The following is a 141,418-nucleotide window of genomic DNA, read 5'->3' on the forward strand; positions in this document are numbered from 1 at the left end:
GGCCCGAAGGACTCAGACCCTCAGGAGCCTGAGAATGAGAAAGGGCTGGGCAGGCGCCCTGTCCAGTCTGGCACCAAGCTCACCCTGGCCTCCCCCACTGCCCTGGGCTGCTGGGTTAGGGAGGAGCAGCCTGTGCCTGGATGGAGGCCTTCCTGACTTGGAACCAACCTGCTCCACCTTCCACTTTCCACTTTAGAGCTTCCAGGCCTGTGCAAGACCAAACATGGGTCAACTGAATTTTGCAAAATGATTTGCATTTACTGATAGAATACCTGCTGTGTTCAACTGGCCTGTTTTTCCTATTTGTATACCTATTCTTTTTAGCTCAAGCTTGTTTCCCCAAAGATGACAAAGACTATTTCTAATGTATTATTTGAACCTGTGCATACTAACATGAATTGATCAGATTTACTGCTCACAAGTTTGCTTTGGGACACTGGGCATGTAAATGAGATGTCATCTGAGAGTTGGCTTCTTGCAGATGAGCCAAGGACGTGGCCTCTGAGCAGGGCCTCTGGCCCAGAAGACAGTTAGACTGGGAATGGTGAACCGCAGGAGCCAGTGCCGGCCAGATGGAGGGCGCCAGCCCCAGAAGGGCCTCAGCCACCGCTCTATCTAGCTGTGTGCTGGGTCACAAGGCGTGAACGTGATACTGTGGCAAAAGCTCTCGGTCTCGGGTGGTGATTGCATTACTATCCTTTCAGGCACTCCCCAGCTCTGAGCCTCCCTCCCTGGGGTCCACTGTGAGCAGACACCACGACCATCTTCTTGGGGGTGGGGGTGGGGGATTCAGGGCCCAGAGAGGCCACCCCAGCTCCACCCCCACTGCACTCTGACATGTAAACATGGATGGGCTCCTGCAGGAAAAATCAGATGTGACCATGGAATTCTTTGAGTCTAGAGAGTGCTGTGGGCTGTGGAGATCATGGCAGCATGCTGGGCCCCTGGAACTGATTTCTGATTTTACCAAGTGCTGGTGAGAAATGAAGAGACCAGCTCCTGCCCACTACTGCCGGGGGGCAAGTATATGTGGGGGACATACCCCAGCCTCTGCCCCTGAAACCTGAGTAGGCCAGATGGGTTCAAGGGTCCGGTGAAGCCGGACATTAACATGAATCAGCCATGGATTTACATGTATTCCGCATCCCGATCCCCCCTCCCACCTCCCTCTCTACCTGTCCCACTCCTTGTGTCCCCATGGACTGAAGCTCACCAAGCTCCTCTGCCCATGGGATTCTCCAGGCAAGAATATTGGAGTGGGTTGAGATTGTTTTTATTTTTTCTTACTGATTTTTTAAGTTGCTAGTTCTCAGTTTGCTGTATGTTGGTTGCTTCTTATTGAAGCAACATCTTTTCTCTGTTGGTTACTTTTCTTATTGAATTGTTTTTGAAGCATAACACCACATAGTGACAGCATAGCTCAAATGTGTAGCTCCATGAATTCTCCAGAGTGCCTACGTCGGTGTCACCCACCCAGGTCAGAGCACTGCTGGGTCCTAAAGTCCCTTTGCACCCCTCCAAACACTGTCCACCATCTGACCAATTAAAGAGTGGACTCTGTTAATACCCTTTCTACCAGTGTATTGCCTTGCTTACCAGAGGGATGGGCCTCCTGGTTGTGGCATATTATTTTATTTGCTAATAATTTAAGGTTTTTTGCATCTGTCTTCATAGAGGAGAGTGGTCTATGGTCTGGTGATCTCCATTGTTTTTTTGCTGTTTATTGAGTTATGGTATTCATGTTGGGCTGGCTCTGTAACTACCTTTCAAATATGACTTTGTATTGATAATTAATCCCAGAAGCTGTGTTAGGGATAAGAAAAAGCAGCAAAGAAATGCCCGTTTAACTCTGGGCATCGAGTGAAGGATCCATCCCATAAGCAGAAGCCTGCAGCCTAGGGCAGGTCAGGCTAGGAGCTCAGGGACCAGGGATGTCCGAGAACAGAGTGACAGATGCATCCTGCCCATTGGCTCATGCACTGACTCGTCCCCAGGCAGAGGCGCAGAGCTTGGCCCATGGGATGGAGCCTGTGATTCTGACTTCATCACTACGTCTGTGGTCCACTGGTCCAGCTGGGTAGGGCTCTGGAGGGATGGTGACCTGGTTACTGGACCCTTTTTCATCCCACCTCCCAGCAGGGCCTAGGGGAGGGGCAGGTAATGCGTAGCCCCTCCCTGGAGCAGAATAGCCTAGAGACTCAGAGAGGCAGGGGACTGGCCCTGTCCCCAGCCCTGCCATCACAAGAGGTGTCACAGAGGAGGCTCACCTGGGGACATAGAAGGGACAGTGCTGATGGTGCCTAGGGCCTGGGTACATGTGAGGCTCAGAGAATGGGGTGCCCCGGAATTGCAATGGGAGGGGCCAGGGTCATGGGTTGGCCAGTGGGTAGGGACTTTGTGTGGCATGATGGGGTGGCCTCCCCAGGGTCTTCATCCTGCCTGTGTGATGACAGTCCTTCTGTGCAGGAGCACTGGGCCTCAGAGGTGGTGGGAAGCACAAGGCCTCTGTCCAATGCTCTGTGGTGCAAGAGGAGGAGGATTCAGAGGCTGGTGCTAGTCTATGGCCCAGGCTTTCCCTCAAGGAGTCCCACCAAGCAGAAGGCATGGCCAGGCAGCCTCAGTTTGGCAGCTGGGTTGTCTCATGCTCTGAGGGGATATGCCCAGGTCATGGGAAACATGGGGTACTAGGTGCAGTGTTCTCCAGCTTCCATCCCCTTAGATGGCATATGCACGTGAAGAGCTAGAACAATCCATGATCAGGGAAAGCCAGCTTGGACAGATGCCAGAAAACACAGGAAAAACCCAGCCCAACTCCGGAGGAGGAGAGCACAGAGGTAACCCCGTGCTGGCACTGCGAATCAGAGGGGAAACTGAGTTAGAGGGCAAGGCTCCAGGGCTGCCCACTGGGCACAGATTGCAGTGCTGCAGGCTGAATTTCTGGTTGGCTACACACAAAGGAATAAACTGTTCATCATCTCATTACAGGGAGGCATTCAGCTCAGCCCAGAGCCAGGGGAGTTAGCAGAACTAGGACATGGAGGGTAAAATAACAACCTGTGCTGGCTTGTGTTCATTATTTTTATTACTTCCATCCTTTCACACAGCACTGTCACTTGGACTTCAGGTGGCCCTGGAGCAGGCAGGGCAGACCAGCTCCCATGACATGGCTGAGGCCTGGGAGGTACAGGGGGCTTCCCCCACCCAAAGGTCCCCACCCTGGGTGGCTGGAGAGCGTTTTCTGACACTGCTCTTGTTTTTTGTTTGTTTAATAGAGTGTAATTGATTTACAATGTTTTGTTAGTTTTGGGTATACAGCAAAGTTATATAAACAATCAGTTATATGTATCTTTGTTTTAGACTTTTTTCCCCACATAGATCATTACAGAGTGTTGAGTGGACTTCCCTGTGTTATATAGGAGTTCCTTAGTTATCTATGTTATATATAGTTGATTGGGATTGGTCTTCCCTGGTGGCTCAGATGGTAAAGAAACCGCTTACAATGCAGGAGACCTGGATTCGATCCCTGGGTTGGGAAGGTCCCCTGGAGGAGGGAATGGCAACCCACTCCAATATTCTTGGAGAATTCTATGGACAGAGGAGCCTGGTGAGCTATAGTCCGTGGGGCAGCAAAGAATTGGACACGACTGAATGATTAACACAAAGATGCAGATTGGGATTAACTGCTCTTGTTTTTAATCCTCTCCACATCCCAAATCTGGCTGCTGAAGGAGAGCACCTTGGAGAGCAACATGGACCCTGAACCTCCAGAGGACTTGCCCTGGAGGCCTGAGACAAGAGGTGACAGGAGGTGAATCCTACGAGAAGGAGGGTGTGTGGCCTCAGCTACCCCATCTCTGCCCCAACAGCCCCAGAAAACCCACAAACCTGGCTGGAGGAGTGGGTGCACCCTCCCTGTGTGGTGGAGCACAGGTGCTGAAGCTTCTTGCCCCTTGCCAGCTTCCAGGGAACCCCTGGGAATCCCCAAGGGCTGGCACTCTTCATCTTCCCAGGCTGGAAGATCTCAGGAGGCTCCAGAGGAAAAAGCAGAGTCCCCAAATAGGCCCACACCCAGCAGTGGAGGCCTGAACAGAGCTCAGATTTCAGTCATGAGCGTGACGGTCTCTCTAGCTCCTGTCACCCGGGCCGGCTTTCTTGGGCCTATATCCTCTCATGGACCTTCCCAGCTACCTCCTGAGTAGTCAGGAACAAGGTCGCCTTTGAGGTTCCCGGCTTCCCCAAGGTCCTGCCACTAAGTGTGCTGGACCCCAAGGTCTCCCTCCCGCCCCACCCCAGTCCTCTCCATGACACTTCCCAGCACCTACTCGGGGTGGGACGGGCCTTCAGCACTTGTCCTGCATTTTCATCCTCATGGTGAGCCTGAGGGTGAGGTAGAACTGTTGCCCTGTTTTATAGATAAGTATACTGAGACCCTTGAGAGGTTGAATGGGGTGGAGCATCAGGAAGTGTGGCCTCTGAGATTCCAAAGCCTTTAGACATCCCATGACACTATCTCTTTAAAAAGCAGACCCAACTGTGCTACCTCTCCACCCCAGACCTCTCAGTCCCTGAGGAGCGACTCTACACACTCACATGCACATGCATACATGCATGCACACACACACACACACACACACACACAGGCGCACGTGCCCGCACACACGTACCTGCAGGGAAGCCCACCTTCTGCCCACCTGCAGCCGACCACTCCCCAGGCTCCGGGGAGCTAATTACGTCACAGGGAATTGCAGTGTGAGTCTCACATCACCAGGGGTGTCCCCAGTGCAGGGTCTGAGACAGAACACATGTGGCAGAGCTGCAGGCCAGGCCCAGCTGCAGCAGATGTCCACTGCAGCTGGAGGGCCACCAGGCATTGGGCCATGTGTGGCTGGTCAGGGTCAGGGCCTCGCCTGAGGGTCAGCACAGGCCTTCCAGCCAGTGCTGGCCCAGCTGCCGCTCTGCTCACTGGGGAGCGCCCCTCCAGGGCACGGGGTATGGGAGGCAGTGTTTCCTCGTCTGTACAGAGGGAAGAAGATCAGCACCATGACCCAGTGAACGGAGCCCATGCAGGTCAGGGCATCACACCGTGTACCCGGCTTGGAGGCAGAAGGAGTACTGCCCTCAGTAAGCTGACAGCCTGCGGGGCAGAGGGGGGCACTCTTGTGCCTGAAGCAGCAACCATTCAGAGCATGGGCCAGAGAGGTGAGTCCCCTACTTCTGTTAGCAGAGAGAAGGCCAACAGGTCAATAAGGAACATGCTTGCCAACTCTGACCAGCAGGTCCGTGAAGGGGGCAGATGGGCCAAGGGGACAGGGTTTGCTGGGAGGTGATTCACACAGGATGGCTGGGAGTGCTCAGGAAGGACCTCTCCTGAGAAACGACAGTTGAGCTTGAGAGAGACAAAAAGCCAGACAGGTGAGGAGACAGGGAGCCCAACAGAAATATAAATGCAGGGACCTGAGGCTGGAAGGATGGATAGGTGGCAGCGTGGTCCCAGGGAAGTAAGTGGCTGAAGAAGGAGAGGAGTCAAGAGGCCATGAAGGGCCCTGAGGGCCATCAGAAAGGATGTGGAATTTATTCTGCTGGCAACAGGAAGCTGCTGGGAGGTTTGCATGAAGGAGTTTCAGGGTCTGACTGTCATTTGGAAAGCTCACTCTGGCTAATGCTTGTGTGAAGGAGGGTGTTGGGGGACCCGAGGGGAGCAGGGAGGCCAGTGAAAGGCGTCTGCTCTGGTCTAGGACCCGATGCTGCTGCTATCCCCTCCCCCCTTTCCCCTGCCCTCTTCCCTCTGTGTCCCCTCCCTTTCCCTTTCTTCCCCCTCCCAACCCACCCCTCCCCGCAACTCACCACCCCCTGTGAGGAGGCCCAGGCCTGACCCCTCAGATAGGCTCTCAGCATCCGGGACTCTGCTCACCCCTATATGCTGACAAGACTAATACTTGACCCACAGGGGCTTCCTGGCAGGTGGGATCATCCACACCTCCAGTAAGTAGAATCTGGGCTCCCCCACCCCCACTCCCACCTGCTCAGCCCCACCCACTGGGCCACTCCAGGCCTGGCGGCTCAGTCTCCTCTCAGGAGGAAGGCAGTTGTACTCTCCTAATCCACAGATGTGCAGCCCTTTCATGATGAATTAGGCCAAGGATCCCTAATTGTCGGTAGTTGATTTTGGTTAAAATGGAAACACCTCCTGTGGTTTGCAGGCGGGAGCTGAAGTGGAGGTTGTGGGGTTGTTTACATAGACATGGAAGGTTGATGCTTGAAATGGGTCCATGGGCGTGATAGCAATTTATAACTATGAGCTGGGCTGAGGGTGATTTAATTAAGGCCAAACCAGCCCCGTGTCACTGGAAGACAGTGCCGAGCCTGTCCTTCTTCTCTTTTCTCCAGGACAGGTAAGAACACAGTGTTGGAGTGCACCAGTGTTCCATCTGCTTGCAAAGCCAGGTTCCAGGACCTCATACCTAGACTGCATTCCAGCCATGGTGAGGGAGACGGGGACCCCCAGGGTGCTGCCCTGGGGAAGGTCCAGCATGCACAGCAAGCACCCAAGGGCCCCCCCAGGGGGCTGCTCAGCAGGCCCTCATTGGCAGCTGTGCAGGGCTGGGACTCACACCCCAGTCAGTGTGACTGTGACACCTTTGTCTGGTGCTGGGGGAGAGGCAACACCCTAGTGCGGCCACCTCAGAAGTGCTTGGGTGATGGCTGATGGGGAAGGAGATTCCTCTGACCACAGGTGCCCCTGGCACCTTGAGACAGATCCCACAGAATAACTAGGATTGTTAGCTCAGAATGAAGGCTGCCAGCAGTTAACTCAGCCCTTTGACTGCAGGGGAACCCCTAGCAGATGCTGATAACAAAGACACAAAGGAGAGCAAAGGGCACAGTACACAAGATCCAGAGACAGACTAATACAGGGCACAACCGATGGAGCTGGCCAGGAGTCCCCAGTGGGGTCATTGACCACAGTCCCACCGAGAAGGAAGCCATGGTCTTGCCTGGTCTCTTTCTGTCCTGCCCCTCAGAGCATGGGGCCAAGCAGAGATTGGAAGGATCCCTGCACCTGTGTGTGGCTGCCTACCACCCCTCCTTTCTCAGGGAAGAAGGGTGGGGGAGAGGCTGGCCGCCTTACCCGCTCCTGGGCGCTGGGGACCAGAGGCGGAGGGTATAAGCTGTGTGCAAACATCCCGCCTTTTCCCCAGGATATTTTCTTTAATAAAATACCATGGAAATGTCAGCTAGTCTAAACAAATAGCCAGGCTTTACAGAGGACGAACAGCCTGCATAAAGCACCCCCAGGGCCCGCTTTCCGGGGTGGCTTTGCAAAACTGTGTGCCAAGAAGGAAGCTCAGAAGCCTTCGTGGTGGGGCAAGCCTTTAGGGCCCAGACAGGTGAGGTTTACAGGGTTCCCGGGGAGGAAGGGGCAGCCGGACTGGGGCCTGGTGTGGGGGTGACTGTCCCAGGTGGTCCTGAGGACCTGGGCTCCCATCAGACCAGGGATCCCTCCTGAGGACCCTCAGGCAAGGCTGCACCCTGTGGGCAAGGAGGTGGAGGAAGGGACTGACGGCAGAAGACCCTCAGGTTCAGTTCCTCCTCTCCCCCTACAGGAAGCCCCATCTTCCTGGCCCATTACACAGATCTCTTAGATGTTAGGGGAGGCACCCATGGAGTCTGATCCTGAGGGGCCTCCCAGGATGAGGTGAGCCTCCCTGCATCCACTGGACTAGGGGACCAGGAGGCCCAGAATGGAGGAGAGAACTTACAACAGAGCAGTTAAGTGATGGAGCCACCAGATCCCCACTCCTCATCTGTGGAGCAGGGCAGTGATTTCCACTGCATGTGCCATGAAGAGGAGGCAGACACAGGGCAGGGCACTCAGTCAGTGGAGGTTTGTTCCCCCCTCATGATCCCTCCACAGTGGGCACCAAGATGGGTGCTTCTCAAGGCCGAGGACACCATCCTCAGGCCTCCAGGAAGGGATCCAATGTAGCAGGTGATATTTTCCAAAACTGGCCACAAAAGTGCTCTTGTTCCACATGCTCTCTCAGAAATCTGCCACTCCCCTGCCAACGGGGAGTCCATTTCCTCTCCCTTTGAACTTGAGTTGGGTGCTGAGCATAGGAGGCTGGGCACCCACATTACCTGATCCACCTCTGGTCGGACAAAACCCGGCAGAGCCCTTGCCTGTTGGCGAGGCCTGACTCAGAAGACCAGGCCCCCTGACCGTTCTGTCCCTCCTACCCTTGGCCCCAGGACAAGACTGAACTTGAATTCCTTGGCCTAAAATTCCTTGACAGTCAGGAATACAGCCCCACCTGTCATGAACCCTCAGAGCCGTGCCACTCACCATCCAAGTTCTGCTTCATTTAGTCCACGAAAGAATACCATGTTATCAGCCCTGTTGTTTTTCACATGAGAAAATGGAAGCTCCAAGATCGACTGACTCCCTTGTCTAATATGTCCCAGTTTGACCTTGGGAGAGGCACACTGGGGAGTGATTTAAAAGCCCCCACTTAGGATCACTTCCCGGTGCCCCCATGCCAGCCACCACCCCACACTGCTGGGGAGAAGCAGCCACTTTCGGCCCCTGGTGCCCCCATCAATCAATATTTTTAATTACTTACATGATTGACTAATAAAATTCTCCACCAACTAATTGATTTTGTGGTCAAGCAAGAGCCTCTGTTTTTACTAAAAAGCTACTTAGATGAATTTTTTCCCCCACTGAAATGGGAGGCTGTATTTCTTTTGGTCATTTTGGAAGAAGAAAAATGGGAGGGGACAGCGACAGGAGGAGACCCAGAGGCCAGGAAGACTCCAGGCCCAAACCAAGAGGCCTTGGGATCCATGAATCGGCAACTGGCTCACTTCTGTGTCCTGCCGAACACCCAGAGGCTCCGCAGTGGGTCAGGTGCTGGCCAGAAGACCCCTCAGGCGCCTACTTTACCCAACTCAACTTGGCCAGAGCCATTTCTATTGTTTTTATAAGTAAACTATAAACTTTCCTCTGAATCTTAATGGAAGCATTGGCTTTTCAGTTATAAAGGTAACTCACGCTTGGTGCACAGATCAGAAAAGACAGGCTAATCTAGCAAAACAACAAAGTGATGAGAGGGCTCTCACCCTGGAGACTCAGCTGAAAAGGAAGTTGATGGAGATGCTGTGAGAAGAACTTAAGCACTGATCCCCACATTTCCAGGGGTCCAAAGCCCCAAGGAACCATCACCATAGAAACCACCCAGAGCCCAGGGTCCAGAGAAAGCTGCTTATGGTTACTGCATTAGCAGACTTCTGGTTTTTGATTTTTTGTTTTACTGCATTGATTTTCGACTGGCTTGGAGTTGTCCTGTGATGTATTTATAAATGACTCCAGTGTGGCCTGTCCTGTAGAGGAGCCACTGCCTGTGACCTGTCCCTGTGGTACAGGCCAAGGTCACCATTCCTGGGCAGCATGCCAGGTGGGGCCAGGGGCTCAGCATGGGCAGCTAGGGTGAGTGAGCATGGAATGTTTTGTGAAGGAGTGGCAGTGAGTGGGCTGAGGCTGGGAGAAGGGCACTCACTCAAGACGCTGGGCAGCACTTTCTGCCCCAGTCCTCAGACTCCTCGCCTGGTGTGGGGCTGCTTCTGCAAAGGGCTCCCAGGCCTGGCCACTGTCAGTTCTCCACGAGGAGAGGCACTGCAGACTGGGCTGTAGCAGCAGCTCAGCTCAGGCCCTTGGGCCTGCCTCTGCTCATTGCATCCACAGTCACAGTCATCCTCCTATTCCTGACCTTTGTTGTTTTTGTTCAGTCACTCAGTCATGTCCCACTCTTTGCAACCCCATAGACTGCAGCATGCCAGGCCTCTCTGTCCTTCACTTTCTCCTGAGTTTGCTCAGACTCATGTCCATTGAGTCAATGATGCCATACAACAAGAGGATGAGATGGTTAGATGGTCCCTGACCTTACTCTGACTGCATCTTCCCTTAACTGCTACATACCTAGCAACCAGAATGGTGGATGGCACAGAGTGGGTGCTCAGTTACCACGTAACAGGTGAATGCTGAATAAATCTATTTTAACCATGGATACTTGTGATGGCAGTCAGATGGCCCTGCTGAGCTGGCCTTGGAGCCAGGAGAGAATGACCTCCATGCCTGCGCTCTGAGGAAGGTCATGGCAGACAAACAGCATGGCAGGCAGTGATGCCCCTCTGCCCCTTGCCAACCCAGTGTGCAGAGGCCAGTTTTCCGTCCTCATGGACAGAAGCAGCAGCACCACAGAGGGGACAAGAGACTCTATACAGGCTGTCTGAAATGGGAGTCTGGTTCTCTCCAGGGGAAGCTGCTCGGGATCACCTAGAAGTCCAGCCCCACTGAACCAAAACCCAGGTGAACTGTCCTCCCCTGGGTGTAAAGTCCCGAGACGCACTTGGTAGCCATGAGGTTATCACTAGCCCACCACTGTGCCTAAAGGATCTAGATTATGTCTGGAACCTAACTTACTTTTTTTTGGCTATGGACATTGAATTTGAAAAAATAAAAAGCAGTATTTGTGATACACAGTACAGCAAAGGATGCTGAAAGGAGGTATGTCTGTATTTAGGTCCTTTGCCCATTTTAAATCAAATTTCTTTCATTTTTTCTTTTTTTTTTGCTTTTGAGTTGTAAAAGTTTGTTGTATATTTTGGTTATTAACCCTGTAGCTGATACATAATTTACAAATATCCTAACTTACCTTTAAATTAAATAAGATACACTGGTTTTTCTTACACAAAAAAATAACATCTGCTCAAAGTAGAAAACAGATTTTTAAAAAGTCATAAAGGAGAAAAGCTCAGTCGTCCTCCTCCAGAGTGCTAATGACATATCAGAGATGCAGCAGCTCCCGAGGCAGCTGACCCCTCCTTCCTGAATCTCGGGATGTCTGAGGGATGCGCTCGCATCCAAGCTGTCATGCCCTCCACACTGCTGTCTGCCCTTGACGGGGTGAGTCACTCCCTCCTGGCAGCACTCCTCTCCCTGGCTGGGACCTGCAGAGCAGCAGCAGAATCCCGGCTCACACAGCTGGCTTGGAGTCTCACCTCACCTGCCACCCACCCTCCTTGGTTCCCTGGCTGGCCTCACCCTCTTGTCCTGATGTGTGGATTTTGGAATGTCCCAGGAGCCTCCATTCTTGGTAGCCTCCTCTCTTCCCCACTCCTTCCATGGTGAGCTCATTCAGGCAATGGCTTCATGCATCTGTGCACTGATGTCACCCACAAAGGTCACGCTGACGCTCTGGAAGGCACCTCCAGGGTAACTAGCAGCACTTGCACAGCTCTGCCTGGAACTCTCCCGCATAGCAGCAGGTGGCAACCTCGTCCTTCCAGTGCTCCATTCCAAACCCTGGGAGCAGAGCCACCATGACTGTGCTGTTGTCCCCCATGGTCTATCAGCAAACCCTCCAGTCCCAGCCACAGTGGCCCTCAACTCAACTGTGGCAGATGCTCCTGACTGGTCTCCCCAAGCTGCATGGACACCCTGGGGCTCAGCAGCCCACCAAGCAGGTTGTCTTGGTCCCCACCAAAGCAGGGCCTGAGATAGGACTTGGGGTGGGAGTTGGTTGGGGAGGTGATGGCAGGAGGCAGGAGTAAGAGAGGAGAAAGTCCAATAGAAGGGTGGTCATCATGGGGACCGGGGGCTGCTGGGCCCCCCGAGAAGCTTTCAGAATCATCCACTAGGAGGATGTAAAGTTGGAACTCTGTCTATCCTCCCCTCACCTGTAAGGACTACTATAACTTTATCTCCCAGACCCCCACTCTGCCTTGGGAAGGCCCCAAGTTACTACTTTTCCTTTTGTAATCAACAAGTTCATCTGCTGCTGATCCTCGTCTGTATCAGTTATCATTACAATTGTTGCCAAATGATAATTTTTCTAAGTTCTATCTATACTTCTTAGCTGACATTCTACTGTGAAGGCTAGCCTTTCCTTTTTTCTTTACTAGGCTTCTCAGGTGGCTCAGATGGTAAAGAATCTGCATGTCATTGCAGGAGATGCAGGTTCAATCTCTGGATTGGAAAGCTCCCCTGAAAAAGGAAACGGCAATCCACTTCAGTATTTTTGCCTGGAGAATCCCATGGACAGAGGAGCCTAGCAAGCTACATAGGGTTGCAAAGAGTGGAACATGACTGAGCAAGCATGCAATCTCATAGGATGCATGGAGTTTTTTAATTCTAGTGGTTATAATTCATTTTTGTAATTACTTATTTTGATGCTCAAAATACCCCAGTTGGGTCAATGGGAGCCTTCAAGTTGGCTCCTGTGTCCCTTTGACACACCCCATCGTAGTTTGATTACTTTCTTACCTTCTGTCACAGCAAGCTATTCTAAGCCCATTTAAAAAATTATGTATTTATCTGGCCGTGCTGGGTCTTAGTTGTGGCATATGGGATCTAGTTCCCTGATCAGGGCTCAAACCCTGGCCCCCTGCATTGAGAGCACAGAGTCTTAGCCACTGGACCACCAGGGAAGTCCATCTAAGCCCATTTTTAAGTTCCCTGCCCCAACCCTGGAATCAATCATTTCTCCAAGGAGCCTTGGTTCCTCGTTCCTTTTAGTGGGGGCTGTATTTAGAAACCAAGATCAGGGAACTGCATGTTGTGATGGGGTGTTTGCAACATTTTTAAGTATTGAAAGTATCTACGATTAGCAAGGCATGGATGAGGAGCACTCTTGTCCTCAGTCAGTGGAAGAGGGCCTGGGACAGGGGTGAGAAAAGGCACTTGGCCATGCCTGTCATACCTGTTTGATGGTGATAGGTGTGCACATGCACACAACTGTGCCATTTATAGGAACCCCTTTAACCCAAACTAGCACACAAGTACACAAAAGCAACACATTGGAAACAATCAGTGTCCATGGACACAAAGTTAACTAAGGAAATTGTAGTACTTCCTTCCTAAAATGAACCAAATTTAAGTCCATGAATTATTTTTGGAGAAGCAGAAATTTACAAAATGCCATGTATAGTCTGATTTTTTTAAAATTTAAGATAAGAGATGTGCATCTTACAAAGGTGACTGTGTTTCTGTAGAGAAAACTAAAAGGACACACTCCAATCTCATAGGCAACATTATCCTTCTGAGTTATGGGGAAAGACCCTGGAGGTTGAAAACATAGGAGCAGAAAATCATACTTTGCATTTCACACACTTCTGAACTATGTTAAGGGTTTATAGCAGCCATGTATTTCCTCCACAATTGAAAAAAAAGCTGTAAGGACTTCCCTTCCCTGGTGGTACAGTGGATAAGGCAGGTAGATACCTGCCAATGCAGGAGTTCAATCCCTAGCCCAGGAAGATTCTGTATGCCTAGGAGCAACTAAGTCCATGCACCACAACTGTTGAACCAGTGTGCCTAGAGCCTGTGCTCAGCAACAAGAGAAGCCACCGAACTGAGAAGCCTTCACACCTCAACAAAGAGTAGCCTTGGTTTACTGAGACTAGAGAAAGCCCACACAGCAACAAAGCACATTAAAATAAGTAAATGAATAAAGAGAAAAATGCTCTAAGTGATAATAGGTGAAGAAGAGACAGCCAGCTCCCCATCCTATAAGACTCACCAGTATTACTGAATACTGCTGCTGCTGCTGCTGCTAAGTCGCTTCAGTCATGTCCGACTCTGTGTGACCCCATAGACATCATCCCACCAGGCTTCTCTGTCCCTGGTATTCTCCAGGCAAGAACACTGGAATGGGTTGCCATTTCCTTCTCCAATGCTTGAAAGTGAAAAGTGAAAGTGAAGTCACTCAGTCCTGTCCGACTCTTAGCGACCCCATGGACTGCAGCCCACCAGGCTCCTCTGTCCATGGGATTTTCCAGGCAAGAGTACTGGACTGGGGTGCCATTGCCTTCACCATTACTGAATACTACAGTAGCTTTAAAAATAAATGAAAAAGATGTTCATCAGAAGTGGGGTTAATCAACTTGGGAAATGGGAGAAGGAAGAGAAAAAATATTGACAGTGTTCACTCATACATGCCCTGGAGCAGAGGAGGGGTCTTGGCTGTCTGTGAAGTAGCCCCAAAGGCTGCCCCAGCCCGAGGCTGTCAAACATTTCAGATCGCAGTTCCTCCAGCTCTGATCCTGGCTCTCCACCCTCCTTTAGCAGGTAGCTGGCTTCCCCGGAGAAGTGCATGAAAGGAAGGAATGAGGCAGCCATGAAGCTCAGGACAAGAAGCCTCGATCAGGGCTATGCTGGTCTCCCCTGACTCTTAATTGTAGAGAGAGAGAGGGTGAGTATCACATGTGACTGTGAGGATGGATCCTGGAGCCAGACTTTCTGAATTCACATCTTGGCTCACTGCTTACTAACTTGAGCAAGTTCCCTCAACCTCTCTGTGCCTTAGTTTTGACACCTGTAAAACGTTCCCCATGGGATTGTTGGAAGATCAGATGAGCCAATATGCTAACTGCTTAGGATAGTTGTTGGCATGTAATGAATACTCAGAAATGTTATTTGTATTGTTATCATTCTTGGTGGTTACAGCGAACACACCCCTATCTCAAAATGTAGTGGGAATGCAGGTAGGGTTTCACTGTCACCTGTGATGCTGGCTGATACTTTGTCATAGTGGTGTGCATTAGCCAGCAGTGCTTTCAGCTGCAGAAATTCCAAACACAACAGCTTAGACAAATAAAGCTTGGTTTTACCTCAGATTACAAGAGGCCTGTGAGTTGACAGCTGCTGGCCTAGGTTCAACAGCTCAGCCATGTCAAGCCCTGTCTCCACAAGGACTTTGCCTCTTTTTCATGTGTTCTGCCTCAGTGTTACAACATGACTGCCACAACTCCTGGTGTCATATCCACCTGCAAGGCAGGAAAAAGGGAAATGGAGAGAAAATTAGAAATACCAGCCACCTATGGCTCTTTAATCAAGAAAACAAGTCCTCCCAGAACCCCCCAGCTGACTGCCAATTATATCTCATTTACTAGAACTGTATTATTTGACCACACTTAGTTCAAGACAGGCTGGGAATTTAATTAGCTTTCCAGCCGCAATTAGTGCAGATCATAAGGGAAAGGAAGGTAAGAATGACCTTGCCGAGTCTGCCACTATTTTCTTTATCCCATGAAAGGAATATCTGTGACCATGTTCAGTGAATCAGGAGTGGGTAGTGAAGTTCACCAAACGTTTTCTCAGCAGCAGAACCCTCTTCCGCTCTTGGGTTCCATCTAAATAGAGGCCCACCTGTTGTGAAACAAGAGGCAAATATTGAGCCATGGGGACCACCTGGGAGCCCACATTTTCTTGAGACAGCAAAGCTGAGAACCATGCAGACCAGGATCCGAGGCTTCCAAAGAACTCCTTTCCAACTTTCAAACCCAGACATCCTTCTGCCAGAAATGGCCATCACTACCAGCCTCAGGCCGGTGAGGAAGCCAGAAGCAATCGGGTTGCTGAACCAAGCCCTTGGCAGCAAAGGCATCTCTGCTCATTTCCTCCCGGACTTGTTAACCTGTTTTCCATCTTCTGGGCTCTCAGGAGCACTGGGCAGGCCAGCTGGAGAGTAGGCGACTCCCATGTGTGACTGCCCTAGTTTTCCTTCATGTCCTCTGAGCAGGCCAGGCTGATGCTATCTAGTTCCTGAGACCCTGCAGTGAACTCAGCCCTCAGATACCGCCTCTTGATAACAGTTTCACCTTTTCCATCTCTTTTAACAAATACCAACTCCTGGCCAAAGCCCAAACTCCTGGCTGAAGACCAACTGCTGGCTGACAGCTCCTTGCTCCTTCCCAGAAGCAAACCTGGTCTGAGACGGCCTGGAGGGTGGGGCAGGGAGAAGCAGGCCAGGTGCCCAGGACTCCCTGCCTGCCCCAGGCAGCTCAGTGCCTTCTCTGGGCCCTGGTTCCCCACAGCAAAAGGAGTATATTAGATGCTTCCTGGGGTTGCTGCTCTCTGCATGCCTTCTGCAGGCTCCCCTGGCTCACCCATCATGGCACCTGGACTCTGCCACTGTGCCAGCCACAGATTCTGTGACCAGCCACGGGCCACCTTCAGCAAAAGGGTCCTTGCCATGGTCCCAGGCCTCAGCGGAAAGGCAGCTCGTTATTTCTGAGTCTGTGGAAAGTGCACTTTGAACACATTTGCATCAATGCAGGACACAATATCTCCCCCAGGAGGCCAGAAAAGAAGGAAAATTCAATTTGTCAAGACATCCAGCCCTCGCGTCCTGCTCTTCCTACCTGCTTTCTTGGCCCCTGAGAGGCAGCAAATCCTCCTGGGCCCAGACAAAGAGGAAGGGAAGCAGATGCTGTTTCAGACGGCATTTTTCCTCAGTTCAGTGGTAGGTTTATACTTTCACAGATACAATTTTGCACCACCCTCCCACCCATCACACAGAGCAACACTTCGACTTTCCAGGGCACTCTCCCCACCCCCCACCACTGGTGCCACCTGAGTCCCTCTCCCAGAAGGACACAAGGTCCCTCCCTGCCCACCTCCTGCTCCTGCTCTACAGCCTGTGAGGTGGTGTTCCCAGGCACGCCATTTGTCTGATGGAGGAACAGGCTTGGGAAGTCCAGCCCCACAGCGGGTGTCTGACCGGGGCTGGTCTTGCAGCCTGGCACACTCGGCATCCCCTGGCTGCACCCTCAGCTCAGACCCATGCCCCCTGAGTCTCTGTCCTTCCCCTCACTGGCACCTTGGAGCTCACTCAAAACATCTTGGGTTGGTCTCTCCTCCCCTCTGTGAAGCTTATCAGCCCTTTTCTTTTTTTTCCCCAGCTTCTCACAAACCACATGAGACAAGGCTATAGATACAACATGAGATTAAAGGCTGAACCTCATCCAGGTCAGGAAATTCCGAAGGCAGTTGCCCAGTTTATCTCCAGCCCTGCTGATACCCCCAGGGTAACTAGTCTGCTAGTGAGGTGGGGGGCCGGGGGCAGGCATGAACTGCAGGGGCACCCGGGTCCTTGGAATTTCCCGAGGACCAGATGCCCTGACTCCCCACCAGCTCCCAGGGCTGTTGCCCTCTCCCTGTCTTGGGCCTGGTTCCCACTCCCTCCCTTGATGTTGTGTCCTGAGTGTGTCCCTCTGCAGACACACTGTGTCTGTTCCCACCAGATCCAAATATGCTTACTTCCTCGTCCTTCAGACAGGCCTCTGTTGGACTCACTCTACACTGACCGTCCCAGTTGCTAAGTCCCAGTGCTCAGCCTCAACTCTCGGTAACCCAGCACTTTGGTCCCATGCTGTCCTTGGCTGGACTACAAACTCCCTGCCTCACTCCCACCCCTTGGTCCTCTCCTCACCTACCCCCACGCTCACTCCTGTCCTGTGGCCTTAAATACTGTACACACTGCCTGACCCAACTGCCTGCTCAGCCCTCCGCCTCAAGGTCGGACAGGCATCTTGGGCCTGTGAACCCCAACCGCCAGGTTTCCCCAAACCTGCCCCCTACACCCCACCCCTTAGATGTAGGAACTCTTCCCTCACACCCTACGTCTATTATTATGGTCACCTTTCATGTAAACTGGGGACCTGACACCTCTGGCCATCTCCCTGCTACCCTCCACCTTCCCTTAAACCTATCACCCACCTGGACCCTGTTGAAATGTGCATTTGCTCAAAGTCTTAAAATCCCCCTTTGCCCAAGTTCAGGGTCAAAAAAAAAAAATTCTAGCGTGACATCCTTCCATCCATCTTTTTCCTGCCCCTGCCTCTTGCCCCTCTCACTCTATTCCAGCCACCCTTGTAACTGCCATCCAAAATCCAACTCTGCCCCTGGAATCCCAAGGCTCAGTCTCCCCCTTCTTCAAGTCTTCTCAAATAATTCCTTCCCTCCTATCCTATTTTAAACTGCATCACCTCCCTGGCACTCTCTATTCCCCTTTGTGTGAGTTAGCTATTGCTGAGTAACAAGTTAGCCCAAAACGTAGAAGCTTAAAGACAGTATTTGCATGTTTATCTTACAGTTTCTATGGGTCAGGAATATGGGTGTGGTCTTGTTATTCCTCTGGGTCTCTCATAACTTCAGGCAAGCTAGGTTGGGGTCCTTTCAGGGCTGGGTCTGCATAAGGCTGTCTTATGAGGCTGTGGGCAGTAATTGTCTCTTCCCAGGCTGCCCTCAGTCCCTGGCACATGGGCCCTCCTGTGCTGCTCAAAACATCAATGTGAGCAAGGGGAAAGGGAGGGAGTGCCAGTGAGACAGACTCACAGACGTTTGTTTTGTTTTTTAATTAAGTAATTTGGCTGTGCCAAATCTTTAGTTGCAGCATGTGGGATCTAGTTCCAAAATCAGGGATTGAACCTGAGCCCCTTGCATTGGGAGTGCAGAGTCTTGGCCACTGGACTGCCAGGGAAGTCCCCTCACAGGCATTTGTAACCTAGTCTTGGTAGTGCCAGCCCATCACTCTGCCTTTCCTAGTCATTAAAAGAAAGTCCCAGGTCCAGTTCAAACTTGGAGGGAGGGAGCTGCACAAGAGTGTGAGAACTCAGAGATGTGAAGACCTGAAGCCCCGTCTGAAACTGGCAGTCATACGGTTTCTGCTGGTTTGGCTTTCTCATATCCTTCCTTCCCATCTGACGTACTCTCCTGTTCATTATCTGTCTCCTTGAATGCCCTGCAAGCTCTTTGAAGGCCAAGCTTTTCTGGGTTGTTGAAGGCTGTGTCCACACTGTTGCAGCACATAGCCAGCATTGAATAGATCCTTATTGGGTTGGTGCTTCAGGAAGTTCCTGACAATACAGAATAATAACAGCCCTCCACTCTCAGTGACTGTCCTTAATTTTTCCCAAAGTCAGCCAGTGACAGGCACTGAAGGCTGATTTCTGTAAGGGTGAAAGAGGCTAGGGTGTGGGACCCCAGGGCTGGAGTGTGTTGACTACCATGGCCATGGCCAAGGAATGACAGTCCCTATGCCCTCCCTGAGACTCAGTCTCACCCTTGTGAAATGACACTCAGTCGCAGAGCCTGATCTCAGTTTCAAGAGCTCTTTAAAGGAGTGAGGCTAATTCATTCTTTGACATATGGATTTTCAAATATTTTAAAAATTCAAAAATCATAATTTGGTAAAAAATATTTTTGGGTGACAATTTAGGATTATCTACCAAAGCTTTAAATGCACACACTCCTTGATCCAGCAAGTGCAGAGCCTGTAATTGTTGATTTTTCACTATATTCACACATAAATGCAAAGATGGGTGTACAAAGATGTGCAATGAAACTTTGTTTATTGTAGCAAAAGAATAAGAATGATAAATGTCCTCAAGTGAGGGGCCAGATAATTAAACCTGAGCATGTCCACCTGTGGAATAGCACACAGCTATTGGGAAGGCCCAGGAACCCACATGTCCTGATGTGGATGCAACATCATCTCATTTACTGAGTTAATCAACAGCTATTTGAGCATCTACTATGTTCCAAGTATTATTCTAGGCACTAGGGACACAAAAGAGCAAACTCCCTGTTCTTGGAAGCTTACATTCATGTAAACCCATACATGCACGTGCAAAGTACACCAACAAATATAACCATGCAAACATAACAGGATTCTAAAGAAAGCCCAGTGGAGCAGGGAGAGCATGGGAGACTGCTTCTTAGAGCATGGCCACTGAGGAACATCTGAGCCAACATTTGGGCAAAGTGAAGGAGAGGTCAAGGGCAAGCATCTCCCAGATAGAAGGGACAGCCAGTGCAGAGTCCCCAGTACCAACAGGCTTGCTATATTTAAAGAAGAGCAGTCCTGGGGTGGGCGGGGCACTTCCCAAGTGGCTCAGTGGTAAAGACTCCATCTGCCAATGCAGGAAACAAGGGAGACAAGGGCTCTATCCCTAAGAGGCGACGAGCCCCTGGAGGAGGAAATGGCAACCAACTCAAGAATTCTGGCCTGAAGAATCCCCATGAACAAAGGAGCCTGGTGGGCTGCAGTCCATGGGGTCGCAAAGAGTTGGACACGACTGAGCAATTGAGCACACACCTACAACAGGCTGGAGAAGCCCAAGTGGAGTGAGAAGGAGGAGAAGAGGGAGGGGAGGAGGAGGCAGGGGGAGGCTGAGGTCAGGGAGGTGGGGTGAGCAGAGGTTGGTGGGTGAGCATCAGATGGGTGACAGCCACCCATCTGAGCTGGCTGTGGACTACTTACCCTTCAGGATGCAGGCTCAGGGGCAGGTGAGCTGGTGCAGCTGCTGAGATTCCACCCTGGTGGGGCTGGGACCTCAGCTGCCTGCTCCATGCAACGGGCTGAGTTTTTCCCCAGCACCCCTCTGGGACTGTGGGAAGGGGATGAAACAATGGTGGGAGCCTGAGAAGGAGGCCACTGTGACAGCCTGGAGAGGACAGCAGCTTGGACCAATGCAGACGGATGAGATTCTGAGTATGTTCTGGAGACCCAGCAGAACATGCCGTTGGGTCAGATTCAAGGTATGAAAGAGAGAAGGGAATCACTTGTAACTCTTTGGTCTTTGTCCTGAGAAACTGAGTGAATATGAACCCTTTTACTAAGACGGGAATAAGTGAAGGACAAGCAAGATTTGGGGATGGGAAAAGTGGAAATTAAGAGTTTGTTTTTGGGAATTCCCTGGTAGTCTAGTGGTTAAGACACCATACTTTCAATGCTGAGGTCACTGGTTCAATCCCAGTTTGGGGAACTAAGATCCTGCAAACCACATGACACAGCCACAAAAAAAAAAAAAAGTTTACTTTTGATGCATTAAACCTGAGATGCCCTCTGGGGGCCATGCAGAGAGTCCATGGAGGGCAGGCAGCTTAGTGAGTGGACTTTAGTGGGGAGGAGAGGCTGGGAATAGATGGGGGATGGAGGAGAGTGTTGGGGGTGGGGTGGACTGGGTTTCAAGCTGGGTCTGGATGCGGTCACTGAGGAGTCAGTGTGGGCTAAACTGACGGCCCAGGTTGGGGATCTTTTGTGAACACATCCATGTTTAGTAATGGAGACAAGGAAGGCACACAGATGAAGAAGAGGAGGAGGTGTATCCAGGAAGCCAAGTGAGGAGAGGCCTGGGGATGGGGGTGGAGGAGGGGGTGCGGGTGTGCAGGCAGGTGGAGGAGCAGTCCAGTGCTGCCAGGAGCTGAGTGTACGTGGACAGCAGAGGGTCACTTCTGGCCCATTGGGTGGAGGTCCTTCAGCTTTCAGGCTTAGACAAAGCCAGAGTCAGGGCAGGGCGGGGCCCACATGGGTTGCAGGGGGCTGCAGGGACCACAGGGGCCAGAAAAGGAGGTGGTTACAAAGATAACACCTGTCAAGAGAGCCGAGGGAATTCCCTGGCAGTCCAGTGGTTCAAACTCCATGCTTCTACTGCAGGAGATACAGGTTCGATCTCTGGTTGGAGAACAAAGATCCTGCGAGCAATGAGGCCCCTCCTCCCCCCAGAAAAAGAGCCAAGGAATAAGGGATAGGCACAAGGTCTTGGAGTTTGGGTTTGAAGATGAGGAGCATTCCAGCATGTTCTGACAGGGAGTGATCCAGGAAGCCTGAGAAGTGGGTTCAAGCTGCAGCAAGACGATGCACAAGGCTCAGGAGCTGTGACTGAGTGGGTGGTGCAGACGGACTGGAAAAGGCTGAGTAGGTCCTTCTAAGAGATCTGGAGGCCCAGGGAGGTGGCTGTGAGGGCTGCGGAGGCACAGAAGACAGGGAGCGAGCAACCAGGGTGGCTGAGACCACTGTTGTGGAGAGAGGGTCCTGAACACAGACAGCCTCCCTCACCTCCTCCAGCCAGGCGAGGACTCGGGGGAGGCAGAAAACTGGGCCACCCAAGGTCGAGCTTTGCCGGGTGAATAGGAACATTTGGGGGGCAGTGTTGGGAAGAGGAAGAGAGATGTCCGTGGATTGTCCTTATCACACTCAGTTCCCAGAGCCCTCGCCCATACCCTGCTCTGTTTCACCCCCACCCTGGGGCAGGCACCACTTTGAACCCTTTCTGCACTGATGACAGGGGGTTTGCAGCTGAGGAAGGGCTCAGTAATTGGACAGAATCTCTGGGAGGGGCCATGGGGATTAGTGACAAGGAGAGAAATGCGGGGGTCAGACCAGGAGTGGAAGAGGCTCCAAGGAGCCCAGGACCCTCACTTTCTGAGGACTCAAGTGCTCCCTTTTCTTCCATTGACCTTGGAGATGGCTGCAGTCCCTTCTGAGTCTCAGATCCAATAGTTTGATCCAGAATTTGGAGGGAACTCCAACCAGGGGTAGGAACACACCCACCCCAGCCCTCTGGGGTCCTCATAGCAGCCCTGCCTAGCATCACAGCCACAGCCCACTCTGCCCCATCTCAGAGACCCTGAGGTCCATGTCTTCCTTGACCTGTTCTGAGAATGAGCAGGAGGCCACGGGACCCTGTGTGTGCCCAGCACTGTGCTAGGCCTCATGGGGAAAGCAAGGGAAGGAGGAGAGGGTGTGCCCCTGGCATCCAGCACTCCTGAAGCTGAGCCCTTTGCTGCCTGTCGCTGCCAGGTGAGTGTCACCTGTGAACAGGTGCACAGGCCTCAGGTGGTGGTGCACACTCACCCATACCAGGCAGTGGAAGACCAGGGCATGGGCCTGGGTCCTGGGTGCAGACAGCTGTCTTTGCAGCCTGGCCAGCTCCTCCCTTGTGTTGGGGTCCAGGGGAGCCCAGCTCAGGGTTGTTTTGTCTCACACAGGTGTCACAAATGTAGAGTGCAAGCTTGAGCCTGCAACCTCCACTCTATGATTTGGCTGGGAGGAGCTGAGCACCCAGGGTCCCCCTCAGGTAGGTGGGAGGAAGCAGCCATGGTACGGGCCACCGGTCCCCCCCATGTGCCCTCGATCCAAGCATCTGCCCTGGCAGCATCATCTCATGCCGGCTGTTTATCCTAATGGAATCACAGCTTGCCAGACAAAGCAACAACATTCATAAAATGCCCCAGGCATGACAAATCTTCCCTTTGAATGGGTCATTTGCTGAAGGAGATGCCACTGATGACTCATTCCATAGATCAGAGAGTCCTGGCATTACAGACAGCTGAAGCTGAGGAGTCTTGAGAGAGGATTATTGCTGGTCTTTGTGCCGATGGGCCTACGGAGCCAAAGGGGACACAGGTGTGGCCTGTTCAGTGTTAGCTCAGACTCACTTCAGGAGCAGTAGGGAGGCATTTTTGGACTCTGTCCCTAACTCCTGATGGTGGACCACATTGGGAACCTGCCCCCTTGACCCAGACTCCCCAGTGTGACCTCTGGACCAGGATGTCGCAGGCTGCAAATGACCACAGCAATATTTCTGTCCTGCCGGCTCTTCCAGAATCCTGCCACCACCACCCCCATCCAGAGATGGATTCTGTTTCCCCTCTCCTAGAAATTGGGCTGGACTATGTGACTGCTATGATAAATAGAATGTGACGGAGGGATGCAGGGGGACTTTGGAGACGAGGATACAGAAGGTGATACGACTTTGACCGCCATATTGTAAGGAAGCCCAGCTCCTACAGGGCTGTATGTCTGTGCCCTGGTGGACAGTTCCAGTGAAGGCAGAGGGTCTGGGCTAGCAACCAGCACCACACACAGTCATGTGAGGAAGTCCATGTGATTCTACATGACACAAGTCATGTGATTCCAGTCCTGCTGTGAGCCACCCTAAGCTAAGCGGAGTGCAGCAGAGACAAGGTATGCCTGCTGAGGACTGCCCATGTTATAGACTCGTGAGCAAAAGAAATAACGGTGTTGTTTTAAGACAGTTTGGGGATGGCTTGTTATTGAGTAATAGACAGTGAGAATGCTGCCCTTGATGATCTCTTGGACTTCCCTGAATTTCTCTGACCCAGGGACGCAGCACCTGCTCTGTGGGTGACCGACTGAGAATATGGGTGGACACAGAGTTCCTTGTCCTGGGGGAGCTCTAGTACATTTGGGTCAGTGAGAGCTACTCCAGAGGGTCTGCCATATGTGGGAGAGGAAGTGTCTCATTCCTGGAAGTGGTTTCTATTTATATTTTTTTAAGATTTTTTGATGTGGACCATTTAAAAAGTCTTTACTGAATTTGTTACAGCATTGAAAGTGGAAGTGTTAATCACTCAGGTGTGTCTGACTCTTTGCGACCCCATGGTGTAGCCTGCCAGGCTCCTCTGTCCATGGAATTCTCCAGGCAAGAATACTGGGGTGGGTTGCCGTTTCCTTCTACAGGGGATCTTCCCAACCCAGGGATCAAACCCAGGTCTCCTGCACTGCAGGCAAGTCCTTTACTGTCTGGAGCCACCAGGAAAGTTCATATTTACAACATTGCTTCTGTTTTATTTACTTATTTTGCTTCAAGGCATGTGGGAATCTTAACTCCCCGACCAGGGAGCAAACCCACACTCCTTACATTGGAAGGTGAATTTGTAACCACTGGACAACCAGGGAAGTCCCTGGGGGTTTCTGTTTAATGGGAAATGTCTTCTTGGTAGCAAAATGTTTGGTACTAGTTTTGATATTTGGTCATTTTCCCAAAGGTTGTGAGGTCTGTGAATCCCTCCTGTGATCTTAGAGCTGTGGCCTGCAGAGAAATTGCTTTTTTTAAGCCTCCACTGAAACCCAGTAGTGACAGAGCTGCTGTGAGAGCAAAAATGCACTAAGCAGTGTGAGTCAACAGGGTGTCAAACAATACACTGAAATTCCCTGGAATAAGTTTCACCAAATGGGGGTCTGTGATTTTGTTTAGAATTCATATTGTGTGATTACGCCTACAGCAGTAATGCCCACAAAGTCCTTTTCACTAGAACAACACTGACCTGTTATTATGTGAAGGGACAAGCAAGCACTCAGTAGCCCATTGCTTCCATCTCTTTGGCTGGATGGAGGTGCCCTGTATGGGTCACCATGGGGTTCCTGATCAAGGTCACTGCCATCAGTGTGGACAGAAAACATCACTAAGACAGCGGGAAATGTGGGCTATAGTGTCCTCATCCATTTCACACTTCAGTGGCCCACACACATATCCAGCAATTCTCTGCCCTCTATCCCAGCAACCTGGGAACCCACATCCCAGGAGGGCCTCAGCTCCTAGAATGCACTGAGCAGACTTCCCCATCAGCATCCTCTCCTGAGTCTCTGACCGTTGATAAATACACCCCAGTTTGTGAATTCATAATGAAAACTAAAAGCATACAAATAATTGGAACTGGAGAAGGAAATGGCAACCCACTCCGGTATGATTGCCTGGAAAATCCCATGGACAGAACAGCCTGCAAGCTACTGTCCATGGGGTCACAAAGGGTCAGACACGACTAGTGACTAAACAACAGCAAAATCTGAAACACCAAAAGCACCCCCCCCCAAAAAAAGTAAAATTAATAGTGCTCTATGTTCATTACCAGGACCTTCTTTCCAGTCTGCATCAGTTTCCGGTGACTGCATGGCTTGTTATTATCTCACGGTTCTGGAGTCCGGAAGTCTGAAATCAGGGCTGGTTCCTTTGAGGGCTGTGATGGGAGGATCTTTCGACGGGCTCTCTCCTCAGCTTATGTCTCTTCACCTCACCTTCCCTCTGGGCCTGACTCTGTCCAAATTCCTTCTTTTTATAAGGACACCAGTGATATTGGATTGGGGCCCACCCCAGTGACCTCATTTTAACCTGATTACATCTGTAAAGACCCTGTTTCTGAATCAGATCACATTCTAAGCTAACAGAGTCAGGACTCTAATATATGGATCTGGGGGGACACCATTCAACTCCTGATACAATGAAAATCGTATTTGAGTTTATGTTTCTCCCTTTAGTAGGACTGAGGATGACTGCACAGTAGCCTAGACCAGCATCAGGGTGATTTGGCAGGCAGAGGGCAGAGGGCACTGCCCTCAGGCCAGGAGGCCGGCTTTACCCTGTGGCCTTGGCCAGTCTCAGTGGAACCTCAGTCTTTCTGTGATAAGGCTTAGCCGAGTGGTCCCTTTGGGCCTTTCTGTCCCTGAGATTGCTCAGGGTCACATGTCCCTGGCTTTAGTTCACATGAGGCATGGAGGCCTGTGCTGGGCCCACTCAGTGTGGGTGTGAACAGAAGTGTGGCGGACACCGGGGCACTCAGCCAGGCTGCTCAGGGTGGATGTGCTAAGGAGACACCAGTAGGCCTCCCGGGGAAGGGCCAGGTTCTTGTGGGATCAAGAACAAGGAACCCTAGTTTCTCTTTCCCGCAGACTTTCCTCACTGCCAGCCCTACAGGAATTTCCCTTGAGGGCTGGATGGTCAGAGAAGAAGATGACACTCCTGAAGGGCAATGACTAGGCTTAATACTAGAGCAGAGGGCTGGGCAGTGCATGATGAGAGGCTGGTGCCCCTTCCCCCAACAGCTGCTGCAACTCCAGAGTAGAGAGTGTGGCTGAGGGACCATGGGAGGCTTGGCAGGGAGGGGCTGAGGAGTAAGTAAACACTTTGTCTTCCTTGCTTTCGCCTCTTCCGGGGCCTCAACATCAAGGGCCAGATGACAGGATATTCCTCTGCCCCCCGCTCCACCCCCCAGGGGCAGCCTGGCTGGCCCTGACACCGGCTGGTCCAACCCACTGCCCAGCCCCCGCCAAGTGTGGCTGGTGCACACTGGGGCAAAACTGAGCAGGCATAGCCCTCACCATGGAGGAGTGGGGATGATGCACATCTCACCTAGCACAGCAGGGAAGCCAGCCCTGTAGCTGCAGTGAGGCCCATCTGTTTCCGGGCACGAGCCCCAGCCTGGAGCTCCCTCAGGGAAGCACCCCAGGAATGCCCAACAAGGGCTTAAATCCAACAGCAGATCCTAAGTCTGGGACAGTGGGAATAAATAGTTGCTTAGGCAAGTTTCACCCTAAACCAAGACTTGGGGACAGTAATTCTTGCAGAGCAAAGATGGCTGTGTGATTGCTTACTGTCAGGAGGTTTGCCCAGGCTTCCAGGGTTGGGGTGCGGGTCCCACTGCTCTGGTCTTGGCAGCACCTGGCTCAGCCTGCCCTGCCCTCCTCTCCCTAGGCCGCCTCCTGTAGGCCTGGAGGAGCTGGGCATAGGGGTGAGGACCAGTGAGACCATGGCCCAGGCTTCCAGAAACACGTGGGCCACGGGTCTGGAGCTCACCAGTGAGGCAGAGGAAGGGGAAGAAAGGACAGACAGCTCAAATGGGTTGTTGCTCCTAGCAGCCTGCAGGGCTGCCCTGTGCCCCCTCAGTTCCCCTCCCCAGCCCTGCAGGCAAGCATGGCCGGGTGGCCCCATTTCTCACCCCTATCGATTATGCTGGCAGAGCCCTGCAGCACAGGATGTAAATCATCATCCTTGGGGTATTTAACCCAGGGAGGGTTAGCTGGAGGTGGCATCCCTTATAAATCCTGCATCTGATGTTTTTATATTAATTCCTAGAGTAGCCAGATTACTTTTTATTCCACTGACTATTTATTCCACTGACTTCTTCATTGACTAGGAGACATTTCTGAACAGTGCGTATCTTGTGGAGCATCAGTCATTTAGTGGGGTGCTTCCTCTGGTTGCAAGTTTTTTCATTAATGTAAAAGGAATGAAAATTCCTTTGCTTCAAAGACTCGGTCTTTGGAAATAACAATGCACAGGCCAGCCAGAGTCACTGCTGCCAGCACCACCACCGCCATGTATATGCACTGTCTGGAGGGGCCTGTGAGCCTCTGACTAAGGGGCAGAGTCCCCTGGCATCCTCTCTTTCCTCTTTTTCCCCAGTCCCCCTTGGCCATGCACAGGACCTGAATTAGCCTCTGTCAAGGGACCATGGCTTGGCAGAGACCAGGTCCCCGAGAGCCAAACACGTGGTCATCAGGATGATGGCAATAACCGTCTTGCTCTGAGGACCCAGTTGAAGACATGGGTGTTAGGGGAAGAAAGCTGTCTGCAAATACAGGTGTGTCCCTGCAGAGGAATGGAGCAGGCATGTTCTGGGTGATGGTGACAGCCCACTTGCTTTGCAGATGAGAGAATCATGTTTGCTGGAGACTCTCTGAAGCTCCACCCCATGCAAGAGTTGGATGGCAGTAGAATCCAGCCAAAACAAAGAGATGACCACCCTTTACCTGCACAGTGAGTGTGCTGGATCACCCAGTGGACTCAGTCGGGTCTGAGTCTCCCATGAGGGACCCAGCTGAAAAAAACGGGTGTTAGGAGGAGACAGCTGTCTGCAAACACAGGTGGGTCCCTGAAGAGGAGCAGAGAAGGTGAGTTCTGGGTGGGCTCCCAGCAAAGCCAGGGCCATGGGCATCAGCCAGGGGCAGATGGAGGCTGCAGAAAGGGAGGAGACACAGAGGAGGGGAGGCTCACTGGGAACAGGGCGTGCGAGCAGCAGAGTGAAGCAGGCACCTTCCATTTTGAGATCCTCACCTGTGTCTCTCCCATTGCACCATGCTCTGGGCAGCTGATCCCCACCCAGTGGGCCGGGTACCAGCGGCATCAGCAGCCCCAGGGATCTAGTCCCGAGGACAATGTGTCACCCTACCCCCACACCCAGAGTTAGAACCTGGGGGGCAGGCTCACAGTGTGTTTGACCAGCCTTGCACTAGAATTTGGAAACCAGGAACACAGTGAAGTGAGGGCAAGAAGCCCAGAGAAGGAACAGCTGGGTTTGCACCTCAGCAATCTGCCTGGAAAATGGGGCACTACTCCCACCCAGGCGGGTGTTGTGACCCTGAATGAGTTAGAAGCTCCAGTCCAGGGCTGCCCCCATGTAGGTTCTCCACAGCCATGAGCCATTCCCACTGTGCTCACTCAAGGCCGGCCTCCTCTTCTAGGAGAGATGATTCAGGCCTCAGAGCTTTGCCTCCCAGGGAAACCTCACTCAGCTTTTCTTCCAGGGGTCAGACATGCATAATTCAACCTTTAGGATTTTGAGATTGCTGATAAATTACAGATACAAATGGGTAACCAGGCAAAGCCCCTCTGCAGCCTGGGTATCCACCTGGGAAATAAAACAGAGGTCACTCCCTCCTGCCCCCCACCATAGGCAAGGTCGCAGGAGCCCCCAAAGACGAAGGCTGCTTGCATTTGTGGGCAGCTGCTTCCAAGACAACCGTGAAGAAAACAAAAAAAGGTTGTGAATGGTGTTAGAGAATCAGCTGTATCGAAGGGTCTGGATCCTGTAAGGAAACAATTATGAGGCAGGAGCGAAGCTTTAGAAGATCATAGGTGCTTCATCCAACCTCTTCTCTTCCATCCCTGAGGTGGACTCCTGATGAGGGTCTGGGCAAGTCCCAGGAGCGAAGGAGGTAAGCTCGGGGCCCTGGGGCGGGGGTAGGGAGGAGAGCAGGCACCCAGGTGCCTGCTCAGTCCCAGCCTCTCTGCATCAGTCTCCCTGTTCATTCATTGCCTGACACAGCCATGGATGAAATGACTAGGACAGGGAGTGATCTGGTCATTTAGATAAATACATCTTGTAGACCAGCCATCAGGTTCCTGTGGGTAGGAGGGGGTGGGGGTTGGGGAGGGGAAGGAGAGTTGCTGTGAGTGAGGAGGATGCTTCTAAGCTTCTGAATCAGCTTTCCATGAGACCCCAGGGATCTGGGGCAAAGAGAGGGTCTGAGACAGGCCTCTGAGGGCCATTGCTAGGGGGTGGGAGATGGAGGGGTGGAGTGGGAGGGCAGAATTATCCACAGACGTGGAAAAGCCGAGGTTCAGTTTCTCAGTTACAGCAGTTTCTCAGTTATAGGAGTGGTTGAAAATGTGGTTCCGGGTGTCCTCAGAAGTCACCTAAGGGAAACGAGGGGCCCTCCCTGAAATCAGTGTGGAGTCTTGGTGTATTGATTGATTAGAACCTTTCTCCTGCCCCCGGGAGATGTCCTGTGTGGAGAACAGCACAGACACAGTGGTCCCTTCTCTCCCATCCCCCACCACCTGAGTGCTCATCTCACAGCTGTATTAGGAGGTGGACTGCTGTGCCCACAAAGTTCACATGGGCTTCCTTTCAGTTCCATCCATGTTGTTTCCGTGAGCCAGGTCCTAGGCCTTCCTGTGTGCCCCCAGCCCACCCACACCCACGTGTGGTGGAAAGACAAGCCCAAGTTCTGCCTGGCTCAGCCAGGGGGCCTCCCTGTGTGGCTGAGTCACAGCACAGACAATCTGTGGTGAGTTCTTCCATGGTAGCCTCATTCAAGGACAGGTTACAATTCGCAGAGGTTGCAACTGCATCCACCCCTCACAATGCAGCCCCTGTCTTGGGGGGCAGGGCAAGGGCTGAGCAGCACACACAGGGTAGTAGAAGCAGCCCCATCAGTGGCTACTTGGTGTCCGGGCTGGAGCTGGGCAGAGAGCAGCCGCAGGGCTCCCTGGAGGTCCTGGGACAGAGCCCGGGATGGGCAGGTAGGGGCCTGTCTCTAAGCCAGAAGGGAGAAGCTTCCAGACATGATTGCATCTGACCTTCTCCTCATGTCTCCTTTCTCTGGCGTAGGGCCTGCAGTGAGCCCAGCTCCTTTGTATTCCTGGGCTTCAGCATAGGGGAACTTTGTAAAGTTTCCAACCCACAGAAAATTGCCAACCTCTGTAGGCTTGAGGGGGACCCACGATCTCCACACAGCCCTTCTCATTCCTGTGGACCTCTGTGGAGAGAGGAATTGGGGGTGGGGAGTGGGAGAGCTGCTCTGAGTGAGGAGGGTACTTCTACGCTTCTAAATCAGCTTCCTGAGAGACCTTCACCCCCAACCCTGCTGGCCTGGAGCACTGAGGTCTTCAGAACCTTCCAGAACATTCCTCAGTTGAGCAATCCCAGCCCAGGGCCAATCCCCAGGGAACCTGGAGAAAGAGAAGCTCCCCTTGTTGAGGATCCCTGTATCCTTCTGTTTAAAGGGCCAGAGGGAAGAGAAGGATTCTGAGCTTTTAAGAGAAGGTCTCTCAACAAAACACTTCCTGATGCTCATCTGACACTAAAAAACTATTCAAGTCATAAACTTCTCCTGTGGAACACGTCTCAAGAATGTATTTATCTAAAGGGCATCTGTGTTTGGTCTCAAACTCAAATGCTCCAAATGTCAGGCCCTGAATGATTTATTTGGGGCCTCCTGTTCCCTCCCTGTGGATTGTCTTCCGGCTCCAGCCCTGCTCCTGTCACCCTTTCCACTGATGTTTACAGACTCAACAGGCTTCTGTTCACACCAAGGAGGCAGCCCAGAGGGAGTTGGGGGCAGAGGGGTGTGAGTGTGCACCGGTAAGGACTGATGCTGTCACAGCAGATGGCCCTGCCCTACCTCCTGCCTCCTGAATGCACCTTGTGCCTCTGCCAAGGCTGTCTTCTTAGCTTCCAGGGCCATTCCTCACAGCAGGTCATCCAACTAGCACCCTGAGTCCTCATCATGTCCCCACGGAGAGGGCCGGGAGATAAATCCAGCACAGTTAAACCAGGAAGCAGGACTTCCCTGGCTGTGCAGTGGTTAAGACTCCATGCTCCCAATGTAGGGGACATGGGTTTGATCCCTAGTTGGGGAACTAAGCTCGCACATGCTGCAGGGCATGGCCAAAACAACAACAACAACAAAAACAAAACAGGAAGCACACTGCGTGTGTGTGTGTGTGTGCTCAGTTGCTTCAGTCGGGTACAACTCTTTGCGACCCCATGGACTGTAGCCTGCCAGTCTGCTCTGTCTGTGAGATTCTCCAGGCAAGGTTGCTGGGGTGGGTTGCCATATCCTCCTCCAAAGATCTTCCCAACCCAGGGATCAAACCCACGTCTCCTGTGACTGCTGCAACGCAGGCAGATTCTTTACCACTGAGCCACCAGGGAAACCCAGGAAGCATACTGGGTTCCCTTCAAATTGTTTAGATGGAGCATCTGAGTATCGGCTAGGGAGAGTGGTATCTTGGAGCCCAGACTTCTGAGTGACAATTAAGAGTTGAACAACAGAGGGGGCCAGAGGCAGGCAGGAAGACAGAAGGAACAGCCAGTGGAGGTCAGTGGCCACAGAACACGTAGGGAGTCTGAGACCATTGGAGGCAGGGTGGCTCGGGAGCAGAGGGAGGTAGGCCCTGGAGAGGGGCTAGATGCTGAGCTCCCAGCCCCAGCAAGCAAGCCCTTGGGTCTCAGGCTGCTGCACAGAGTCCCCTGACAGCCCTTCATCACAACATATTAACATGCATGAGCTCATCAGCCCCTTTCCAAAGAGGCCCCTGAGAACAGGGCCCTCCAACGCCCACTCTGCCTACAGGAGGCAGGGGTTTCAGTAGACGTGGTCAGGCTTGGTGCTGGGTCTGCAGGGGAACAGAAGATTCCCCAGGACGAGAGAGAGTGTGCCCAGGGGGAACCCCAGCAAGACTGCTGCTGTTGAGGGTGGGGGTGGGGGCTCTGGCACTTTCAATCCACCAGGAAACAGAGTGGAAGCTGCTGGATCAGAGAGCCCACTGGGACTCAGCAGGCTCTGGTTTCTCTGCTCTCCCCACAGCGGGGGAGGTTTGGGCTAGGAGCCTGCCCAGCCCAGGAGCCCCAGGGAAAAGCCGGGAAGGTGTTTCTTAGAGCATCAATGCCCAATAAGTACATAGCCATGTATGACTACTTAATTTTACATTATTGTAAATTCAGTTCCTGAGTCGCACCATCCATATCTCAAGTGCTCCACAGCCACACTTGGCTAGTGGCCCTCACATTGGATGGAACAGAGGAGGAAGTTACCACCATCACAGAACATTCTGTGGACAGCACTGGGGATGAAGGCCAGGCTGGCCAGCTTCTCAGCAAACAGGGGTGCTCAGGGGTGCCCACCTGGGCTGGGTGAGGTGTCTACAGCAGAGCTGGGAGCTACCTCCCAACCATGCACCTAGGTTCAGATAGCCACCTTTAGGGAGGTGTTAGAGAGGAAGCAATGGTGGCACCCTAGATCTACCCGAGACAGCACTCCCCACCTCCCCTGGCCACCCGGGGCTGCTGCCATCACTGAACAAGGTCTTTAGGAGCACTTCCTGGATTGGGGTGGGGAGAACGGGGGTCAGTCAGTGCCCTGCTGCTCGTGGGCTTGTCTGTAAGCACAGGGGGCTGGGGGAGCCACACAGGTTATGCCCTCCCACAGGCAGGTGGCCGGCCCCCCTCCCCCTCCTTTTCAGGGACGGCGGCACCCCCACACACACACTGCCTCAGCACCCGCAGGCCTGAGATGGATGTAGAAGCAGCACACCGTGCCTGGAGCTGCACCCACCCCATCCTGGGCAAGGAGGCCTCAGAAGCCATTACAGGACATTAAGTCAATGGGCTTCCTATTTGTCAGCACACCAAGAACACAGCAGACTTTTTCCACTCCTAAAGATTGCCTGGGTCAGAGCATTCACTCTGCCAATCCTGCAGGCTGTAACCCTCTCAGAGACCAGAACTGCACCTTCTAGAGGGGTGAGGTGAGGCTGCCAAGGAGGTGCTTCATGGGGAGACAAAGACCCCTTATCCCTGCTGGGGCAACAGAGGAAACCCCAAGGCCCACCCTGTCACTTCCCCCACTCCCTGTGGGCAGCACCATCCCCAGAGCTCTGTCTTCTTTGCCCAAAGTCAACTCCCCGGGACATCCGCCCTGACAGACACCCTGCCCCATGCCCCTCCCCATCTGGGGTCACTTGTGAATGCTCTGTGTGTCTGCACCTTATGTGTTGGTGATTGTCCTTGAGAAGCACCCCAAAGGAAGGGTCTTGGCTTAGCTCACTGTAGTTTGAAAAGGGTGCTGGGAAAATAGTGCCCAGCAAGTATTTATTAAATAGATGAACTTTTCAAGAAGAAGAATAAATGGTAAATGTGCAGATCAGGTGAAATAAAGACTCGGATGTGAATTTTTGAGCAAAAACAAGGCTCAACTTCATGCTTGTTGATCATTTTAGGTTACATGACCAGGGAGGGACATCCAAGGCCCCTCCTTGTAGACCCTGGCTAAGCAACCCTGCCACAAGGCAGACCTCCCTGGCTTTGTGATTCTGCCCACCTGAATATGACAGGTAGCATATGCTACCTGTCACCAGTTTTGTTTTGTTTTTCCACTGTGGGCCACAGAACAAATCGAGAGGCATCATCCATCTTACCTGAAGGTTTTGTCATTTCAGTCTGGAAACTGGAGAATTCATAAATAGGTTTTGTGATGGTAAAGGTAAGCTTAAGTTTTCATTCACCTCTAGCTAATAACTGATGGAGAGGTTCGCCTTTGCTTCTAGAAGCAAAAGGGAAAAGAAAAGGCTTCCCAGTGACAGGATAATTTGTCAGAAAGTTATGAATGAGCACAAGCAGGACTGTATAGGAAGTGTGTATTGAATGATATGACATACTGGCTTCTAATTGCTGCTGCCTTTCTGATCAATAATACATGTTTTCAAAAAACCTTCTGTTTGCATTTACACAATGGGCTGTAACTACTGCAAAGGATCCATTAAGACCTATTTTAAAAAGTGCATTCGTAAAATCTTGTCTAAATCTGCATTACGAGGCCTGCAAACTGCCCTGGGAGATGTTTTTTCTAAAGAGCATTCAGGTCATACCTGTTGGACTGGCCAATTCGAGCTCCCTGTTACTGCTATGGCTTGCTTGTAAGCTAGGTCAGTCCTTCTCTTTGGTGTCCTTGAGGCAAGAGGCAGGCACTGCCAGGCCTGAGGCCCCATTAGGTTCCAGTGGTCTCCAGCCAGTGGTACCCTTGGGCTGGGGACTTGATGTGAGCAAAGCCCCCAAAGCCTGGGTGAGGTATGAGCAGAAATCAACCCACCACTCCCGAATGTGTAATTACATGCTCAGATAAGTGCTGCTGTGGCAAAGAGGACTCTGGGGTTCTAGGGCTCTCTCTCCTTCCACTGAGAGAGCTGTAGGTCCTGTGGGGAGGGCTGGAGACAGGCATTGGCTCCTGCAGGCTGGTATCATTGGCTGCCAGCCCCATGCAGGTGTGACTTGTTACCTGTGCAGGTGGGAAGCCAGAGCTGGGGCAGCAGACAGCCCGTTTTAGGGGTCACCTGTGTTCTGTGCTACCTGAGCTAGGTCCACTGACCACTCTTGCCTCAGCTCAGCTTCCACAGCTGACGGGAACCAGTGATAACAAGGACAGCTCCTGCCCATTGCCTCGGATTCACCTGTCCTCAGGCACCTAAAGGGAGAGAGCTCTGCTTTCCTGAGGCCCAGAGATGTTGCAAACATGCTGAGGTCACACAGACCAGAGAGAGATGGCTTCAATACAACTCAGAGCCTACCTGCAACCTTCACACCAGGTCACTGCCCCCAGCCTAACATCCAGACAGCACCTTGGACTTTAGAGGACCCCTGGAAGAAGAGCCAAAAAAAAAAAAAAAAGCTCATTTTCTAGACAACCAGAAACAGTGCTGATTCTGTCAAAGCTTCATTTGGGTTCAGCCTCACAGCACTGCCAGGTAGTTACTGTATTATTACTTCCATGTTCTAGTACATGATGAAGACCCCAAGGCCCCAGTGATGCAGCTAGCCTGGTTCTTGTGCTGTGGGGAGGAATGGAGAAGAGATTCTTCCAGAGAAGAGGGAGGGAAGCAGGCAAGGGAGGAAAAGGAAGAACAGAGGAAGGAAGGGAAAAGAGCAAGGTGGGGCCAGAAATTCAGAGGAGAAAAACAACTCCATTGGGGTGGCCCATGGAAGGGTGACTGGGGCAAAGAGTTGATGTCAGACCTCCTGGTGGAGATGGGCCTTGTCTGGGACTCATGGGGGTCTCATAGATATGCAGGACCCAAGGCCAGAAAACCCAACGCTTCACCTCTGCCCTCTCCTGGATGATTATCTGGTCAGGTCTCTGGGCATACACATGGGGGCGAGTGTACATCCGTGTCCTGCACATGACACAGGTATATGCTCATGCATACATGTGTACATACACAGACGGGGATAAAACTACACATAGGAGGCTCCCTGGACTTTTTTCTAAGAAGAAGGCAATACCCCCACCATAGTCTTAGATGTCCTCTCAAGACCCCCAAGGGTGGTGGTGGAGAAGGAGTGGAAGGGCCTGAGGGGATCAGGCAGGAGCACAGTGTCCAATGGGCCCTTGAGGTGGTCACCCAGAGCACGACTGGACATCCGGCCTGACCAGTGTTAGCCAAGGCTTGGCTGGGGCAGTTCCACAAGGGTGGGGCCAGTTGGAAAGAATGCACCAGGCCACCCCTCTTCATTCTGCATCCTCCTGTCACAGAAGTCTGTGTGTAACAAAGAAGTCTCTCTTGGGATCTCCCTTCCTAACTCAGGTCCCTTTGCTGTGCACAGGCCTGAGCAGCTCAGCCTTGGTGGTTACTATTAGCACCAGAGGTAGCTCGCCCACACCCAGGGGAATCCCCCACAGCCAACTCCAGCCCCAGATGTCCAAGAGCCTGAAGCCCTGGGAGGGTGAGGCAGGCAACATAAGGTCTGGTGGCCGCAGGGTGGCTCTCCTGAGCTGATAGCACTGTGCCCTGGCCTTCTGCCAACAGGCTGGCTTGGACATCTCAGGGGGCAGAGCCCCCAGCCAGCCTGTCTTGGCAGCTCCTCCTCATGGCGAGTGACTTCACTTTGACTTCTTATCTGCAGTGATGTGCGCAGCTCTTACTCAGCTCTGAGCTCAGCCAGGCAGGAGGGCGTGGCTCTGTGCACAGCAGGAAGAAAAGACCCTGAAATAGGGGCACCTCAGGTCTAGGGACCTGGGATCCTCCCACCCCAAGCTCCTATGTGCATCCCATTCCTCTGTGCCCCGGTGGGGGCCAGACCTCAAAAGGCAGCTGGGAGGCGGGAGGAGAACAGTGGACTTTTCCCACAGGAGCCTAGTACCCACCTCCCGCCTCACCCCAGGACCTCCCATGTTAGGGACCCAGAGTCTTCCCTCTTTTTAGTATCAGATGTGTTTATAGGCATCATTTCTTGGAGCAAAAATTAAATTCTTTTGGGCTCCAGTTCCTTCTTGCTACTTGCTCTGCTACCCTGTCAGCCCCACATCCTAAGAATTCTAATGTGTGGTGGGGGGGAAAGGGTATTACCCTCCAAGCATCCCGTTAACGCCGGCTCCCCGTCTCTTTGAAAGGTGTGCCCGGTCAGATTCCTGTTTTCATTGGCTGGACCAGTCCTAAAGAGGGGTTCACAAACTACCGCTAGGACACCCCCAGAGGGACTACGGAAGCCACTCGCCAGGCGCACCCCTGGAGTGCGCAGAAGGCGCGCCGGCTCAGGGTCCCTCGCGGGGGCTCTTCCCCTCCTCCCGCCTCCGGCCGCCAGAGAGGCCGCGCTCCCACCGCACCTCCCCCCTCCGCGAAATGGCGGAGGATGCGCGCCGCGCCCGGAGCCTGGAGGCGGGGCGCCTGCCTGGTCTGCAGGTCCGTTCCGGCTCACCCCCAGCCAGTCCGCCCAGACCCCGCATCCCCGCCTGGTTTCCCTGCCCTCTCTGGGCGGCAGGGAAGGTCGAAGCGCAGAGACAGCGAGAGGGCGCACAGGCTGAGTAAGAGTGACTGTGCGTGCGGAGGTGCGCGGCTTGGGGCCGCGGCTGCCAGGCCGGTAGCCGGGTCCCGCACCTCGCCCCTACTCGTGCCCCGCCCGGCCTGCACCCCGCGTCCGGCTCTGGTCTCCATACCCTCGCTCCGGGGTAAGCGCACCAGGGATCGCCTGGGGAGGTACCCGGCGCCCCGCCTTTACTTCCGCACCCTGGCCCCGCCCCCCCCCACGCCGCCCTCACTGCCCTGCCCCGCCCCTGCTCTCGCCTCGTGCGCAGCCCGCGCCCTCCCCTCCTCAGTCATGTGCTCCGAGCCCCGAGCACAGCTGCGGAGAGTGCCCTGGAGCCCGCGCCCCAACGCTCGGTGCCCGCAGTGTTCACTGCGTCCTCCGCTCCAGGACGGGCGGTGCTGAGCGCCGCACCCCGCTGCTGAGCCCCCCAGCCCAAGGAAGCGTCCCTCTCGCCGCAGCCGCAGCGTGCATCGGCGATGGTGAAGGCGACGGCCAGCGCCGTGGGGCTGCGGTTCCTGCTTCTGCTGCTGCCCCTGCTCGGCGAAGGTGAGTTCTGTCGGGGACTGGTGCCCGCGGCGGTCGGGGCGAAGTTGGAGCCGCGCGGTGGAGTGGACGCGTTCTAAAACTCCTTTCTGTTCGCGGCGGGCAGCGGGCCACGCAGTTACTGGCCGCTTGGGCTCCATTGGGAGTCGGGTGGTGTGGCGGGCAGCGCGCCTCGGGCCCCAGGCTGGGCGGGTCTCGGGCCGGAGCGGGACACGGGCCGGGCGCCTGTGCCCAGGGCCCGAGTCGCAGCCGCGCTTGCCTGCCTGGTCGCGCCTCGCGCCACAGCGGCGTCTGGGGCGAACCGAGCGGATCTTGTTGGCGTTTCGGTGCAGGTGGGGGACGACGGGTAAGGTAGCCCTGAAAAGCCTGCCACTGGGGCAGGAGGAGTTGTGTTTCTGTAAACGATTGCTCCATCTTGGTTTCCTTGTCACACTCCACGTCGGTGCGTTTCTCCTCCGGCTCTGATATCCTCTCTGGGGTGAGACCGGAGGAGATCTGCTCTTTTTAAAACGGTTGCTTTTCCTTGTGAGTTTTTGCCACCCTACTTCTTAAAAATCCCCCAAGCCTGTGGTTTCCAGGGAGGCTGCCCTCGAGGGCCCGCTCGGGCTGGCCCAGCGCCGCCAGCCCTGGCTCCAGTCCCACCTGCGTCTTTAGAGTCTCCTGTTGCTGCCCCGCAGGGGTACCTGAAGGCGCGGCCTTTGGCACCATTTGATGGTTCGGGGCCAACATGCACCAAGCGCTTTTACCATCCTGGAGTGGAGTAGGGCTGTGTGTCGTCAGCATCGGTGCTGGGAGGATTCGAAGTGGCTTTGCAAAGGCTGGTCACTGCCCCCACCTCCAAAACTCTCGACAGATGAATGAATCCCAAGGCTGTGGAATCTGCTCCTTACCGCCCCCCTCCCCCGCGTGGCCACGAATTTTAGTTTCTCTAAAATTGTCCCCGATTTCTTTTTCTTAAATACTTATATGTATGTACTAAATTTCCCTCTGAGAGTAGCCCCCGCCACCCTTCCCCACCTTTCCCTTCAGCCTTTAGGAATACAAGAGGCAGTGAGTGGTTCCCTGCTTCTGGCCCTGGGTCCTGCACTGACGGTGGGTTCACAGGCCTGCCCAAGGTTTCATTTGTATGACTGGATCCCAAGCTCAAGAGTCAGATACTTAAACTAGGATGGGCCCCCAGCCCATCACAGGAAAGGCAGGGGAGAAATCCTTCCCATGCCCCCGGGAAGAATGGGGGAAGCATTGGGAGTCTGGGGTCAGGGTGCTGTGAGGCGGAAACAGAAGGTTGAAAACAGGGCAGAAGTAAACACAGACAAGGCGTTCAGAAGATCTCTTGTAACTCTGTGTTGCAACTTTGTAGTAATGGGCGGGTGATCAGGTGAGAGGCCGAAGCCAGGGTGGACTGGGCAGCCTCAGAACCTAGCAGAGGACTTCCCATGCCTCTCCTGTGCTTAGCCAAGGTGTCCAGCTGAGGCTAGGAGGACTGGACTGGGAGCGGGGCCACCAGCATGGACCTGTGACACTTGGTAGGAATGCAAGTGGCTTTTTCACAGCCTGGACTCAAGGAGTTGGGTGGTGGGAGAAAGGCCCTCCAATCCAGGGAAAGCAGGTCTCCTGCCCCACCCACTCTTCCAACAGGATGAGTAAGAAACCGTGATTGACGACACTGAGAGTGGAGAGGTGGCCCCGCGGTACTCAGGAGGAGACAGCTGGGCGTTTGGAGAGGCCTGCGGGCACACTACTCAGAGTGGCAGTTCTGGAGCCCTCTCGGTGTGGTGCTCCAGACTGCCGCAAGTGAGCGGGGGCCACTGCTCTGGGACTCGCCCAGGCTGGGAGTAGCCCGGCCTCGGGGCACCCCCTTGTGGATGCAGCCCTTCAGTGGCCGTGCCTGTTACCTGGGGTATGGGCTGGGTCTCTAGGGGATGAAAGCCCTCCCTGCTGGCCTAGACCTACCTCCCCCAGACCGGAAGCTCTCTTCTGTGCTGGATGACTGATGAGAGGCTGGGTAGGGAGGCAACCAGATGGAGCGGCAGTGGCCTGGACCCCAGTGTTAGGGAAGGAAAGCACTGCCTCAGGGCTGGCAGGGATGGGCTAGAGGGCTCAGGGGTGCTCAGACCAAGGTCATAGGACATCACCAGACCCCTAGTGTGTGCCCCTCTCCATGTGTACACACTCTCATTGTGTAAGAATGCACACGCCTTCAGAAAAAGGCGCCATCCCAGACACAGACTCCCAGAGTAGGGCAGTACTCCTCACCCACACTCTGGTATCTGTGTGAGGGCACACATGGGCACACACTCACATGCTCACACACACACACACACACACACACACTCACTCTCATGCTCACTCTTGGTGATCACCGAGACACCACTGCCCTTTCTCAAGGATATGTGATCATGAGGCCTGTGGACACACTCACACCCATGCTCGGCCCCTCACACTACACCCTTGTCTGGGAAACCCAGCCCCCCTCCCTGCTACTCCCACACATTGCGACCCCCGCGTGTATACACAGGGACACCTGCTCCTCCCTGCTCACACTCAGGGGGCACAGCCTGTCCACCTGGGGCATCCTGGACCCATCTAGAAGTTGTTCTCAGAAGAGTGTGTGGCGTTTTACTGCTCCAGTGCAGGTACAGATGTCCCCGTGGCATGGATGAAAAGACTGATTCCCAGCTTCCAGGGCTCTCCCTGAATGTCTCAGGCTGACTGCTCACCCAGCACCTTCTCCCTGACCCCCTGCTCTTCCTCACGAGGCCTCGCACCTGCCATCTTCCTGGCCTGGCTTCTGGGGTCCCGTTTTGCTCAGCACCTCTGCCCACAAGGAGAGACCTGCCCCCTGTGCCTGCACGCCCCTGGGGCCTCTCACTCCCAGTATGGGCCATGACTTACAGCCTCTCTCCAGGCTGCGGGCCCTGCCCATCTGCAGTTGGACCACTTCTGCTGGACCAGCGGGTGCCAGTGCAGCCCCTCAGCCAGGAAGACTGCTCTGCTGACCTCTTTGTTTCTCTTTCTGCTCCTTCCCTCTCTGGCCAGGGACGAGTGGTGGTGTGCTTCACCAGGCTCACCTGGGTCCCCCTAAAGCCCTTCTGGCCTCTGGCAGCTGCCTGCGCCCCACACTGACTGTCCTGGGCCCTAGCAGAGTCCAGCCTTCTGAGGGAGCAAGGGGCTGGGTCAGCTGGTAGGCTCCTAAGAGTGGGGTCTGTGAGCAGAGAGCAAATGGGGAAGTTTATTGAGACCATTGCAAAATTGCCTTTATTCTGCAGAATTGCATTAAGGATGGCTAAGTAAATCACTGTTTCCTTGGTGGTGTGAAGAAAATGGGATTCTTTTACCTAATGGGGTGCTAATGGCCTTTTAGCCAGGGGAGGAGAAAACAAATTAAAAATTATGGGACCTGGAGTATGGGGTGCCAAGCGGAAGCGGGGTGGGGGGGCAGGAAACTGCTGCCTTGCCTGAGGGCTTCTCCCCCTGTGACCCAAAAGAGGTGTCCTCTGCCCATTGGTCTTAACTGGATAAGGTGATGCCAGCAATGGCCACCCCAGGGGGCCCACGGCATGCTGATCCTGTGCTCAGCACCGCCTGTCTGCTACTCACTTTATCCTCCCGAAACCCTGAGGGATGTGGCTTTGTATTCCCATTTCACAGGTAAGAAAACTGAGGCTCCCACAGCCCGTGTACCTGAGCCCGTGAAGAGGACTTCATGACTCTGTGGCCCTGGTCCTCTGGTTTTCAGCAAGCCCCTCCTCTGGGCCAGCGGTGGTGGGGACCTGCAACAGGGCTCAGGAGGAGTCCGGGGGTGGGCGTGGGGAAGGTCGCCCTGAGTCTGCTCACCCACTGGTCACCCTCTGGTGGGGTGCTCCAGGGGCCCGAGGGACAGCCTGGCCTGGGTCTGGGACGGAAGTGTGCTGCCATGCTCCCCAACACCTGAGTCAGGAGCCCCCAGGACTCGGGCTGATTCTCAGCTGATGTCTGGGAGTCCTACAGGTCCAGGAACTGCCTCCAGGTGGGATCCTGTCATAACTGGCCCCAGGGGAGGGGGCGTGCTAGTGGTGTAGGCTGAGAGTGTGACCCTTGCACCCGCCTCTGCCTGGGGACCTAGAACCTGACAGAAGCCACTGTGCTGAGGAGTGGGGGGGGGGCAGGGGCTGGGCTTCAGGGCACATGGGTGTGACTGTGTCTCCTTACCTGGATTCCAGGACATTCTGGGAGAAGAAAGTGCCCGCTGGGCTCCCCAGGAAAGAGGCAGAGCTGGAGAAGTGCCCCCCAACAACGGTATTGCTTCCTTCTATCCTGAAGAAGTGGCTAGTCTCCACTCTGGAGACCCACCCCCTTCCTGTGGATGTGGGGGAGGACACTTCCTCCTGTGGGGGTTGTGTTCAGGCTCCAGTCCCTCATCTTCTCCTCTTCATTTCTTTCTCTTCTTCCTCCTGATTTCTGCAATTGTTTTTCTGAGAGAGTGACTTAATAGTAACAATAACACTACTGGTGAGCAGCCCACATACACGCTCCGAGGGACCACCTGCCACCCAGGCAGCTTCTCCAGGACTAGGGGTGCACCCGGGGAGAATGCAGAAGGTGACTTTGACCTCAGAGCTGTCTCCATATAGGAGAAATGGGCAGTAAAGGAAGCGCCAAGCTGTCATTTATCTCAAATGTGTGTGTGTGATATCAAATGGAAGTGCGTGGCAGAAGGCAGGCTATGGGGCCGGGTGGAAGCAGGGATGGTGGGCTGCCAGGCAGGAAAGGGGCCCTTCTGGGCTTGGGCCACAGGGTGTGATGGCGGTGGAGGACATCCCCCTCCCTCCCTCCCTCCCTCCTTCCTTCTCACTTGCTTCCCCTGGGTCTTCAAGGGCAGAGTGCTATGCTTATGGGTGGGCGTGCTTCAGCTCCTGGAAGGCTGGGGGGTTGGTGTGACTCAGAGAGATCACCCAGGGCCATGACCTGGGTGGTCTCAGAGGGGCCTGAAGGGGTATGAAGACTCAGGCCTCCAGAGCCCACACGGCTTTCCCTCCCTACCCCAGAGCAGCGGACTGGCAGCCCAGGTCCCCCTCCCCGACCCCTGTGTTCCCATGCTCAAGGGAGGCTGTGGCTCCCAAGACAGAGCTCCGCCATACCTGAGAGGACCTGAGGGTATTGTCCTCTTTGGGCTGAAGCCCTGGGAGCCCCTGTGGACGGGGCCCACTTCCTGCCTGGCTTCACCTCCCAATCCTCCCACCATCCGCCTTCCCAAGCTCTGGACCAGACGAGACCTGGGCTTCCATCAAGCTCTGGCCTCACAGCTGGGTAATTGTGGGAGCCCCTGGCACCTGTCCCTGAGGCTGGAGCCTGAAAGCCAGTGGCCCTATCAGCTGTCCACTGCAAGACCCTGGGCAAGGTAGGGTGGGGCGAGAGAGAGCAGGGAGGTAGAACTGACGCCCCCTAGAAAGCGTGGTTGTGGGGGTGATGACGCCAGCAGGAGCTTGGGGAAGGCAGTTCAGGCACCACCTGGGCCCTCAAGGAGAGCAGGTGGCCAGCCCTGAGCAAACACCTCTGTTTGCTTTTGCCTGGTGAGCGGCTCCACAGAGTAAAGCAGCTAAGGCACCACTGTAGAAAGGTCACCTGTGCACCTGGACAGGTGTGTGCCCACCTGTTGGTCCGGCCGATGCAGGCTCTCCGTGACATCAAGGATACCTAGTGGGACTGGGGGCCTCTGTGGCGGGCAGGGCTCAGTTCTGGGACCCGACCCAGGTCCTGGGGGCCCCAGCCCACCGCCCCCAGATTCAGGTACTGGGACTTTACTTTATCCCCATCTTAAGCCTTCACTTTTCTGACCTGGGAGCTACTGTCTGGGTTCCACAGGGCCCTGGGCTCCAGAGAAGTATCTAAGGGGCAGGGTGGCTGGGAGAGAGAGGCAGAGCTCCAAGCTGTGTCCTGAGTACCAGCTCTGACTGCCCTGTGATTGAAGAAACGATTCTGCTTCTGAAACAATCAGAACCTCCCTGGTGAGACGATGGACATCAGAACTGGTTCTAGTCCCCCATTGCTGCCTATGGGATTGCCAGAAAACTCCAGTGGTTCTTGGTCTTAGCAAAAGGGGGAAAGAAACCATATAAGTCCTAAGCTTTAATTAACAAAAAAAGGAAAAGAAAAACTATAAGTTCCTAAGCTTTAACTAACAGCCTGGAAAATGCTTGGGAAGATATATGTTCTGTGTGCCAGAACCTGAGAGTGAGACAGGTGTGGGGGTGGGGGGCGATCTGGGGTGCACAGCGTGGTGGTGAGAGTCCGAGTGGAGGGAAGGAGTTTATGGAGTTTCTTAAGTTTTTCTGCCCCTGAAACAGTCAAAGACACAGATACGGTGAAACAGCGAAAGACCCAGAAGCTGGGGGGCTGGTTCAGAGTGTGCTTTCTCCTTCCCTCCTCCCCTATCCTGCCCTTCCAGCATTGCCCGTGGCGCATCTGCTGCTCTTTTTTTTTTCTTTCTGGGAAGGAGAAAGGATGGAATCAGGGCTCCATTCCGCCACCTCTTGGCCATGACATGGGTGCAAGGTGACCGTGTACTCTGTGCTGTGAGCACATGCTTTGTCACTGGGTTGAGCCTCCTCATCAGATTGGCACCTGCAGGGGATCTTTACAGGAGATCACACATGTGCCTCCACAGAGCCTTGAGAAGTCTCCCCTGGGACCCTCTTGAATCTTCTTCTGCAGCCTCCTATCCCCTGTACCTATGTGAGCAGGAAAGACTGTGAACTTGGGGGTGACAGGAACCCCCAGTCTCAATGTCTCAACACTGTTCATTTGTCTCCTGATCCCCGCTCCCTGCCCTTGGCAGCCACTCCACACCTGACTGTGTGCACAAGAGGGGCCCAGAGCTCTGAGGAGCCGGGTTTGTAGGGCCCTGGGCTCTTTGCCCATTTCCACAGGCTGGAACCCCATCACAGGGTCCTTTTCTCTGTGAGAGAAGCCGGTGTGCAGAGGAGAGCATGGTGGTTTGGTGGGATGCACACTGGGGCACCTGTGCAGGCTCCTGGGGTCCGCTCTGGACTTGTGCTCTTGCGTCTTCCAGGGTGGTCTCTCCTGCGGAGATGGGGGGAAGAACAGGGTGGTAAACAATTAAAATTCACTTCTTTTGAGGTATGAAATTAACAACACAAAATTAGAGTGAACAGTTGAGTGGGATTTAGCACATTCACAGCATTGCATATTCATCACCCCTGTGTAATTCCAGAACATTATTGTTAATCCCCCAAAGGAAACCCCATACCCATTAGGCAGTGCGTCTAGTCCCCCCACACTAGCCCCTGGTAACTGCCACTCTGCACCTGTCTCTATGGACTTGTCTATTTTGGATATTTAGAGTAAATTGACCTTTCATTTGTATCCAGCTCCTTTTACTTGGTTGGAGGTATATCCGTGTTGTAGCATGTATTGGTATTTCATTCCTTTTTAAGGGTGAGTAATATTACATTGCATGTATTGGGTTGACCAGGAAGTTTGTTTGGGTTTATGAACTTTCGGGCCAATGCAACATGTATCACATTTATTTATTCATTCATGTCGGGGGACATTTGGGTTGTTTACATCTTTTGACTTTTGTGAATAATGCTGCTGTGGATATTTTTGTGTGAGTATCTGTTTGAATCCCTGTTTTCAGTTCTCTTAGGTATTTACTTTGGAGTAGAATTGCTGGGTCGTATGTTAATTTCAACTTCTCTGTTTTGAGGAACTGCCAAGCTATTTTCTGATAACAACTGAAACATTGTACAATTTTACCAGCAGTGTGTGAGAGTTCTAGTTTTACCACATCCTCACCAACAGGTTACTTTCTATTTATATTTTTAAATTGTATCCATCTTCTTGGATACAAACAGTGTCCTCATCTATGGTTTTGATTTGCTTTTTCTTAATTATCAGTGATGCTGAGAATCTTTTCTAGTGCTTCTGGGCCATTTGTATCTTTTTTGGAGAAGCAACTATTTTGCCCCTGTTTTAATTGGGTGGACCTTCTTTTGTTGTTGAGTTTACTTCGCTTTATCAAATTTCCACCAGGTGTTGCCAAGAAGCAGTTTTTGGCCAGAAACATTTCAGTGTCCGAACCCCAGGTCCCTTTTGAAGAGGACATGGCTTCATCCAGTGTCCTTCTGTGGGGTTGAGTCATTGTGACCCCACTGGGACCCTAAGGATAGTCTCAGAAGACACCCTAAAGCCACATTGAGCTCAAATGTCCCAGAAGCAATGGTGTCCCTTCTTGTAAGTGAGATGCCAGTGCCCAAGGACCATTCTGTAGAAGATCTGGGGCTGGGGAGGAAGATGCAAGGTTCTGGGGACCAGTGACCTACTCAGCCTGCTTGACAAGGCAGGACTGAGCAATAGAAGAACCCAGGGCTGCCCTGTCTTTGGTTCAGTTCAGTTCAGTCGCTCAGTCATGTCCGACTCTTTGTGACCCCATGAATCGCAGCACACCAGGCCTCCCTGTCCATCACCAACTCCCGGAGTTTACTCAAACTCATGCCCATCTTGTCAGTGATGCCATCCAGACATCTCATCCTCTGTCGTCCCCTTCTCCTCCTGACCCCAATCTCTCCCAGCATCAGGGTCTTTTCCAACGAGTCAACTCTTCGCCTCAATCCAGACTCTAAAAATAACCAGGCAGATCTGGCGTAAGTTGATTACCGTAATTGCAGCTGTGTGATGTCGTACTGCCAGTTCCTTGAAGCTGTTTTCCTGGGACAGCAGAATGTACCAAAGCAGTGTGCCCCACCCCTCGCACCCAGAAGCTGCATGAGTGCTGGGACCCTGCTCAGGATGGGAAGATCTTGACTGGGGGGTTATCAGGAAGCCTTTGTGGGCCCAGGGAGGTCTCATTCAGGAGTCAGGGAGAAGGCGGCTCCTTGCCAGGCTGTCCTGTGGATGCTTCTGGGACTTTGTATGCTTCCCTTTTTCTTCCTCTTCCCACACAGTATCTTGGAGATTTTTGCTCTTTATTCAGACTCCTGGTTATTTATTGCAGGTTGACAAGTGCTTGGTTTGGAAATGAAGGGTAAGGCTGGAAAGGAGGAAGCAGGTTGGAGACATGGTCTTCCTGACCTTCCAGAGTCAGTCAGCATCCTCTCTCCCTGCCTCTGGGACCTTCCTGGTTTTCCAGGAGGTCCTGGCTGGGGGAGCTCTGAGCTCTGTAGTAGAACTGGGTGTAAGGGAGAACTAGTGTGTAAAGACACCACACCAGTATGAGGCAAAAACACACATCCTCCCAGCAGCCTGGGTCACCCTTGTACCAGAACTCGTCTGCTGGTGGTCAGCCCCTGCGTGATCCCTTCACAGCCCGAGGCTGGGGCCGCAGCTGTGACCCAGCAGACACTGACCAGGACCCCAGTGCATTCCCTCTTGCCTGTCCCTCTGCCCTCCTCTTTCCTGGGACCATCCTGCATCACTGCATCTGATTTGCCTCAGTGGCAGACCTGGGTCCAGTGTCCTCTCCTTGACTTTGTGATGAAGGTCAAAAGAGCACAGGGACCATACCCAGGTTAGACTGAGCTCCTCCAATGGGAAGGCTTGCCCTTGGCAATTTCCACGCCCCCACCCCCCGCAAGACTCTCAAGGGAGGTGCCAAGAGACCCCGAGACTCCAAGGCTTCCTCCTTGGGAAGCTGCCCCTGGGACTCTGGACACTGGGCTGAATGAATTCAGTCAGTCTCACTCCAATGGTCAGAATGTTAGTCTGCTTTTATTTTTTCATTTGTTTTGTTCGTTGAATAAATGCTGCTGACGACAAGCTCTCTTTAATAAACCACATGTTCTTTGCAAAAAAAAAAAAAAGAGAGAGGGAGAAAAGAGGAGAAGTGGCTCTGGCTCCCACCAGTAGGCGCTTGGTCCCAGCAGTCCTTCCAGGGAGGGTCCCTGTCCCTGTTCACAGCTGGGAACAGACGCAGGGAGGCTGAGCACTGAGCGGGCCATGCAGCAAGACAGAGAAGGAGCGTGGCCGGGGCCTGGCTCTGCACTTGTCTCTCTGCTTTCACGAGTCATGCTTAAATCTCTCCTTTGTATCTAGACTCACTTCTGAAGGTGAAATGTGTGTGTGTACGTGCATGCATGTGCACGTGTGCACGCACACATGCTCAGTTGTATCCTACTCTTTGCAACCACAGGGACTCTAGCCCTCCAGGCTCCTCTGTCCATGGGATTCTCCAGGCAAGAGTACTGGCGTGGGTTGCCATTTCCTCCTCCAGGGGATCTTCCTGACCCAGGTATCGAATAGTAGGATCTAACAGCGGCAAAGAAAAGGACCCCTCAAGGCTCAGTCCTGTGTCCAGGGGGCATGGGCACATCAGGCCCCTAGCATCCCCAGGTACCTGCACACTCAGCAGCCTTGACCATGTCCATCCCTGTTGGACAGCGCTGGCTGAGCAAACTCCCCCCTGGTCACGTCTTCCTGGGCTTTTGCTCTGTTTCAGTGAGATATGAAAGAGCAAATTTCCACGAGGAGACTTTTAAGGGCACCTGCATTTTTGAGGAGGCTGAAGAAGACTATGGAGGATTATTTAGGTTGCATTTTCCACCTGGTCAGCAAGCAGGTGGATGGGTGGCCTGGAGTCCCAGGTCATGGTGCCCTGGCTTTTCCACATGTGTGTGCACAGCCGTCACCGAGCAGAGGAGCCTGGTGGCCACGCATACCTAAGAGTAGAACCCTTAAGTCCTGGCTCACTCACTCTGTACAGCCTTGGGCAAGGTAGCCTCTCTCTGCCTTGGTTTCCTTGCTCTAAGACAGGAACCAGAAGTTGTCCTTACCTCTGGCAGTTGTCCTGTCCATTAGTAGGGTGATGCACGTGAAGCATTTGGAACAAAGCTTCTCAGGAAGAATGCATTTACTTGCCAAAAAGTTCGTTTGGGTTTTTTTGTAATATCGTGCTTTAAAAACTCAAACGACCTTTTTGGCCAACCCAATAAAGAAGTCTCACTCGTGCTTAGTCAAATCCAACTCTTTGCAACGCCATAGACTGTAGCCCATCAGGCTCCTCTGTCCATGGGATTCTCCAGGCAAGAATACTGGAGTGGGTTGCCATTTCCTCCTCCAGGGGATCTTCCCGAGCCAAGGATCGAACCTGTGTCTCCTGCATCGCAGGCAGATTCTTTACCTGATGAACCTTTGGGGAAGCCCTTGCTGGTTAATGGTAAACCTGGGCTGGGCGAAACCGGTGCTGGGGGGAGGGGCAGAAAGGGGCAGGACCATGGCTGTTCAAGGAGGTCCAACGAGGTGACAGATTTGTTGAGATCTGAGTCATAGTGCCCTGCTGGGTGTGAGGGGGACAGTTGCTGGGCAGCAGCACCAGAGTCAAAGCCTGGGATGTCCTGACCGGTCGCCAGGGCTGACCTGACCAGGCCGGGGCTGACACACCTGACGTTGGCTGGGGCCACAGAGCGCAGGAACCCCAGAGCCAAGGGAGCCTGGTGACCTGCAGAACAGTCATCATCAGGCCACTTGGGTGGCCAGTCTTTTTCCAGTCAGGCTTTGCCCTGGGTAAAGAAATTAATTGTAACCTAATTGGCAGTTTCCTTTGCATAGAAGCCAGAAGGAACTGCTAGTGAGGCTGGTGATTAACTCAGCAGCAGCTGGGAAATCACATTTGGGCATGAGTGTCCATCATCTGAGCGAGGCTGTTGCAGCTGGTCTGGGCGGGTGGGGACGTGGGTGGTGGCCACGGGTGCCTGCTGGGTGCAGCCTGGCCCTCAGGCCTCTGGGAGCAGAAGGTTGGGGCCTGGGCACAAGGGAGGAATTTGGGCTGCTGGCTCCATGCAGCTGGGCTGCAGATCTCGTCTGCACACCTCACTACCCCAAACTTCAGCCACACCCTGACCCCTTCCTGCCCATCAGCAGAGGACTACGTAGATGGCATGGCAGAGGAGGGGGTTGTCAGGAGACCTAGGCCTGGTTACAGTTCCATTCTGAGAGCAAGAAGTGAATTCTCCTTCTCAGAATTGGGAAACAGGCGGGGAGACTGAGGTCTACAGTAAGAGCTCGGGTAAGGTGGGCAAGTCAGAGCTTTTCACGTGTGGAGGAAGGTACCTGTACGTACAGGTCTGTGGTGCCTCTGAGGCAAGGCCTGGTCCTCAGGTCTCTCCTCCTCTCTCCAGGCCACCAGCCACCCTGTCCAGGCAGGGCCCACACAGACAGGTGTGTGGGGAGACACAGTACCCCTGCATGTGATCGCCTGCCCTGCCCACTGTGGACCACACGATGAGGCTCAGTCTGAAGGGATGATGGAGGGAAGGTCTGCAGAGCTGGGCTATGTGTGAAGCCCCTGACCAGACAGGCAGGCAGGTGCCTGGGCTCGGCGCTAGACAGAATCCTCAGGAGCATGGAGAGCCCCGGGCATCCAGGGTGTGCCAGGGTGGCTGCTCACTCCTCCTTGTGTGCCAGGCCTTTGTGCCAGCTGGCCTTTGTTGTGTGCCCAGTCCGGGCCAGGAAGGCCACTCAGCCTTGTGGCCACAGTGGCACACAGGCTGTCCACTGAGGGCTCCTGGCTGCATTTGGGAAGAGGGAATTTAAGACTGGAATTGAGGCTGCTCTCATGGTGACTAGTGTCCTCACTGGGCACCAAGTAAAGTAGCTAGCCCTGGCTTGTATTCACCACCCATGTATGCACTTAGCTGTCCAGCTTTGGGTACACCTGCACAGGCCAGAGTTTTCTTGATGATTTTGTAGAGAGGCTTCAGTTCCCAGCATGAGGACTGGGGCAAGCTGTCATATTCCCTGCAAGGAGGCACTGGCTTGTGACATCTAAGCTGAGCCCAGGACCCGTGAACAGAGGTGGCTGGCTCTCAAAGGGCCACCCAGGCCTTCCCTTCTCGCCTTCTCTGTGCCAGGCATCAGGCAAGGTTCTGGGAATGCAGCAGTGAACAGGACAGGCCCGGGCTGGCTTTGTGGGTCTTTCCAGTCCAGCTTTCTTCCCACATCTTATGTGGGTCAAACCTGGCAAAGCTGCTTCATTTGGAAGCCTCTGGATGCCTAGCAGAGTGATGATGGTGGCGATGGTTGGAGGGTGGAGTGATGGTGGGTGGTGATGGTGTAGGCATGGTCAGCAGTAGTGGTGAAGCTGGTGGGTGAAGGTGTGAGGTGATGGTTGTGGGGAGGGTGGTGATGGTGTCAGTAGTGGTTAGGGTGTGGGGATGATAATATAGTGGGGGGCTGGAGTTCAGGTGAAGTTAGTGATGGTGGTGGTGATGCTGTGTAGGTGAGGGGGGTGAAGGTGATGGTGCTTGTGGGGAGAGTGGTGATCATGGTAGTGGTAATGGTGTAGCTGGGGGTGGTGATTGTGGTTGGGTAATGGTGGTGATGGTGGTGATGGTTTTATGGCCACACACAGGAGGTACTGAGCATACCATCAGCCCCATTTATGGCCAAAGTGGGGCTGGCCTGCAGGGCCCTCTCTGCGCTCATAGGCACTGGTTCTCCTGACCTGTGCTTTTTTCCTAAAAAGCCAAAATTACATTACAATCCCTTGCAAAACCAGCCTCCATCTGGGACAAAAAATGGAGATCGTGGGGTGTGTGGAGCATCCTACAGGGTGACCCTGCCTGAGAGTGCACATGTGTGTGTGTGCATGTGTGTGTCATTCTGCCTAATGTCTCCCAGTTGGCAGTGTTCCTCAGTTACCAGGCCATCATTTCCTGAGCCGTGGTCAGTGATTTTGTTCTTAGGTGTCCTCAGGGTTTCTTTGCTCAATGCCAACTCTGGCCTCACCCAGGCAGGTCGTGCACTAGAGGGTGCTGTGTGCCCCACGTGAGCCTCATGGGGCGGGGAGGGGCATCCGTGAGGCTCCATTGCACTCATCCTGCCACTGGCCACCCACCTGTGGCTCCCTGTGCCTGTCAGACCAAGCCAGGGGGTCTTGACCAAGGTGATATCACCCATCTCTCTGATACCCTGCCCCGTCTCCTATCCCAAAGTCTCACTGTTTTCCAAATGTGCCCAGCTGTTAACCTCCCGCCCACCTTCCCCCCGCCACTCTGTGCTTAAAACCATTTATGTATTAGTTTGTTCCTTCCTGGATTCATTTGTTGTTTCACTCACTAGTTTGTTGTTTCAGATAGATTGTGACATGATCTGACTGACCCTGGTTGCTCTGGGGCAAGTGGCCTATGGGGTCAAGAGTGGTCTCAAGGAGGGACTTCCCTGGTGGTCCAGTGACTAAGACTCTGTGCTCCCAAAGCAGGGGGCCTGGCTTCAGTCCTGGTCCAGGAACTTAAATCTTGCATGCCACAACTAAGATCCAGTACAGCCAAAAAAAAAAAGAGTGGGCTCAGGGAGGCTAGGTGGTCCTCTAAGCTGAACTGAGATGAGGGAGAGGATGGAGCGAGTTGGTACGGATGTCTCTGGTACTTGGGTGGAGGTCAGGGCTGGTGAACGTGGCATTCCTTGGCCCAGAGGCAGCCATTCGAGCTGTGGGACTGGCTGCCATTTGCTTAAGGACGCTCTGGAGAGAACACCTAGAAGATAAGCTGAGACGGAGGAAACCCACATGGGGGTGAGCAGGCTGGCTCATCAGAATGAAATAGGAAAGCACCAAACACAGGAGGTCCTGAAGCAACCAGAGAGAAGAGAGAACCAAGAAGGGAATCATCAGAATGAGTACAGACCTCTCAGAAGCAGGACAGCAGAATCACGCTTTTGAAGGACAGAGTAACTGTCCTGTAGAAGTCTCAGGGCTTCCCAAGTGGGCTTCCCAGTTGGCGCAGTTGATAAAGGGTCTGCTTGCCAATGCAGGAGATGCAGATTCAATCCCTGGGTCAGGAAAATCCCCTGGAGGAGAAAATGGCAACTCCCTCCAGATATTCTTGCCTGGAAAATTCCATGGACAGAGGAGCCTGGCAGGCTACAGTCCATGGGGTCACAAAAGAGTTGGACATGACTGAGCACTCACACACACAGAATTCTCTGCCCAGCAGAAGTGCCTTTCAAGAATAAGGTAAAAGTGTTTTAAAAAGAGGGGCAAGGGAAACAAAGACCCAGATTCATGTTTCTGTGAGTGTATGAGGTGGAAGGGGCGTGTGGGAGGGGCAGCACTGTTGCTAAACGTCCAGTTAAGTTGGCCACAGGTTCATGAGTGTCTGTTGCAGAACACTATTTTGACATAAATGTTCTGCAAAATATACTGCTTGTACATGTCAAATATTCAACTAGAATAAAGAGAAAATGTGAACAGGATATGAGAGGAGGGGCATGGGGTGGACGAGGAGAGGATAATGGTGCCAAAAGTTGCTGTCTGGGCGGTGGGGCTAGGGGGACCCTCCACAGGGACAGCTGGCCCTCAGGGAGAGGGGCAGCCCCTGGGGAGGAGTCCATGAGGTCTGCTTCCTGTTCCTGCAGAAGTGATGGCATTAGGAAACCACCGTCTGTTAAGGAGATTGTGCTGGGCCATAATAAAGCTGTCATCTGCAGGATCTGGTGCTCGTCACAGGCAGGAGCAGGGCTGCCCGGTGAGTGGATTCTGCGGGAAGGTACTGCCTTGCACACACATGTGGGCACTATTATCACCCCACTCAGTTCTTAGATCAGACCATCTTGCCATGTGTTTTTTTCTTGAGAGCCCCAAATTCTGGCTTTTACATTGCAGTCCTAGGACATTGGTTGTCTGGGGCCTTGTGTGGGATGACCACGGTGACTGCCACTCACTCTAGTCAAGGGTGCCCAGTTAGGAAGCACCTGCCTGGATCTGGGTTGGTATGGTCAGACTGGCAGCACATCCTCGGTCGAGGGTAGCAAGGAGGTCAAAGGAACCTCAGGGGAGTTGTGCATGGCCTCTCATGGCCAGGGCTGACCAGGGGGCACTGGTGAGGTGAGCCTGCAGTTAGGACTGGGTAGGCTCGGTATGTCTCACTAAATGAGCAAGAAGATGGGGGAGGTGGGGGTGGGTCTGCAACAGTGTGAGAGAATGTGCATGTGACATGCTAAGTGTAAGAGAGATGTGTGTATCAGTCTGGGTCCAATCCAGAGACACCCACACAGCGACTGGACCAGAGGAGGTTAACATAAGAGTTGATCGGCAGTGATGAGTGTAAGAGAGCTGTGGGCCACCCTGAGGCAGAGGGCAGGAGCTTGGGGAAGGGGCTCCCTCCCCAGAGTGGGGTCACAGCTCACTGCATATTGAGAAGTTGGCTGGGTTGCAGGGGCCAGGACTGGTCTGCAGCCTCGGGGGCCAGCGGGAGGTGACCCTCCAGTACACGGGGGAGCTGAGGCTGGTGCACAAAGGCTGGCGATGGGTGCATCTGGGGGCTATGGGAGGTGATCGCGGGGCAACGGCGTGGGCTACGTTGGAGCCAAGGGGCTGCGTGCATTTGGCATGGACTGAGGCAGAGCATGCAGGATGTCCCCACAATGTGCTGCAGAAGTGAGGGATGACAACCAGAAACCCTCGTCCACCTGCGTGGTCCTCCACCGCACAGGAGGGCACTCACAGCTTCTGTGTGGGTCTGAGAATGTGTACGAGTATGACCAGTGTTCATGTGTGAGTGTTCACACAGGGCTGAGCTTGTGGACAGTTGAATGAGTGAAAGTGAATTTGAAACTTGGGCCTGCTTCTCTCTGCATACAAATGTGAGTAAATGACACATCCAGCCAGGTGTGGAGCATTGAAGACTGCCTTTCCAGGATACAAAAATGCTGGTGACTGCGTGTGCCAAATGAGACTATCCATGCCTGGTGGCTCTGCTTGTAAAGATGCTGGAGGAGGCCCTCCTTGGAACAGGACTGCCTGCTGTCCCCACTGAGTGTTAGTTGCACATCTTCTCCTGCAGGGGTGGGGCAGGGTGGGAGGATATGGGGCCTTGGGCCCACGTGCCTGTCTCTGTTTCCATCTGCTGCATACCTGTGCATACACATTCATGCATATACACACACATGCCATGAAGGGGGCCTGGGGTCTCTGCAAATGCGAGCAGCAACCAGGGCCTTTGGCAGGTATGTCATGAGCAGTGTGGGACCCATCCCCACTCCTGTGAGAGCAAAGCCCAGCTCCTCACCCTCTGGTGTGATGCCAGGGCAACTTGAGGGGCCAGAACCCCACATGGTGCTGGCAACACCTGTCGAGGCAGAAACGTGGGACTAGGTGTTGGGGGAGGACCCTGTCACCCAGCAGCATTCGGGGTGGAAGGTGTGGGTGGGGCAGGTTTTACAAGTCCTGCTGTGTCGACCTGCCCCAAGTTCCAGGGGAGACTCTCATCAGAGGTTGGTCAAAAAGCCCTTCCTGGCAAAACGGTGCCAGCAGGGAGGGGTGGTCAGCTGGCAGGGCCTGGGGCTTCCTGGTGGGGCCAGCATCTGCCTTGCTCCTGAGTCCCATCGCCGCTTTGTTAGTCATCGTCCAAACCCCAAGATGCCCACCCTCCAGCTGTTTGACCATGGGAAGTCCTCTCACCTCCCAGCCTCCATGTTCTTACCTATTTAATGGGGCAGTGAAGAGGTTTGCCCAGTGATTATAAATCGGAAGTGTGAACTTCATACCGCGTGTACCTGTGCAAAGGTGAGGCCTATACCAGCTCCTCCTCTCCCCAGCCTGCCCTTCTTTTGTTCACAGTCAGAGAAAATGAGGCCCAGAGGAGGCTAGAACTTTACAAAGGCTGCACAGCCCCAGGAAACTGGACACCTCTGATGGCCCTTTCCGGGCTCTTCTCCTTCACCCTCTGGGGTTGGCCCCATCATCTGTAGGGCCCACCATAGAATGCAGATTGTTCTAGAATTATGAATTATTTTAGGACAATGACAGGAGAGCATTAAACCAAGTATGGGGAACTGTGGTCTCCCCAGGCTACACCCCCCTGAGGCCAGCCCTGCACCCACACCCTCGTTCCCTACCTTGGACCATGTGTTTTTCCATCTAAACGTGTCTGTGACAAGGAGGAGCATTAAGGCGGCCATGCCCTGAGTAGGGACCACCTGGGAAGCGTTTTAAGTGCATTTAAGACTGTTTCTGCTCACAATCATCGCCCAACCCACAAATCACTTTTGGCAGCAACAGACCAGGCCCCACATGGATCCTGTAGGACCTGGCTCAGAGATGAGAGCAGGTAGTGCTCTCATCCTGCACGTGAAGTCTGTGTGGTGGTGACTGGACCAGCTCGGAGGTGGGGGCTCCCTGGAGCTCAAAGCACCTCCCAGCCCCTGGACCATTGAATGTACATGTGCTCAAGGGGGCCCCAGGGGAGGAGCCCTATTCTGGATCTGCTCCTCACTACCTGGTAGGTGGAGTGAGCATCTCGCCCCCGCTTAGAAGACCGATCTGCAAGCCCTACCCCCATGGGTGGCTCCCAGGGCTGCCAGTTCTTGCACAGCTGACCAAGGCCACAGCGATTATATCCTGAGAGAATAAGAAGGCAAAAGTCGCGATATTCTGCTGATGTGAGTGCAGGCGTCCCACACCATCCTTGACAGTACTCCGGAGACCAGAATGCAGACCTCACTTCTCCACAGAGAGCTCTGGCACACCAAGGAGAGCTGGTGGCCAGGCAGGCTGGCAGACACAGGCTGCCCTTGGCTGTGTGCCATCTGGGGGACCCACCCACACCCAACCTGGGCTTCCCCTCTCCCCACCAACTGAGTCTCCTGCAGCTCTGGGGTTGGGGCCCTGAAGGCAGCATCTCAGATCACTAGTGGTTGGTGCTCACCTTTCTGCCAGGATGAGAAGGAGGCTGGCAGCACAGAGCCCCCTTCCCATCCAGCATGGTGTCACAAGCCTGGACTGCCACCAGGTCACCACCCTGTCAAGCCACTGGGAAATCTCTCATTCTCTTTGTGGCCAGAAAGTCAACCTTCCCGAAAGATGGTGCACCCTCCGGGGCTGCTTTCTACTGCAGGCCAGCGTCCCTGACTTGCGGTCACCGCTCAGGACTTGGGGTGGGGGTGGAGGGTGGGCACAGTAACCGTGGGTTCTGGACCATGTGACATGGGGTTGAGCAGGCCGGTGAGGGCTATGCTGCTGGAAAGACAGCCCTCCAAATCCCAATCCCCTGGCTGGCTGCACATGTGCCCTCGAGCATACAAACAACTTTCTTTCTGTCCTGCCCAGGTGTCTTGTTTGCAAAGCAGTGATCCCATCAGCAGCTCCATCTGGGGCTGCGAAGAAAATGCAGGGTCACCATGTGCCACGGGGCCTGGCCTCGTGCTGTGTGAGTCCACCTGGCCATGCTCACCCCACTCTGCACCTTTGAGAGGCGGGGTGGGTGAATGCGGTGGGCCAGGTCCTCTGGAGAAGGTGGCAGTGGAGGGAAAAGCAAGCCACTCCTCTTGCTGTCCGCAGGGCTGTGAGCATCAGCTTCTGCACTCCTTCCCCAGCCCCCCACAGCCCACCCCAGAGCTCCCCCTAGACTCTTTGACTTGCAACCTTCATGGAGTGTTGGAGGGAAAGGAAGCTGGGCTGCTGCTTATGAATCAGGCACTTGTTTTGGGGCAGCAGGGCTGTGTCTGGTGTTGACCCCCACTTTGAATCTGCCTTCCCAGACCCGGCCTTACTGGGGCAGGACAGGGGGCCACCGTGGGCTCGGAGCCCTTCTGATTTCTGTGAGGAGTGCAGACCCAGGTTTATTACTCTGCCAGGCAGTGCAGTGGGGCTTCAGTGCACTACAGGTGGGGAGCAGCTGCCCCTTCCCTCTCGTTGGCTGAGGAAACACCACAGAGACCCTCCTGCCTTTGTCACAAGAGCAGTGATGAGCAGTGCTGTAGGGTCCTCTTTGGGACCCCGAACTGTGTACTTCTCAGGAAGCGTGAGCCAGTGGAGTGCATCCTAGCTGTGCAGGAGGATCTGTCAGCTGTGGCCTGTCACTCTGCCCAGCTTGCAAAAGGCCTGCTCCGAGCTAGTGCCATTGGCTGCCTTTTCACAGAAGCATCAAGGCCAGTCTTGAGGCCATTTGGGGCTGACACAGTTCTCTAAGCTGCCAGCCATCCCTGCTAGGGTTGGCTACTAAATCCCAAAGAAATGAACACTCTGAGTGTATCTGAGAGGCAGCCCATGTCCTCATGGCCAGTTGGGAGGCTGTGGGACAGGAGGGTGGCATCCAGCCATGTGTGGGTGGCTCCTGTCGTGGTCTCTACCAGTGAGACCCCCGGCAAGGGAAGTCATGTCTCAGTGCTCCCTCCTCAGAGTTCCCCAGAGTGACTTCTTCCTAGGGCTCCTGGAGCTGCCACCGCCTTGGATGGCAGGCAGCATGATGCTCTGGGTGGATCCCTTCCCCCAAGAGGTGGCAGGGCAGGAAGGTCACACGCAGAGCCTGACTTGGGCACAGGGCCAGCTCCTTGGAGTTCAGCTGCCCTTCCCAGTACCTCACCTGCAGAGACCCAGTGATTCTGGGTCCCACTCCAGGGACAGCACTCCTAGGGAGCAGTTTTCCGAAGGTCTAATAAGTCAGCTCCGTACCTGCAGCCCCCTCCTTCCATCTCTGTCTTTAGTGCCGGGTGTGCAGTAGCCTTTGACTACTGGCCAGAGCATCTCTCCCCTCCATCCTCTCCGCCTTACTTACCTTTGTCCTTAGCCCCATTTGTCTTTTCCCTCCTTCCCTCTCTCTCCCTCTGTTTCTCTTCCTGTTCCCTCCCTCTCCTGCTGGCTCCGTGGTCCAGCCTGTTTGGCAGGGCAGCACCCACACTGGGTGGGTGGGACCCAATCAATGCACACTTCAAGTTGGCATTCCCAGCCGGGTTGCCTTTGAAGTCATCCTTGGGAAGCCTGGCACAGTGCTGGCAACCTTCCAGTTTTCTTCTGTTTCACCACTTTGGGATCCAAAAGGTCTTCACCAGTTCTCCTCACCTGACTCCAGTTGGCTCTTGATTGTTTCCCACACACAAGTGTGTCTTCAAGGACCCAGGCAGCCCCAGGGTGTCTTCCACTGGTGTGGAGCGGACCAACCACTCACCTTGGTGGCTGCAAGAGAAGCAGAATGTAGGTGGAAACAAATTGATTGAAAAGAGAAATCGCTTACACACAAGTACAATGTTTCTCATGTTTGCTTTGTGTGTTAGTATTTTTTATGCTTTGTAGAGAATATTGGCAGGTTTTCAGTTTTTTTTAAAGCATCACCTGCCCATTTATCCATCTTTTTAAAACTTCTTACTATTTAAAAATAACTGTTTATGATGCAAAATGTTGAACATACACCAAGTCAAGAGAGTAGTAGGATGAGTGCCCCATTGGTTCACCCAGCGTGGCCATGGTCAGCATCCCTCTTCCTCATGGCATTTACAGCTCTACCCATAGCCTCTCAGTGATAAATTTAGGCCACATTTACATACGTTGAAATGCACAAATCTTGGCTGTATGTTGTTGACAAATGGATGTCCCTGTGTGACCCACACCCCATCAGAATATGAAACATGTATGTTTCCCAGAATATGCCCCCTGCTTTTCCAGTCTATTACCTCCCCTACCCCCAGCTGGTACCCAGTTTGATTTCTGTCACCTAAAATCAGTCTGGAACGGTGCCATGTGATTCTTTTGTGCTGCTGCTTCCACTTGGCAGGATGTCTATTAGATGTGTCCAGGCTGTCGTGTGTATCAATAGTTTGTGCCCCATCCTAACTGCATAGGGTTCCATGGTGTGATGGACTGGGGTTTGTTATCTGATAACCTGCTGGAACACATCTGGGTTCTTCCCAGTTCTTGGCTCTGTGAATAACCCCAGCATTTGTGAACAAGTCACTTGACGGACATATGTTTTCATTTTTCTCAGATAAATGGAGTGGAATTTTTCGGTACTATGGTAGGAGCATGTTTGACTTTAGATGAAGATTTTGTTACTTACAGGGGCTTCCCAGGTGGAACTAGTGGTAAAGAACCCACCTGCCAATGCAGGAGGTGTAAGTGATGCAGGTTCAATCCTTGAGTCAGTAAGATCTCTTAGAGGAGGGCATGGCAACCCACTCCAGTATTCTTGTCTGGAGAATTCCAAGGACAGAGGAGAGTGGAGGGCTATAGTGCATAGGGTTACAAAGAGTTGGACACGACTGAAGCGACTTAGCATGCACGAATGTTGTTACTTATAAAGTGCTCTAGTTCATCTTCCCTGCCTGCTCTGCTTTTCTGGCAGCGTCTTGTACACTTCAAAACTCTGGCTCCAGGTGATTTGCTCAGAAGCTTGGGTGAAAGCCGAGTGGTTTACATGCTTATCTATCTCAGGTAATCGAGGATGATATTGCAACTGTTTATGCTTCCTCACTTCCTCCTCTTTCTGTTTTAAAGCAGTGTATTTGCAGCTAGTGTTTAGCTATACAGATAACTGTGTGTTGATGTTCTTAGGAATACAGATGAGAAAGACCTACTTAGATCAGAATTTTAAATTAGTGAAGTTTTCTTTTTTGGCCCACAAGGAAGCTATTACTAAAATGTGAAGTTAGGCCGCTGGGAAAGGTGATCTGCCTGGGAGGGCTGCTGGGCTCTGCACCGTGGTCGTCCCTCAGTCCCTCCTTCCCTCACGTGTTTCCCTGCCTCCCACAGCCCCGCTGGGACTCTACTTCTCCAGGGACGCTTACTGGGAGAAGCTATACGTGGACCAGCCAGCCGGCACGCCCCTGCTCTATGTCCATGCCCTGCAGGACGTGCCAGAGGAGATGCCCAGCTTCCGCCTGGGCCAGCACCTCTACAGCGCCTACCACACGCGGCTGCACGAGAACAACTGGGTCCGCATCCAGGAGGACACGGGGCTTCTCTACCTTAACCAGAGCCTGGACCACAGCTCCTGGGAGAAGCTCAACATCCTCAGTAAGGGGGCGGCCCTGACCCCACCCCCACATGCCTCATTACCCACCCCGCCCCGCCCTCACCTGGTCCTTCCTTAGAGCCCATCACACAGCTCCTACGACTCCTGCTGTGTAAGAGTGGAGCAAGTGAGATGGGGCTGGCCTGTCCTCTTTGTCCAGCCCGTGAGGGAGCCAGGATGAGCTTGAGGACCACTGATGACCCTCAGGCCTCCTGAGGCTGTTGGGATTTTGGAGGACTTATGTGGAGGACTTGAGGGGCTCTCTCCATGCTGGCTCCAAATGTCTTCCAGTTGGATTAACAGAGATGTGGGGTTGTGAGAGAAGAGTTAAGAAAGGCTAGAGACATCCCAAGATCTTGATTTAGTGGATGATCTGGAACTTGGTGGAGAAGCAGCTGTTTGCACGGAAAGCCCACCTTACCATCAGCAGCAGGCTGCTCTTGGCACCTGGTGAGGACTGGGGCCTGGTGCCGGGGAGGAAAGTGGAGCAGGAGGAAGGCCTGGACGGCTTCTCAGAGCAGGGGTCCAAGCTGGAGTGAAGGCCACGTGTGACCCTGGTACTGGGAGGAGGTTGTTTGTGAAGCAGAGTTCTGCCTTGTGGCACCAAATGGTGATCACAACCCCACCTCTTGCTCTATAGACATGGCCTCCCTGGACCCTCACGCCAGCTCTGAGCTCCTGTGAGTGCTGAGAGGCAGACACTCTGCTGTGAACAGTACTGCCAGAGTGAAATTTGCCAAGGGTCTGAGTTTCATAGGAGGCCTGTTCTGTTTGTGATTGGAGAGCAGCCTCATGCACCTGCCAGCTCTAGTCAGGAGAGAAATCACAGTAATTAGAACAGAGAAAGTTTATACGGAGAATTATTAACCACAGCAGGGGACTGGAGCAACAGAGGACAGGCTAATAAGAAGCAGAGAACTGATGAATATGGGAGGAGTAGATGTAGCGGGGGGACACTTACCTAGAGCTAAGATAGAAGGCCCAGGAAGAGCCCCCGCCCCAGCTGAGATCCAGATGGGTTGGACGGGGGTTGCTATGGTGCCTCCATGATGGAATTTGCCAGAAATCCCCTCTCTAGGTGCTGGGGAAGTCTGTGTCTCTGCAGGGGTGGCATGGAATTCCCTGGGGGTCCCGTGGTTAGGACTCTGAGGTTTCATTGTTGAGGTCTTGGGTTCAGTCCCTGGTCAGGGAACTAAGATCCCACAAGCAGCAACACTGGCAAAAATAGAATAGAATAAGTGTTTTATTTATTTTTAATTGAGGGATAATTACAGTATTGTGTTGGCTTCTGCCATACATCACAATGAATCAGCCATAGGTATACATATGTCCCCTCCCTCTTGAACCTCTCTCCCCCCTCCCACCCAATTCCACCCCTGTAGTGTTTTTAAAAGTGAGAAAAGAGAGAAAGTGGTTGGGGTAGTGGGTGAGGGAGGGAAGGGAGGTCACCTGAGGTGCCAAGAGCCTGCCTTGGGGAAGCACTCCATCTTAGACCCAGGGTTCAGCGCACCTCTCTGAGGAAGGGTATTTGAACTGAGACTTGGAATAATCAGAGAGATGGACCTGTGAGGCACCCCCCAGGATGAGGGAGCAGAGCCATAGGGCCCTGAGGCTGCCAGATCCCAAGTCCAGGGCCGTAGGGGGCAAGCAGGAGGTAGGGGGCAGGGCGGGGTTCCCAGCAGAGCCCTGCTAGCCTTGGTGAGGACTAGGCTTTGCGCCAGCCCCGAGCTCCTGCCCTCTCCCCATTCAGGTCCCAGCTGGGCGGGTGTGGCTGACACCCTGGCGGGGCCTGACTTGTCTCTGCAGACGGCGGCTTCCCGCTGCTTACCATCTACCTGCGGGTCTTCCTGTCACCCACATCCCTTCGTGAGGGCGAGTGCCAGTGGCCAGGCTGTGCCCGAGTGTACTTCTCCATCATCAACGCCTCCTTCCCGGCTTGCGGCGCCCTCAAGCCCCGGGAGCTCTGCTTCCCTGAGTCAGGCCTGTCCTTCCGCATCCGGGAGAACAGGCCCCCTGGCACCTTCCACCAGTTCCGCCTGCTGCCCGTGCAGTTCCTCTGCCCCAACGTCAGCGTGGCCTACAGGCTCCTGGGAGGTGAGTGCCAGGCGCATGGAGCCTTCCTCGATGCCTGCCGAGTGCCAGGCATGGCCCTGCGGTTCCTCTACATGAGCCGTCCAAGTTGACTACACCACCCCACCATCCATTCATTCAGAGGCCCACGTGTATCTCATGTATGCTGGCCACAGGCCAGGCATGGTTCTAGGGACCAGGGATGAAACAGTGAACAAGTTCAGGCCCAAATCCTGCCTGCCTGGACCTTCCACGCCTGGGGCAGGTGGAGACCACACAGGCGCGAAGGACGTCGGGTGGCCTCTGAAGGGGCCAGGTGGGAGGTAACGCTGAGAAGGCACAGAGTGGTGGAGACCACTGTCCTAAGTCAGGTGGCTGGAGCAAGGTAAAGGAGGGTGCCCAGCAAGCAGGGCGAGCTCATTCAAAAGTGCGGAGGGGGAAGTGCGGCTGGAGGGGAGGGCAGAGGCTACTGAGGGCAGAAAAATGCAAGGGAGGGGGCAGGACTTCCTGATGAGGGGACTAGGGAGCCATAGAAGGTGTTTTCAGGGGTGGGGGGGGAGGGTGTCATTGACAGGATATAACTTACTTTAAAAGGTTAGTCGGGCTGATGTGTTCGAAATGATTTGGGGCGAGTGGTTTGGAGGAAGCAGGAAAACTATGAAGAGGCAGGAGACATCCTTGAGTGAGAGGATGAGGACTGGGGTTGAGGGTGAAAGCCTTTAGGCCACAAGAAGCAGGCAGATTCTGGGCATGTTTTTGCAGGAAGATCCAGCAAGATTTTCTGGGGAGTTGAATGTGGGGTGTTGAGAGATTCACGAGGGGACCAAGCATGGTTCCAGGATTCTGCCTGAGCCACTGTAAGGACAGTGGACCTTGTCACAAGATAGTCCTACCACACGATGGCCCTGGGGAAGCCACATGGATTTGGGGTAGGGGAAGGGCACTGGATCCGAGTGGAGATGAGAGAAGGCAACTGAGCCGCTGTGTGAGGTGTCATTGGACAGTTTAAAGGGGACTTAAAGGGGACACTTATTACGCTGGACGGCTGGTAAGTGAAGCCTGGATTCCCACCAGGTTGATGGCACCCACACATGGTCATAATGTTAAAGGAGCGCTCAGTAGTGTAAGGAAAGTAGTCACTCACACTCCCACATCCCTTCATTTATCCTGCCACAGGGATGGATGTCTTTGTACAAAGTTGTCCCCAAAGCATATGGTTTAGTGTGCTGCCTTTTTCGCTTAAAAAGAAAAGCCATTTTTGTAACCATAAGCAATACAGGGAAATGTGTAGTTCACATGTAATATGTGGCTCTGATGTGATTTTCCACTAAGTGGAGTTGACAGCCCTCCTGAGGTTGGCTATGGGGTGGTCACTGTTGACCTTCAAGCGTTCAGCTTTTCCCCCTTTCTGGGTCCTTTCTGGAGGATGAATTCCAGGACAGGCTTGGGTTGAAGAGTATGTTGTTATTACTGGTCCTCCCCTCACCAGGTTGCAGTGAGTCATTGAACTTACAGCAGTGTCTGGTGATGAATACACACAGCATCTCATCTTCTGGGGCTTCCCTGGTGGCTCAGCTGATAGAAAATCTACCTGCAGTGCGGGAGACCTGGGTTCAATCCCTGGGTTGGGAAGACCCCCTTGGAAAAGGGAACGGCTACCCACTCCAATATTCTGGCCTAGGGAATTCCATGAACTGTATAGTCCATGGGGTCGCAAAGAGTCAGACACGACTGAGCAACTCTCACTTCACTTCATCTTCTGGCGAGGAAGCTGAAGAACAGAGACAGAACCATCAGCCTCAGGCCACGCAGCCTGCAGGTGTATAGGGCAGGGATCCAAACCAGGCAGTCAGAAATATTTGTGTGTTAACATGAAATTACACCAGATGTCCCCAATGTTAGTTTTCAAGTGGTGGAATTGTGGCTTTTTTCTCACATTCTCTAAAATGAGCATGTCTTGCTTCCACAGTTAAGAAAATTCCTGACAGTTTTTCAAATACCAGCAAATGCTAGGAGCTGGATCTCTGGGCCTGCAGCGTGACTGGTGCCAGCCCTCGCCACAGAGGAGGCAGGCAGGGTGTGTGAAGGGATGTGCCCTCCTAGGTGATTGGGTTGAGGACCTGAGGCAGACCTCCTGGTCCCTGCTCTTCCCTATCAGCACCAGTGCAGGCTGCAGGCACAGTGATGCTCAGAGCATAATCTCCACTGCAAACTGTGCTTGGAGGCTGTGCTCCACTGTGGAAGCTGAAGAGGGGCCACGGCCCAGGCCCAGCATGCACCCCAGCTCTGTCTCCTCTTGCACACTGCTCCCTGTGGGGCCCTGAGGAAGGCAGCTCACCCTCCCCTCAGCTCAGGGTCATCCTGGGGTTGCTGGTCTGTTTGGTGCTCAGGTGAGAGTCTGCCTTTCCGCTGCGATCCGGACAGCCTGGAGGTGAGCACGCGCTGGGCCCTGGACCGTGAGCAGCGGGAGAAGTATGAGCTGGTGGCCGCGTGCACGGTTCGCATGGGCATGCGCGAGGAGGAGGTGATGGTGCCCTTCCCTGTGACCGTGTATGACGAGGACGACTCTGCGCCCACCTTCTTCGGGGGCGTCGACAGTGCCAGCGCGGTGGTGGAGTTCAAGCGGAAGGAGGTGCCTATGCGTTTGTCTGGTGCTTCTCTAGTGTCTGTCATCTCTTTGTTGGGCATCTGGGTCTCTCCATTCGTCATTTGTTCCTCGGTCTATTCAGCTGTCCATCTAGCCATCCAGACATGTGGCTGACCATCACTGTGGTTATTCGTCTTTCATTTGTCCATCAGTCTGTCTGTTGGGGTTTTGTTGGTTTCCAGGACAGCTGAGGAGGAGAGAGGACCAGCCCCGCTGGCCCCGAGCTGACCTCTGCCCTGGGAAGCGGGTGAGGGGAGGGGTTGGGGTGCCGGTGGGGTTGAGGGTAAGGGTGCCCAGCCTCTGACTCAACCATCAGGGCTCGCATCAGAGGGGCACAACTGTGGTACTGCAGAGGCGGGGCACACTGCCCCAAGGAGACGGAGAGGACATCTGCCAGGAGGGCGTTCCCTTCTTCGGGCTGTCAGCCCCTCAAGGGAGGGCCAGTGAGTTCAGGGAGGGTACCCCGGAGTGGAGGAAGACAGGACAGTGGATCCGGCAGGGGTGTCCCTGCGCCGCCCCTCCCATCGGGGCCCCGCCTTCCTCTTGCCCGTGCAGGCGGAGAGTGACTGCCACCTGCTGGGCCCTGGGCTGTCCTGCAGCCGGCAGGCTGGCGGGAGCAAGGGGAGGGTCGGGGTCGGATATGCTGTGGTTGGCTGCTTCTCCGGACACCCAGGGAGCAGGTTTGGTGGATGGATGGGCAAGAGGAAAGCACATGGAGTAGGGAAATGTCCCATGAGCCTGGCAGAGCAGCTCCATGGTAACACTGTGGAGCCTGGCCAGGAGTGAGAGCAGAGATGACATGTGGCTTTACTCAGAACCCCCCTCATGACCCCATCTAGCCTGGGGTACAGAAGAAGCTGTAGGAGAGCATTCTGGTGGACACTGTGCTTAGGTCCCAGCTCTGTCATCTGTCACTGCATGACGTTGAGCTAACTTCTCCACTGTGCGGGGCCCAGCTTCCTGGAAGGAGAGTGGGGGTGCCCACTCTGCCCTGTGGGGACCTGAATGAGGTCTTCCACAGAGCACCAGGGCATCTGTTCTAACCCATAATCATGGGAAGTCTGGAGATGCCATTGCACCTGTTGCAGAGGTGAGGTGCAGTGGCCCAGGAAGGGTGACAAGCAGGCTGGCTGGGGGCCCCTTGCAGCTTGAACCCTGGTCAGTCTGTCCCTGGAGCCAGCTCTGACCGCACACACCTGATCCACCTGCAGGGCACGTGCCCTCCTATGGGCTCTGGCTTTCAGGGCCCTGACTGGCCCCCGTATTCTCTGCAGGGCACAGTGGTAGCCACGTTACGTGTCTTCGATGCAGACGTGGTGCCAGCCTCCGGGGAGCTCCTGAGACGGTACACGAACATGCTGCTCTCTGGGGATGCCAAGGCCCTCCGGACCTTCCGAGTGGAGCACATGCCCAATGAGACCTTGGCCCAGGCCAACGGCAGCTTTGTGCGGGCAACCGTGCATGACTACAGTAAGAGGGGACCAGTGTGGCCTGACAGGGCCCCCTGGGGAACTGGCGACCTGCTTTTCTTGGGCAGGGCAGCACCCTGCACAAGTAGACACCTGTCCTGGCCCTCTCAGCCCCAGGTGGCCACCCCTTCCAACCCTCTTCCCAGCCTTTGTCTCTGCTGGGCTCACCTTGGCCACCTTGGTGGGTGTTTACAGGCTGTCCTTTCTCTCTGAACTGCCCCAAGGCCAAGGCTGACCCTGGCAGGACCCCCACCACACTAGCCTGTGCTGACCACGCCAGGGCTCACTGCAACCTCCTAGGTGCCCAAGTGTCCAGGGATCCTTGACCCTCCCCAGCAACTCTCCACTAACAGGAGTTGATGTCCAGTAGCAGCTCTGTGCCCTCAGATTGGAGGATTCTGGGATGACTGTCCTGTCTGACTTCTGAAATGTGCCCACCCTCAGGGCTAAGCACCACGTGCCCCCAGGGCTCACCTGCAGGATGGGGTGTCCTCGCAAGTTGCCAAACCTCCCCACCTCCCTCGCCTGCTCTCCTGCCTGTGTTTTGTAGGATCACCTTTCAAATATGCCACTTGTGCTTGGATCCTTGTTTGGAGGCCTGCTTCTGGGGAACCCAGGATCACTGGTGCCTTTACCCCTTTCTGCCTGACCCAGTCCTATTTCCTGTCTTCTTCCTCACCAAGCTCTGATGACCTCTGTTCTGTGCAAGGGAAAATGTCATCCTTGCCCCTGCACACTCCCTCTGTATGCCACGTGCACCCAGAGATCCTCGCCTCCTCTGTTCTCCACTGAATGGGGATCTTAGCCTTGGCACACGGTGACAGCTCAGGAGTGCGGAAGCCCCTGGGTGCTTGAGGCCTGTGGAACCTGAGGGTCCATAGGAGGCTGGTACTGTTGCGAGGAGTTCTCGGGGGCCAGGACGGTCTTTCTGGGACCTTGCTGGTGGTGGTGGTGGGTCTTTACCTGTGTGTGCTTGCCCCGACATGCATCTTTCTCATACACATGCACACACACACACACCTCACTGAGGTTACCTCCCAGCTGAGGAGGGTCTTCTGGGCTCAGCTCAGCACAGTGACTCACATTTAAAATAGTTCAACCTTAGTGCCTCCAGCCAGGTCTGTTGTCTGTGTACCGTGCGGGTAGAAGTACCTGTTGTCACACGTACGCCCATGTGTCCAGGGAATGCTTTGCAGGGGAGATGTGCAGCAGCGTGGGGCAGTGGTCTCCACCCTGGGCAGGGCCCCTACCTATCATCATGTGCCTCCACCCACAGGGCTGGTTCTCAACCGGAGCCTCCCCATCTCGGAGAGCTGGGCTGTGCAGCTGGCCGTGCTGGTCAACGACTCAGACTTCCAGGGCCCGGGGGAGGGTGTCGTCCTCCTCCACTTCAATGTGTCCGTGCTGCCCGTCAGCCTGCGCCTGCCCAGTGCCTACTCCTTCTCGGTGAGCCGGCGGGCCCACCGCTTTGCCCAGGTGAGCTCCTGGCCTCTTGCCAGCCTGGGGAGGGGAATGGAGGAGCAGGGACCCCCAGGGTGGGGTCACATGGGGGACACCACCTCCCTGAGCACACAGAGTGGCCCTGGGGAGCAACAGGCACAAAGCCAAGTAGGCTAAGGCCGTGGGAGAAAGGAGTGGGGCTGGTGGGCTTTGTGGGCCCCTCTTTGCCCTCTCCCTTCTCAGCATTTTTACATTTTTTACTAATGAAAGAGCAGTGCCAGGTAAATCTATGCTGACTTGGAAAGACATTCCCGGTGAAGGAAGTGGGAAAAGTAGTTTGCAGAAGTATTGGTCTTAGGTGGCTCCGTATGTTCAAAACCAAGTCTTCATTGCTAGAAATTTCCAAGTGTGCAAACACAGGCATTAGTGGAGACCTCTGCAAGGAAAGACAGGAAGTGCTTCTATTTCCTACTTTCCTGCAAGTCTGTTTGCTAGAGCTTATTTTGCATTTGTCATCAGAAAATAGTGATTAGAAGTAGGAAAAAAAAGGGAAGTAGTAAGAATTTGTCAAAAGGATATAAGGGATAGATAAGAGCGATCTCTTTTCCTCATATCAGCCAGTGTTTTACGTTTTGGTGCAATTCTTTCTAGAATGTTTCTCTGAAGCACTTTTTAAAGTTTACTTGCAATTATGGCAAGCATGACTTAATATACTGCATTCTCCTAATGGCATAGCTGTGGCCATGTGCCCTTTAGAATATCCCATTTAGGGTCATCTCCTAACTAGGACAGTGGCTTTGCCAGTTTCTGTGGTTGGTTCCCATGCCACCTCCGCTCCTGACAGCCACTTAGTACCCAGCACAAGAAGAGCCCCACCCTTGGACACAGCCAGGCTCCCCACTTGCCACCCCCGCCAGGCCTTTCCTGGAGGCAGAGGGCAAGGCTGGTGAGAGGTGACGAAGCAGAGGGGCCTGACGGGTGTCCAGGGGGGCTGAGGCGGGCATAGGCATTGCCAGGGGTGTGTCAGCAGAGCCAGGCAGTGGGGAGGGTGATGAGGGCTGAGTGGGAGTGGGGTCTGGGAGGGCGGGCCCCACCAGCCTCTGCAACACCTCCCACCCCTGACCACTAAGTCTTTCACTGTGCCTGGACTCAGGAGGGTGCAGAGACCCGAGTCTCAGCCCAGCCTTACACACACTGCTGTCTCTCACCAGCCCCCCCTTAGCATTCATGATTATAAATTGAAAGTGGTGATCTCAGGCAATTTTGAGGATCACAGGAGAAAGTGGAAGTGAACCTGCTCTGTACAAGGAAGTGCTCGGAGCCTAGGAGGTAGTTTTGTTGTGATGTGAGGAGTGGGCTTGGTGGAGCCTGGCTCTGCCCTGGGCCTGAGCAAGGCTGAGCAAGGGCCTGGCCTGTGGCTGCAGGCAGGGGGCCCTGTGCCACCACTGCCGCCAGGCCCGCAGCCCTCGACCTTGACTGGTCAGAGCTTCTGATCTCAGGCCCCAGCAGCCCTAACTCCACCTTGGGTGGTGAGGTAGGGAAAAGGAGAGTCCAGGCCCCAGTGACCACTGCGGCCGTGAGGCATCCCTGGAGAAGTATCCCTTCTCTCCCAGGGGTTCCGGCCCAAGTCTTGGAGGAGGCTCCAGGACCTGGGTGGGACAGCAACCCTGCTGTGTGAATTATGGCCCAGGTGCTGAGCTCTGGCTGACCAGGCAGGCGACCCAGGCAGGACACTGAGGATGGACCCTAGTGGTGCCCAGAGGGGAGGGAGGTGTGTGGGAGGCACCCAGGTTGCCTCTGTGCCCGAATGAGGGAGCAAGTGAGGGGTGAGCCGGGCAAGCCAGCAAGTGCCTCCCGGGCGGGCCAGTCCCTAAACCAAAGCCCGGCACCTGTGTTCTTTTCACCTCTGGCTCCCAGGAGCAGGGATGAAGGGTGGTGTCACGGTCTGCGCAGGGCCAGGCCAGGCCAGGCAGGCAGATGGGTCTGCAGATTCCAGGGGCATGGAGCATGGGGAGATTGGGGGCCACCATCTCTGGGCTGAGTGGGAAACTGTCCTGGGACTCAGCTGGCATGGAGCCCCTCCAGCCACTGTCCCAGGTGGTCCACTCACCTGGCTAAGGGTTCCGTGATCCCATGCCTAGATCGGGAAAGTCTGCGTGGAAAACTGCCAGGAGTTCAGTGGCATCCAAGTGCAGTACAGGCTGCAGCCCTCCAGCGCCAACTGCAGCGCCCTGGGGATGGTCACCTCGGCGGAGGACACCTCGGGGACCCTGTTCGTGAATGACACGGAGGCCTTGCAGCGGCCCGAGTGTTCCCAGCTCCAGTACACAGTGGTGGCCGCCGAGAAGCCAACCCGCCAGCAAGCGCAGGCCCTGCTGCTCGTTACCGTGGAAGGGCAGTGTGAGTGCCCGGCTGCGGGAAGGGTCAGGGTGGATGGGGCGTGGCAGAGCCTCGGGCTATTCCTACAGAGGGGTGCTGTCCTATACCCCGTCACTGATCAGTGGGCTTTCTTGAGCCTCCTCTGTAAGACGAGAAGACAGCGCACAGCTGCACTGGAAGGGTGATGGGGGAGGCATGACACAGTTTAGTCCAGTGTGATAGCATTGTGGGTGGCCGCTGCTGCCCATTGCCTCTGTCAGCGGGTCCTACGTGTGCGCTTGTTTTAGGGCTGCCAGGTACGATATAGGACCCAGGTTGAGTGTGAATCTCAGGTAAACAACGAGCAATTTTTGTGGTGTAAGTACATCTCGTGCAGCCTTTGCAGTGAATTAGAAGACAAACTCCCCTATGTCCCTGTGATATTAGGGCCATATTTACACAAAGCAGGTATTCACTGTTCTCTGAAGTTCAAGTTTAACTGGGTGTCCTGCGTGTCCCTGGATGAGTCTGGCCACCTCCCATCCCCACTCCATACTCAGCCCCCTAGCTGCCCCTGCTGTGTGACTATGATGCCACCCCTCCCCCAGCAGCCCCCTCACTACCCTGCGCCCCCAGAGTTTAGTGACTGCCTCCCCTCTGGGCTCAACTCGGGACAGCTCCAGCCAGTGCTGCCTGCACCCATGGGTGCCCATGGCAGGCTGGCCCCCCATGACTGCTTTCTGCCACCCCTAGACATGCCTGAAGAGCCTGGCTGCCCCCTGTCCTGCGCGGTCAGCAAGAGGCAGCCCGAATGTGAGGAATGCGGTGGCCTGGGCTCTCTGACGGGCAGGTGCGAGTGGAGACAGGGAGATGGCAAAGGTAAGCCCTGGGCAGAGCCAGGCGGCGGGGAGCGTGATGGGGGCTGAGGGGGAGTAGGGTCTGTGCATGCGGGCCCTGCCAGCCTCTGTGACACCCCCCACCCCTGCCCATCTAGTCCTCCCCTGCGCTTGGTCCCTGCCGTGGCTCCTGATGCCAGGAGAGGGTGGTCACGAGCGCAGGGAACAGAGAACCTTCCAACTGTTTATCACCGATGGGATCACAGGTGCCTGAGACTGAGCTCGCTCTGGACTTGAGAAGGTCGGGGCCAAAGTTGAGATGTGTGTGTTTTCTTTTTACTTTATTCTAAAATTCTGAATTTCTGTATTGGTGCCTAAACCAGATGGTAATTAACATGTATATATCCATTTCTCTACCCATATACACATAAATACATGTGCAGTTGTGAATGTGAAATTGAAAGTGTTAGTCGCTCACTCGTGTCTGACTCTTTGGGACTCTGTGGACTGTAGCCCACCAGGCTCCTCTGTCCATGGAATTCTCTGACAAGAATACTGGAGTGGTAGCCATTTCCTTCTCCAGGGACTGTCCCAAGCCAGAGATCAAACTCAGGTCTCCAGCATTACAGGCAGACGCTTTACTATCTGAGCCACTATATTCACCCAATGCCTTCTCTTTTTTTTTAACTTTTTATGTTATATTGGAGCATAGTTGATGAACAATGTTGTGTCAGTTTCCAGTGTACAGCATAGTGATTCAGTTATACATATACGTGTATATATTCTTTTTCGAATTCTTTTTCCGTTGAGGTTTTTATAGCATATTGAGCAGAGTTATGTGCTATACAGTAGGTTCTTGTTGGTTATTTTAAATATAGTGTGTATACATGTGTATCCCAAACTCCCTGACTATCCCTTCTCCCCACTCTTCCCCCTATTCACCCAATGTTTTTAAACACATAGTTCACAGACACTTTTCGAAGATCTCTTGGTAATATTACTGTGCATCCAAGAAGTGGAGGAATTAAGGTAGACTACACTGTTGACATGTCATTTATGGTTGGCTTTACTTCATGAAAACACAAACCTTAAAATAATTCAAAATATCCAAAGTGGTCTTCAGAGAGGCTCTACCCAGGAGGTCCCAGCCCAGGGGACATGGACCCAAATAGGAGGGACCTGAGCAGCCTTGGGTGTGGACAGTAACTGGCTGCCAGCTGGGCCCACCAATCTGAGGGTCCCACCCACAGTGCAGCCTAGAGAGGGTCCCAGCCTCATCTGGTCTCTTCTGGCCTCTCTGATGTGAGCCTGGCACAGCTCTGGGACTGCCTGGCTCCTCTGGCCCCCACCATCCTGGCTGCCCTGTACCTCAGGGATGCCCTGCTGGTGGGGCTCTGTGTGTGGTTCTTCTCTGCTCAGATCTCAGTTTGCTCTTCCTTGCAGGGGATGGGGTGGGGTACAGGGTTGACCTGGAAGGCCCTGGGGTGTGACTCTCCTGGCTCTGCAGTCTGAACAGGGCAGCTGCTCCCTTGTGGTCATAACTGCCCACTCTGTGTTGTAGGGATAACCAGGAACTTCTCCACCTGCTCCCCCAGCATCAGGACCTGCCCCGATGGCCACTGTGACGCCGTGGAGAGCAGAGACCCCAACATCTGCCCCCAGGACTGCCTCCGTAAGCAGCCCGATGAGCCTGCACCGTGACTCTGAGCGAGCAGGAGCCTGAATGGGTGGGGGGAGTAACAAGCTAAAGGGGCTTGGACTCTCACCTGCATTTCAGCCAGACCAGCCAAGCTTCTGGGTTTTGCGTGCTGAGCCCTTTCCTAACATTTTTTTTAATAAAGGCGCTCCTCCCCCCAAATTAGAGCTTGCTGGCTTGACCCACACCCTTCCAGTGTTGCTCTAGCCAACTCATGGGGCACGACTCCCTGTCCCCCGTTTTGCTGACTGCCAGCTGCCCCCTCTGCCCCTTTTCTGCTTCTGAAAAGTAACCAAGTGTGGACCTTGACCTGGGCCCAGGGCAGCCTGTGGGTTCCTCCTCTCACCTGCTGCAGCCAGGGAGCTGGTTTGGGGGCTCATCATGCTGCAACTGGGGCTTCCCAGATGGCGCTAGTGGTAAAGAAACCCACCTGCCAATGTAGGAGATGTGCGGGTTTGATCTCTGGATTGGGAAGATCCCCTGAAGAAGGGCCTGGTGACCCACTCCAGTATTTTTGCCTGGAGAATCTCATGGACAGAGGAGCTTGGTGGGCTACAGTCCACAGTGTTGCAAAGAGTCGACCTGACTGAAGCGACTTAGCACACATGCATGCATGCTGAGGCTCTTGCCTGGGGTGACCTAGACTTCTGATCTCACTGTGCTCCCTGGGCGTGAGAGTGCTGACATCAGGTGGGGAGGGGCCTCTCATGATCCTGTCTGGTGGTCCTGGCTGGCCAGGTCCCCCTGGAGGCTGAGAGTGGGCTGCTGAGTGGGTGGTGTCTGTCCTCAGGGGGCGGCAGCATCATTGGTGGGCACGAACCTGGGGAGCGCCGGGGGATTAAAGCTGGCTTCGGTATCTGCAACTGCTTCCCTGAGAAGAAGAAGTGCTTCTGCGAGCCGGAGGATAGCCAAGGTGCATTGGGGGTGGGGGGGTGGGGGGGTGGGGGGCACAGCTGGCCGGGATCCCCACACCTCCCTGAGCCTCCAGGGAGCAAGGGAGAAGATTGCAGGAAGGAAGAGAAACCTAGGAGATCTTCCTCCTTCCCTGGGGTCTTGGTTCCCCCATGTGTGCAGACAAGGAGCTGGCTCAAGGCTACTAAGACTGCCTTGTGGCCCGAAGTTCCTTTTATTTTTTTTTTTGGCAAGGCTTATGGGATCTTAGGTGCCCAACCAGGGATTGAATCTTGGCCACAGCCGTGAAAGCTCCTTGTCCTAACTGCTGGACCACCAAAGAATTCCCTGGCCTCAAGTTCTATAATAAAGATTGGGCTGGAAAACTAGTTATTCCACCAAATAGCATCCTCAGACTCTGCCTGTGTAGAGCCTTTCCTGGGCCTGTGGCATTGGCCAGCTGGGTCCCCCCTCCCAGCACCCTCCAGGTGCTTCTTCTAGAACAGGGGGGCCCCACTGAACACATGGGGAGCTTTTCTGGCATTTGGGTGGTCATTGCATGGCCCAGATCCTGGGCCACTTGTCTTTCCTCTCCACTATATATTGAACATGAAGAAAATACAGAAGATATTAGGAATGCAGGAGAAGAACTTCTCCCACCCCCCGGGCCCCTGGGCCTCTGGCTTCAGTGCAACGTTCCAGGGTGGGGGAGGTGCAGGGGTGCACAACCTCTGGTGTGTGACCTCAGGCAGGATGTTTATAAATGCTCATTCCTTCCAGAAAAGGGCAATAATAGTCTCTTGTAGCAAAAACATACAGAACAGTACCTGCCATGGGTCAGGAGGGTTGGCAGGCAGCTCACAGTCGGTCACAGCAGCCACTTCTGGCTGTCACAGGTGTGGCTCTGTTGGGTATTGGGGGTCCCCCTTGTGGGGTGTCTACTCTCACAGCCCCTACTCGCCCGCAGACACCCTGCGTGATGACCTCTGCTGCACAGTGATCACGGCAGCTGTGGTCTTCTCCATCGTACCTGTGCTGCTGTCTGTGCTGCTGTCCACCTTCTGCATCCACCGCTACCGCAAGAATGCCCACAAGCCGCCCATTGCCTCGGCTGAGATGACCTTCCGTCGACCCGCCCAAGCTTTCCCGGTCAGCTACTCCTCATCTGGTGCCTGCCGGCCCTCTCTGGACTCCATGGAGAACCAGGTCTTAGTGGACACCTTCAAGATCCCGGTGAGGTTCTCCATGTGGCAGCAGGGCCAGGGAGGCAGCCCTTCCAGGTAGCCCTGTGGGTAGCCTCTGGTCTAGGGCAGCTGGGGAAGGAGGGGGGGACAGAAGGGGCAGGGCCCTTGGGGTTGTTGCATCCTTGCCTGCCAGGAGGACCTCGTGAGCTTCCAGCTGTCTTCTAACCTCCACCGAGCTGTCTTTCAGGGAGGGCAGAAGGCAGGGGTGGGGCAGAGAGCGTGAATCAGTGTGGAAAAGGATGGGTGCGGATTTAAATGACTGAGATCTGGGCCATTAGGCTCCAAGGAGAGGGCAGGCCATGCTGTACCCGCCTAAGATATCTCCTACGGAGGCCCCAAGTGCTGGAGGATGCAGCCTTGGGGGAGGCCCTGAGGAGGAGTGTGTGGGTTTTATTCTCAGAAGGTAGGACCACCCTAGGGCTGGAAGCTGATCTTCTGCCTTCATTTCCACGGGTCGCTCTGTTGGGGAGTCTGTTGGGTAGGAGCCCCATGATGAAACACTGTCCCCATCCAGGCGAGAGAGACTGGCAGGTGGGGGGCCTGGCCGCAGCCAGGAGGGGATTCTGCCTGTGGCTTGGAGAGTGGGGTTGCTGAGAGGCCTCTCAGGCACCATCAGGGGAGCCTGGCCCCAGGACTCTGTGACTGGCCTGCCAAGAGGGGAGAATCAGCCCAAGCCTCCTCCTCCATGGCATGGTCTGGGCCTGCAGTTAGTGTGGGAGGCTCAGACACCACCTCCTGCCCGGCCAGGCTGCTCCTCCGCCTGTCTGCCCTCCAGTGTTTTTGCTGAGGAGACTGAAATACTATGGGGACTGGGGGCTGGAGACCTCCCACCTGCTGAGTGTTTGGAACCAGCAAAGTCTGGAAGGAGGCCCCTGTGGCCACCACATCTGGGAATGGCCCTCGTGGCCCAGGGATGAGCCATTTGATTCCCTTATATGCCCTGGCGGTTTGTGCTGAGACACACAATGAGAGAGGTTCTTTTGTGGGGGGGCCACAGACCACTTTCAGCCTCTAGCCCAGAGTGCAGAGAAGCCAGAGCTGGGCCGCAGGCCCAGGACCACACTGACCAGCTCTGAGGTCTTAGACACATTATTCGACCCTTTGGCCTTAGTTCTGTCTTACATAAAGTGGGGAGGACACTTTGGGGTTTTAACACTTTTAAAGAGAAACAAATCAGAGATATCCCCTCTTAGCCCAGTCTTTGTGTGCAGTCAGCTGTTATCCAGTGCAGGGTGGACACCAGGGTGGTGGTGACTGTGTTGTCACCTTTGAGCCTGACTATGGATTCTTGGTAGAGGAGGAAATGGCAACCCACTCCAGTATTCTTGACTGGAGAATCTCATGGACAGAGGAGCCTGGCTACAGTCCATGGGAGTCAGACACGACTGCCTCTTTTGCAACTTAAAGAACAAACAACATGGGTTATTGGGGAAGCTGAGACACCAGGACACCTGGGGAGCTGGCTGGAAGGCGCCCCTGGCCGTGGTGCTTAGAGGAGCCTGCCTGTGCTCCCAGACGTAAGAACACAGGGTTCTGGTCCCTGGGTGGGGGGCAGTGGGTCACCAGTGTGTGTCTGTGGGTTAGGCGAGCCTGCCAGGCACATCATAAGCAGCCCATGGAGCCATGCCCACACCCAGCCACAGCAAGACTTGGGGACCTGGGCATCCAGTGCTGACGGGAAGGCAGGTTCCAGACAGGCTTCAGCATCCCCAGAGTTCAGGTCTTCGAGCCAGTCTTGGAGACCCCACCCCAGAGGGGTCTTCAGTGGGCATGGTGTGTTGGGAAGGCCGGTGTGTGCAAGTTCTGGCCAGTGGCTGGGCTGTGGGAGGAGCAGACTCTTCCACACATTGTCAGGGAGGGATGGGGGGGTACCTGAGGGGCACAGTGGTAACTTTCTAGAGGCTGCCACACCAGGAAGGTGTTCTTGACACCCCCTCCTGTAGCTGGGAGTGCAGGGCTGATAGGCAACTGGGGCCACAGCTGCCACTTGAGTTCTCTTGGAAGTCCTGGAGCCTGGGCCACTGTCAGTGCCTGGTGTCCAAAACAGAGGTGGTGCCATGAGGCTTGGGCCTGAGTCCCAGGGAAGAGGCTGTGGTCCCCCTGTGAGCACCTGTGGGTGCTGAGTAAACCCTGACTCCCTCACTGGAGATACCAGGCCCTGGGCCTGAGGTGGCCCAGGGCATCTACAGTAGATGGAGGCCAGTGAGGGTATGAGCATACGGAGTCCAGCCAGACTGTGGCAACACCTGCCTTCCTGTGGGGGGACGCATCTTGTCATGGCACCTCAGGGCCTGACTGTGGGGTCTTGCCCTTGGACATGGTGACTGTCACCTGTCACTTCAGGTGACAGTCGGCCGTCTGCACACGGAGCTTGTCCGCCGGCTCTTGCCTTCTTCCTTTCTTCTTACCTTCGCCATCTCTCTTCCCTCTCTTTTTCCTTCAAACCCAATGTAGGAGGATCCCAAGTGGGAATTCCCACGGAAGAACTTGGTGCTTGGACAAACTCTGGGAGAAGGTGAATTTGGAAAAGTGGTCAAGGCCACAGCCTTTCGGCTGAAAGGCAAAGCAGGGTACACGACTGTGGCTGTGAAGATGCTGAAAGGTACGTGCCCAGGCAGTACACAGGGGGCTCTGCCACTCACACCTGCGGGGGCCCCAGTGGGTGGATGAAGCCCTTATGACAGCCAGGACTCTGGCAATCAGCCTGCTGCCTCCTGAAGAACCAATACGCCTCCCCTGCTCTTCTTGAGTGGCTGCAGTCTAGGGACCTCCACCATGGATGATGTGGGCTGGTGTAGTCCCTGGAGAAGCAGGGTAAGACATTCCTCCCTTGAAAGCTTTCAGAGCCATGTTGCTTGTGTATCAGTGTTGGGTAAAGATCCGAGTTTAAATTAAAAGCCCTTAAGTTCAAAACCGACAGCTCTCCCCACCTCAGTCTGCCCCATTAATTTCTTTCGCCAAGCGTCCACTGAGGTCCTGGTGAAGAGACCACCTGTAAGGACTGGCCCCTGTCCCCCAGGTCCCTGCCTTTCCCAGTCCCCATCCCCCCCAGCCCTTAGTGGGCCAGCACTGCCCCAGTCTTAGCACATGCTGGGTATCCTCACTGCTGCTTCTCAGCAGGGACTGGGTAGACAGTCCTCTGCCATGGCTGAGTTCTGCCTCAGCTTGACCAACTGAGGGCCCAGTGGCCATGTGATGGGCACATTTTAGGTTGATGCACTCTGATGTTCAGCAGTCGGGGAGCCATGCAGTGCCGGGTACTTTTGTGTACTTACCCAGGCCCTCAGACTAGGGTTGCCCCTTGTCTATGAGACCCCAGGCCCTAAGAGGGCACAGTGAGACTGGCCCTGGGTCACTCATGTGTGGTCCAAAGGGTTCCAATGCCCCATCTTGCAGCTGTCTTCTCATTTCCAGACAAGTCTACAGCCAGAGGCAGTGGCACAACTGGGCAGTGGGATGTGGGGCCATGACCCAGGAGGACAGTTGGCCAGGAGACCTCCACACCCAAGCTCCTGAGCACAACTATCTCTGCCCTTGGAAAACACACACTCAGCATGGCAAGACGACTTCCGTGAAGTCTCATGGCCTTCACCTTTCTCCAGGGCCTCACCCCCCTTTGCCAAGTGCTTGGTTGGCAGGTGTTTGGGGACACCAGGGAGTCCCTTTACCTCCCCAGAAGGGTTAACGAAGGGTTAACGCCACTGTCTTTGAGAGATGGTGATTGCAGGGAAATAATGCCATTTGCATGCATAGCCCAGCCCAGAAGGCTTTCCGTGGAAAGACTCTGCTCACTTGGAAGTGCGCTCCTCTGGTTCTTACTCCCTGTAGGCAATTGAGGCCGCTGTTGACCCTCCCATGGGCTGAGAGTAGCTCCAAGCAGTGAGGTCCTGGCAGGCCTCAGTCTGAACCTGAGTAGGATGTCTGGGAAGGAGACAAGTCTGTGTAGACCCCTTGTTTGCGCCTGTGACCCAGCACGGTGGTAGCAGGGACTTTGTGACCTGCTTTGTTTCTGTGCATTTCAGAGAATGCCTCCCCAAGCGAGCTGAGGGACCTGCTATCAGAGTTCAACCTCCTGAAGCAGCTCAACCACCCACAAGTCATCAAGCTGTACGGGGCCTGCAGCCAGGATGGTAAGACCAGCCGGGGACTAGCAGCTGCTGGGCACAAGCCAGGGGCTCTGGGCTGCTCCATTCTGCATTCTCCCTCATCCCCATCCTTTTCTTCTCTGGCACCTGTCCTCTCTCTTCCTGGAAGCATGGTTTCTCTGGCCCTTGCCTGAAACTTGTGTGTCAGTGGACCATGAGGGCTGCCACAGGAGTGTTCCCTGGGGTCTCTGGCGACATCCTGGTTGTCAGCACCCTGCCCCAGGCCGAGCCCTTAAGACAGGGAAGTCCAGAGATGAGCAGTGTCTCCTGGGCACCTACTAGATATGCCATAACCTCCAGGTGATCTCAACCCCACCCCAGCCTGGGGTGGCAAAGGCAATGGCAGATCGTTTTTCACATAAGAGCATTTTGCTCTATTGGTGTTCCAAAACTGCTTTGCCACCCTGGGGGCCTCCCACTTTGTGTGTGTGTGTGTGTGTGTGTGTCCCTGGGGGCCTCCCACTTTGTGTGTGTGTGTGTGTGTGTGTGTGTGTGTGTGTGTGTGTGTGTGCGTGTGGGTGCATGTGTATTTGGGGTGTGAGGGAGATGGGAGGCCGACAGAGAGAGAGCAGCAGGGGCACCAGTAGCACTCAGGGCCGGGCCTCGGGGAGGACTGTGGCCTGAGAGCAGGCAGGGCAGGGAGAGGGTGGCCAGGGGCAGTCCAGAACCTCTGCCTCCATCAGCTGTCCCCAGGCCATACTGTGGCAAGACCAGGGGTACAGAAAGTTCCTGACATCCGAGCAGCAGTGGTTATCTCCCAGGGCAGCTTCAAATGGAGTGACTGCTTGCCCTGGACACCCAGGAAAGAGGTTGTGGTCAACTGTCCAGGCAGCTGGCTTTGGAATCCAAAGCCCCTGCAAGATGCAGGAGCTTCCCAAGTGGCACTAGTGATAAAGAACCTGCCTGCCAATGCAGGAGATGTAAAAGACTTGGGTTCAATCCCTGAGTCAGGAAGATCCCTTGGAGGGGGACATGACAACCTACTCCACTCTTCTTGCCTGGAAAATCCCATGGACAGAGGAGCTTGGCAGGCTACAGTCTATAGGGTCACAAAGAGTCAGACATGACTGAAGTAACATAGCGCTGCAAGGTGGAGAGCAGAGTGATGTGAGAGTGAGCTGAGGCTTGAGTCCTCAGGATGCTGGAAGTGATTGCCCCGTGCTGGCCCAACTTCTGCCTGCCCAGGGTCACCTAAGCAGCCAGCCCACGTACCTACTGCTCTGCCCCTAGGGCCACTGCTCCTCATCTTGGAGTATGCCAAGTACGGCTCCCTGCGGGGCTTCCTCCGAGAGAGCCGCAAGGCGGGACCTGGCTACGTGGGCAGCGGGGGCAGCCGCAACTCCAGTTACCTGGACAACCTGGAGGAGCAGGCCCTGACCATGGGCGACCTTGTCTCCTTTGCCTGGGAGATCTCACGAGGGATGCAGTACCTGGCTGAGATGAAGGTGCGTGCCGCCCCAGCCCCGCGCCCCCTCCGCCAGCGATTGGCCCGGGGTTCAGGGGTCCCTGCTGTTGTCTTTTCCACAGCTTGTCCATCGGGACTTGGCAGCCAGAAACGTCCTGGTAGCCGAGGGCCACAGGATGAAAATCTCAGATTTTGGTCTGTCCCGAGATGTTTATGAAGAGGATTCCTACGTGAAGAGGAGCGAGGTACCAGGCTCTGGGGTGTGATGGCCTGAGGGCAGAGGGCATGGTCAGGGAGCCCACAGGGTGGGGACAGATTTTGATCTGAGGAAGATAAAGCGGGTTTTTAGAGTGCAAACTTCCAGTCCTCATCCCCGAACTCTTTCCTAGTCCTGGGTCCCCAGAGACCCAGAGCAGGACTCAGTCTTGAGCCTGTTCCTTCTCTTCCTCACAGCCACACGTGCTGTTTTGGAGCTCCCTGCTGGGAGTGGGGTTCCTGCAGCTTCTCTCACTTTTCATCACTATCACTTCTAAAGGTCACCCACCACTGCAGAAATAACAATCTTCTTGTCTGCAGTTGCTCCTCTCACTGCTGCAGAGTGAAGGTCACTGTTTTACTTTCTGTGTAACTTTAGTCCTTTGCTTGGGGAAAAGAAATGAATTAAACTCAAGCTTGCTAGTCATTCTTTACAGAAAGGATTGAACCACTTTACAGCAGGGTATGCTCCTGGTCCAAGGGCCTAGGAACGGCTGACTAAGTGAGTTTGGAAGGCAATCAGGAGGATCCTGGAGACAAAGTCCAGAGTTGCAGTGTAGAGATTTGGGAAGCTTTTTCCAAGTCACTAAAACAGGTGGTTCGGGGACCTTCTTGGGAAACCTGGTTCCCTGGTATGGTCCCCTTCCCTGTGACATTGGTCTTGACTTTCTTGGTGCTGCTATCCTCCCAATCCCTTTCTAGTAGCCTCCCTGTGACAGACTAGACAGGGAAGATCACAGGCCCCCTCAAGACACACAGCTAAGCTGGCATTCAGAACAGATGCTGCTCAAAAAGAAAAACACAGAAAGCCACGACATACACTTCAGCTTTGCTCTGAGGGGCGAGTGAAGCCCAGGTGCTCCTGGGGCTGTGAGGATGACATTTGATTTCTTGTGGGGTTTCTGTTGTGACAGCACGTCTTAGAAGTGCTGAAGGGGAAGTGGAGAGGGGTGCTCCCTACCCCGTGGAGGGGGCTGGATGGAACTTCCTGTTGATGCACTGGTCCTCAGGAAGGCCCTGTGTCACCCAGCAAGGAAGCACAAGGTGCCCAAGCTCGGCCCCTGAGAGCACAGCCTGCAGGTTGCATTGTTAGAAACACACACCCTCGAAGCAGTCACACTTCATGTAGGGTATGAATCCTAAATAGTACTTTAAAAAAAAAAAGGAGTACAATAAATGCATTAAAATCCAAAGCAAATGCCTTTTTTTAAATTGGTTGTGCCTTGATGCTGACCTGTTTGTTGTTGTTTAATCGATCAGTCGTGTCTGACTCTTTGCGACCCATGGACTGTAGCCCAGCAGGATCCTCTGTCTATGGAATTCCCCAGGCAAGAATACTGGAGTGGGTTGCCATTTCCTCCTCCAGGGTATCTTCCTGACTCATGGATCAAACCCGCATCTCCTGCACTGCAGGTGGATTCTTTACCACTGAGCCACCAGGAAAGCCTGCTGATCTATTTGTACCAAAAAGCTATTTCTTAAGTTGCATTAGAAAGGATTTGTTAGGTTGAACTCCAGCCTCTCCATGGTGGAGGACAGTCTTTCAGAGGATGCTAAAAGGGCCCTGGGATAAAATAAGAGGGAAAAATCAGACTCAAGACACTCACATTGATTTCTTCGCTCAGAGCTTCTTAGAAAGGCCTTTAGTGTGTTCGTTTGTGTCAGAAATTCCCAAGATGGAAACACTGGATGTTGGCTTCCCAGACCCCTTCACCCTCAGAAATCAGGGGAGATCTTGATGGAAGTGCTTCCAGCCTACCCACTGGGCAGCACCCAGGGTGCGGTGCCCCTGATCTCCCGAGAAGTGACCACAGTGGGGCCTGGCTTGCACTTAGCATCAATTCCTTGCGATGTGGTGCATGACCAGCACACCTTGTATAGCTGTGGGCAGGCCGACTGACTCCCTCACGGGTCTCAGCCAAGCCTAGGAAGGCGGGGCTAGGACTCCAGCACCTGTGAGGCTGGGCTGCTGGCCTCTACCCAGGAACACACTGGAGTCATTACTCAGTGTTCCCTAAGAGCTGAAAGAGCCTGAGATGTGTCCCCCACACACACCAGTTCCTAGGATCTCAGAGCAACGTTAATGCCTTTCTTTCACTCCTTCCTTAGGGTCGGATCCCAGTCAAGTGGATGGCCATTGAGTCCCTCTTTGATCATATCTACACCACCCAGAGTGATGTGTGAGTCTGGGTGTTGCCTTCCTGGGGTGGAGGTTACATGTATGCACCTGTCTGGGCAGCTCCGCTGGGGAACAGAGTTGCCCTGAGTCCCTGTCAGCCCATTCCAGCCGTCCAGAGTGACCTCCCCAAACTGGGGGGCTGCGGATGGGGGAGCTTTGTGTACTCACACAGCAAATGGCAAAGGCCCAGGCAGTAGTTCTGAGTGCCACGGTGGAATGCATGAGGATGTGAGCCATAGCTGCAGCCCCCCTTACCTCCCCCACCTCCCCTGCCCTCTCTTTGGACATCTCAGTGACACACAGTCCCAGCTGAACAGTTCCCTCTCTGTGAGCCTGAGTGTGAGCGGGCTTCAAGCAGGTCCCTGGAGACTGGTCCCCACCCAGAGACAGGTTTAGGGTGGAGTGACCTTGAATGGGTTTCCGGTACCCAAACTGCTCCAAGACCAAAACTCAGTCTTCCAAGTCCAACTGCATTCTCAATTGTTTTCAAAACCACAACAGACTTGTTTCCAAATGTTCTGCTGTAAACAGCCTTGCATGTTTTAAATAAGGTAGGCTGTGAAAAGGCAATTCTTAAACAGTTTTAACAGCTGTGTTCTGATTACCAAGTTGACTGTAAAACAACTGGAAATGCAGGGGAAAGCATAATGAAGAGACTAAAAGTCAATGGGGCCCCACCATCCCTAAATAACTACGGCCAGCACTCACAGGCCTTGCCTAGAGTTGTCCGTGGCATGCAGGCATTCTTTATTACTGTAAACGGGCTTGTGTGATAATGCTGTTTTGTGATGATTTTGTCCCCACTTGACAGTAAATTTTCCCTCACAGTTGATATTTTCCCATTGGAGTGTTTTTTCCTTTTAACATCTTATGAAAATTTCCAGGCACACAGAAAAGGTGAAGGGGTTTTGCAGAGTGCCCTGGTGCCCTGTGGCCTCAGTTCGACCTGCTTTTCACTGTGCTCATTTGCATTCCCTGTGCCGTCTCTGATGCTACAGAGCTCCACCTCAGGGGTCAGCCACCTGCCCTTTTTGGATATGGGGGCTGAGCTTGGGCAGCAGCTTGCCAGGGGGTTGGGGCAGGGCAGGCAGACACCTGGTCCCGCCTCCATTCCACTTCCATCTGTCTGGGCAGCCTAGGCTGAAACTGTGGGCACTTGGACCACTCTCTGTACAGGGAACTCGGGTCCTGTTGCTGCTCAGGGGGAGGATATCTGGGGCGCTGAGGATGCCACAGACTCAGTGCAGTCGCTCATTGGCCCTCTGGTTCTGCAGGTGGTCCTTTGGTGTCCTGCTGTGGGAGATTGTGACCCTGGGCGGCAACCCCTACCCTGGGATTCCTCCAGAGCGGCTCTTCAACCTTCTGAAGACAGGCTATCGGATGGAGAGGCCAGACAACTGCAGCGAGGAGATGTGAGCATGCTTTCTCTGGTCCAGCCTCCCCAGACACTGACACTCCAGGTTTTGGAGGGGTGGGGTCATGCACACTCATCCTTTCCCACTGCTGGGCAGCCCTGGGTGCCAGCCCCAGGCGAGCTGGGCAGCTGGAAGCGACGGGCTAAGACAAAGGCACAGATGACAGAGAACCACCCTTGGGCATGATGGCAGATGCTGGGGACCCAGATTCCACTGGGGGCTGGGTGGGCCTCCTGGGGGGACTTAAAAGCTGAGTGGGAGCAGGACCCCAGGAGAGGTGGAAGGATGAGGGAGCAGCTTCAATCTAAGGCTAGAGACCTGTCCCAGGATGCTTGGGGAGGGGCAGGTAATTCAGAATGGCCCCAGGGGTACATACAGGGGAGCGCCCAAGTGGAGACACCAAGGCAGGCAAAGAGCAGGCAGATGGCACCTGGACTTCAGCTCGAGGGCACCAGAATCTTCTCATCAAATGGTGGTTCCATCAGATGATCCTTGGAGAACAGGTTGAGAACACATGAGAAGGGGGTCGTCCATAGTTAGACACACACTGGTCCATTCATTCTACAAAGTCTGTCATGCACCTGCCATGTGCCTGGCTCAGGGCTGTGGGAGTGCAAGGGTGAGTAGGTGCTGCCTCCCTGGGCACCCTAGACTGGCAGGCACAGGCCCAGCACTCACCCACAAGGTGGCCCCTGCAGCCCTGCCAGAGCCCCAGGGGAGGGAGGGAGGGAGGTGCAAGACAGAGTGTGCTTGGCAGGTTTTTGTGTTCATACACAGTTCATCCTTCATAAGAGTTTTAAGGACTGGCATTTCTGCGTTAGCTGCCATAACAAGCATGGCTGGACCACAGCGCCAGACACTGTGAGCCCCTGCTGACCCATCATACCCTGGCCCAACTCAGAGAAGGATGTCAGTGACACAGGAACAGCTTTGGGATTTTGGACCAGAGCCTCTGGGGCCCAGGTGCACTGTACTGGGTGTGGTGGTTGTGACTGGGCAATCCTTGCTGGATTGTCACCACCCACCTGTTTGTCTCACCAGGTACAGTCTAATGCTGCAGTGCTGGAAGCGGGAACCAGACAAGAGGCCAGTGTTTGCTGACATCAGCAAAGACCTAGATATGATGGTTAAGAGCAGAGTGAGTACCCGGAGCCAATCCCTGGTGCCACTTCCCTCACCCCAGTTCATGGAATTCCCAATACAAAGGCAGAGTGCGGCTGTGCAGAGTGAGATGGTCATGTCGTCTCCTGGTAGGGGGCAGGGCAGATTGGGGGCGGGGGGGGGGGGTGGGCACGAACCTTTATCCTTAATCCAGGCCTCTTGGACTTCTTGAAATTAGGGAGAAACCAGGATTTTTACCTTGACACTTAGGAAGAGCCCTCCACAGACAGGGGTGGGAAGAAGATATGCCAAAGCCAAACAAAATTATTTTCAATAATGGAACTTGAGGAAGTAAAGTTGGAATGAATATGTCCTAAATTCAGATTCTATGAAGGGTCCGGCTAGGGGTGGGAAGTGAAGGGAGCAGTGGAAACTGTGACAAATAGTAGCCTCCCAGCTGGCTCTGAAGGACCTCTTACCATAGACAATGTAACCTGTAGGAATAAGAGTGCCAGCATGCCAGGGCTTTTTAAGGAATGTTTATGTTTCCCAGTTTTTATAGCAATTTCCAAAAGCTCAGTGTGGGCCAAACAACATATCTGTGTGCCTCCAGTTTACAACTCTAGGTGATAGAGGAAATCAACACAGTTTTCACTAATATTGATTGGGCAATGGGCTGCCTCCTGTATTCTGCCTTAGATGCTGGGGATGCAAGTAAAGAAAATAGACACAGACCTTGCTTGCCCTCTGGTGGTTTCATCCTTAAATTGACACAGTTACTGAAAGTTGTCATTTCTCCAAACATGGAAGGCAAGATGCATGGACTGGGCCCCTTGGAATAAAACCCAACCTTGGTGTATCGTTTGGGCACATCCTATGATTTGCCCTAAACAGAGGTAATAGCTGATGCCTACAGACAGCTTTCCTAGAACAGTGCTGAGAACCAGCCAGAAACACACTGGAAGCATTCTTGACACCTTTAACCAGGGCAGTGGAAGTAGCCGGTCCTCACAAATCATCCTGCTTGGGAGCTGAAGCCTCTAGCAGCATCTTATGCAAAACCCACACCGATGACTCAGATTTCTTGGTCCTGACTTGATATTGGAGATGGCAGGAGTGCCTGGAGGGAAGCCAGAAAGTGTGGAGCAGATGGGGAATGTGTCTTGGCCTTCCCACATGAGTCACGGGACTGCAATCCCAGAGCCTCAGGTTTTATAAACAGGCCTGTTCTCCAGTGCTGGGCCTGGTGCCCCTAGCGCTGCAGAGAGAGGACCAGAACAATGAGGGAACACATTTCTGCCTCCAAGAGGTGATTTTCTGTGATGAGGACCAGAGGCTGGGGGAACTCATGCTGACAGACCTGGCCAGGGGCTCAGATCTGGCGAGAGGTTGATAGGTGTGGGGTGGGACTCGGCTGGGGCTTCTGCTATCAGGCAGGGCGGGGGTGGGGAGGGGTGGGCATGTCCAGCAATGGCCTGCTCCAGGAGTGACCAGCTCTCTCTCCCTTCTAGGACTACTTGGACCTGGCCGTGTCCACCCCATCCAACTCACTGTTGTATGATGATGGCCTGTCAGAGGAGGAGACACCCCTGGGGGACTGTAATAATGTTCCCCTCCCTCGCACCCTCCCCTCCACGTGGATTGAAAACAAACTCTATGGTAGAATTTCACATGCATTTACTAGATTCTAGCCACGTTGTTCCTGCTCTCTGCACTGTCCTTACTCTCTGTAATGCTTTTTAAGAGTGTTTCTGGTTTGAATGAAACCAAAGTCTGCTCTGAACCTTTTTGTTTGTAAATGTCTGACTTTGCATCCATTTACATTCAAGCATTTTTTTTAAAACTATGTTTTTTTTAAAGGATGTGAAAATATGTGTGATGATCACATTGCCCAGCAGCTTAAGATGATAGAGGAGAGGGCGGGGCAGAACTCTCAGGGGATATTGAGAAATGATGACTCGGTCATTTCCCGGGTGGGGATTTAGTCATAGTACTTCTAATTTAACTACTGGGGTACATTTTCCTGACCTGGGGAGGCATTTAATCTAGAAAGGCAGAACCAGAACTACCCTGCCTGCACTGAGAACACAGCCAGCAGCCCCCCAGGCTCTGTCTGGGTGAGTGGAGGGGGGCGGCTTGGAGGCCACCCGGTGCTGGGGACCACCATCGGTGGGAGGGACACACACAGAGTACTGTTTTCACATCCTTTGTATCACACACTGTCATGACAGTTGTCACTTATGAAGTCAGTGCTAAAAGCTGGAGCAAAATGCTTTTTGAAAGAACGTAGTCTGTGGTGCTGTGGTCTTGCAATGGACAGTAAATATGGTTCTTGCCAAAACTCCTTCTTCTGTCTTTAATACTTGAAATTTTTTTCCTGTTTCCTAACTTCATCATGGAGTGTTTTGAACTCTTGGAGTCTCAAGCCTTTTTCAGCCGAGGTTGTTCCTTTCGCATGCCTCCTGGGTCATTGATTCCTTGCTGGCTAGTGTTCCTTGCCATTTGTCCCGTCAACGCTGTGGGACTGGGCTGCGTGCACCCTTGATTTGGAAAGATCCCCTCCTCCGTAGTAGGCTGGGATGGAAGACAAGTAGGCTCCTTTACGTTAGAGCACTGTATATCCAGGCAGTACAACAAGGTGCTGTTGCATTATGCTGCCTTACAGAAAGAGTTAAACAGGTCACCAGAGATTGATCAGATTTGAGAGTCTGAAGCTTATAAAAGTCAAAATTGGTAGTTTCTGGTAAGCTACAGTTACCAAGAGAACATGTGATGTTCCCCCCTTCTCCCAAACATGTTTTGGAAACCTGGAGCATGAAACCCTGCAGGCAGTTGGCCCAGAAACCAGAAGTTTGGTTTGAACCTCAAAGGGAGTTTTGCCAAGGCCTTACTGTCTGGACATGAAGTTTGGGTTCTTCAGCACAGAACAAATGATCTGTTTTCATTTTTAGGCATGTCAGACCCGAACTGGCCTGAAGAGAGTCCTGTACCACCCACAAGAGCCGCTGGCACCAACACTGGGTGTCCGAGATATGCAAATGATAGTGTATATGCTAACTGGATGGTTTCACCCTCAGCGGCACAATTAATGGACGCGTTTGATAGTTAACATTTCTTTGTGAAAAGTAATGGACTTTGGAGGGGAAGAAACATGCTGAGAACAGATCTGCCGGCCCCTATTTGCACATTTCACACTGGCTGGCGGTCTTGCCACCCAGCAGATGTAGCACACTGGACGGTGTAGGTGTTCCTTCTTCAGCCCTCCGCAGCACCCAACCGGTGCATCTGTGAGCACCACGCACTCCGCGCTCACACGTATCGGTCCCTCACTCACTACCTGAACTGTTTGACTTTTTTCTGGTTGCCTCCAAACAAGGTCACATGATTTAAACATGTCCTTGTTCAAAACAAGAGCCCGGCCAGGCTGCATAGGGATGTCAAAGCCCGACCAAGGCTGGAGGGGAAGAGGGGACTTCTGGACAGGCCTCGCCGCAACCTTCAATATCCTGTTTTGTTTCTTTTTAAATCATGTAACCTCTTCTTAGGAAGACATTTGATTCTTATTATGATTAAAATGATCCTTAGGTTTAGCACAATGGAGAGACGTGATGCCACATTTGGTATGTAGGTAGGTGGTGTGAGGGGAGGGGGCTTCTAGGATACATCTGTCCACCTGGCTGAGAGATCACACCCCTGTGATGAGAAGTGTATGGAGGAGGGGGCCTTGGAGTGGAGTGGACTCATATCCAAGTATTGCTGACCACAGAGACTTGGCTGCCGTGAACTCCCCAGCCTACCCCACCACAGCCTTCAGTACCCACCCATCCAGTGCCCCAAAGTGGCAGGGGCTCATCTCACACATTCATGGTTGGGACTTGTGCTCAGTCTCAGCTAGTTAGGTTAGAAGTAGTGTCGACAAATGACCCAGGACTGTGACACCTCTGATGACAGTTCTGATGGGGAAACGACAGGGTTTTGGCTCTTACAGAGCTTGTGTGAAAAGGTACATGTGTCCACTCTTGCTGTGTCTGTAACGTAATGCTGCTATGGCCAGACATTTTTGTTCTTAGGTTCTGACCATGACTCATAAGCTTCTTGTCATTCTTCACTGCTTGTTTGTGGTCACAGACACTCAGCACTCCTCCCATCCTGTGGGGGTGGCTTTCGGGAAGTCCTGGTGGCTCTTCTTTCTGTCCCAATGCTGTCACTTTGCAGGAGAGGGTCAGTTACCAAAATACTGCCTGGTCTTCATACTTAAAGCACTGTGAAAGAACCTAACGATGTCTCATGAGAATGCTGGCTTTTATAGCCATTTCACCAAAGTGGTAAAGTGGTAAAAATTATGGCATTTTTGTGGCCAAGAAGAATTGGATGAGTTTTGTGGAAGAGCTGTGTGTGTGTGTGTGTGTGTGTGTGCATGCGCATCTGTGTGTGCACGCATGTGTGTGTGTACACACCCAGGGAGAGCACTGGAAAAACACTTAACTGCAGATGTAACATGGCTTTAGTTTGGGCCATTGTTCAGACGCACTGTGATAAGTTCTTTTACAGATATCTAGTCATGGTAGTAAACTTGTGGGTTTCAGATGTACTTGATGATAGTCTTGTTAAATGCAGAAGTAGGGAGAAACTTTCTCAAGTTATTAAAAATGCCTACTCAGTGTGAGAGGCTGTAGCAGATTTGTCCTCAGCAGGGGGAGAACTCCAAGTCTAACTGGCTGACCCAGTGCTGGGGAGTTAACCCTTGACTCATAACCTAATTGTCTGTTCCTGAGTTATCCAGGTACTCATACTTGTTAGTCTATCAGACAATTTTCATATGCATATACACAGAAGTTACTAAGTATTTAAGTATTACTGAGTATTACTGTTTTAAAATTTGTTAAATCTGTTTATGAAAGGTTATTAAATCATACTGTGTCAATTTGCTTTTGTAGTCAAGGTGACTAAGAAAATCATTTCAGTTATGTAAATAAAATCATGTATCATACAATGTGTAAACTTCTTTTCTCTTTTTAACCTTCTGGTTGGAAACATTAGGTTTCTGATTTTAAAGTTTCCATATAAAGAGTAAGATATCACAAGGGGATCTATTGTGGTGACCACTGGGGAAGTAAGACTGATCGAAGGACCGTGGGGGCTCTTGGTGATGTTATTGACTTGTCTTGTATAATATGTACATGAACAGCCACATTTATAGTAATTGTGAAAACTAAGCTCGTTCTGCCACTCAAAGGATTCCTTCCCTAAAACAGAGCAGGTATTTGCTCTTGTCTAGTAATTTGCTGTTTGTTTCTTGAAGCTGGAGTTGGACAGTTGTGAGAGAGACTGTAAAATGCATTGTCATGACTGAAGGTCCATTGGAGGAAAAATTTTGCTCTGAACCACTATGAAATCTAAAATACTAAATGCTTCTGTTTATGACTTCCTGTTGGGTTATGCAGGGATGCTATGAGCTCCTCAGAAATCTGGCAAGGAGCAGATGGTGGGTCAGTAGGGAAACACAAGTTATTAGCAACGTAAGTCTGATTTGTGGTTACATTGTGCACTGGATACTGAGGGCCTTGGGTGCACACATGTACACATAGGTGCGTAAGTCACCCAGGGGCTGCCCCAGGCCCATAGTGCTCCAGCTCCTAGCCCTTAGTGCCTCCTTCAATCTAGACCTCAGGGATGGGAAATGAATGTAATTTCTAGACTCAGTTGTTTGCCTCTGAATGTTTAGAAACCCGTGTTGAAAAAAGCTAATACTAAAATATGAAAAACTCCTTTTTCAAGAGGAGAAACCTTCCATTAGTAGTGTGTGTGTGTATGTGTGGTTTATTTTTCTGAAAAGGCACATTCTCCACCAAGCTCCACACAGGATTGCTTAGCCACAAGGTCAGCTTATTTGGCTAGAAATGTAGTTGAATATTGGAGGAGGGAATGGTTACCTGTTCCAGTATTCTTGCCTGGAAAATTCCATGGACAGAGGAGCCTGGTGGGCTACAGTCCATGGCATCACAAAAGTCAGACACACGACTGAGCAACTGAGCAGGTATTTGAATATAATATCTGAGAACATGTCTCGGACAAACGCTTAACATAAAAGGGAAAGCAGAGTTTCCCCCACTAGAAACAGAGCATTTTTCCAGGCAGAGGAGTGGATATTTCCTTCTTCTCCTTTGAGCATGTTTATATGTGGGGTATTTGGATGGTGGTATTTAGGGTGATTCTAGAAAGTGCAGAAGAAATCCTTATCTCTGTGTCCCTGGAAAGACATGCTCTGAAGGGCATGTGCCACAGTGGGGCACACCCTCCCTTCCACGTGAATTTGCACGTGGTGCTTACCCTCTGGGTGGGCCTATACATCCAGAAAGCACCATCCACTCAGGTTGCCTGCCCCACTCCATCCCTTCTCCATGGAAACAACCTTGGCAGGCTCACTAGAACTTTATAGGAACTTCCTTGGCAGTCTGGTAGTTAAGACTCTGTGCTTCCACAGCAGGGGTCATTAGTTCGATCCCTGGTCAGGGAACTAAGATCCCCCACATGCCACCCAGCACAGCCAAAGTTTTTTTTTTTAATAATTAAAAGAACTTTGTAGAGTTTCCCACATCTTTAGGGAGTTGGGATTCACATGAATAATTCTTGGCTGAGATCAGGAGAAACCAGAACCTGTATGTAGAGAGTTTTTCACTGTGGAGTATGGTGCTGTGCCTGCAGAAGAGGCTGGCTGGGTGGCTGTGTTAACTAACAGCTGGGAGGATAAGCTTCACTCCCAGAATTAAAGAGGGACGTATGTGAATGCTTGAAAGAAATCCGTTAATCTGTGCAACTCAGATTTCAATTGCTGTATCAAGTGACAAGATATTTTTTCAGAAGTTTCTGGAATGTGCTAAGTCACAGGACCTGGTGAATGGTGATCTCTCAGGGGGGCTGTGACTGGGAGGTTGTCTCGCTGTGTCAGCTTCAGGGACATCAGTGTCACAGGAACTGGGCCAGGCACATGGAGGGAGCCGTGACCAGAGACCACCAATCAGTGTGACCACAGCACTTATGTATCACCCCAGGAGAGACCATGATCCTGCATCCTTTCAGATGACACTGCGCAGTTCAAGTTCAAAATTGGTGTGGGGAGTCGAGGTAAGTGCATTCTAAAACTAAGAGGGAAAAAATCATTTTTCAAGAAAAAAAAATTTTTGATGCTTCAGACACAGACTGTATTTATCATGCAGACCATCAGTTTTTTGAATAAAAATGCAAAGTTCATTTTTTATATCCCTATTTTTATTGATGTCAGTTTTGTCAATGGTACTCTTTCAGGCTGCACTTGGTTTTCACCTGTGGTCCAGTCCTTTTCTGCACTTTTCATTTTCCCATAGAGGAAGGTCATTCTTGTGGGTTGGGAAGGATCTAGCCCCAGGTGGCACAGTGGAAAAGAATCCGCCTGCCAATGCAGAAGGTGCAAGAGATGGGTTCGATCCCTGGGTTGGGTCTCCAGTGTTCTTGCCTGGGAAACCCCATGGACAGAGGAGCCTGGCGGGCTCCATGGGGGTGCAGAGAGTTGGACACGACTGAGCAACTGCACACACATAGCCCAGAAGAAAAGAACATAAGGCTGCCTCTTGCTACCGGAGGCAAGGGACTTTGAAGGACTTCAGGGAGCCCATATATGCCTTGTCACAGACTCTGCCCTTAGGAGCTCCTCTCAACAAAAGCAAGTGACTTGCTCCATGTCTTGTACCTTTTTTTTCTGGGAGTTTTAAAAAAATTTTTTAAACTTGAAATTTTTAAAACTTTTTTAAAATTTTTAAACTAAAAAATTTTTAAAACTTCAATTTTAAAAATTGAAATTTTTCCTTGAGACTCTCTGGCCACAGGACGTGAGAAGCCAAAGTTCTTGGATTTTTCAGAACTCCAGGGTAAAGCAGTTGGAGGACTTCATGAACATATTAATAAAGAAGATTACAGGAAACAAATATATATATATATGTGTGTGTGTGTGTGTGTGTGTGTGTGTGTATGGGTTTATTTAGTGTGGAGTCTTAGCCACTGGACCAACAGGAAAGTGCCCATAGGAAACAATTTTTAATGTCAGGAATGACACAGAAGAGGGAAAGATTGCAGTTTCTCAAAGGACAGTCATTGAAAGAAATTAAAAGAAGTGTTATGGCAAAAAATAGAATTTTTTTTTGTCTGCGCTGTTTGCAGGATCTTAGTTCCCCAACCAGGGATTGAACCCATGCCCCCTGCAATAGAAGCATGGAGTCATAAACACTGGACCACCATGGAAAATTGTACTTTTTAAGAGAGCTGAATCATCCATATAGCTTTGTAGAAATAAGACCACCCAAAAGAGAACATGCAGGGTTTATTTATTCTGCACTTGCTATTGCAAAGGAAGAGGCCACCATCTTCTTGCTTATGGCAGAGACTCAAAGGCAGGCAGAGGAGGTAGAAAGCTTTACAGGAAAAAAAATAGTGGGGGAGGCTTCAGGTATACTGTGGAGGCTATTGGCATGAGGAGGCTGAAGGCACTAAAGTAACTAGAAACAGCATCTTAGGTGATTCACTTGGAGAATATATTTGGCTTTCTTTGGGCAGTTTCAAGTTGGAAATTGGGGCAAAATAAAACAGGGAAGCTGGCAGTCATTGACAAAATCCTGACCATTTTGGGCTGGTGACTGCAGAGGTTACGGGAACTCCAGTTCTTTGGTTATTCATGGGCTGGCCGTTGTCTGTTTGCATATTCAGTCTCTCAGTTCCTCTCTTTTGTTCATTTTTTTGCTTGAAAGTTGATGAATACAAGGAACTTTAGAAATTCCGGCCTTCACCGCTTAGAGGCTGATTGTTCAGTCATCTCCATGGCTAACTATATTGTGAGGTATTTTTTTTAATGGGTGGATTATATTTACTTTCAGTGTTTATTTATTTGGTCATGCTGAGGGAGTATGTGGAATCTTAATTCCCAGACCAGTGACCAATCTCATATCCCTTGCATTCTGGAAGCATGGAGTCTTAACCACTGGACCACCAGGGAAGTCCCTGTTGATTGTCTTTTTTTTTTAATAAGAGTCATTCTAACAAATGTGAGGTAATATGCCATGGTTGTTTGGACTTGATTTTCCCTTACCTTCCTGTTGTATCATCATGTTGATCACCTGACAAGAAAGTGGCTGTTCAGAAGCATTTGGGTCCCAGACAGATGCAAAGAACCAGCATCATGACCACTAGGACAAAAACATGAACAGTTAATAAACCCTCTAAGGTTTATTGAACCAAGAATTCCAACCCAAGCCAAGCACAAATCCCATATAGACCATGAGGATCAAATTTATTACAGAGTGAAGTAGCTTTGCCAGAAGGCATGTATTGTCCGTCTCAGCTTCCCTATTTCAATGACACAAGTATGGTGTTAGGAATGGCACAGATCATGACTAACCAACAAGAAATCTAAAGCAATTATTAAGCAATAATAAAGCTCTAGTGCCAGCCTCCTGGCAAAGTGCTTCTTGTAGTTCCTTTCTTAGGGGCAGTTATCCCTGAACTTGGGGCCATGGGGAGTAGTAGCCCCACATTCACAGGGAAAGGCAGACCCACCTCCACACATCTCTTCCGTCCCCTTTGCTCTGTAGGACAGCTCTAGCAAGCCTAGGTCTGTCAGAAAATTCTTGGCTTTGATGGGAACACATCCTGGGTGTGAACCTGCATATCCTACCTAGGGGCCACAGGGTGCCTGTTTCACTTGAGTGGGCCCTGAATTGTTGCAGCCCAACAAGAGCTTGAAAATCCATCCAATTGCTCTTTTTGTACCTCTGAAAGAGCTAGCTTTGCTCCACCCTTTGGCAGTGTGGAGGGAAGAGGGCCCAACCCCCTCCCCAAGGGGACCTGGGGCCTACTTCGAGAGGAAAGGGCTTTAGAGTGTTATTGAGATTTTCAGTTATTTGGACCAACTTGATGGATTTAAAGCAGACCCGGTGAATATGGGATCTGGGTGGGCTTTTTTATATGGATTTTTTTCTCTAAAGAGGGTTTTAATGTTTATTCATGTTGTAATATGCATGACTCCTGAATTCTTTTTTTCCCCATAGTAATTAAAAATAAATAACATGCCATTTACCATTTAGATATTTGTAAGCATAGAGTGTTGTAGTATGAACTACCTTTACTTCTTTTGCAAACCAGTTTAATAATGTGTACCTTGTGCATGCTTTGGAGAAACTCAGGAAACTGAGTCAGTGACTGAAATGGCCCAAGATAGCACCTTAGATAGCATCTTCATCTAAAAACAGAACCCGGGCTTCCTGGTGGTCCAGTGGCTAAGACTGGACACTCCCAAAGAAGGAGGCCCAAGTTCAATCCCTGATCCAAGAGCTAGATTTCACATGCCGCAATGAAGAGTTTGCATGCTGTAGCTAAATATCTGGCTTGCCTCAATGAAGGTCGACCTGGCGCAGCCAAATAAAAAAAAAATAAAACCAAAGGAAAGGAAGGGTATGGTTGTTGTACAGATTTACATCTTAGCTTTCCCTACTGATTAAAAAAAAAAAGGAGTTTCACAAGACTGTCATCCTTCTATCTGGTATATACCAAGGATTCCTTTGAAATGAGATTTCTCTTGTAAATGTGACTCACAGAAGAGCCGTCTTGAACTTGGGTTTCAGAGATGATCATGTGTCCTCTTTAAAAAAAAAAAGTTAATTAGGTCCAACTAATTCTCACGCTTAAGAGGTATATTTTGCAGTAGCATTTTCTTCCCTTCACTTTGGATGTATCCCAATTTGCTTACACAGTCATCTACCAAAGACATCCTGATATTTAGCTGTTACAAGTAGAGCTGCTGTTGTGTGATAGTTTTTGTCTGGATACTTTTTCAAAGCTGTTTACTAAGTGCTAAACATGTAGTGTTCAGGTCACTGGTGAGCCTTGTTTAGCTGTGGAAAAATCCAGCTAAGTTTCTCTGGCATGTGGGATCTTCCTGAGTAAGGGATCGAACTTGAGTGTCTTGCATTGTCAGGCAGAGTCTTTACCACCGAGCCACCAGAGAAGCCCCGCCCCCTCCGCTTTTTTTTAGTTTACTGGATCTAATAGGTGTGCAGTGCTACTTCACTGTTGTTTTAGTTTGTAATTTCCTAATGATATATGATTTTGAGTATTTTTGATATGCTTATTTACTATCTGTATATTTTCTTTGGCCAGGCATTCAGATTTATACATTTTTAATGAGGTTGTTTGTTCCAGATTTTTTGGTATAGTTGGAGTACAATCCTTTATCAAATATGTATTTTGTAAATGTATTTTTCTGTGGCTTGTGTGTAAGTTTTGTGAATAAGGTTTTTCACAGTTTAAATTCATAATTTTTTAAAGTTCATGTCATAAATTTTATATCCTTTTTTGGATAGACTTTAGTGTTTTGTTTTGTTTTTTTTTTTTTTTGGTTAAATTTCATAAGCAAAACTGAGGTACTGTAGATACAGTTTTAAGCAAAGCTGAGGTACCATAGATACAGTTTTGCCTTTTGTCCATTGAGAAGTTTGAGTGACGTTGGTGTAAATTGTAAAATTATGTCTACATTCATTTGATTAGATATGGCTTCCAATTATTTGTATAATTGGTTTTGGAGATATCATGGGAAGTCAGTTTCCCTAAAGGAAACTGGGTGTGTTCCATGAAACATGAACTGTCTTTGTTCCCTGGGAATCACTTTCTGCTTTTTCTGGCTTTGGATTTGACTTGTTTGGATATCTCATACTAGCGGAATCACAGAACGTTTGTCCTTTTTTGGTCTGGTGTATTTCACTTAATATAATGACCCTAAGGTTAATCCAGATTGTAGCATTGTCAGAATTACCATCTTTGAAGGGCTGAATCATATTCCATTGTGTGTATACCACAGTTTGTTTATGGAATTGGCTGTCCGTGGACACTTAGATTGCTTCTGTTTGTTGGCCAGTGTGACTCATGCTATTATGAATATGACTGCAGAAATATGCAATTTTTCAGCCCCTTTTTCCAAACCTTTTGGGTACATAGCATGATTTAGAATTGAAATATATGTTCATTCCATGTGTTAGTTTTGGAGTAATTTCTGTAATGTCTTACACAGTGGCAGAACCATTTAAGACCATTTCATACCATTTCAGTATGGTAGAATACTGTTCAAGCTTTTGAATATACCTTGTGTTGCATATTCATTCACCCACCGATGGACACTTGAATGGGTTCTACCTTTGGGCTATTGTGAATAATGTCGTTATGAATATTTGCGTATCAGTTTGTATTTGAATTATTAACAAATACATAGTACTATATATGAAAGAAACCACAAGGACCTACTGTATAGTTTAGGAAACTGTATTGAATATCTTATGATAACATATAATGGAACAGAATCTAAAAAGGAATATATGAAAAAGACATAATACCATGATAATTATTGTGCCAACACTATGAGTTATCATAACACTAGTCAACATGTATTTATACATGCCACTAAAATATTCACATCTGTAAGTATATTTCACTGCTTGATTATGTAAAAATAGAGAATTCAAACAGAGAATAAATAAACTTCCCATCATTGATCATCATCACTTATGCACTATTACTACCTGTAATACTCATTGTATAAGTGCTGGACTAGGAATTTACATTCATGTAAACCAAGAGATTGTGAAGGTATAAGGAAGTACAACTTATTTAATTCCTTAATGAAGGATTATAGAACTCTATGTACATGAAGTGAATGAAAGTCCAATGGTTTAATTGAGCCACATTCTTACTAGAGTGATGAGCTTCCACCCCACCCAATGTTAGCTCACAATTAAATCCTGCAGTCACCTGGCCTCAATGTCTGCTTCCTGCCATCCAGAAAGAAAAGGTGAGGAAGTCCTGACAAAAGCATTGCTATTTTTCTTTTTTTGATTTGTATTTTATTGCAGGGCTTGGCAAAAAGAGGGCCTAACCTGTTTTTAGAGTTCCATCCCAAGGCTTGCTCTGGCATGTTACATATGTTAACAAACTGCTGATTATTTTCAACAAAGGACAATGATCTACACTTCACTATCTGTTGCTTGAGCTGGAATAGTAGGCATCCCTTTAAGTGCAGTCCTTCATGCTGAAGTAGGCATACCTGAAGCAATAGCATAAGAGGAACACATTTATCATGTAGACATCACATCCCATGAATTTGTAATAATTTTTCAGTTATACCCATCATCATTGGAGGAACTGACTTGTCCCAGTAATAACTGGAGTACCCAACATAACAGTTCCTTGACTAAACAATACGCTTACGAGTACTTCTTCCAATGTTCTTTCTCCTACTTTGGTCATGAACAGGAGAAGCGGATGGCAGTGGTTCTTGAAATGTATATTGATTCCTAGGTGGCACAGTCGGTAAATAATCTGCCTACCAGTGCAGGAGATGGAAGTGATGTGGGTTTGATCCCTGGGTCGGGAAGATAACAATTCATATACTCGTTTTATGTGATTAAGTTTTATACTCATGAGTTTTTTTCTTCTGTATACAGAATATATAGTTGGACCATAAAGAAAGCTGAGCGCAGAAGAATGGATGCTTTTGAACTGTGGTGTTGGAGAAGACTCTTGAGAGTCCCTTGGACTGCAAGGAAATCTAACCAGTCTATCCTAAAGGAAATCAGTTCTGGGTGTTCATTGGAAGGACTGATGTTGAAGCTGAAACTCCAATATTTTGGCCACCTAATGTGAAGAGCTGACTCATTTGAAAAGACCCTGATATTGGGAAAGATTGAATGCAGGAGGAGAAGGGGACGACAGAGGATGAGATGGTTGGATGGCATCACCAACTCAATGGACACGAGTTTGGGTAAACTCTGGGAGTTGGTGATGGACAGGGAGGCCTGGCATGCTGCGGTTCATGGGGTCGCAAAGAGTTGGACACGACTGAGCAACTGAACTGAACTGAACAGAAAAACAAATGCTGTTCAAGGACACTGAAAGAACCCTAATGTTGAAAATCAGATCTGTGTTGTGAGCAATGCTTGGAAATCCATGAGTTGAAGCATAGTATTATGCCTATCATCCTTGTAGTTTCCTCAGTGAAATACGTTGAGAAAGCTCTTCATTCATGGTATAGATTCATGAAGAAGCTAAATAGCATTACTCCTTTACATTGACAACTGTGAATTTAAATCTCCTGTGAATCATGTGTGACAACCACACATACCAACATGATTTATTAGTATTATATCAATATTTTTAGTCCTATTTCATGGAGAAGGCAATGGAACCCCACTCCAATATTCTTGCCTGGAAAATCCCATGGACAGAGGAGCCTGGTAGGCTGCAGTCCATGGGGTCGCTAAGAGTCGGGCACGACTGAGTCACTTCACTTTCGCTTTTCACTTTCATGCATTGGAGAAGGAAATGGCAACCCACTCCAGTGTTCTTGCATGGAGAATCCCAGGGACAGAAGAGCCTAGTGGGCTGTCTTCTATGGGGTCACACAGAGTCGAACACGACTGAAGCAACTTAGCAGCATTGTATTTCAACTAAAAATATCAATATACAATTGTACATGAAGTCAAGACATAAAATCAGGGCAAATACAAAATATTCCATCCTTTGAGAACGGGAGCGAAAAATCTATTGCTTTGCCTATTGCATTTTTATGTATTAGATCCTTAAGTATTTTATTCACCACACCCAACTGAATGATTCACCAATGTTTCAGAGAGGAAAGGATCATTTCTCTTTAACAATGAGTAGTTCAACTCCTCTCAAAGCAAATATCGGATGGTAATAACTATGAAGGACGAAGTTGATTATTCATATTTATATTACTCATTCATTAGCTTGACAAAGGTACTAGATCTGTTACCACATTTTTAAAAAAATAATATCTGCATGTGACAGTGCAAGTAGCTCAGTCATGCCTGACTCTTTGTGACCCCATGGACTATACAGTCCATGGAATTCTCTAGGCCAGAATACTGGAGTGAGTAGCCTATCCCTTCCCCAGGGGATCTTCCTGACCCAGGAATCAAACCAGGGTCTCCTGCATTGCAGTCAGGTTCTTTACCAACTGAGCTATTAGGGCTTCCCTGGTGGTTCAGTTGGTAAAGAATATCTGCATAACTGTCTATAAATTTGGAATTAGCAATCTGTCTGTGAGCAGGACTGGTCATAAGCAGCTTCTGTGATAAAACAGAAGCATGACTGTCTGACTGTCCTCTACAAGGATCTTTCACTATTCTTGTGCTAGTGAACATGGAAAGTATTAGGTTCGGTTTCTAAGTGAGAATTACAGTGAGAAACCAATGGCTAATATCACAGCTGGCCATTTAAGTACTTAATGGGAGAAGCAATCCTAGCCCTACCAAGTAGTAACCATCATGAAATTAGGTATTGTCATTGTAGCCTTGTTCCTTGAATTTGTAGTGTTATTGGCTGTGTTATTCAAGAATATGCCTTCACCCTGTCAATAACACATATTTCATAACACATAGCGATGCACTCAACCGATGTGCATCCTACAGTAAATCCCAGCCCTGATGTCTTTTAGGAGCCTCTCCGGCCATTGTCATAATTTTGTGTGAGACCGTGAAAGCTCAGTGTTTTTATTATGCTTGTGCTTATGATGGGAGGTCTGAGAAGGCACTTCTGAAGGTTTATTCCTACCAGTTGTTATCATTTTTATAGAGTCTTTAAGGTTTAATCACTGAGGTGTTGCTTCTACACTTGTACTAGGCTGAGTAGCAACATGCCCTTTCTCCCTAAGTGCAGTAGAAGTCATTCCCACTTCCCAACATGCCTGTCTTCTGTCCTCTGAAGTATGTATTGCTTGAGCTCACCATAGCCTGGTAGATGGAAATCGTCAGGATATTCTAGAAAGTGTTTTTATTGCAGTCTCTTCAGGAGGTTACAACAGCTGCAAACCTCAGGATTATACAAAGCACTTTTTACAACCTCAGATGAAGGAGAAGTCAACACTCGTGACAGCCACAGGCTTCCATGGCCTGTACATGATCATGGGCTTTGCTTTCATAGTCATCCTGTTTCTTATACGAACTAAGATGTCACTGTATTTTTATTAATCATCATTTTATCTTTGATGTTTTTTAGATATATTATGGATTTTCCTATATATCTTCACTTATTAATGAGGGTCTTATGTTAGTAGTAGTTACTAAGACTGACTTCCAGTCAGTTAGCTGTGGTAGAATAGGAAAAAGAATGACCAACTGTATATTTTTAACATTATGTATTAATACATTATTAGTTTTATTTGCAGTCATCCAAGTCTAACTTTCTGAAATAAACACTCAGAAAAATCATGTCCTTTTGAATGTTCATTTGACTGTATAGGAGCATGGCAATGTTATTAAATTGTTTAGTTTCCATTATGTTTCTCCTTTTTGATGTAGATATCGGCCTTTGGTTCTATCACAAGCATTGCAAGTAAAAAAAAAATTAATTAGAGCTGCAGTGGTAGTTTTACTGTTAGCACTAAGTATAGCATAATGTGAACACAGAAGAGGTTAGAGTAGACCAAATATGAAAGTTAGTTTAAAAGAAAATATACAATGTTGAATGATTACAGTAGGATTAAATTTATAGATATGAAGTTCCTTTAGTATTATTCTATCCTTTCAGTTTCTTTTGCAGGGATGTTAATGTACAGATTCCAGTACCATGGCTAGAGTGAATAATGCTATCATTATTCATGAGAGCAACTCTACTAATTCTTAATGCTCATGTCACTCAAGGTATTTTAATACCTATTATGTTATTAGTGTTTGTAGTTTGTGAAGTCACATAAGTTGTATTCATTCAAGCAATAGTATCAAACAGCTATGGTATCAATTATAGATGTGAATAGATATAGAATGTGAATCTTTTTCACTGTGACGTTATTATTTAAGGTATTCTATTAATACCAGTAAAAAAGCTGTACAGAAATAATATAATGTTTATTAAGAAAACAAGATTTACTAATTCATTTTATTATTCTATTTCTTTTAAACTGATTTAATGACAACAGGCTTAATTTTTCATTAATTTGTATGACCATCAGCAGTTTGACCAAGTTGAAGAACATGGCTTGTTCGTAGTCTTCCTCATCAGCTCACTCCATCTACTAGCTTTAAAATTATTTAGTACAGAACTCAAACACTGTTTAGGTGTTAATCCAGTGTTTTGTTTGATTATCGTGCAGGATCATTTTAAAAGTAAAAGTACCATGGAATGTTTTCATACCTATTGAGGATTTACTTCATTTATTTTGGTCATACTTGTTTAATTTTCTGTCTTACAGTCTTGTTCATAGATCAAAGCTATTAAATATTGAAAATGACACTTGAAATGGTCATCTTTATTTTTCATCTGTTTTTAAATTCCTTGTGAGGTTATTCATTGGTAGTTTATAAAACTGAATGGATTGTGTGTAGCCATACTTTCTTATTGTCATTCTGTGAATTTGAAAAATGTCTGAAGTTGTTTATGCCTTAAACATTAATACAGATGATGTCCAATATTTATCTGAATAGACTTGCTTTCAATTTGTAGTTTCCTATGCGTATGTCTTTCTTTATGGATTTGGGTAGAGCTTGTATTGGAACACTGAAAAATCTGTTAGAGCAACCATATTGACCTTTTTTCTGATGGTCATAATTAAGATTTTCATTGTCAATGGTGAGTATAACATTTGTACTGTCATCTTGTGTTGGGAGCCGCTGGGATGCACCCAGTCCATGACAAGGTCATGGGACGAGAGAGGAACCTGCAAGGCAGCTCTTCCTTACATGGGGCTGCCCCGGGGGCCCAATATGTCCCCTCTGGAGCCACTGGGACGAGAAAGGAACCTGCAAGGCAGCTCTTCCCCTCGAGGTTTTCCCAGGGGCCCAGCATGTCTCTGTCTTCCTTCTGTCTTACTGTTGCTGGGCTTTCTATTAATTTTTGGAAATGATAATATATAGTAATAAGGCCTCGCTGGAAAAGTCCAAGCCTTTTTGGAAATGTTTAAGATTGCTCTGGCTCAGGACACGACCATAAACATCAAGTCATAAAAGAAAAGGCCACGGGTATAGTTTGGCTGCTTGCCTAAAAGATTATAATGTTCTAGAATAGAAAAGAGTAGAGGTATTTAGATTTAGAAGTAGATATACTGCTTTAGTTTACTTGCTCCTTGGTTGAAAGGGTTTTCACTATTGCTATTTCCTTGCTGTTATTTGTTCGTTGCTTCCCTTTCTTTAAACAACATGGGATATTATGGGTATTTTTGTAAAATTAGAAAATGGGGTATATAGGATTTTAATAGAAGATTTATATTAACCAGCTTTACTGCCATTATCTTACTATTAATAGAGGTGTTTTGCTGCTTTAGAGGTGTTTTTGCTGTTTAATAATTAATCGTTGTAAATTGAGATTTTGTGGTTTCAGGTAAAGAAAAATATCAGGTTTTTCTCATGGTACTATTTTCAGAAATGTCAAACATGTTACTGTAACCCTTCCCATGTATTGTTTTATTGTCTAAAGAATTTACACTATACCTGAGATTTGTAAAACATTGTTTTTGTTAGAGTGAAAATGTTAGGCCATTGAGGCAAGAAGACTATGTATGGGACATTTAAGTATAAACCCTGTAATCAGAAACGTTCTAGATGAATGCTTAGGGGAAAAACATGTGGAAAAAAAATATTGATGGAAGCACAAACCAATATCTGATGTAATATGTGGTGACTTAAGGTGGAGGTAACATTCATTCTATAAAAACTGAGTTATCCTAAAAATAAAAAAAAAAAGCTACCTCTTCTACACAATGTCTGTGTGTGTGTGTGTCTGTCTTCTTCCTCGCTGACGCCACTCATCCCTTGGGTATTCCTGGTCCTGCTGGGGCTGGACCTCGGCAATTTTGCTCAATGCTTTGAATCCTAGTGGAAAAACATGCTGTTAATCCTACTTTTGTGAGGATTGAAACCATCGTAAAAACTGGAATTTGTTTAAACATTTTTGGTTTAAATATATCTTGTGTATATAATTATCCAGATTACTGTTGGGTATTAGATTGCTATGTTACAATATGTATGACATACATGAGTTCCACTGTTATTGATAGGATATGTGGTGGAGAGGTATTTGGTGGTGCAAGTGATTTAAATGATGTGTTCACCGTGTTTATATTCCTGTTATGCGGTTAATGGGTCTTGGATTCACATTTGAAATATGACTCCCTTGTCTTTTGTGATGCATGAGAAGTGCTGAAATTGAAGATGATGCAGGTTAAGTCTAGGGTTGAGGGTGTGAGTAGGGTGGGGGGGAGGGTGTGGGTTAGGTTAAGGGTGTGGATTAGGGTGTGGGTTACATTGTGGCTTAGGGGTTAGAAGTTAGGGGTGTGGGTGAGGGTGAGGGCTGAGGGGTGAAGGTGTCAGGTTAGGGTTGGGGTGATGCGTTAGGGTTAGGGTGTCAGGTTAGGGTTAGGGGGTTGGGTTAGTGTTAGGTTCTGGGATAGGGTTATGGTGTTGGTTAGGGTTAGAGTGTCGTGTTGGGGTTAGGGTTAGGGCAAGGGCGAGGGCAGTTTCGCCTGGGACCTTATGGAGGGGCCTCACAGTCAAAGGTAAAGGCAGAGTCACATTCACAAGTCTGCTCCATCCCCTTTGCTCTATAGTAGAGCTCTAGTAAGCCTAGGCCTGTTAGGAAAACTCTTGGCTCCTGTGGGGACACACCCTGTGTGTGAATCTGCATACCGGACCTAGGGGCCACAGGGCGCCTGTTTCCTTCTGGGAGAGGGGACCCTGAAGCGGTGTTGCCTGGCAACAGCTTGAAAATCCATTAAATTGCACTTTACATACCTCTGACAAAGCTAGTTTTGCTCCACCTTTTCGCCATTTGGAAGCAAGCCCTCCATACCCTCTTCCCAAGTAGGCAATGGGCCTACTTTGAGTAGAAAGGCCCCTTGAGGAGCTGAGCCCAGGAAGGCACCCAGTCATGTCAAACACACTCCAGCTGCTTACTTCCTCATGGGCAGTATCACTATCAGCTAGGAATGTCTTTGCAAGGATTGCAAAGGGAAGGAGAGATACATGGCCCTGCCTCTGAAACTTCAGTCCTCTGAGCAGAACTGGAATTCAATTGTATCAGCGAAACTGTGCCTTCCAAAGAGGCTTGCAAACACACGCCGGGTGGCTGCCTCTTCTTCCCGGAAGAAGGCTCCCTTTCCCTGCAGCCTGCGAACTCCCTGTCCCAGCCTCCTGTAAAAGCGCTTCTTGGAGTTCCTTCTTGGAGTTCCTTTCTTAGTGGCAGTTATCCCTGAACTTGGGGCCATAGGGAGTAGCCCCACACTCACAGGGAAAGGCAGACCCACCTCCACACATCTCTTCTGTCCCCTTTGCTTTGTAGGACAACTCTAGTGAGCCTAGGTCTGTCAGAAAATTCTTGACTTTGACGGGAACACACCCTGTGTGTGAACCTGCATACCCGACCTAGGGGCCACAGAGCACCTGTTTTGCTCGAGTGGGCCTTGAAGCAGTACAGCCTAGCGAGAGCTTGAAAATCCATCCAATTGCTCCTTTCTTACCTCTGACAGCTAGCTTTGCTCCACCCTTTGGCAGTGTGGAGGGAAGAGGGCCCAACCCCCTCCCCAAGCGGACATGGGGCCTACTTTGAAAGGAAAGGCCCCTTGAGGAGCTGAGCCCATCAAGGCACCCAGTCATGTCAAACATACTCCCACTGCTTGCTTCTTCATGGGCAGTACCACTATCAGCTTGGAATGTCTTTGCAAGGATCGCAAAGGGAAGGGGAGATACATGACCCTGCCTCTGGAACCTCAGTCGTCTGAGCAGACCTGAGAGCTCTAGGGGGCCTAGGACTGTCAGGAAAATTCTTGGCTCCTATGGGGACACACCCCGTATGTGAACCTGCATACCGGACCTCGGGGCCACAGTGTGCCTGCTTCTCTCGGTGTGCCTGAAGCAGTGCAGCCTAGCAACAGCTGTTGAGCCTAGGTCTGTCTGGAACATTCTTGGGTCCTGCGGGGAAAACACCCTGTGCACACCCCTGGATACCGGGCCTAGGGGCCAAAATTCTCACATGTCTCCTGGGGAGCCCTAACACAGTGTGACCTAGCAACTGCTTGAAAATCCATCCCATTGCTGTTTTCCTCCTTCTGATACAGCTAGCATTGCTCCTTGCTTTGGGATATCTCAAGCAAGGGGCAAGTCCATAACTGCTCGCCTGGGGCCCAATGGATGTGCAAGGTGCCCTCGACCAGGTGACCCCAGCATGGCACCTGGCCCCCTCAGACACACTCCCGCAGCCTTCTTCCTCATGGGCAGCACCTCTCTGACCCAGGAATGTGTTTGCAAGGCTCGGAATGTGCAGGGAGACACACGGCCCTGACTCTGGAATTGAGGTCCTCGGGGTAGGCCTGCAGGTCTGACATCTGAGAAGCAAAACACTTGCTGCAAATAGAGGCCTGAAAACACACTCTCTGTGTATGCCTTTCCTTCCTCCAAGGAAGATAGCTTTTCCAGTCTCCTGCGTGCTGAGTGTCACACAGCTGGAATGCACTTGCGTGGAGGTCATGATTCAGTGGCAATGGCCCCTGAGGCCCTGTGCCCAGGTAGGGCTCCCACACTCACAGGCAAATCAAAGCAACTTCCAAAAGAGTCAGCTCTTCGCATCTAGTGGCCAAAGTATTGGAGTTTCAGGTTCAATATTAGTCTTTCCAATGTATATTCAGACTTGATTTCCTTTAGGATGGAGTGGTTGGGTCTTCTTATAGTCTAAGCGACCTTCAAGCATCTTCTTCAGCACCACAGTGCAAAAGCATCATATCTTTGGCTGTCAACTTTCTTTATAGTCCATCTTTCACATCCATACATGACATGGAAAAACCTTAGCCTTGACTAGACGGATCTTTGTTGGCAAAGCAACGTCTCAGCTTTTTAATATGCTGTCTAGCTTGGTTATCACTTTCCTTCCAAGTCGTAAGCATCTTTTAATTTCATGGCTGCAGTCACCATCTGCAATGATTTCCGAGCCCCGAAAAATAAAGTCTGCCACTGTTTCCACTGTTTTCCCATCTATTTGACGAGAAGTGATGAGACTGGATGCAATGATCTTAGTTTTCTGAATGCTGAGCGTTAAGCTAACTTTTCTATTCTCCTCTTTCTCTTTCATCAAGAGACTCTTTAGTTCTTCACTTTCTGCCATCAGGGTGGTGTCATCTGCATATCTGAGGTTATTGATATTTCTCCCAGCAATCTTGATTCCAGTTTGTGCTTCATCCAGCCCAGCATTTCTCACAATGCACTCTGCATATAAGTTAAATAAGCAGGGTGCCAATATACAGCCTTGACATATTCCTTTTCCTATTTAGAACCAGTCTGTTGGTCCAGGTCCAGTTCTGTTTCTTCCTGACCTGCATATAGGTCTTTCAAGAGGCAGGTCAGGTGGTCTGGTATTCCCATCTCTTGCAGAATTTTCCCCAGTTTATTGTGATACATGCAGTCAAAGGCTTTGGCATAATCAATAAAGCAGAAATAAGTGTTTTTCTGGAACTCTCTTGCTTTTTCAATGATCCAGTGGATGTTGGCAATTTGATCTCTGTTTCCCCTGCCTTTTCTAAATCCAGCTTGAACATCTGGAAGCTCACAGCTGACGTATTGCTGAAGCCTGGCTTGGAGAATTTTGAGCATTACTTTACTAGCCTGTGAGATGAGTCCAGTTGTGTGACAGTCTGAACATTCTTTGTCATTGCCTTTCTTTGAGACTGGAATGAAAACTGACCTAACAACCTAGATGTTTTCAATTGCATATGCTAAAAGAACTGCCTTTGCAGTTTCCAAGGAAAAAAGTTTCATTTTAACCAATTTTTTCTGAAGTCCAAGGAATATCATGGCCATCCTCCATCAAAAAGTCATCTTTCTTTTATGTAATCATAGTTTCATGCCTAAATTATAGACCAACTCATGCTCAAATTGGCTCTGATATCAGGGGCAGATCAGCTAGCTGATAAAAAGCTTGGATTGCCCCTCTGGAGGAAAGTGAGACCTTGGTCCCATGAGAAGAATCTGAGGGCTTAAGGGAATTTGCAGGAGTGGGGAAAGCTTGGTCCATCCTACATGTACCATAATCTTAAATAATGCTTATTTACTTTACAGAAGTAAAAACAGATGATAAAAACAAATATAAATCACTGAAAGGTAAATAAATTCATCATCTGTGATTGAAAGCTGCATTCTAAGAAAAATTTGTTCTCTTAACCTAGTAAGGAGACTAAATTCCAGTCTGGTACCAGCTTACCAGATAACAAACAAAAACCGTTGTTTATGGGTGAGCTTAGGAAAGTCTTTTCCATGTATCTTGAAGTAGCAGTATTTTTGCAAATGCATCAGTGTGAAACCATGGAAGGCATGTTTAAAACCTGATTAGATAGAAATTGACAAAGTAAATCTGGTCACTGCTGTGACTTGAAACACTTTAATATGATAACTAGAATTATAACTGACAGCATTTTACCAGGACATATCAGATTTTCATGGATGTCACATAGTTTCTAGGATATCTACATTAGTAACTGAAGGAGTCTTTGGGCTTAGGAAAGAAAACAACAGTCTCAAAGGCCCTTGCTTGTATCATTTAACTTCAGAGAAAACAAAATCGAACTTTAGGTCCCACCCTGAGGCTCCAGGCCAGTTGTATCTATCTGGAACTTATCACCCCCTGCCCAGGGGACTTATCACCCCCTGACCAACTACAAATGCTATCTCTCTCTCCTTCTTTTCTGCCTCAGCACAAACTATACCTTACAGTAACATGCACCATACAACTTGGGAAGATTCATCACTCCTTCTGACAGCACTTCCCATGTAGTTTAACATGCCAAACGAACTCAGGTTGTTTAATATCTCTCTTTGGGAGGTCTCAGGGGCCCTCTGAAGCATCCCAAAGTTAGCTAGAAGTCAGTTATTTAGGAAGGTTTGTTCATAAATATCGAAAGGGTTTATAACAGTCAGGTAGGCTGTGAAACAATATTTATCCACTTAGCCAAAGTTAACAAAAGATTTCAAAGGTAAATCTAGGACAGATCATTTAAGAGGTAAAGAAACTTAAAATCCACTAGCAAAGGCAGTTCAACATCTCAAGAAACCTTGTACTAGGCACAAACTCTTTTCTGGGGGTCCACTTTCCATAAAACCTCCTTATCCCATTCTGTACCCATTCCTTTGCTTCTCCCATCCTGAAACTGCCACCTGTAAGTCAGAACTACTTCTTTTTCCTTCATAAAATGCGATTTCATTCCTTGTACCTTCTTTAATAACAAGTCATACATTTTTCCTTAAGCAACAAAGAACTGACTTTCATATTGGCATTTTACAGATTGGTGAACTGATTGGTATCAGTGATACTATCTAAAAAAAAAATTGCTTTCTTACACTGCACATCTCAGCATGGCACCAGACACTATTCATGGATAGTCAAAATCTCTTTAGAGTTTCTGTGTAAGAGGAAGGTCCTATCAAGTAGTGAATGTTTCAGAACCTTAATTTATGAAATGACCTAGCTATTCAATACACTGTCATCACTTGTTTTTAGCACAACCATAGAAATTCAGGTAACCAAAATCTGGAGAAACTATTGTAAGTTCAGTTCAGTTCAGTTGCGTCTGACTCTTTGCGACCCCATGGACTGCAGGCTGCCAGGCTTCCCTGTCCATCACCAACTCCCGGGGCTTGCTCAACCTCATGTCCATCGAGTCAGTGATGATATCCAACCATCTTATCCTCTGTTGTCCCCTTCTCCTCTGCCTTCAATCGAGACTACTATAGACAGATATTTTAAAGTATAATTATTTGTAATAGTTTATCTAAAAGCTCATATCTCATTTACATTTTTTAGGAGTTTTTTTGTTTGTTTGTTTTTAGAGGAACTTTCTTTGTTGACCAGTTTGTGAGAGATATAACAATATAGCAATATTTAACTTATAATAAACCTAGGCACTATGAAAAGTTTATGCTTAATGTTAATGACTCTTAGACATGTCTATATTAGAGTAGTGAAAAAAATAAAATACTAGATATTTAATATTGACTATTTCCCAATTCACATGAATGCAAAATTCATTTAGGTCAATTTTTTTCTTGTATTTAGAGCTATTTGACTTGTGAGGGCTTCCTTTTCTTTAGATTATTTAAATAAGAACTCACTTACAACTTCAGCAATATTATCAAAAAACAGAAAACACACTGAGACATACAGAAATCCACACAGAGATCTTCTAGTTTTCCACATAAGATTTAAAATATCTCTTTGACTTCCCTTTATTTGGGGGGGAGGGGGGTGTTGAAGTTCTCATTTGCCCAAGGCTGAGGTCTCAGGCAAAGTGGGCATTGTTTTCTAAGGAAATGGTTAACTTCAAGCTTTGCCCTAGGCAGGCCTTTTTAACAAGCTATGTTTTTAATTGCATATGCAAAAGAACCAGCTTTACAGTTTCCAAGATAATTTTTTTTTTATTTTAACCAGTTTTCTCTGGTTCTATAGAATATCATGGCCATCCCAGGTCAGGTCATCTTTCCTTTCTGTAGTCATAGTTTTATCCCTGAATTATAGACAGATCAGCTGACAAGTTTTCCGTAGTTGAACTTGCGGAAGGATCATTAATGTGGTCGGTTCTGAGAGCGGCGCGGTGGTCTCTCCTCGCCCTGCTTGGCTCCTGAGCCTCTCCTCCACCCCAGCGGCGCCGGATGGGAAGGTAAGGGAGGGAAAGACGTCTGGAAGGCGCCGCGCGCCGGGCGGGCGGTGGGGTCCGGTGGCATTTCCGGTGGTAGGGGAAGAAGGGCCGCGGGAGAAGGTGGGGGGCGGCGTGCAGAGTGCGGGTCTGGTGGGAAAGACGGCTCTCCTCCGCCTTCCCGCCCGCCCCTCCATCCTCGGCCGGGCGCCCCGCCACCCTTGCCCCGCGCCCGGTGGCGGCATCTCCGGTGTCCCTCTTCCGCCCGACCTCCCCGCCAAGTTCCCTCGAGGTTGGGTCCGAGGGTTGGGGTGGGGTGGGGTGGGGTTGGGAGGGTGGTGGGAGGTGCTCAGCGCGCCCCCACCCCACCGCAGGCACCTTGCCCGCGGCGCCGGCCATGGCTGCCTTCCCCCCAGCCGCAGACCGCACAGCGCGGATCCTCCGGTCGCGTCTTGCGGGCTGTGCGGCGTGACGGCTGGCGGCTCCCCGTCGCTGGGCCGCTTGCCTGCCCGACGCGTCCCGCCGCTGGCCCTGGACCTGTTTGCCTCAGCCGGTCGTCGTCCGCTGCTCTGGGCCTGCCGCGCGGTCGCCAGACGCCTCCTCACGCCCTCCGAGCCTCCGGGCTTGCTCCCGGCCACCCCTCCCCACGCCTCGCGCGGCTGTCTTGTCTCTCGCCCTCTCACCTCTGTCGTGTCCCTGCCCGCTTGGCCCCACGCTTCCTGTCCTCTCTGCCCTTGGTGGTGGAGGGAGGAGGGTGCCTGGGCCGCGGGCGCGGGTAGGGGGCCCCGGTGGTTGAGGGGAGAGGACGGGGTCCTGGGGGTGGCGGCCCTACCGGTGTAGGAGGTGGTGGGGGAGGGCTCTGCCCGTTTCGGGGGGTATGTGGGGGTGGTCTTTTGGCGTCGGCGGGGACCTCCGGGCGGCGGTCGACCGGCGCACTGGGGGCCCCCATGCGTCACGGGCCGGCAGGGTCGAGGCCCGCGGGCGGGGACGCAGCGGCGGTGGTGGTGGTCGAAATCCGGCCGGTGGCCCGCAGGGCGTGCCTTGCGCCTCGCCCGCCTCCCCCTCTCCAGGTACCTAGCGAGGGGCTTCCCTGGTGGCTCAGATGGGAAAGCATCTGCCTGCAGTGCGGGAGACCCAGGTTCGATCCCTGGCTTGGGAAGATCCCCTGGAGTAGGACTTGGCAATCCACTCCAGTATTTTTGCCTGTGAAATGCCATGGACAGAGGAACTTTGTGGGCTACAGTCCATGGGGGTCACAAAGAGTTGGACACGACTGAGCGACTGAGCAGGAGCACAGGATAAAGGTTGTTTTCAATGCTGAATTAGTCCCTCTAGAATGTGTGCTTCCTCGGACTTCACGGGCAGTTCAGGGGTTAAGACTCCATGCTTCCAATGCAGAGGGCGGGGCGCAGGTTTCGTCCTTGGTTGGGGAGCTAGGATCCAAAAGGTAAAAAATAAATAAATAAATAAATAAAAGGAAGAATGTGTGCTTCCTAACATGTTTTTGTTAGTCTGCTGGACAAGTGGATGTTTGGGGCAGGTGGTACCTTGCTGAAAGCTGAGTGCTCTTCTGGCAAGGCCATCCAGATACAGATAGAAAATGGTAGAGCCGGTATTTGAACCTAGGAAACTGAATTCCAAAATCTCTTTTCTTAAGAGATTTCGTTGTGCTGTATTGAGGATATTTGTACTTTTTTGTGTTGCTACAAGTGTCACTGAAGTTTGTAACTGGAAATGAGATGCAATCTAGTGGACCACAGTCAGCACAGTACGTGTATGATGCTTAGACTGTTTAGGATAGAGGATGAAAGTCAAATATCTACACCCCGCCTCAGGGAGGAAGACTGCTCAGGTATGGTCATAGTGAGTCACGAGGGCTGTCATGAGCTGGAGAATATATACCTGCTTGTTGATGTGCTCAAGGGATCAACCATGTACAAACATGTCAGGGTTTTTGCCAACAGGCGCCAGAAATCTAGATTTTAATGTGAAGTGTCCACTTTCAAACAACGCCATGATGTTAATGACCTTGCTCTGTCCGTTAATGGTTAGATAGAATTCCAATATAATACAGGCTAGGTATCCCTTCAGGAATGCATCCACCCCCCACCCCCCCACCCCCAACACTCTGAGCTTAAAACAATTAAAGCTAACTTTTAGCTCATGCTACTTACTTGGTCAGTGTGGGTCAGCAGGGGTCTCTGCCCTTTCCTGTCTCAGAGACCCAGTCTGAGGGAGGCTTTATTTGCACAGACATTTTGCATAATAAGTACAGTGGCCAGGAGGGGAATGTGTGGCTTACACGCTGACCCTTGAAGCGTCTAACAGAAGTGACAGAGACACTTAGATGCATATTTCGCCGGCCAAAGATAGTCAGTGATCACACTTCCTTTCCAAGGGAGTGGGGAAGTGCAGTCCTCCATGGGCTGGATACTTATGAATATTCCTAATGGCTACCACAGCTCCATCTACTCTGATTTTTCCAGGCAGAAATGTTGGAAGTGTTTGTAATGTAGAATTCAATTTTCAGAGATCTCTAAGAGAAGTTGACTCAAAAAATGATTTGTTTCTTGAAGGATTCAATTTGACTGATCTGGAAAATTCACACTTTGCTCCATCTGGAGTAAAGTCCCTTACTTAAACACTGACGTCTATGAACAGATTAGGAAATCATAGGCTGGATCTATGAAATAATCCTTCACAGAAGTGACGATTTACATATCAGTGTTTATTCCCCAAAGCACTGCTCATATAGCTTCACTTTTCATTTATATTATCTCCTATCTTGTGTAACTTGTCTCATCAACTGCACTGCAAAATAGGAATCCCATCTGATTAATTTAGACTCTGTTATGCCTGGCTCCACAGACATTGGCTATGTGGATGTTAATTAATTGTATTGGTGTTTATCAATTAGTGATTTTTAAATCATCACAGCTAGCAATCTTGACTTCAGGGGAAGTCAGCGAACTTGAAAATACGTCTGGCAATTCTTCAAAAGTTGCTCATCGTTGATTATGATGAGATCTGAGGGCCAATATTCACTAGTCCCTCAATTTCAAGGGCAGTTTAGGCTTATCCCCTATGAATCACAAGGCGATCAGATATTTTCAGATATTATTTTTCTGTGATGTTTTCACATTTTTTGTTTGTTGGTTTGTTTGTTTGTTTTGGACTGCAAGATTTGGATGAATTGTAAATTTAAAAATTAAGAAAGAAATGTCAGTGCTCAGGAAGCTATTTGATTGCCCAAGATCCTGCAAGGCTCTCAACACCCTTTACTTAAAACAAGCCCATCCTCGCTCCTAAACCCACAGCCTTCCTGGATGACCAGATAAAGAGCGATCGTCATTCTCATGAAATGCCAAGTGCTCAGGGACTTGCACGTATGAGGGCCCAGGAACAGTATTTCTACAGTTTAATGGTGGAATTACTCCCCTTGGAGAAAGTTGCTTGAGCACAAGTTACTCATTGATTGAATCTCAACCACGCAAGTATGGTTCCAGGCTTTGCTGTCAGTTCCTTAGACTAGAAGCCTGCCGTCATTCTTTGCCTCTTGCTCATATTTCCCCTGTCTGTAATGAACTACTGAGCTGTGAAGTCATATCCACTAAAATCTTTCTCCGTTGCAGCTCCTTCTCTCCATCCCCACTGCCATCCTTGTTCAGGTCCTGAGATCGTATACCAGGACACCTACAACAGCCTTCTGATTTGCTCCCCACTCGATCTCCTCAAAAACGCCCTCTAACCCAAAGTAGTCTGGCTAAGGCACAAGCCGTAAAGCATCTTTTCGGAGAGGGCAATGCCAACCCACTCCAGTACTCTTGCCTGGAAAATCCCATGGAGAGACTAGCCTGGTAGGTTGCAGTCCATGGGGTCGCTAAGAGTCGGACACGACTGACCAACTTCACTTTCACTTTTCACCTTCCTGCAGTGGAGAAGGAAATGGCAACCCACTCCAGTCTTCTTGCCTGGAGAATCCCAGGGATGGGGGAGCCAGGTGGGCTGCCACCTGTGGGGTCGCACAGAGTCAGACATGACTGAAGTGACTTAGCAGCAGCAGTAGCAAGCATCTTTTAATTTCATGCCTGCAGTCACCATCTGCAGTGATTTCCGAGCCCCCCCAAAATAAAGTCTGCCACTGTTTCCACTGCTTGCCCATCTATTTGCCATGAAGTGATGAGGCCAGATACAATGATCTTCGTTTTCTGAATGTTGAGCTTTAAGGTAGCTTTTACACTCTCCGCTTTCCCTCTCGTCAAGAGGCTCTATAGTTCTTCTTCCCTTTCTGCCATAAGGGTGCTGTCATCTGCCGATCTGACGTTATTGATATTTCTCCTGGCAGTTTTGATTCCAGCTTGTGCTTCATCCAGCCCGGCATTTCTCATGATGTACTCTGCATATAAGTTAAATAAGCAAGGTGACAATATGCAGCCTTGACAAACTCCTTTTCCTGTTTGGAACCAGTCTGTTGTTCCAGGTCCAGTTCTGTTTCTTCCTGAGCTGCATACAGGTTTCTCAAGAGGCAGGTCAGGTGGGCTGGTATTCCCATCTCTGTCAGAATTTTCCCCAGTTTATTGTGATACCTACAGTCAAAGGCTTTGGCACAGTCAATAAAGCAGAAATAGGTGTTTCTCTGGTACTCTCTTGCTTTTTCCTTGATCCAGTGGATGTTGGCAATTTGATCTCTGGTTCCCCTGCCTTTTCTAAATCCAGCTTGAACATCTGGAAGCTCACAGCACATGTATTGTTGAAGCCTGGCTTGGAGAATTTTGAGCATTACTTTACTAGTGTGTGAGATGAGTGCAACTGTGCAGCAGTTTGAACATTCTTTGTCATTGCCTTTCTTTGGGACTGGAATGAAAACTGACCTAACGACCTAGATGTTTTCAATTGCATATGCTAAAAGAACCAGCTTTGCAGTTTCCAAGGGGGGGGGGAAGAAAAGTTTCATTTTAACCAATTTTCTCTGAAGTCCAAGGACTATCATGGCCATCCTGCATCAAAAAGTCATCTTTCCTTTAGGTAGTCATAGTTTCATGCCTAAATTATAGACCAAACAGTGCTCAAATTGACTGTGATATCAGGGGCAAATCAGCTGATAAAAAAGCTTGGATTGTCCCTCTGGAGGGAAGTGAGACCTTGGTCCCATCAGAAGAATAGGAGGGGTTAAGAGAATTTGTAGGAGTGGGGAAAGCTTGGTCCATCCTACATGTACCATAATCTTAAACAATTGTTATTTACTTTACAGAAGTAAAAAAAAAAAATTATAAAAACAAAGATAAATCACTGAAAGGTAAAGAAATTAATAATCTGTGATTGAAAGCTGCATTCTAAGAAAAGTGTGTTCTCTTAACCTAGAGAGGAGACTAAATTCCAATCTGGTACCAGCTTACCAGATAACAAACAAACAAAAAAATTGTTTATGGGTAAGCTTAGAAAAGTCTTTTCCATATATCTTGAAGTAGCAGTATTTTTGCAAAGGCGTCAGTGTGAAACCACGTGGATTGAAAACAAACTCTATGGTAGAATTTCACATGCATTTACTAGATTCTAGCCACGTTGTTCCTGCTCTCTGCACTGTCCTTACTCTCTGTAATGCTTTTTAAGAGTCTTTCTGGTTTGAATGAAACCAAAGCCTGCTCTGAACCTTTTTGTTTGTAAATGTCTGACTTTGCATCCATTTACATTCAGGCATTTTTTTTAAAACTATGTATATTTTAAAGGATGTGAAAATATGTGTGATGATCACATTGCCCAGCAGCTTAAGATGATAGAGGAGAGGGCGGGGCAGAACTCTCAGGGGATATTTTTTTTTTTGCTCCTCGCATTTTTCACACCTTTTCATGCTCCTCGCATTTTTCACACCTTTTCATGCTCCTCGTCTTTTTTTTTTTTTTTTTTGCTCCTCGTATTTTTCTCCCCTTTTCCTGCTCCTGGGATTTTTCACACTTTTCTTGCTCCTCGTATTTCCACACTTTTGATGATCCTGTTATTTTTCACACTTTTCTGCTCCTCGTATTTTTCTTCTTTTTTTTTTCTTCCTAGTATTGTTCTCCCCTTTTTCTTCTCCTTGTGTTTTTCCCACTTTTCTTGCTCCTCGTATTTCCACACTTTTGATTCTCCTCTTATTTTCCCCCCTTGTCTGCTCCTCGTATTTTTCTTTTTTTTTTTTTCGCTCCTTGTATTGTTCTCCCCTTTTTCTTCTCCTCGTGTTTTTCCCACTTTTCTTGCTCCTCGTATTTCCACACTTTTGATCCTCCTCTTATTTTTCCCCCTTGTCTGCTCCTCGTAATTTTCTTTTATTTTTTTGTTTTTTGCTCCTCGTATTGTTCTCCCCTTTTTCTTCTCCTCGTGTTTTTCCCACTTTTCTTGCTCCTCGTATTTCCACACTTTTGATCCTCCTCTTATTTTCCCCCCTTGTCTACTCCTCGTATTTTTCTTTTATTTTTTTGTTTTTTGCTCCTCGTATTGTTCTCCCCTTTTTCTTCTCCTCTTATTTTCCCCCCTTGTCTGCTCCTCGTATTTTTCTTTTTTTTTTTTTCGCTCCTTGTATTATTCTCCCCTTTTTCTTCTCCTCGTGTTTTTCCCACTTTTCTTGCTCCTCGTATTTCCACACTTTTGATCCTCCTCTTATTTTCCCCCCTTGTCTGCTCCTCGTATTTTTCTTTTATTTTTTGGTTTTTTGCTCCTCGTATTCTTCTCCCTTGTTTCTTCGCCTCGGGTTTTTCACACTGCTCTTGCTCCTCGTAGTGGCATACTTTTGATCCTCCTCTGATTTTCCCCCCTTGTCTGCTCCTCGTTTTTGTGTTTTGCTTTTTTTTTCTTGCTCCTCGTATTCTTCGCCCCTGTTTCTTCACCTCGGGTTTTTCACACTTCTCTTGCTCCTCGTAGTGCCACACTTCTGATCCTCCTCTGATTTTCCCCCCTTGTCTGCTCCTCGTTTTTGTCTTTTGCTTTTTTTTTCGTGCTCCTCGTATTCTTCTCCCCTGTTTCTTCGCCTCGGGTTTTTCACACTGCTCTTGCTCCTCGTAGTGGCATACTGTTGATCCTCCTCTGATTTTCCCCCCTTCTCTGCTCCTCGTTTTTGTCTTTTGCTTTTTTTTTCTTGCTCCCTGTATTCTTCTCCGCTGTTTCTTCGCCTCGGGTTTTTCACACTGCTCTTGCTCCTTGTAGTGGCATACAGTTGTTCCTCCTCTGATTTTCCCCCCTTCTCTGCTCCTCGTTTTTGTCTTTTGCTTTTTTTTTCTTGCTCCTCGTATTTTTCTCCCCTGTTTCTTCGCCTCGGGTTTTTCACACTGCTCTTGCTCCTCCTAGTGGCATACTTTTGATCCTCCTCTGAAATTCCCCCCTTGTCGGCTCCTCGATTTGTCTTTTGCTTTTATTTTCTTGCTCCTCGAATTCTTCTCCCCTGTTTCATCACCTCGGCTTTTTCACACTTCTCTTGCTCCTCCTAGTGGCATATAGTTGATCCTCCTCTGATTTTCGCCCCTTGTGTTCTCCTCGTTTTTGTATTTTGCTTTTTTTTTCTTGCTCCCCGTATTCTTCTCCCCTGTTTCTTTGCCTCGGGTTTTTCACACTGCTCTTGCTCCTTGTAGTGCCACACTTTTGATCCTCCTCTGATTTTCGCCCCTTGAGTTCTCCTCGTTTTTGTATTTTGCTTTTTTTTTCTTGCTCCTCATATTCTTCTCCCCTGTTTCTTTGCCTCGGATTTTTCACACTGCTCTTGCTCCTTGTAGTGGCATACTGTTGATCCTCCTCTGATTTTCCCCCCTTGTCTGCTCCTCATTTTTGTCTTTTGCTTTTTTTTTCTTGCTCCTCGTATTCTTCTCCCCTGTTTCTTCACCTCGGGTTTTTCACACTGCTCTTGCTCCTCCAAGTGGCATACTATTGATCCATCTCTGAAATTCCCCCCTTGTCGGCTCCTCGTTTTTGTCTTTTGCTTTTATTTTCTTGCTCCTTGTATTCTTCTCCCCTGTTTCTTTGCCTCGGGTTTTTCACACTCCTCTTGCTCCTTGTAGTGCCACACATTTGATCCTCCTCTGATTTTCGCCCCTTGTGTTCTCCTCGTTTTTGTATTTTGCTTTTTTTTTCTTGCTCCCCGTATTTTTCTCCCTTGTTTCTTCGCCTCGGGTTTTTCACACTGCTCTTGATCCTTGTAGTGCCACACTTTTGATCCTCCTCTGATTTTCGCCCCTTGTGTTCTCCTCGTTTTTGACTTTTGCTTTTTTTTTCTTGCTCCTCGTATTCTTCTCCCCTGTTTCTTCACGTCAGGATTTTCACACTGCTCTTGCTCCTTGTAGTGCCACACGTTTGATCCTCCTCTGATTTTCGCCCCTTGTGTTCTCCTCGTTTTTGTATTTTGCTTTTTTTTTCTTGCTCCTCGTATTCGTCTCCCCTGTTTCTTCGCCTCGGGTTTTTCACACTTCTCTTGCTCCTTGTAGTACCACACTATTGATCCTCCTCTGATTTTCGCCCCTTGTGTTCTCCTCGTTTTTGTATTTTGCTTTTTTTTTCTTGCTCCTCGTATTCTTCTCCCCTGTTTCTTTGCCTCGCGTTTTTCACACTTCTCTTGCTCCTCGTAGTGGCATACTGTTCATCCTCCTCTGATTTTCACCCCTTGTGTTCTCCTCGTTTTTGTATTTTGCTTTTTTTTTCTTGCTCCTTGTATTCTTCTCCCCTGTTTGTTCGCCTCGGGTTTTTCACACTTCTCTTGCTCCTCGTAATGGCATACTGTTGATCCTCCTCTGATTTTCGCCCCTTGTGTTCTCCTCGTTTTTGTATTTTGCTTTTTTTTTCTTGCTCCTCGTATTCTTCTCCCCTGTTTCTGCGCCTCGGCTTTTTCACACTGCTCTTGCTCCTTGTAGTGCCACACTTTTGATCCTCCTCTGATTTTTGCCCCTTGTGTTCTCCTCGTTTTTGTATTTTGCTTTTTTTTTCTTGCTCCCCGTATTCTTCTCCCCTGTTTCTTCGCCTCGAGTTTTTCACACTTCTCTTGCTCCTTGTAGTGCCACACTTTTGATCCTCCTCTGATTTTCGCACCTTGTGTTCTCCTCGTTTTTGTATTTTGCTTTTTTTTCTTGCTCCTTGTATTCTTCTCCCCTGTTTCCTCGCCTCGGGTTTTTCACACTTCTCTTACTCCACGTAGTGGCATACTGTTGATCCTCCTCTGATTTTCGCCCCTTGTGTTCTCCTCGTTTTTGTATTTTGCTTTTTTTTTCTTGCTCCTCGTATTCTTCTCCCCTGTTTCTTCGCCTCGGGTTTTTCGCACTTCTCTTACTCCATGTAGTGGCATACTGTTGATCCTCCTCTGATTTTCGCCCCTTGTGTTCTCCTCGTTTGTGTATTTTGCTTTTTTTTTCTTGCTCCTCGTATTCTTCTCCCCTGTTTCTTCGCATCAGCATTTTCACACTTCTCTTACTCCACGTAGAGGCATACTGGTGATCCTCCTCTGATTTTCGCCCCTTGTGTTCTCCTCGTTTTTGTATTTTGCTTTTTTTTTCTTGCTCCTCGTATTCTTCTCCCCTGTTTCTTCGCTTCGGGTTTTTCATACTTCTCTTACTCCACGTAGTGGCATACTGTTGATCCTCCTCTGATTTTCGCCCCTTGTGTTCTCCTCGTTTTTGTATTTTGCTTTTTTTTTCTTGCTCCTCGTATTCTTCTCCCCTGTTTCTTCGCCTCGGGTTGCTCACACTTCTCTTACTCCACGTAGTGGCATACTGTGGATCCTCCTCTGATTTTCGCCCCTTGTGTTCTCCTCGTTTTTGTATTTTGCTTTTTTTTTCTTGCTCCTCGTATTCTTCTCCCCTGTTTCTTCGCCTCGGGTTTTTCACACTTCTCTTACTCCACGTAGTGGCATACTGTTGATCCTCCTCTGATTTTCGCCCCTTGTGTTCTCCTCGTTTTTGTATTTTGCTTTTTTTTTCTTGCTCCTCGTATTTTTCTCCCCTGTTTCTTCACCTCGGGTTTTTCACACTTCTCTTACTCCACGTAGTGGCATACTGTTGATCCTCCTCTGATTTTCGCCCCTTGTGTTCTCCTCGTTTTTGTATTTTGCTTTTTTTTTCTTGCTCCTCGTATTCTTCTCCCCTGTTTCTTCGCCTCGGGTTTTTCACACTTCTCTTACTCCACGTAGTGGCATACTGTTGATCCTCCTCTGATTTTCGCCCCTTGTGTTCTCCTCGTTTTTGTATTTTGCTTTTTTTTTCTTGCTCCTCGTATTCTTCTCCCCTGTTTCTTCGCCTCGGGTTTTTCACACTTCTCTTACTCCACGTAGTGGCATACTGTTGATCCTCCTCTGATTTTCGCCCCTTGTGTTCTCCTCGTTTTTGTATTTTGCTTTTTTTTTCTTGCTCCTCGTATTCTTCTCCCTTGTTTCTTCGCATCAGCATTTTCACACTTCTCTTGCTCCACGTAGTGGCATACTGTGGATCCTCCTCTGATTTTCGCCCCTTGTGTTCTCCTCGTTTTTGTATTTTGCTTTTTTTTTCTTGCTCCTCGTATTCTTCTCCCCTGTTTCTTCGCCTCGGGTTTTTCACACTTCTCTTACTCCACGTAGTGGCATACTGTTGATCCTCCTCTGATTTTCGCCCCTTGTGTTCTCCTCGTTTTTGTATTTTGCTTTTTTTTTCTTGCTCCTCGTATTCTTCTCCCCTGTTTCTTCGCATCAGCATTTTCACACTTCTCTTACTCCACGTAGTGGCATACTGGTGATCCTCCTCTGATTTTCGCCCCTTGTGTTCTCCTCGTTTTTGTATTTTGCTTTTTTTTTCTTGCTCCTCGTATTCTTCTCCCCTGTTTCTTCGCCTCGGGTTTTTCACACTTCTCTTACTCCACGTAGTGGCATACTGTTGATCCTCCTCTGATTTTCGCCCCTTGTGTTCTCCTCGTTTTTGTATTTTGCTTTTTTTTTCTTGCTCCTCGTATTCTTCTCCCCTGTTTCTTCGCCTCGGGTTGCTCACACTTCTCTTACTCCACGTAGTGGCATACTGTTGATCCTCCTCTGATTTTCGCCCCTTGTGTTCTCCTCGTTTTTGTATTTTGCTTTTTTTTTCTTGCTCCTCGTATTCTTCTCCCCTGTTTCTTCGCCTCGGGTTTTTCACACTTCTCTTACTCCACGTAGTGGCATACTGTTGATCCTCCTCTGATTTTCGCCCCTTGTGTTCTCCTCGTTTTTGTATTTTGCTTTTTTTTTCTTGCTCCTCGTATTCTTCTCCCCTGTTTCTTCGCATCAGCATTTTCACACTTCTCTTACTCCACGTAGTGGCATACTGTTGATCCTCCTCTGATTTTCGCCCCTTGTGTTCTCCTCGTTTTTGTATTTTGCTTTTTTTTTCTTGCTCCTCGTATTCTTCTCCCCTGTTTCTTCGCCTCGGGTTTTTCACACTTCTCTTACTCCACGTAGTGGCATACTGTTGATCCTCCTCTGATTTTCGCCCCTTGTGTTCTCCTCGTTTTTGTATTTTGCTTTTTTTTTCTTGCTCCTCGTATTCTTCTCCCCTGTTTCTTCACATCAGCATTTTCACACTTCACTTACTCCACGTAGTGGCATACTGTTGATCCTCCTCTGATTTTCGCCCCTTGTGTTCTCCTCGTTTTTGTATTTTGCTTTTTTTTTCTTGCTCCTCGTATTCTTCTCCCCTGTTTCTTCGCCTCGGGTTTTTCACACTTCTCTTACTCCACGTAGTAGCATACTGTTGATCCTCCTCTGATTTTCGCCCCTTGTGTTCTCCTCGTTTTTGTATTTTGCTTTTTTTTTCTTGCTCCTCGTATTCTTCTCCCCTGTTTCTTCGCATCAGCATTTTCACACTTCTCTTACTCCACGTAGAGGCATACTGGTGATCCTCCTATGATTTTCGCCCCTTGTGTTCTCCTCGTTTTTGTATTTTGCTTTTTTTTTCTTGCTCCTCGTATTCTTCTCCCCTGTTTCTTCGCCTCGGGTTTTTCACACTTCTCTTACTCCACGTAGTGGCATACTGTTGATCCTCCTCTGATTTTCGCCCCTTGTGTTCTCCTCGTTTTTGTATTTTGCTTTTTTTTTCTTGCTCCTCGTATTCTTCTCCCCTGTTTCTTCGCCTCGGGTTGCTCACACTTCTCTTACTCCACGTAGTGGCATACTGTGGATCCTCCTCTGATTTTCGCCCCTTGTGTTCTCCTCGTTTTTGTATTTTGCTTTTTTTTTCTTGCTCCTCGTATTCTTCTCCCCTGTTTCTTCGCCTCGGGTTTTTCACACTTCTCTTACTCCACGTAGTGGCATACTGTTGATCCTCCTCTGATTTTCGCCCCTTGTGTTCTCCTCGTTTTTGTATTTTGCTTTTTTTTTCTTGCTCCTCGTATTTTTCTCCCCTGTTTCTTCACCTCGGGTTTTTCACACTTCTCTTACTCCACGTAGTGGCATACTGTTGATCCTCCTCTGATTTTCGCCCCTTGTGTTCTCCTCGTTTTTGTATTTTGCTTTTTTTTTCTTGCTCCTCGTATTCTTCTCCCCTGTTTCTTCGCCTCGGGTTTTTCACACTTCTCTTACTCCACGTAGTGGCATACTGTTGATCCTCCTCTGATTTTCGCCCCTTGTGTTCTCCTCGTTTTTGTATTTTGCTTTTTTTTTCTTGCTCCTCGTATTCTTCTCCCCTGTTTCTTCGCCTCGGGTTTTTCACACTTCTCTTACTCCACGTAGTGGCATACTGTTGATCCTCCTCTGATTTTCGCCCCTTGTGTTCTCCTCGTTTTTGTATTTTGCTTTTTTTTTCTTGCTCCTCGTATTCTTCTCCCTTGTTTCTTCGCATCAGCATTTTCACACTTCTCTTGCTCCACGTAGTGGCATACTGTGGATCCTCCTCTGATTTTCGCCCCTTGTGTTCTCCTCGTTTTTGTATTTTGCTTTTTTTTTCTTGCTCCTCGTATTCTTCTCCCCTCTTTCTTCGCCTCGGGTTTTTCACACTTCTCTTACTCCACGTAGTGGCATACTGTTGATCCTCCTCTGATTTTCGCCCCTTGTGTTCTCCTCGTTTTTGTATTTTGCTTTTTTTTTCTTGCTCCTCGTATTCTTCTCCCCTGTTTCTTCGCATCAGCATTTTCACACTTCTCTTACTCCACGTAGTGGCATACTGGTGATCCTCCTCTGATTTTCGCCCCTTGTGTTCTCCTCGTTTTTGTATTTTGCTTTTTTTTTCTTGCTCCTCGTATTCTTCTCCCCTGTTTCTTCGCCTCGGGTTTTTCACACTTCTCTTACTCCACGTAGTGGCATACTGTTGATCCTCCTCTGATTTTCGCCCCTTGTGTTCTCCTCGTTTTTGTATTTTGCTTTTTTTTTCTTGCTCCTCGTATTCTTCTCCCCTGTTTCTTCGCCTCGGGTTTCTCACACTTCTCTTACTCCACGTAGTGGCATACTGTGGATCCTCCTCTGATTTTCGCCCCTTGTGTTCTCCTCGTTTTTGTATTTTGCTTTTTTTTTCTTGCTCCTCGTATTCTTCTCCCCTGTTTCTTCGCCTCGGGTTTTTCACACTTCTCTTACTCCACGTAGTGGCATACTGTGGATCCTCCTCTGATTTTCGCCCCTTGTGTTCTCCTCGTTTTTGTATTTTGCTTTTTTTTTCTTGCTCCTCGTATTCTTCTCCCCTGTTTCTTCGCATCAGCATTTTCACACTTCTCTTACTCCACGTAGTGGCATACTGTTGATCCTCCTCTGATTTTCGCCCCTTGTGTTCTCCTCGTTTTTGTATTTTGCTTTTTTTTTCTTGCTCCTCGTATTCTTCTCCCCTGTTTCTTCGCCTCGGGTTTTTCACACTTCTCTTACTCCACGTAGTGGCATACTGTTGATCCTCCTCTGATTTTCGCCCCTTGTGTTCTCCTCGTTTTTGTATTTTGCTTTTTTTTTCTTGCTCCTCGTATTCTTCTCCCCTGTTTCTTCGCATCAGCATTTTCACACTTCTCTTACTCAACGTAGTGGCATACTGTTGATCCTCCTCTGATTTTCGCCCCTTGTGTTCTCCTCGTTTTTGTATTTTGCTTTTTTTTTCTTGCTCCTCGTATTCTTCTCCCCTGTTTCTTCGCCTCGTGTTTTTCACACTTCTCTTACTCCACGTAGTGGCATACTGTTGATCCTCCTCTGATTTTCGCCCCTTGTGTTCTCCTCGTTTTTGTATTTTGCTTTTTTTTTCTTGCTCCTCGTATTCTTCTCCCCTGTTTCTTCGCCTCGGGTTTTTCACACTTCTCTTACTCCACGTAGTGCCACACTTTTGATCCTCCTCTGATTTTCGCCCCTTGTGTTCTCCTCGTTTTTGTATTTTGCTTTTTTTTTCTTGCTCCTCGTATTCTTCTCCCCTGTTTCTTCGCCTCGGGTTTTTCACACTTCTCTTACTCCACGTAGTGGCATACTGTTGATCCTCCTCTGATTTTCGCCCCTTGTGTTCTCCTCGTTTTTGTATTTTGCTTTTTTTTTCTTGCTCCTCGTATTCTTCTCCCCTGTTTCTTCGCCTCGGGTTTTTCACACTTCTCTTACTCCACGTAGTGGCATACTGTGGATCCTCCTCTGATTTTCGCCCCTTGTGTTCTCCTCGTTTTTGTATTTTGCTTTTTTTTTCTTGCTCCTCGTATTCTTCTCCCCTGTTTCTTCGCCTCGGGTTTTTCGCACTTCTCTTACTCCACGTAGTGGCATACTGTTGATCCTCCTCTGATTTTCGCCCCTTGTGTTCTCCTCGTTTTTGTATTTTGCTTTTTTTTTCTTGCTCCTCGTATTCTTCTCCCCTGTTTCTTCGCATCAGCATTTTCACACTTCTCTTACTCCACGTAGTGGCATACTGGTGATCCTCCTCTGATTTTCGCCCCTTGTGTTCTCCTCGTTTTTGTATTTTGCTTTTTTTTTCTTGCTCCTCGTATTCTTCTCCCCTGTTTCTTCGCCTCGGGTTTTTCACACTTCTCTTACTCCACGTAGTGGCATACTGTTGATCCTCCTCTGATTTTCGCCCCTTGTGTTCTCCTCGTTTTTGTATTTTGCTTTTTTTTTCTTGCTCCTCGTATTCTTCTCACCTGTTTCTTCGCCTCGGGTTTCTCACACTTCTCTTACTCCACGTAGTGGCATACTGTGGATCCTCCTCTGATTTTCGCCCCTTGTGTTCTCCTCGTTTTTGTATTTTGCTTTTTTTTTCTTGCTCCTCGTATTCTTCTCCCCTGTTTCTTCGCCTCGGGTTTTTCACACTTCTCTTACTCCACGTAGTGGCATACTGTTGATCCTCCTCTGATTTTCGCCCCTTGTGTTCTCCTCGTTTTTGTATTTTGCTTTTTTTTTCTTGCTCCTCGTATTCTTCTCCCCTGTTTCTTCGCCTCGGGTTTTTCACACTTCTCTTACTCCACGTAGTGGCATACTGTTGATCCTCCTCTGATTTTCGCCCCTTGTGTTCTCCTCGTTTTTGTATTTTGCTTTTTTTTTCTTGCTCCTCGTATTCTTCTCCCCTGTTTCTTCCCATCAGCGTTTTCACACTTCTCTTACTCCACGTAGTGCCACACTTTTGATCCTCCTCTGATTTTCGCCCCTTGTGTTCTCCTCGTTTTTGTATTTTGCTTTTTTTTTCTTGCTCCTCGTATTCTTCTCCCCTGTTTCTTCGCCTCGGGTTTTTCACACTTCTCTTACTCCACGTAGTGGCATACTGTTGATCCTCCTCTGATTTTCGCCCCTTGTGTTCTCCTCGTTTTTGTATTTTGCTTTCTTTTTCTTGCTCCTCGTATTCTTCTCCCCTGTTTCCTCGCCTCGGGTTTTTCACACTTCTCTTACTCCACGTAGTGGCATACTGTTGATCCTCCTCTGATTTTCGCCCCTTGTGTTCTCCTCGTTTTTGTATTTTGCTTTTTTTTTTCTTGCTCCTCCTATTCTTCTCCCCTGTTTCTTCGCCTCGGGTTTTTCACACTTCTCTTACTCCACGTAGTGGCATACTGTTGATCCTCCTCTGATTTTCCCCCCTTGTGTTCTCCTCGTTTTTGTATTTTGCTTTCTTTTTCTTGCTCCTCGTATTCTTCTCCCCTGTTTCTTCGCCTCGGGTTTTTCACACTTCTCTTACTCCACGTAGTGGCATACTGTTGATCCTCCTCTGATTTTCGCCCCTTGTGTTCTCCTCGTTTTTGTATTTTGCTTTTTTTTTCTTGCTCCTCGTATTCTTCTCCCCTGTTTCTTCGCCTCGTGTTTTTCACACTTCTCTTACTCCACGTAGTGGCATACTGTTGATCCTCCTCTGATTTTCGCCCCTTGTGTTCTCCTCGTTTTTGTATTTTGCTTTCTTTTTCTTGCTCCTCGTATTCTTCTCCCCTGTTTCTTTGCCTCAGGTTTTTCACACTTCTCTTACTCCACGTAGTGGCATACTGTTGATCCTCCTCTGATTTTCGCCCCTTGTGTTCTCCTCGTTTTTGTATTTTGCTTTTTTTTTCTTGCTCCTCGTATTCTTCTCCCCTGTTTCTTCGCCTCGGGTTTTTCACACTTCTCTTACTCCACGTAGTGGCATACTGTTGATCCTCCTCTGATTTTCGCCCCTTGTGTTCTCCTCGTTTTTGTATTTTCCTTTTTTTTTCTTGCTCCTCGTATTCTTCTCCCTTGTTTCTTCGCATCAGCATTTTCACACTTCTCTTGCTCCACGTAGTGGCATACTGTGGATCCTCCTCTGATTTTCGCCCCTTGTGTTCTCCTCGTTTTTGTATTTTGCTTTTTTTTTCTTGCTCCTCGTATTCTTCTCCCCTGTTTCTTCGCCTCGGGTTTTTCACACTTCTCTTACTCCACGTAGTGGCATACTGTTGATCCTCCTCTGATTTTCGCCCCTTGTGTTCTCCTCGTTTTTGTATTTTGCTTTTTTTTTCTTGCTCCTCGTATTCTTCTCCCCTGTTTCTTCGCATCAGCATTTTCACACTTCTCTTACTCCACGTAGTGGCATACTGGTGATCCTCCTCTGATTTTCGCCCCTTGTGTTCTCCTCGTTTTTGTATTTTGCTTTTTTTTTCTTGCTCCTCGTATTCTTCTCCCCTGTTTCTTCGCCTCGGGTTTTTCACACTTCTCTTACTCCACGTAGTGCCACACTTTTGATCCTCCTCTGATTTTCGCCCCTTGTGTTCTCCTCGTTTTTGTATTTTGCTTTTTTTTTCTTGCTCCTCGTATTCTTCTCCCCTGTTTCTTCGCCTCGGGTTTTTCACACTTCTCTTACTCCACGTAGTGGCATACTGTTGATCCTCCTCTGATTTTCGCCCCTTGTGTTCTCCTCGTTTTTGTATTTTGCTTTTTTTTTCTTGCTCCTCGTATTCTTCTCCCCTGTTTCTTCGCCTCGGGTTTTTCACACTTCTCTTACTCCACGTAGTGGCATACTGTGGATCCTCCTCTGATTTTCGCCCCTTGTGTTCTCCTCGTTTTTGTATTTTGCTTTTTTTTTTCTTGCTCCTCGTATTCTTCTCCCCTGTTTCTTCGCCTCGGGTTTTTCGCACTTCTCTTACTCCACGTAGTGGCATACTGTTGATCCTCCTCTGATTTTCGCCCCTTGTGTTCTCCTCGTTTTTGTATTTTGCTTTTTTTTTCTTGCTCCTCGTATTCTTCTCCCCTGTTTCTTCGCATCAGCATTTTCACACTTCTCTTACTCCACGTAGTGGCATACTGGTGATCCTCCTCTGATTTTCGCCCCTTGTGTTCTCCTCGTTTTTGTATTTTGCTTTTTTTTTCTTGCTCCTCGTATTCTTCTCCCCTGTTTCTTCGCCTCGGGTGTTTTCACTTCTCTTACTCCACGTAGTGGCATACTGTTGATCCTCCTCTGATTTTCGCCCCTTGTGTTCTCCTCGTTTTTGTATTTTGCTTTTTTTTTCTTGCTCCTCGTATTCTTCTCACCTGTTTCTTCGCCTCGGGTTTTTCACACTTCTCTTACTCCACGTAGTGGCATACTGTGGATCCTCCTCTGATTTTCGCCCCTTGTGTTCTCCTCGTTTTTGTATTTTGCTTTTTTTTTTCTTGCTCCTCGTATTCTTCTCCCCTGTTTCTTCGCCTCGGGTTTTTCACACTTCTCTTACTCCACGTAGTGGCATACTGTTGATCCTCCTCTGATTTTCGCCCCTTGTGTTCTCCTCGTTTTTTGTATTTTGCTTTTTTTTTTCTTGCTCCTCGTATTCTTCTCCCCTGTTTCTTCGCCTCGGGTTTTTCACACTTCTCTTACTCCACGTAGTGGCATACTGTTGATCCTCCTCTGATTTTCGCCCCTTGTGTTCTCCTCGTTTTTGTATTTTGCTTTTTTTTTCTTGCTCCTCGTATTCTTCTCCCCTGTTTCTTCCCATCAGCATTTTCACACTTCTCTTACTCCACGTAGTGCCACACTTTTGATCCTCCTCTGATTTTCGCCCCTTGTGTTCTCCTCGTTTTTGTATTTTGCTTTTTTTTTCTTGCTCCTCGTATTCTTCTCCCCCTGTTTCTTCGCCTCGGGTTTTTCACACTTCTCTTACTCCACGTAGTGGCATACTGTTGATCCTCCTCTGATTTTCGCCCCTTGTGTTCTCCTCGTTTTTGTATTTTGCTTTCTTTTTCTTGCTCCTCGTATTCTTCTCCCCCTGTTTCCTCGCCTCGGGTTTTTCACACCTTCTCTTACTCCACGTAGTGGCATACTGTTGATCCTCCTCTGATTTTCGCCCCTTGTGTTCTCCTCGTTTTTGTATTTTGCTTTTTTTTTCTTGCTCCTCCTATTCTTCTCCCCTGTTTCTTCGCCTCGGGGTTTTTCACACTTCTCTTACTCCACGTAGTGGCATACTGTTGATCCTCCTCTGATTTTCCCCCCTTGTGTTCTCCTCGTTTTTGTATTTTGCTTTCTTTTTCTTGCTCCTCGTATTCTTCTCCCCTGTTTCTTTGCCTCGGGTTTTTCACACTTCTCTTACTCCACGTAGTGGCATACTGTTGATCCTCCTCTGATTTTCGCCCCTTGTGTTCTCCTCGTTTTTGTATTTTGCTTTTTTTTTCTTGCTCCTCGTATTCTTCTCCCCTGTTTCTTCGCCTCGTGTTTTTCACACTTCTCTTACTCCACGTAGTGGCATACTGTTGATCCTCCTCTGATTTTCGCCCCTTGTGTTCTCCTCGTTTTTGTATTTTGCTTTCTTTTTCTTGCTCCTCGTATTCTTCTCCCCTGTTTCTTTGCCTCAGGTTTTTCACACTTCTCTTACTCCACGTAGTGGCATACTGTTGATCCTCCTCTGATTTTCGCCCCTTGTGTTCTCCTCGTTTTTGTATTTTGCTTTTTTTTTCTTGCTCCTCGTATTCTTCTCCCCTGTTTCTTCGCCTCGGGTTTTTCACACTTCTCTTACTCCACGTAGTGGCATACTGTTGATCCTCCTCTGATTTTCGCCCCTTGTGTTCTCCTCGTTTTTGTATTTTGCTTTTTTTTTCCTTGCTCCTCGTATTCTTCTCCCTTGTTTCTTCGCCACACTTCTCTTACTCCACGTAGTGGCATACTGTTGATCCTCCTCTGATTTTCGCCCCTTGTGTTCTCCTCGTTTTTGTATTTTGCTTTTTTTTTCTTGCTCCTCGTATTCTTCTCCCCTGTTTCTTCGCCTCGGGTTTTTCACACTTCTCTTACTCCACGTAGTGGCATACTGTTGATCCTCCTCTGATTTTCGCCCCTTGTGTTCTCCTCGTTTTTGTATTTTGCTTTTTTTTTCTTGCTCCTCGTATTCTTCTCCCCTGTTTCTTCGCATCAGCATTTTCACACTTCTCTTACTCCACGTAGTGGCATACTGGTGATCCTCCTCTGATTTTCGCCCCTTGTGTTCTCCTCGTTTTTGTATTTTGCTTTTTTTTTCTTGCTCCTCGTATTCTTCTCCCCTGTTTCTTCGCCTCGGGTTTTTCACACTTCTCTTACTCCACGTAGTGGCATACTGTTGATCCTCCTCTGATTTTCGCCCCTTGTGTTCTCCTCGTTTTTGTATTTTGCTTTTTTTTTCTTGCTCCTCGTATTCTTCTCCCCTGTTTCTTCGCCTCGGGTTTCTCACACTTCTCTTACTCCACGTAGTGGCATACTGTGGATCCTCCTCTGATTTTCGCCCCTTGTGTTCTCCTCGTTTTTGTATTTTGCTTTTTTTTTCTTGCTCCTCGTATTCTTCTCCCCTGTTTCTTCGCCTCGGGTTTTTCACACTTCTCTTACTCCACGTAGTGGCATACTGTGGATCCTCCTCTGATTTTCGCCCCTTGTGTTCTCCTCGTTTTTGTATTTTGCTTTTTTTTTCTTGCTCCTCGTATTCTTCTCCCCTGTTTCTTCGCATCAGCATTTTCACACTTCTCTTACTCCACGTAGTGGCATACTGTTGATCCTCCTCTGATTTTCGCCCCTTGTGTTCTCCTCGTTTTTGTATTTTGCTTTTTTTTTCTTGCTCCTCGTATTCTTCTCCCCTGTTTCTTCGCCTCGGGTTTTTCACACTTCTCTTACTCCACGTAGTGGCATACTGTTGATCCTCCTCTGATTTTCGCCCCTTGTGTTCTCCTCGTTTTTGTATTTTGCTTTTTTTTTCTTGCTCCTCGTATTCTTCTCCCCTGTTTCTTCGCATCAGCATTTTCACACTTCTCTTACTCAACGTAGTGGCATACTGTTGATCCTCCTCTGATTTTCGCCCCTTGTGTTCTCCTCGTTTTTGTATTTTGCTTTTTTTTTCTTGCTCCTCGTATTCTTCTCCCCTGTTTCTTCGCCTCGTGTTTTTCACACTTCTCTTACTCCACGTAGTGGCATACTGTTGATCCTCCTCTGATTTTCGCCCCTTGTGTTCTCCTCGTTTTTGTATTTTGCTTTTTTTTTCTTGCTCCTCGTATTCTTCTCCCCTGTTTCTTCGCCTCGGGTTTTTCACACTTCTCTTACTCCACGTAGTGCCACACTTTTGATCCTCCTCTGATTTTCGCCCCTTGTGTTCTCCTCGTTTTTGTATTTTGCTTTTTTTTTCTTGCTCCTCGTATTCTTCTCCCCTGTTTCTTCGCCTCGGGTTTTTCACACTTCTCTTACTCCACGTAGTGGCATACTGTTGATCCTCCTCTGATTTTCGCCCCTTGTGTTCTCCTCGTTTTTGTATTTTGCTTTTTTTTTCTTGCTCCTCGTATTCTTCTCCCCTGTTTCTTCGCCTCGGGTTTTTCACACTTCTCTTACTCCACGTAGTGGCATACTGTGGATCCTCCTCTGATTTTCGCCCCTTGTGTTCTCCTCGTTTTTGTATTTTGCTTTTTTTTTTCTTGCTCCTCGTATTCTTCTCCCCTGTTTCTTCGCCTCGGGTTTTTCGCACTTCTCTTACTCCACGTAGTGGCATACTGTTGATCCTCCTCTGATTTTCGCCCCTTGTGTTCTCCTCGTTTTTGTATTTTGCTTTTTTTTTCTTGCTCCTCGTATTCTTCTCCCCTGTTTCTTCGCATCAGCATTTTCACACTTCTCTTACTCCACGTAGTGGCATACTGGTGATCCTCCTCTGATTTTCGCCCCTTGTGTTCTCCTCGTTTTTGTATTTTGCTTTTTTTTTCTTGCTCCTCGTATTCTTCTCCCCTGTTTCTTCGCCTCGGGTTTTTCACACTTCTCTTACTCCACGTAGTGGCATACTGTTGATCCTCCTCTGATTTTCGCCCCTTGTGTTCTCCTCGTTTTTGTATTTTGCTTTTTTTTTCTTGCTCCTCGTATTCTTCTCACCTGTTTCTTCGCCTCGGGTTTCTCACACTTCTCTTACTCCACGTAGTGGCATACTGTGGATCCTCCTCTGATTTTCGCCCCTTGTGTTCTCCTCGTTTTTGTATTTTGCTTTTTTTTTCTTGCTCCTCGTATTCTTCTCCCCTGTTTCTTCGCCTCGGGTTTTTCACACTTCTCTTACTCCACGTAGTGGCATACTGTTGATCCTCCTCTGATTTTCGCCCCTTGTGTTCTCCTCGTTTTTGTATTTTGCTTTTTTTTTCTTGCTCCTCGTATTCTTCTCCCCTGTTTCTTCGCCTCGGGTTTTTCACACTTCTCTTACTCCACGTAGTGGCATACTGTTGATCCTCCTCTGATTTTCGCCCCTTGTGTTCTCCTCGTTTTTGTATTTTGCTTTTTTTTTCTTGCTCCTCGTATTCTTTTCCCCTGTTTCTTCCCATCAGCATTTTCACACTTCTCTTACTCCACGTAGTGCCACACTTTTGATCCTCCTCTGATTTTCGCCCCTTGTGTTCTCCTCGTTTTTGTATTTTGCTTTTTTTTTCTTGCTCCTCGTATTCTTCTCCCCTGTTTCTTCGCCTCGGGTTTTTCACACTTCTCTTACTCCACGTAGTGGCATACTGTTGATCCTCCTCTGATTTTCGCCCCTTGTGTTCTCCTCGTTTTTGTATTTTGCTTTCTTTTTCTTGCTCCTCGTATTCTTCTCCCCTGTTTCCTCGCCTCGGGTTTTTCACACTTCTCTTACTCCACGTAGTGGCATACTGTTGATCCTCCTCTGATTTTCGCCCCTTGTGTTCTCCTCGTTTTTGTATTTTGCTTTTTTTTTCTTGCTCCTCCTATTCTTCTCCCCTGTTTCTTCGCCTCGGGTTTTTCACACTTCTCTTACTCCACGTAGTGGCATACTGTTGATCCTCCTCTGATTTTCCCCCCTTGTGTTCTCCTCGTTTTTGTATTTTGCTTTCTTTTTCTTGCTCCTCGTATTCTTCTCCCCTGTTTCTTCGCCTCGGGTTTTTCACACTTCTCTTACTCCACGTAGTGGCATACTGTTGATCCTCCTCTGATTTTCGCCCCTTGTGTTCTCCTCGTTTTTGTATTTTGCTTTTTTTTTCTTGCTCCTCGTATTCTTCTCCCCTGTTTCTTCGCCTCGTGTTTTTCACACTTCTCTTACTCCACGTAGTGGCATACTGTTGATCCTCCTCTGATTTTCGCCCCTTGTGTTCTCCTCGTTTTTGTATTTTGCTTTCTTTTTCTTGCTCCTCGTATTCTTCTCCCCTGTTTCTTTGCCTCAGGTTTTTCACACTTCTCTTACTCCACGTAGTGGCATACTGTTGATCCTCCTCTGATTTTCGCCCCTTGTGTTCTCCTCGTTTTTGTATTTTGCTTTCTTTTTCTTGCTCCTCGTATTCTTCTCCCCTGTTTCTTCGCCTCGGGTTTTTCACACTTCTCTTACTCCACGTAGTGGCATACTGTTGATCCTCCTCTGATTTTCGCCCCTTGTGTTCTCCTCGTTTTTGTATTTTGCTTTTTTTTTCTTGCTCCTCGTATTCTTCTCCCCTGTTTCTTCGCCTCGGGTTTTTCACACTTCTCTTGCTCCTTGTAGTGCCACACTTTTGATCCTCCTCTGATTTTCGCCCCTTGTGTTCTCCTCGTTTTTGTATTTTGCTTTTTTTTTCTTGCTCCTTGTATTCTTCTCCCCTGTTTCTTCCCATCAGCATTTTCACACTTCTCTTACTCCACGTAGTGGCATACTGTTGATCCTCCTCTGATTTTCGCCCCTTGTGTTCTCCTCGTTTTTGTATTTTGCTTTCTTTTTCTTGCTCCTCGTATTCTTCTCCCCTGTTTCTTCGCCTCGGGTTTTTCACACTTCTCTTACTCCACATAGTGTCACACTTTTGATCCTCCTCTGATTTTCGCCCCTTGTGTTCTCCTCGTTTTTGTATTTTGCTTTTTTTTTCTTGCTCCTCGTATTCTTCTCCCCTGTTTCTTCACCTCGGGTTTTTCACACTTCTCTTACTCCACGTAGTGCCACACTTTTGATCCTCCTCTGATTTTCGCCCCTTTTGTTCTCCTCGTTTTTGTATTTTGCTTTTTTTTTCTTGCTCCTCGTATTCTTCTCCCCTGTTTCTTCGCCTCGGGTTTTTCACACTTCTCTTACTCCACGTAGTGGCATACTGTTGATCCTCCTCTGATTTTCGCCCCTTGTGTTCTCCTCGTTTTTATATTTTGCTTTTTTTTTCTTGCTCCTCTTATTCTTCTCCCCTGTTTCTTCGCCTCGGGTTTATCACACTTCTCTTACTCCACGTAGTGGCATACTGTTGATCCTCCTCTGATTTTCGCCCCTTGTGTTCTCCTCGTTTTTGTATTTTGCTTTCTTTTTCTTGCTCCTCGTATTCTTCTCCCCTGTTTCTTCGCCTCGGGTTTTTCACACTTCTCTTACTCCAGGTATTGTCACACTTTTGATCCTCCTCTGATTTTCGCCCCTTGTGTTCTCCTCGTTTTTGTATTTTGCTTTTTTTTCTTGCTCCTCGTATTCTTCTCCCCTGTTTCTTCACCTCGGGTTTTTCACACTTCTCTTACTCCACGTAGTGCCACACTTTTGATCCTCCTCTGATTTTCGCCCCTTGTGTTCTCCTCGTTTTTGTATTTTGCTTTTTTTTTCTTGCTCCTCGTATTCTTCTCCCCTGTTTCTTCCCATCAGCATTTTCACACTTCTCTTACTCCACGTAGTGGCATACTGTTGATCCTCCTCTGATTTTCGCCCCTTGTGTTCTCCTCGTTTTTGTATTTTGCTTTTTTTTTCTTGCTCCTCGTATTCTTCTCTCCTGTTTCTTCGCCTCGGGTTTTTCACACTTCTCTTACTCCACGTAGTGCGACACTTTTGATCCTCCTCTGATTTTCGCCCCTTGTGTTCTCCTCGTTTTTGTATTTTGCTTTTTTTTTCTTGCTCCTCGTATTCTTCTCCCCTGTTTCTTCCCATCAGCATTTTCACACTTCTCTTACTCCACGTAGTGCCACACTTTTGATCCTCCTCTGATTTTCGCCCCTTGTGTTCTCCTCGTTTTTGTATTTTGCTTTTTTTTTCTTGCTCCTCGTATTCTTCTCCCCTGTTTCTTCGCCTCGGGTTTTTCACACTTCTCTTACTCCACGTAGTGGCATACTGTGGATCCTCCTCTGATTTTCGCCCCTTGTGTTCTCCTCGTTTTTGTATTTTGCTTTTTTTTTCTTGTTCCTCGTATTCTTCTCCCCTGTTTCCTCGCCTCGGGTTTTTCACACTTCTCTTACTCCATGTAGTGGCATACTGTTGATCCTCCTCTGATTTTCGCCCCTTGTGTTCTCCTCGTTTTTGTATTTTGCTTTTTTTTTCTTGCTCCTCGTATTCTTCTCCCCTGTTTCTTCGCCTCGGGTTTTTCACACTTCTCTTACTCCACGTAGTGGCATACTGTTGATCCTCCTCTGATTTTCGCCCCTTGTGTTCTCCTCGTTTTTGTATTTTGCTTTCTTTTTCTTGCTCCTCGTATTCTTCTCCCCTGTTTCTTCGCCTGGGGTTTTTCACACTTCTCTTACTCCACGTAGTGCGACACTTTTGATCCTCCTCTGATTTTCGCCCCTTGTGTTCTCCTCGTTTTTGTATTTTGCTTTTTTTTTCTTGCTCCTCGTATTCTTCTCCCCTGTTTCTTCGCCTCGGGTTTTTCACACTTCTCTTGCTCCTTGTAGTGCCACACTTTTGATCCTCCTCTGATTTTCGCCCCTTGTGTTCTCCTCGTTTTTGTATTTTGCTTTTTTTTTCTTGCTCCTCGTATTCTTCTCCCCTGTTTTTTCACCTCGGGTTTTTCACACTTCTCTTACTCCTCGTAGAGGCACACTTTTGATCCTCCTCTGATTTTCGCCCCTTGTGTTCTCCTCGTTTTTGTATTTTGCTTTTTTTTTCTTGCTCCTCGTATTCTTCTCCCCTGTTTCTTTGCCTCGGGTTTTTCACACTTCTCTTGCTCCTCGTAGTGGTATACAGTTGATCCTCCTCTGATTTTCGCCCCTTGTGTTCTCCTCGTTTTTGTATTTTGCTTTTTTTTTCTTGCTCCTCGTATTCTTCTCCCCTGTTTCTTCCCATCAGCATTTTCACACTTCTCTTACTCCACGTAGTGGCATACTGTTGATCCTCCTCTGATTTTCGCCCCTTGTGTTCTCCTCGTTTTTGTATTTTGCTTTCTTTTTCTTGCTCCTCGTATTCTTCTCCCCTGTTTCTTCGCCTCGGGTTTTTCACACTTCTCTTACTCCACATAGTGTCACACTTTTGATCCTCCTCTGATTTTCGCCCCTTGTGTTCTCCTCGTTTTTGTATTTTGCTTTTTTTTTTTTGCTCCTCGTATTCTTCTCCCCTGTTTCTTCACCTCGGGTTTTTCACACTTCTCTTACTCCACGTAGTGCCACACTTTTGATCCTCCTCTGATTTTCGCCCCTTTTGTTCTCCTCGTTTTTGTATTTTGCTTTGTTTTTCTTGCTCCTCGTATTCTTCTCCCCTGTTTCTTCGCCTCGGGTTTTTCACACTTCTCTTACTCCAGGTATTGTCATACTTTTGATCCTCCTCTGATTTTCGCCCCTTGTGTTCTCCTCGTTTTTGTATTTTGCTTTTTTTTCTTGCTCCTCGTATTCTTCTCCCCTGTTTCTTCACCTCGGGTTTTTCACACTTCTCTTACTCCACGTAGTGCCACACTTTTGATCCTCCTCTGATTTTCGCCCCTTGTGTTCTCCTCGTTTTTGTATTTTGCTTTTTTTTTCTTGCTCCTCGTATTCTTCTCCCCTGTTTCTTCCCATCAGCATTTTCACACTTCTCTTACTCCACGTAGTGGCATACTGTTGATCCTCCTCTGATTTTCGCCCCTTGTGTTCTCCTCGTTTTTGTATTTTGCTTTCTTTTTCTTGCTCCTCGTATTCTTCTCCCCTGTTTCTTCGCCTCGGGTTTTTCACACTTCTCTTACTCCACGTAGTGGCATACTGTTGATCCTCCTCTGATTTTCGCCCCTTGTGTTCTCCTCGTTTTTGTATTTTGCTTTCTTTTTCTTGCTCCTCGTATTCTTCTCCCCTGTTTCTTCGCCTCGGGTTTTTCACACTTCTCTTACTCCACGTAGTGGCATACTGTTGATCCTCCTCTGATTTTCGCCCCTTGTGTTCTCCTCGTTTTTGTATTTTGCTTTTTTTTTCTTGCTCCTCGTATTCTTCTCCCCTGTTTCTTCGCCTCGTGTTTTTCACACTTCTCTTACTCCACGTAGTGGCATACTGTTGATCCTCCTCTGATTTTCGCCCCTTGTGTTCTCCTCGTTTTTGTATTTTGCTTTTTTTTTCTTGCTCCTCGTATTCTTCTCCCCTGTTTCTTCGCCTCGTGTTTTTCACACTTCTCTTACTCCACGTAGTGGCATACTGTTGATCCTCCTCTGATTTTCGCCCCTTGTGTTCTCCTCGTTTTTGTATTTTGCTTTCTTTTTCTTGCTCCTCGTATTCTTCTCCCCTGTTTCTTTGCCTCGGGTTTTTCACACTTCTCTTACTCCACGTAGTGGCATACTGTTGATCCTCCTCTGATTTTCGCCCCTTGTGTTCTCCTCGTTTTTGTATTTTGCTTTCTTTTTCTTGCTCCTCGTATTCTTCTCCCCTGTTTCTTCGCCTCGGGTTTTTCACACTTCTCTTACTCCACGTAGTGGCATACTGTTGATCCTCCTCTGATTTTCGCCCCTTGTGTTCTCCTCGTTTTTGTATTTTGCTTTTTTTTTCTTGCTCCTCGTATTCTTCTCCCCTGTTTCTTCGCCTCGGGTTTTTCACACTTCTCTTGCTCCTTGTAGTGCCACACTTTTGATCCTCCTCTGATTTTCGCCCCTTGTGTTTCCTCGTTTTTGTATTTTGCTTTTTTTTTCTTGCTCCTCGTATTCTTCTCCCCTGTTTCTTCCCATCAGCATTTTCACACTTCTCTTACTCCACGTAGTGGCATACTGTTGATCCTCCTCTGATTTTCGCCCCTTGTGTTCTCCTCGTTTTTGTATTTTGCTTTCTTTTTCTTGCTCCTCGTATTCTTCTCCCCTGTTTCTTCGGCTCGGGTTTTTCACACTTCTCTTACTCCACATAGTGTCACACTTTTGATCCTCCTCTGATTTTCGCCCCTTGTGTTCTCCTCGTTTTTGTATTTTGCTTTTTTTTTCTTGCTCCTCGTATTCTTCTCCCCTGTTTCTTCACCTCGGGTTTTTCACACTTCTCTTACTCCACGTAGTGCCACACTTTTGATCCTCCTCTGATTTTCGCCCCTTGTGTTCTCCTCGTTTTTGTATTTTGCTTTTTTTTTCTTGCTCCTCGTATTCTTCTCCCCTGTTTCTTCGCCTCGGGTTTTTCACACTTCTCTTACTCCACGTAGTGGCATACTGTTGATCCTCCTCTGATTTTCGCCCCTTGTGTTCTCCTCGTTTTTGTATTTTGCTTTTTTTTTCTTGCTCCTCTTATTCTTCTCCCCTGTTTCTTCGCCTCGGGTTTATCACACTTCTCTTACTCCACGTAGTGGCATACTGTTGATCCTCCTCTGATTTTCGCCCCTTGTGTTCTCCTCGTTTTTGTATTTTGCTTTTTTTTTCTTGCTCCTCGTATTCTTCTCCCCTGTTTCTTCGCCTCGGGTTTTTCACACTTCTCTTACTCCAGGTATTGTCATACTTTTGATCCTCCTCTGATTTTCGCCCCTTGTGTTCTCCTCGTTTTTGTATTTTGCTTTTTTTTCTTGCTCCTCGTATTCTTCTCCCCTGTTTCTTCACCTCGGGTTTTTCACACTTCTCTTACTCCACGTAGTGCCACACTTTTGATCCTCCTCTGATTTTCGCCCCTTGTGTTCTCCTCGTTTTTGTATTTTGCTTTTTTTTTCTTGCTCCTCGTATTCTTCTCCCCTGTTTCTTCCCATCAGCATTTTCACACTTCTCTTACTCCACGTAGTGGCATACTGTTGATCCTCCTCTGATTTTCGCCCCTTGTGTTCTCCTCGTTTTTGTATTTTGCTTTTTTTTTCTTGCTGCTCGTATTCTTCTCCCCTGTTTCTTCGCCTCGGGTTTTTCACACTTCTCTTACTCCACGTAGTGCGACACTTTTGATCCTCCTCTGATTTTCGCCCCTTGTGTTCTCCTCGTTTTTGTATTTTGCTTTTTTTTTCTTGCTCCTCGTATTCTTCTCCCCTGTTTCCTCGCCTCGGGTTTTTCACACTTCTCTTACTCCACGTAGTGGCATACTGTTGATCCTCCTCTGATTTTCGCCCCTTGTGTTCTCCTCGTTTTTGTATTTTGCTTTTTTTTTCTTGCTCCTCGTATTCTTCTCCCCTGTTTCTTCGCCTCGGGTTTTTCACACTTCTCTTACTCCACGTAGTGGCATACTGTTGATCCTCCTCTGATTTTCGCCCCTTGTGTTCTCCTCGTTTTTGTATTTTGCTTTTTTTTTCTTGCTCCTCGTATTCTTCTCCCCTGTTTCTTCCCATCAGCATTTTCACACTTCTCTTACTCCACGTAGTGGCATACTGTTGATCCTCCTCTGATTTTCGCCCCTTGTGTTCTCCTCGTTTTTGTATTTTGCTTTTTTTTTCTTGCTGCTCGTATTCTTCTCCCCTGTTTCTTCGCCTCGGGTTTTTCACACTTCTCTTACTCCACGTAGTGCGACACTTTTGATCCTCCTCTGATTTTCGCCCCTTGTGTTCTCCTCGTTTTTGTATTTTGCTTTTTTTTTCTTGCTCCTCGTATTCTTCTCCCCTGTTTCTTCCCATCAGCATTTTCACACTTCTCTTACTCCACGTAGTGCCACACTTTTGATCCTCCTCTGATTTTCGCCCCTTGTGTTCTCCTCGTTTTTGTATTTTGCTTTTTTTTTCTTGCTCCTCGTATTCTTCTCCCCTGTTTCTTTGCCTCGGGTTTTTCACACTTCTCTTACTCCACGTAGTGGCATACTGTTGATCCTCCTCTGATTTTCGCCCCTTGTGTTCTCCTCGTTTTTGTATTTTGCTTTTTTTTTTTTGTTCCTCGTATTCTTCTCCCCTGTTTCCTCGCCTCGGGTTTTTCACACTTCTCTTACTCCACGTAGTGGCATACTGTTGATCCTCCTCTGATTTTCGCCCCTTGTGTTCTCCTCGTTTTTGTATTTTGCTTTTTTTTTCTTGCTCCTCGTATTCTTCTCCCCTGTTTCTTCGCCTCGGGTTTTTCACACTTCTCTTACTCCACGTAGTGGCATACTGTTGATCCTCCTCTGATTTTCGCCCCTTGTGTTCTCCGCGTTTTTGTATTTTGCTTTCTTTTCCGTGCTCCTCGTATTCTTCTCCCCTGTTTCTTCGCCTCGGGTTTTTCACACTTCTCTTACTCCACGTAGTGGCATACTGTTGATCCTCC

The 141,418-nt window shown here is 49.9% G+C and overlaps 1 protein-coding gene and 2 non-coding genes across 3 annotated transcripts; all 3 read left to right on the forward strand.

Moving 5' to 3' along the window:
* Positions 1 to 20,534: 20,534 nt before the first annotated feature.
* TRNAE-UUC lies at positions 20,535 to 20,607 on the forward strand. The gene has a single exon. It is a non-coding gene; the product is annotated as a tRNA-Glu (tRNA).
* Positions 20,608 to 37,761: 17,154 nt separating this feature from the next.
* On the forward strand, positions 37,762 to 90,687 carry LOC122691256 (proto-oncogene tyrosine-protein kinase receptor Ret-like). Its single transcript, XM_043897910.1, has 20 exons — positions 37,762 to 37,831; positions 60,282 to 60,545; positions 62,350 to 62,637; positions 65,004 to 65,245; positions 66,535 to 66,730; positions 68,006 to 68,205; positions 70,311 to 70,569; positions 71,281 to 71,406; positions 72,925 to 73,035; positions 73,850 to 73,972; positions 74,918 to 75,183; positions 77,649 to 77,796; positions 79,217 to 79,324; positions 80,570 to 80,784; positions 80,867 to 80,989; positions 83,109 to 83,179; positions 84,453 to 84,590; positions 85,635 to 85,731; positions 87,206 to 87,353; positions 88,646 to 90,687. Exons 1-20 carry the CDS (start codon positions 37,762 to 37,764, stop codon positions 88,801 to 88,803), a joined length of 3,351 nt encoding a protein of 1,116 aa, XP_043753845.1. The 3' UTR covers positions 88,804 to 90,687.
* Positions 90,688 to 112,474: 21,787 nt separating this feature from the next.
* Positions 112,475 to 112,546, forward strand: TRNAC-GCA. The gene has a single exon. It is a non-coding gene; the product is annotated as a tRNA-Cys (tRNA).
* Positions 112,547 to 141,418: the final 28,872 nt, after the last annotated feature.

This window comes from Cervus elaphus, unplaced genomic scaffold (genome assembly GCF_910594005.1).
Source record: "Cervus elaphus unplaced genomic scaffold, mCerEla1.1, whole genome shotgun sequence".
NCBI classification, from domain to species: Eukaryota; Metazoa; Chordata; class Mammalia; order Artiodactyla; family Cervidae; genus Cervus; species Cervus elaphus.

Coding starts and splice junctions, on each gene's coding strand:
- LOC122691256 (XM_043897910.1), top strand. CDS start 37,762: ATGGTGAAGGCGACGGCCAGCGCCGTGGGGCTGCGGTTCCTGCTTCTG. Junction 37,832..60,281: donor GCTGCCCCTGCTCGGCGAAG/GTGAGTTCTGTC, acceptor TGCCTCCCACAG/CCCCGCTGGGACTCTACTTC. Junction 80,785..80,866: donor AGTACCTGGCTGAGATGAAG/GTGCGTGCCGCC, acceptor TCTTTTCCACAG/CTTGTCCATCGGGACTTGGC.